This window comes from Salmo trutta, chromosome 19 (genome assembly GCF_901001165.1).
Source record: "Salmo trutta chromosome 19, fSalTru1.1, whole genome shotgun sequence".
Classification (NCBI taxonomy): domain Eukaryota; kingdom Metazoa; phylum Chordata; class Actinopteri; order Salmoniformes; family Salmonidae; genus Salmo; species Salmo trutta.
The window spans coordinates 48,878,799-49,022,977 of NC_042975.1; the positions used below are offsets into that span (position 1 = coordinate 48,878,799).

At 42.0% G+C, this 144,179-nt stretch overlaps 1 protein-coding gene and 1 long non-coding RNA gene across 6 annotated transcripts; both read left to right on the forward strand.

The window, feature by feature from the left end:
* The first annotated feature begins 21,239 nt into the window (after positions 1-21,239).
* On the forward strand, positions 21,240-94,609 carry LOC115154883 (calcium/calmodulin-dependent protein kinase type II subunit alpha). Of its 5 annotated transcripts, XR_003867958.1 has the most exons (20): positions 21,268-21,478; positions 26,789-26,883; positions 48,122-48,181; positions 53,645-53,699; positions 56,965-57,030; positions 58,398-58,470; positions 60,993-61,095; positions 66,814-66,897; positions 72,308-72,402; positions 72,905-73,027; positions 73,148-73,231; positions 73,941-73,983; positions 76,764-76,801; positions 78,092-78,124; positions 78,649-78,697; positions 83,641-83,716; positions 85,126-85,220; positions 92,000-92,228; positions 92,493-92,718; positions 92,754-94,609. XR_003867958.1 is itself a non-coding variant. In XM_029701571.1 (19 exons), the coding sequence occupies exons 1-18, from the start codon at positions 21,417-21,419 to the stop codon at positions 92,230-92,232; spliced, it is 1,467 nt and encodes a 488-aa protein (XP_029557431.1). In that variant the 5' UTR covers positions 21,240-21,416; the 3' UTR covers positions 92,233-92,241; positions 92,493-94,609. The 5 variants fall into 5 exon arrangements, 4 of the variants coding, with proteins under 4 accessions (XP_029557431.1, XP_029557433.1, XP_029557429.1 ...); XM_029701571.1 differs by having other exon boundaries at positions 21,240-21,478; positions 92,000-92,241; positions 92,493-94,609; XM_029701569.1 differs by having other exon boundaries at positions 92,493-94,609.
* Positions 94,610-97,961: 3,352 nt separating this feature from the next.
* Positions 97,962-100,101, forward strand: LOC115154884 (uncharacterized). Its single transcript, XR_003867959.1, has 2 exons — positions 97,962-97,996; positions 99,977-100,101. It is a non-coding gene; the product is annotated as an uncharacterized LOC115154884 (long non-coding RNA).
* The last annotated feature ends 44,078 nt before the right edge of the window (positions 100,102-144,179 follow it).

Here is a 144,179-nt window from a genome sequence, read left to right on the forward strand (position 1 = left end):
TTCATCTACACTGACTAAAGTGGATTTAACAAGTGACATCAATTAGGGATCATAGATTTCACCTGGGTTCACCTGGTCAGTCTCTGTCATTTTGCATACTCAGTGTATTTCTACTATATGAAATTAAATCTTCATACTTTTTATTCTAAAATCTTCTAACATCTACGTCCACTGTGTCTACAGTGTGACAGCTCTCCATTGAGTAGGCAGTGAGGGAACAAGTCTCCACAGGAGGCCCCAATCAGGAATAAATGTCAGTGGGAAGCTCTTTTGGAGACACTGAGCCTAGCATCGTACCCTGGCAGAGGTACCATTGATGCTGATTCTGTCTGTCAGGTAGCCAAGCTCCACAGGAGCAGAACTGCAGGAAGGAGCCTCGGGACTCCCTGCGGAACGCATGGCATTCAGTTCTAAAACAGGGTGATTAGATAAGCCACTGAATGTCATTAGATTAAAGGGCGGAGGAAGTTATTAAGAACTTGTTGTGGGGTTTTGCTATTGATGCGGTGGAACTGGAAGACTGTTAAAGCAAAGACTGCAGTTATCTGTATAATCACTTCTACATGTGTCAAGTTACAGTCTCTAGTGAATGCCTACACACCCCTTGCACAGTCTTCAGATTTTGCTGTCTTAAAACTAATTCTAAAAGGGATTAAAGTTGTTTTCTTTCCTACCGATCTACACAACTGACCGGACATACAGTACATCTTCTGTATTTATTCTCTGTATTCCTCTGTATTTTAAGGAATGTTGGGGGCAGCATCATGTTATGGGTATGCTTGTATTAAATATTAAAGAAGCAAATCCCAGGTAAAAAGTTAGAGGAAAACCCACCTGAGTTTTATTTTTCAACTGGACAATTACATAAATGTTAATGCCAAAGATACATCAGAATGAAGTGTTGTGATGGCTTGGAGGGGAAGGCTGCCGTCTTATCGGCTCTTAACCAACCATGCTATTTTGTTTGTTTTTTCTTGTTGTCGTGTCACTGGGCAGCTTTTGTACATAATGTTTCTGCTACCGTCTCTTATGACCGAAAAGAGCTTCATCAGAACAGCGATTGCTCACCTCAAACTGGATGAAGAGTTCTTCTTCAATGAGTTGGATGGGAGGGATATAGTAAAGACACCCGACAAGGTCCAGATCCCTGTTATTCGCTGGAGAAGGAAACGCAGATTTCGCGGAAAGAGATCAATGTGCCTTGTGAGGATCAGGCGACGAGTGGCTAATCTGCCCATGCCTTCCGTCCTGCTAGCTAACGTTCAATCTCTGGAAAATAAATGGGACGAACTGAAGCGCGTTTATCCTACCAACGAGACATTAAAAACTGTGATATTTTATGTTTCACCGAGTTGTGGCTGAACGACGACATTAAGAACATACAGCTGGCGGGTTATACACTCTATCAGCAGGACAGAACAGCAGCCTCTGGTAAGACACGGAGTGGGGGCCTATGCATTTATGTAAACAACAGCTGGTGCATGATATCCAAGGAAGTCTCGAGGTTTTGCTCGCCTGAGGTAGAGTATCTCATGATAAGCTGTAGACCACACTATCTACCTAGAGAGTTTTCATCTGTATTTTTTGTAGCTGTCTACATACCACCACAGACCGATGCTGGCACTAAAACCACGCTCAATGAGCTGTATGCCGCCATAAGCAAACAGTAAAACGTTAATCCAGAGGCGGCGCTCCTAGACTTTAATGCAGGGAAACTTAAATCAGTTTTACCTAATTTCGATCAGCATGTTAAATGTGCAACCAGAGGGAAAACATTTATAGACCACCTTTACCCCACACACAGAGACAAGTACAAAGCTCTCTCTCGCCCTCCATTTGGCATATCTGACCATAATTCTATCCTCCTGATTCCTGCTTACAAGCAAAAATTAAAGCAGGAAGCACCAGTGACTCGGTCTATAAAAAAGTGGTCAGGTGAAGCAGATGCTAAACTACAGGACTTTTTTGCTAGCACAGACTGGAATATGTTCCGGGATTCTTCTCATGGCATTGAGGAGTACACCACATCAGTCACTGGCTTTATCAATAAGTGCATTGAGGACGTCGTCCCCACAGTGACTGTACATACATACCCCAACCAGAAGCCATGGATTACAGGCAACATTCGCACTGAGCTAAAGGGTAGAGCTGCCGCTTTCAAGGAGCGGGACTCTAACCCGGAAACTTATAAGAAATCCCGCTATGCCCTCCGAAGAAACCATCAAACAGGCAAAGCGTCAATACAGGACTAAGATTGAATTGTACAACACCGGCTCAGACGCTCGTCAAAAGTGGCAGGGCCTGCAAACTATTACAGATGACAAAGGGAAGCACAGCCGAGAGCTGCCCAGTGACACGAGCCTACCAGACAAGCTAAATAACTTCTATGCTTGCTCCGAGGCAAGTAACACTGAAACCTGCATGAGCGCATCAGCTGTTCTGGACGACTGTGTGATCATGCTCTCCGCAGCCGATGTGGCCGCAGGGCCAGATGGATTACCAGGACGTGTACTCAGAGCATGCGCTGACCAACTGGCAAGTGTCTTCATTGACATTTACAAGCTACCTTCAACCTGTCTGAGTCTGTAATACCAACATGTTTCAAGCAGACCACCTTAGTCCCTGTGCCCAGAAAACTAAGGTAACCTGCCTAAATGACTACCGACCTGTAGCACTCCCGTCTGTAGCCATGAAATGCTTTGAAAGTCTGGTCATGGCTCACATCAATACCATTATCCCAGAAACCCTAGACCCACTCCAATTTGCATACTGGACCAACAGATCCACAGCTGATGCAATCTCTATTGCACTCCACACTGCCCTTTCACACCTGAACAAAAGGAACACTTATGTGAGAATGATATTCAGCTCAGCGTTCATCACCATAGTGCCCTCAAAGCTCATCACTAAGCTAAGGACCGTGGGACTAAACACCTCCCTCCGCGAACTGGATCCTGGACTTCCTGTCGGGCCGCCCCCAGGGGGTAAGGGTAGGTAACAACACATCCGCCACACTGATCCTCAACACGGGGGCACCTCAGGGGTGCGTGCTCAGTCCCCTCCTGTACTCCCTGTTCAGTCATGACTGCGTGGCCAGGCACGACTCCAACACCATCATTAAGTTTGCTGATGACACAACAGTGGTATCCGACAACGATGAGGCAGCCTATAGGGAGGCGGTCAGAAACCTGATCATGTGGTGCAAGGACAACAACCTCTCCCTCAACATGATCAAGACAAAGGAGATGATTGTGGACTACAAGAAAAGGAGGACCGAGCATGCCCCCATTCTCATCGACGGGGCTGTCGTGGAGCAGGTTGAGAGCTTCAAGTTCCTTGGCATCCACATCACCAACAAACTAACATGGTCCAAGCACACCAAGACAGTCATGAAGAGGGCACGACAAAACCTATTCCCCCTCAGGAGACTGAAAAGATTTGGCATGGGTCCTCAGATCCTCCAAAGGTTTTACAGCTACACCATCGAGAGCATCCTGACGGGTTGCATCACTGCCTGGTATGGCAACTGCTCGGCCTTCGACCGCAAGGCACTACAGAGGGTAGTGCGTACGGCCCAGTACCTCACCGGGGCCAAGCTTCCTGCCATCTAGGACCTCTATACCAGGCGGTGTCAGAGGAAGGCCCTAAAAATTGTTCAAGACTCCAGCCACCCTAGTCATAGACTGTACTCTCTGCTACCGCATGGCCGCCCCCTTACCAGCTGGGGGCGGCCTGTCAGGAAGTCTAGGATACAGTTGCAGAGGGAAGTGTTTAGTCCCAGGGTCCTTAGCTTAGTGATGAGCTTTGTGGGCACTATGGTGTTGAACGCTGAGCTGTAGTAACTGAACAGCATTCTTACATAGGTGTTCCTTTTGTCCATGTGGGAAAGGGCAGTGTGGAGTGCGATTGAGATTGCGTCATCTGTGGATCTGTTGGGGTGGTATGCAAATTGGAGTAGGTCTACGGTTTCCGGGATGATGGTGTTGATGTGAGCCATGACCAGCCTTTCAAACCACTTCATTGCTACCAATGTGAGTGCTACTGGGTGGTAGTCATTTAGGCAAGTGACCTTAGTGTTCTTGGGCACAGGGACTATGGTGGTCTGCTTGAAACTTATTAGGTTTTACAGACTCGGTCAGGGAGAGGTGGAAATGTCAGTGAAGACACTTGCCAGTTGGTCCATGCATGCTCTGAGTACACATCCTGGTAATCCATCTGGCCCTGCGGTCTTGTGAATGTTGACCTGTTTAAAGGTCTTTCTCACATCGGCTACAGCGAGAGTGGTCATACAGTCGTGCGGAACAGCTAGTGCAGTCACACATGCTTCAATGTTGCATGCCTCAAAGTTAACATAAAAGGCATTTAGCCCGTTCGTAAGGCTTGTGTTGCTGGGCAGCTCACGGCTGTGTTTCCCTTTGTAGTACGTAATTGTTCGCAAGCCCTGCCACATCCGACGAGAGTCAGAGCCAGTGTAGAGGATTCAATCTTAGTCCTGTATTGGCACTTTGCCTATTTGATGGTTCGTCTGAGGGCATAGCGAGATTTCTTATAAGCGTCCGAATGAGTGTCCTGCTCCTTGAAAGCGGCAGCTCTAGCCTTTAGTGCGGATGTTGCCTGTAATCCATGGCTTCTGGTTGGGATATGTATGTACCGTCACTATGGGGACGACGTCGTCGATCCACTTACTGATGAAGCCAGTGACTGAGGTGGTATAATCCTCATTGCCATTGGATGAATCCCGGAACATATTCCAGTCTGTGCTAGCAAAACAATCCTGTAGCATAGCATCCTCATCATCTGACCACCTCCGTATTGAGCGAGTCACTTGTACTTCCTGCTTTCGTTTTTGGTTTTAATAAGGAATCAGGATTTGCCAAATGGAGGGTGAAGGAGAGCTTTGTACGCATCTCTGTGTGTGGAGTAAAGGTGGTCTAGAGTGTGACATGCTGGTAGAATTAGGTAAAACGGATTTAAGTTTGTATGCATTAAAGTCCCCGGCCACTAGGAGTGCTGCTTCTGGATGAGCATTTTCTTGGTTGCTTATGGCCTTATACAGCTCATTGAGTGCGGTCTTAGTGCCAACATCGGATTGATGGCTACGAAAAATATAGATGAAAACTCTCTTGGTAGATAGTGTGGTCTACAGCTTATCATGAGGTACTCTACTTAAGGCAAGCAATACCTCAAGACTTCCTTAAAACCTCTCTTGGGGAGGTGGGATGCTACCGATTTCAAAAAGGCTTTACGGCGAAAGCATAAATTTGATTATGTTAGGACAGTTCCAACACAAGGAAAACCACACAGCCATTTTCCTAGCAAGGACAGGCGTCACAAAAACCAGAAAACCAGCTAGAATTATGCACTAACCTTTGACGATCTTCATCAGATGACACTCCTAGGACATCATGTTACACAATACATGCATTCTTTGTTCGATCAAGTTCATATTTATATCCAAAAACAGCATTTTACATTGCCGCGTGATGTTCAGAAAATATTTTGCCTCCAATACTGCCGGTGAATCAGCACAACAATTTACAAAAATACTCATCATAAACGTTGATAAAATATTAAACTGTTATTCAAAGAATTATAGATGAACATCTCCTTTATGCAACCGCTGTGACAGATTTCAAAAAAGCTTCACGGGGAAAGCACACTTTGCAATAATCTGAGTACTGCGCTCAGAAAAAGACATCAAGCAATAAAGATACCCGCCATTTTGGAGTCATCTAAAATCCTTAATAGCATTGGAAATATTCACTTACCTTTGATGATGTTCATCAGAAGGCACTTCAAGGAATCCCAGGCCCACAATAAATGTTGTTTTGTTCGATAAAGTCCATAATTTATGTCCAAATAGCTCCTTGTTGTTTGCACGTTCAGTAAGCTACTCCAAGTGTAGGAAACGCGGCCAAAATGTCACGACGAAAAGTAAAAAAAAGTTATATTTACGTTCGTTCAAACATGTCAAACGTTTTATAGCATCAATCTTTAGGGCCTTTTTAACTTAGAACTTCAATAATATTCCAACTGGACGATTCCAATGTCTTGAAAAACGTTTTGGAACACAGCTACCCCTCACGTGAATGCGCTCCAATGAACTCATATGCTTTCCTGAGTCAACAACTTCCAACTTTCTCTGTTCGCTCTCTGTTCACCATAGACGCCTCAAACAACTTTCTAAAGACTGTTGACATCTAGTGGAAGCCTTAGGAAGTGTAAAATGAATCCTAAGTCACTGTGTGTTGGATAGGCAATGACTTGAAAGGACTACAAGCACCAGATTTCCCACTTCCTGGTTAGATTTTTCTCAGGTTTTTGCCTGCCATATGAGTTCTGTTATACTCACAGACATCATTCAAATAGTTTTAGAAACGTCAGAATGTTTTCTATCCAAATCTACTAATTATATGCATATTCTAGTTCCTGGGCCCGAGTAGTAGGCCGTTTAATTTGGGTACGTTTTTCATCAGGCCATGAAAATACTGCCCCCAAACCCAAGATAGGTTAATATTAGACCTTGTGCAGCAGCAGTTATTAACAGATAGATACTCACCACCACCCCTCGTCTTACCAGACGTAGCTGTTCTGTCCTGCCAATGCACGAAAACCCAGCCAACTGTATACTATCTGTGGCCTCCCGAGTGGCGCCGCAGTCTAAGGCACTGCATCGCAGTGCTTGAGGCGTCACTACAGACACGATCTACAGATTCGATCTCGGGGTGTGTCGCAGCCGTCCTTGCCCGGAGACCCATGAGGCGGTGTACAATTGTTCCAGCACAGTCCTGATTAGGGGAGGGTTTGGCTGGCCGGGATGTCCTTGTCCCATTGCGCTATAGCGACTCCTTGTGGTGAGCCGGGCGCATGCACGCTGACTTCGGTCACCAGCTGTACGGTGTTTCCTCCAACACATTAGTGCGGCTGGCTTCCAGGCTAAGAAAGCAGTGTGTCAAGAAGCAGTGCGGCTTGGCTGGGCCGTGTTTTGGAGGAATTATGGCTCTCGACCTTCACCTCTCTCGAGTCCATACGAGAGATTCAGCGATGGGACAAGACTGTAACTACCAATTGGATATCACAAAACTGGGGAGAAAAAGGTGTAAAAAACCTGTATAATATCCGTTTCATCGTTCAGTCATGACTCGGTGAAACACAAGATATTACAGTTTTTAATGTCCCGTTGGTAGGATAGTCTCGAACGGAACTCATCCAGTTTATTCTCCAGGGATTGCACATTGGCCAATAGAACGGATGGTAGAGGCGGGTTACCCACTCCTGACGACTTTTATTTATATTTCTTTAATTTTCTTTCCCTTTGAAAATGTGGAGTAGGTTGTGTAGATCTATAGGAAAAAAATCTAATAGAATCCCTTTTTAGATTTAATTTCAAACACACACACACACACACACACACACACACACACACACACAGACACACACACACACACACACACACACAGAATACATAAACAGAGTAAGAAAGACAGGGGAGAGAGAGAGAAGGGCCAGCTGTGCTCCAGAGATCAAGTGATGATGACTCATACCTTTGCGTTGCCATGGAGATGTTGGAATTTTTCTGGTAGAGGTACTGAGTGAGTGAAGCTTGTGAGCATACAACAATTGCACAACCTGCTAGGAGGCAGCCGAAACACACACACCTATGTAGGCAAGAGGCGCAGTCACTCATCTCCTTTAGGCAGGCCAAAAATGGGGCACAGAAATGCATATTCTTTGTTCCTTCCAGGATGGTTATATGATTCACCCTCTATGAGCTCACACTCGTAGTCCTCACTTTTTTCTTACCTCTGCTATTATTCAATGCAAAACTAGAACAAGTGAGATTATATAGTGTGTATTTAACAGTTGTAGTTGTATGAGTGGTGTGCAGGACCATGACTCATTTCAGTTCATGTCAATTTAAGTGTACAGGGATTGCCTTGCTCATACATTTTCAACATCATGTCATACTATCAACAAGACACATATTTGGTTTTCTAGATACACTCATAGAAAAAAAGGGTTCCAAAAGGGTTCTTCGGCTGTCCCCATAGTTAAACCCTTTTTGGTTCCAGATAGAAACTTTCTTGGTTCCATGTAGAAGGGTTCTACCTGGAACCAAAACGGTTCTACCTACTACCAAAAAAAGAGTTCTACAAAGGATTTTCCTATGGGGACAGCCTAAGAACCCTTTTAGGTTCTAGACAGTACCTTTTTTTTCTAGGTGTGTAGACCTTGTGATCTAAAGCTGAATTTGTTTAAATTACAATTACAAAGGCCTAGGAAAACCTGTGATCAAATCAGATATGTGACATGTATACTGAACAAAAATATAAACACAACATGTAAAGTGCTGGTCCCATGTTTCGTGAGCTGAAATAAAATATCCCAGAAATGTTCCGTATGCACAAAAAGCTTATTTCTCTCCAATTTTGTGTACACATTTGTTTACATCCCTGTTAGTGAGCCTTTCTCCAACACCAAGATAATCCATCCACTTGACAGGTGTGGCATATCAAGAAGCTGATTAAACAGCATGATCATTACACAGGTGCGTCTTGTGCTGGGGACAATAAAAGGCCATTCTAAAATGTGCAGTTTTGTCAAACAACACAGTGCCAAAGATGTCTCAAGTTTTGAGGAAGCGAGCAATTGGCATGCTGACTGCAGGAATGTCTTCCACAGCTTTCGCCAGATAATTTAATTTTCATTTCTCTACCAATGTCGTTTTAAAAAATTTGGAAGTACATCCAACCGGCCTCACAACCGCAGACCATATGTATCCACACCAGCCCAGGACCTCCACATCCGGCTTCTTCACCTGCAGGATCGTCCAGCTGGTGAAACTGAGGAGTATTTCTGTCTTAATAAAACCCTTTTGTGGTGAAAAACTCATTCCAATTGCCTGGGCTCCCCAGTGGGTGGGCCTGGCTCCCAAGTGGGTGGGTGTATGCCCTCCCAGGCCCACCCATGGCTGCGCCAGTGCCCGGTCATGTGAAATCCATAGATTAGGGCCTAGTGAATTCATTTCAATTGACTGATTTCCTTATATGTAACTCAGTAAAATAGTCGAAATTGTTGCATGTTGTGTTAAAATTTGTGTTCATTATAGATTCAACGCATTAATGTATGTCATACCGCCTGTAAACACTTGGGGACAGTAATGATCTTGTGTTATACTCCGCTCCATTAGTGCCTCATTAGTCTTCAAAAGGGGGCAATTATGCTGTTTGGTGACTTAATGCAGGGTTTCCCAAACTCGGTTTCCCAAATCCCCCCCCCCCCCCCCCCCCCCCCCAATACACATTTTGGAATTGCCCTAGCACTACATAGCTGATTCAAATAACCAACTCATCATCAAGCTTTGATTATTTGAATCAGTTGTGTGGTGCTGGACGTAAAACCAAAATGGGAAACCCTGACTTAATGCACCTTGAGAGTCCTTGAAAGCCCCTCTTCTCACCACATGAGGCAAATTAGCAGCTCTGTGAGTTGCCTGAATAGACGTGGATTCTAGGCACATTATAAACGAATATCAACATGAGCAGGCTGCTCTGATTGGGGCGATAGGCTGCCTGCCAGAAACCAACAGTGGATCTGAGTTCATTGAGTAGATTTGCCATGAGGAAATATTCCAAACATTTCTTCTTAATGAAGACTACAAGTAATATGAAATTATTTGATCAAACCCATGTGTATCGCCATAGCTTCTTTATATAAACCTATTCTATTTGGTGAAGGACGGAAAGAAATATAAAAACTTTCCAGATGCACAATGCCAGAACTCCTGTCCAAGAGAGGAGCTTTTAAAGAGTCTTTGGCACACTCCAAATCTAGGCCTAATGCCTTTGAGACTTGATCTGAGGGACTAAACCTAACATTAATCCCATATGCCCTGGCAAAGGCTTTCAAGAGATTGGGATTTGCAGATGAGGATCAACACTGACCAGCCTGTATCTATCCATCTGTGGGTTCGCTCTGTCCCTAGCTGCACAGGTAGAGACACTGGGTCTGACTTCATCCATAGAGATAGATAGATCTTTGTATCTTTGCTATTATGGCATCTGTTACAGCATGGGCAGTGCCATTAGGCTAGCTCCATTTTAAAGTAGTAATTTACAAACCATAGGCAACCCAAATTAAATAAGATAATGCTCTGATCATTGGCTGATTGCTCCAAACTCATTGGAATCCCCACCCAGTTGACTACTTTAAATGGTGAAAGCACCTAATGGCAATGTCCCTGCTAAAATAGGTCACATCAATCTAGATCAGGGATGGGCAACTCAAGGTCAGAGCTGGCCCTAGCCCTGTTGGGGGGCTCCCCCCACCTTGCGAACAAAACATTGTAGCGGCACCCCTTTGACAGCAAAGAGAAAGTTTTAGAGGAAATGTCCTGCATATTTTTAGATCCAAACCATTTCCATTCTCAAGAGCAGAGTTCTGCAACTGGTAACCCGCTGGTTGAATTTAGCCCGCGGGTTGTTTTATTTTGGCCCCAAGTTTTCTGTACAAAACATTTTCTTTGTTGGACAAAAAACACTGTAAAACACTGGAAATCAGCTCCAAGTGATTTTCATTTTGGAAATCTCTTCCCAAGTATTCCCATGCATAATACAATGTAATCGTGTAAGTGTAAGCAAAGTTTGAAATCATTATGTTTAAGTCAAATAATATTTATCTGTTTGGGCTTCTGTAATTATGTTCCGGGCCCCCTAACCATCCACTCAAGAAAAATTCAGTCCGTGAATTTAGTTGATGATCCCTGCTCTAGACTTTTCTATCTAATTTCTTACCCGTTTATTTTTTTTACCCCTTTCTCTCCCCAATTGGTTGTTACAGTCTTGTCTCATCGCTGCAACTCCCATACGGACTCGGGAGAGGTGAAGGTCAAGAGCCGTGCGTCCTCAGAAACACAACCCAACCAAGCCAAGCCGCACTACTTCTTGACACAACGCCCACTTCCTACCCGGAAGCCAACCACACCAATGTGTCAGAGGAAACACTGTACACCTGGCAACCGTGTCAGTGTGCACTGCGCCCGGCCCACCACAGGAGTCGCTAGTGCGCAATGGGACAAGGATACCCCTGCCGGCCAAACCCTCCCCTAACGACGATGGGGCAATTGTGCACCGCTCCATGGGTCTCCCGGTTGCAGTGGGCTGCAACAGAGCCTGGACTCAAACCCAGAATCTCTAGTGGCACAGCTAGCACTGCGATGCAGTGCCTTAGACCACTGCGCCACTCGGGGACTAATTTCCTACCAATTTCTTACTCAGTTTATACAGCATCTTGTGTTAACCGAGACATTTGCAGGTGTCAATCAAAGAGGAGATTGATGCCTAACACTAAACCTTCAACCAAAGAACAATATATCTCTGTTCTGGAAAATGTTGGTGATATGGTATATTTCTAGCTGTATAGTCAATATGAATCATCCAGAGTCTTGATATTAAAGATAATAAATAGACAAAATGTATAATACATTTCCATGTCAGTTGAGAACTCTGGACATTCAATTGAACTACAATAAGATACAAAATCAGTAATCATCTGAAATTATAGAACACATATAGATAAACAGTGCCTTCAGGAAGTATTCACACCCCTTGACTTTTTCCACATTTTGCTTAAAAATGGATTAAATAGAGATGTTTTGTCACTGGCCTGCACACAATACCCCATAATGTAAAAGTGGAATTCTATTTTTAGAAATGTGTACAAATGAATAGAACATGTCAATCTGAAATGTCTTGAGGCAAGAAGTATTCAACCCCTTTGTTAAAACGAAATACACTACATGACCAAAAGTATGTGAACACCTGCTCGTCGTCGAACATCTCATTCCAAAATCATGGGCATCAATATGGAGTTGGTCCCCCATTTGCTGCTATAACAACCTCCACTCTTCTGGGAAGGCTTTCCACTAGATGTTGGAACATTGCTGCGGGGACTTGCTTCCCATTCAGCCACAACAGCATTAGTGAGGTCGGGCACTGATATTGTGCGATTAGGCCTGGCTCGCAGTCGGCGTTCCAATTCATCCCAAAGGTGTTTGATGGGGTTGAGGTCAGGGCTCTGTGCAGGTCAGTCAATTTCTTCCACACCAATCTCAACAGAACATTTCTGTATGGACTCGCTTTGTGCACGGGGCATTGTCATTCTGAAAAAAGAAAGGGCCTTTCCCAAACTGCTGACATAAAGTTGGATGCACAGAATTGTCTAGAATGTCATTATATGCTGTAGCGTTAAGATTTCCCTTCACTAGAACTAAGGGCCATGAAAAATAACCCCAGACCATTATTCCTCCTCCATCAAACTTTACAGTTGGCGCTATGCATTGGGGCAGGTAGTGTTCTCCTGTCATCCGCCAAACCCAGATTCGTCCGTTGGACTGCCAGATGGTGAAGCAGGATTTATCACTCCAGAGAACGCATTTCCATTGCTCCAGAGTTCAATGGCGGCAAGCTTTACACCACTCCAGCCGACGCTTGGCATTGCGCATGGTGATCTTAGGCTTGTGTGCAGCTGCCCAGCCATGGAAACTCATTTCATGAAGGTCCCGATGAAGAGTTCTTGTGCTGACGTTGCTGACAGATTGGAATTCGGTAGTTCAACAGCACATGGCCTACCACTTCACGGCTCAGCCATTGTTGCTCCTAGAAGTTTCCACTTCACAATAACAGCACTTACAGTTGACAGGGGAAGCTCTAGCAGGGCAGAAATTTGATGAACTGACTTGTTGGAAAGGTGGCATCCTATGACTGTGCAACATTGAAAGTCACTAAGCTCTTCAGAAAGGCCATTCTACTGCACATGTTTGTCTATGGAGATTGCATGGCTGTATGCTTGATTTTAGACACCTGTCAGCAACGGTGTGGCTGAAATAGCCAAATCCACTAATTTGAAGTGGTGTCCACAGACTTTTGTGTATATATAGCCTAAGTTCAGGAGTAAAAATGTGCTTAACAAGTTACATAATAAGTTGCATGGACTCACTCTGAGTGCAATAGTAGTGTTTACCTTGATTTTTTAATGACTACCCCACACATACAATTATCTCTAAAGTCCCTCAGTCGAGTAGTGAACTTCAAACACAGATTCAACCACAAAGGCCAGGGAGGTTTTCCATACGTCACGAAGAAGGGCACCTACTGGTAAATGGGTAATTTTTAAAGCAGACATTGAATATCCCTTTGAGCATGTTGAAGTTATTCATTACACTTTGGATGGTGTATCAATACACCGTCACTACAAAGGTGCCAGAGAGGAAGGAAATTGCTCAGGGATTTCCCCATGATGCCAATGGTGATTTTAAAACAGTTACAGAGTTGAATGGCTGTGATAGGAGAATACTGAAAATGAATCAACAACCTTGCAGGAAGTCCAGAATACTAACCTAATTGACAGAGTGAAAAGAAGGAAGACTGTACAGAATAAAAATATGTTTGCAACAAGGCACTAAAGTAATACTGCAAATGTTATGTTTGGGGCAAATCCAATACAACATATTACTGAGTAGCACTCTGTCACGTTCTGACCTGTAAAGGTGTTATTTGTTAGTGTTTAGTTTGGTCAGGACGTGGCAGGGGGTATTTGTTTTATGTGGTTCAGGGTGGTTGTGTGTATGTGTCCATGTAGAGAGGGGTATTTGATTTATTAGTCCAGGGTTTTGGTTATTGTTCTATCTTAGTTTATTTCTATGTTCTGTCTAGTCATTTGTATTTCTATGTTTAGTTAATTGGTGTTGGGGCCTTCAGTTGGAGGCAGCTGTCTATCGTTGCCTCTGATTGAAGGTCCTTTAACCTCTACGGGCCACGGGGGCAGTATTGAGAATTTTGAAAAAAACATGTGCCCATTTTTAACTGCCTCCTACACCAACTCAGAAGCTAGGATATGCATATTATTAACACATTCGGATAGAAAACACTCTGAATTTTCTAAAACAGTTTGAATGGTGTCTGTAAGTATAACAAAACTCATATTGCAGGCAAAAACCTGTGAAAAATAGATTTTAAAAAATGAGAATTTTGTGACTGTACTATTTAGTGTCATTGTTTTAAAGATACCACAGTGAGAAAGGATTCAGTTCGCAACTCCTACTGCTTCCACTAGATGTCAACGATCTTTAGAAAGTTGTTTGAAGCATCTGTGATGAATACAGACCGAATTAGAATGCTTACAAGTTGACACGTCATCACTTCATTTTTTGCGCCTGCGCATGAATCTGAGAAGAGTGTCTTTGTCATAATCGTTTATTCTAGACACTTGATAGGTTGTGTGAAAATATTACTGATGTTTACTGATGTTTCACGTTAAAAATGGACCAAAAGATTAATGCTAAACAACGTTTGACATGTTTGAACAAACATAAATAGATTATTTACTAGGTTTTTTTTAGCTTTTCGGCGTGACTTTACACTGCCCACCTCATTTTGTGGGAGCCTACTGAACGCTAACTATTTGGACATAAATTATGAACTTTATCAAAAGAAACCACATTTGTTCTGGACCTGGGATCGCTGGCAGCGCCTTCTGATGGAGATAATCAAAGGTAAGGGGATATTTAGAATGTTATTATCGATATTAGATGATGCTAATGCTAACGGTATAGCTTAGCTTAGCTTATAGCTTAGCTTATGTTGTTAGCATAGTACCCAGTTTATAGCAAAATGTGATTTCCCAGTAAAGTTATTTTGAGATCTGGCCATTCGGTAGCAATTACGAGATGATAATATATTATTCTTTGAATGACAATATTATAATTTACCAATGTTTTCGAATAGTAATTCCGTGATTTGTAATGCTGGATTCACTGGGAGCATTCGAGCCGAAAAAAATTCTGAATTTCACCGTGACTGTAAATGCTGTTTTTGGATATAAATATGAACTTGATGGAACTAAAAATGCATGTATTGTCTAACATAATGTCCTATGAGTGTCATCTGATGCAGATTGTCAAAGGTAAGTGCATAATTCTAGCTAGTTTTCTGTCTGTTGATGCCCTTCTTTGAATCGGCTAAACATTACACGCAGCTATTGTCAATGTACTCTCCTCACATAACCTAACTTTATGCATTCTCCGTAAAGCCTCTGAAAATCGGACAGCGTGGTTAGATTTAGGAGATATATCTTTCAAATGGAGGAAAATAGTTGATTATTTGATTATTTGAAATGATTACTCTTGCAGTTTTGAATTCCCCGCCATGGTCACATGACAATGAATCCCAATACCGGGATAAGATCCTGCCCCCTGGCCTCAACAGGATAATTAGGGGTGTGTTTGTATTGTGGATTGTGGGTAGTTGTTTTCTGTTTTGTGTTCTTCACCTGACAAAACTGTTAGTGTCGTTTTCGTAATTGCATACATGTTTCATTTTGTTTCACCTTCTTCAATATTAAAAAAGAGAAGATGAGTATACACTTCCCTGTTGCGTCTTGGTCCTCCACACACGACAATCATTACACACTCTCCATATTTGCAAGCATAGTGGTGGCTGCATCATGTTATGGGTATGCTTGTAATCCTTAAGGACTGGGGAGTTTTTCAGGATAAAAAACAAATGGAATGGAATGGAGCTGAGCACAGGCAAAATCCTGGAAAAGGAGACAAAGGGCTATGAGACAAAGGTTTAATCCTAGACACATGGAAAGTGGGATGTATGAGGGTACGGGGCAACAGAAGATGAACAGCAGAGGGAATAAGGACTTTAGAGATGGGGAATGGACCAATAAAATGGGAGAACATGTCGAGACTCCATCTGGAGGGGCAGCTCACGGGTGGAAAACCATACCCTTTGCACGGCCTGATAGCTGGAAGCTGGGGTACGGTGGTGATCCGTCTGTTGCCGATACCTGGAGGTGGTCTTAAGAAGAGTGGACCGGGCTCTCTTCCAGGTACGCCGACAGCGGCGGACGAACATCTGGGCAGAGGGTATGCGGACCTCTTCCTCTTGCTCAGGGAAGAGCGGGGCCTGGTAACCCAATGAACACGGAAGCCGGGATGACAGGTGAGTTCAGAGCAATGGGCCCATTCCAGGACCGGGGACCAGGCAGAATCTGGGACAAACATCCGGTTACAAACATCCGTCTGCACCTTCGCGGACCCAGCTCTCAGTACCCCAGACTAGTGTAGCTGCTAGACAGGAGGTAGGGAGGATGGTCTCAGCGTTAGCTGGTGTAGTAGCAGAACTATACAGGCTTCACATTCTTGGACCCAGGGTGGTAAGCGATGGTAAAATTGAATCGAGTGAATAACAGAGCCCAACGAGCCTGCCTTGAGTTGAGGCGCTCGGCGGTGCGGAGATATTCTAAATTCTTATGTTCTGCCCCTTCAAGCCAGTGCCTCAACTCCTCCAGCGCCATTTTGACCGCAAGCGCCATCTTGACCGTTCCCCGATTTTCCACGTCATAGTTCCTCTCAGCGGAATTGAGATGATGGGAGAGGAAACCGCAGGGATGCAGCTTTTGGTCCTGGACAGAACACTGGGACAGGACGGCCCCCACTCCAATGTCCGAGGTGTCAACCTCCACCACAAACTGACGTGACGGGTCAAGATGGATTAAAATGGGGGCTGTGGTGAAACGGTGCTTCAGATCCAGAAATGCCCGTTCAGCAGCTGGGGACCACATGAACGGAACTTTGGGAGAGGTGAGTGCAGAGAGGGGGGAGGCCCGGGTGCTGTAGCCACGAAAAAAGCGTTGGTAGAAATGAGCAAATCCCAGGAAAAGTTGCAGCTGCACTCTAGATGTGGGTTGGGGCCACCGCTCTCACCTTGTCAGGATCCATCTGAATGTTCCCATGCAGCGATGACGTATCCCAGAAAGGAGATAGTAGAACGATGGAACTCACATTTCTCCGCTTTAACAAATAGCTGGTTCTCAAGGAGGCGCTGGAGAACTTGTCGGACATGGAGAACATGCTCTTGAGCTGACCGAGAAAAGACAAGGATGTCATCGAGATAGACAAACACAAACCGGTTCAACATGTCATGGAGCACATCATTGACCAGGCCCTGGAACACTGCGGGAGTGTTGGTCAGATCAAACCGTATAACCAGGTACTCGTAGTGTCCACTGGCCGTGTTGAAGGCTGTCTTCCACTCATCTCCTTCCCGTATCCAAACCAGGTGGTAGGCATTCCAAATGTTAAACTTCGAAAAGATGGTCGTCCCCTGGAGAGGCTCGAAAAATGAGGAGAAGAGTGGTAGCAGGTAGCGGTTTTTACAGGGATTTCATTGAGGCCCCAGTAGTCGATACACGGGAGCAGGGTTTTGTCGTTCTTTTCCACAAAGAAAACCCTGCGCCGGCAGAGGAGGTAGAAGGATGCATGATCCCAGCAGCTAGAGAGTCCTCAATGCATACCTCCATGGTCCTGGTCTCCATGACAGACAAGGAATAAAGCCACCCCCAAGGTGGTGTGGTGCCCGGGGGGAGGTCAATAGCGCAATCGTAGGGTCGATGCGGAGGAAGGGATGTGGCGCGAGCCTTGTTGAAAACCTCCTGGAGGTCCTGGTACTCCGTGGGAACAGCGGAAAGATCCGAGGCTTTCCCCAAGCCTGCAGAAGGACGTTCTAGGGCAGGCTGTGCCCCCTTAAGGCAATGTGCATGGTAAAACGGGCTCCAACCCAGGATAGAATCTGTAGCCCAGTCGATCAGGGGGTTGTGCCTCTGGAGCCATGAAAATCTCAAAACCACAGGTGTATGAGGAGATGAAATTAGTAGAAACTGTAAGAACTCACAGTGATTACCTGACACTCGCAGGTTAATGAGAACCATACTGTGAGTGACCCTGCCAATGGAGTGTCCAACCAAAGCTCTTGCGTCCATAGGAATGGAAAGGAGTTGAGTAGAGATACCCAGATCAGATACCAGGGTAGCGTCCATGAAGCTCTCGTCAGCCCCAGAGTCAATGAGCACCCGGAGAGATTTTGACCGGTCACCCCACAGCATGATAGCGTGGAGAGGAGTACAAGTAATGGGGGTTTGGAGACTCCCTGTATGGCCCACCAGCGTAACCACACCTACTGATAAGCCTGTTTTTTTACTGGACAGGTGGCTATGTAATGTCCTGTAGTACCACAATACAGGCAACTGTTGGAGCTCAGCCTGAGTAAATGTTCACTAGGAGACAATCTAGCCCCGCCCAGTTGAATGGGCTCAGGAGGAGATGAGTCACCAGTCCCGGATAATCCCTGAGGGTACTCGGGTGATTTTGGATTCTTTCGGGAATGCAGACGTCGGGGACTTCCGGGGTTCTTCGGAGGCGAGGGAGAAACCGTGGACAAGCGAGTGTGGCTGAGAACAGACCTCCTCTCCCTCCTGTGTTCCCGTAGGCGCCCATCGAACCTTATAGTCAAGGCTATGAGGGAGTCGAGGTCCCTGGGTAACTCCCGGGCTCCGAGTTCATCTTTGATTTTCTCCAATAATCCATGAAGGAAGGTGTCGAACAGGGACTCTGGGTTCCAGGCACTCTTGGCGGCCAGTTTACGAAAGTTTACCGCGTAGTCTGCCACACTGTGGGAGTCTTGACACAGACGAAGTAGCTTCCGAGCCACCTCTCTCCCAGACACGGCGGAATCAAACACCTTCCTTACTTCCGCCACGAAATCCTACTGACTAAGGCAAACGGCGGATTATTAATCCCACACCGCTGTTGCCCAGGCGAGCACCCTTCCAGACATCAGTGTGGTGGATATCTTCGACCAATCCAAAGGAAACGAATAGGGTTGCAGCTCAAAGATGAGGGAGCACTGGGAGAGAAATGCCGGGCAGGTTCCAGAATCTCCAGCATAGCACTCCGGAGAAGGTAAGCGGGGTTCTCGGAAAGCATCGCTAGTAGCGAGGTTACTCAGGACAGGCAGAAAGGTCGGAATCGGAAGACTAGAAAACTTGAGAACTGGTAACACAAGGAAAAACATGCTGGGACGACTTGACGAGACAAGACGAACTGGCAACAGACAGACAGAAAACGCAGGTAAATACACAGGGGATAACAGGGAAAATAGGAGACACCTGGTGGGGGGTGGACACAAGCACAAGACAGGGGAAACAGATCAGGGTGTGACATCCACCAGACACTGGGAAACAAATGCACCTTTCAGCAGGACAATAACCTAAAACACAAGGCCAAATCTACACTGGAGTTGCTTAACAAAACGACATTGAATGTTCCTGAGTGGCTTAGTTACAGTTTTGACTTAAATCGGCATGAAAATCCATAACAAGACTTGAAAGTGGCTGTTAAGCAATGTTCAACAACCAACTTGAGCTGAAAGAATTTTTATAATAATGTGCAAATATTGTACAATAAGTGTGCAAAGCTCTTAAAGACTTACACTCTTAAAGTCTCACAGCTGTAATTGCTGCCAAAACGGATTCTAACATGCATTGACTCAGAGGTGTGAATACTTATGTAAATGAGATATTTCTGTATTTAATTTTCAATAAATTAGCAAACATTTCTAAAAACATGTTTTCACTTTGTCATTACGGGATATTGTGTTCAGGCTGTAACACAACAAAATGTGGAATAAGTCAAGGGGTACGAATACACAGTAAAAGGTTCTATCTCAATAATTAACATGGTGCAATACAGTCTCATGCTGTACAACCTCAACCTTCAACCATATGGTTGAAGGTTGAGATTGTACAGGTTGAAAGTTGAGATTGTACAGCATGAGACTGTATTCCACCATGTTAATTATTGAGATAGAACGTTTTACTAATGATGCTCACATTATGCGGTTGTTTAAGCTCCCACACATGAAGGCACTTATAGAAGACTCTAGATAAGAGCATCTGCTAATTTACTCCAATGGAAATGTATTTGGAAAGAAGGCCTATCTCTCTTCTCCTACAAGTTATTCCCCCTGCTGCCCCCCCTCTCTCTCTCTCAATGTGCCAATCATTCTTGCAATCCCTGCATTCACTGAATCTCCTCTTATCCAGGGAGAAAATAATGGGAATCATTTTCTCATCATGCTCTCCACTCCTTCCTTCTCATCCCCTGCTTTCTGAGGAGATGCTCTCCCACCCAGCAGACCATAAATGCTCAGCCTTGTCCATGCTTGACAGAAATGCTTTCACTCCAGGCAGAACAACAGAAGGCAGCAGCAGGAACAAAGCTTGTGTGGTTGACGCGTGGCCTCTAACAGAAGTGATTCACTCACAAAGCCCTGGGCCGGGCGATCTGCTGGAGTAAGAGGAGGGGACTAGGGTGGAACCTTGGTTTTGTATCCCCCCCAGGGTTCTGTTTAGCTGGAGTGTCAGTATTTTCAATTTTAGCAGACACTCTTATCCAGAGTGACTTACAGTAGAGTGCATACATTTTTCATACTGGTCCCCCATGGGAATTGAATCCACAACCCTGGCATTGCAAGCATCATGCTCTACCAACTGAGCCACTGGACAGAAGAGGGTGGAGGGGGGCTGGGCAGTGATGGAATCATAATGGATCTCCCAACCGTGTCAGAGACCGACTGTGTATGTCACCAACGAGGAATGACCTATCAAGCTTTATGTTTTTAATCTATTCCCTATGGGGTCTGCAGGTTCACAGTGGCCTTAATGTGTTAGTGGCTCAATAGGTTGTGATTGACAAAAGGGGTATGAAGGAATCATCAATGACAAATGCAGTACTTAAGGTATCTTCTTCATGGATAATTATATTCCCTTTATTCTATATGTGACATGGTTTGCACTAGACTAGCGTCTGGTCACTTGGCCATGGTATGTCATACATTAACCTGTAGGCTATAACTAAAGTGTTGTCGAATATTCCTCTGTTCTGTCTTATCCTCATTCATTGTTGGGTCATAGTGTTTCTTCCACGCTTTGCCATTATTTTCATGATTGTACATCAGGGAAATATATTCAAGCTGAAGCAATAGAAAGATCAATTATTCCATAATAAAGTTAATTATTGATATCTTTATATCTTTGGGGCTTGACTAGTTACGTTGGTGGATTGAAATGGCTGTATATGGAATTGTTGACTGCATTAATATTACAGTTTGGTAGTATTTGTGTGTATGCACATGTGTTTATATGTGTTTGTGCTCATTTATGTGCTTTTCCATATGTGTGCACTGTTTGAACGCCAGCGTGTGTAGCTGCCTCCTCTCCTGCCTGCCTGTCTGTCTGTGAAGTGTGCACTTGGAGAGGATGGGGATGCAGTTGCCATGACAATGGGGCTGTGTATTCAGGAGTGCAGGCAGAGCTGCGATTGGAGGAACCAAGCGAAGCGGGCGGGTGAAATGCTGGAGCAAACCTGTCAGCCAGCATCCCCCATTCACTTCCACTCGGTAGATCAGGAAAGTGATAGAGACGCTTGGCTCTCATCAAGGCTTCCAACCATCTTCCACAAAACATTCGACTAAAGGCAAGGACCACCTGAAACCCACCACCTCAGATCCAGCATGGCCACCATTACCTGCACCCGCTTCACTGAGGAATTCCAGATGTTTGAGGAACTGGGCAAGTAAGTTCCACTGGAGATTTTACCTTTTTTTACTAATCCAAAGTGGTATTTGGAATTGCATTTCAGGCCTGTGTGACAATGAAAGATGACCTCTTAGTTCAGTTTGAGTGAGAGACATATGTTTACAGCCAGTGAGGGAGGCAGGGTTGATTAAATATCTGGTGGCAGAAATGAATGACATTAAGCTTCTGAGGAATGCCTTTATGGTAGGGGTGGGGACAGGTCTTTTTAGCTGATGAAATTGAATTTTTATGAGAGAAGGGGAGAGAAAGAATAAAAAGAATGATGAAGGGATGAAATAGAGCAGTGAGAGAGAGAGTGGCTTGGTGCTGAGAGTTTAAGAGGGAACAGGTGGCAGTGGCAAGTCAGGGAGAAAGGTCTCACTTCTGATGGAACAATGTGAAACGAAAGACGTTTCCCGCCTGAGAATTACTTCAGAACTCTTGACAAATTCAATTTTGCTTCATGGAGTGCGTCTTGAGAGAGGAGCATCATCAGTCAGAAGACAAAACCGTAGGTAGCTAACTGTTATCACAGGAAGCTGGATGATGTCACTGAGTGTCTTATTGGAAATTCAGTGGAATGAGGCGAGAAGACGAGACTTTAATATTTTATGTCGGTGCTCAGTGGTTCACTTTCATCCTCTACTTGTAACACACGAAACACACATTCTCCTTCTTTCCCATGATCTGCTGATACGAGACAGCGCAATAATGTCGATCGTCTGATAGTTCTCAAAGAATTCACACCGGGTCAAAGAATTTTGAGTTGTTCTCTACCAATCGAGACAGAAAAGAGGACACATTGAAGTTGCTTATTCTCTGTGTTATTGTGTTAATAAAATGTAATGTTATTTGTCACATGCGTTGAATACAACAGGTGTAGTAGACCTTACCCTGAAATGCTTACTTACAAGCCCTTAGCCAACAATGTAATTTTAAGAAAATAGAGCAAAAAAATATTTACTAAGTAAAACTAAAGTTGAAACATTTTTATTAAAAAAGTAACACAATAAAATAACAATAACGAGGCTATACATAGAGGGTACCGGTACCGAGTCAATGTACGGGGGTACAGGTTAATCAAGGTAATTTGTACATGTAGGTAAGGGTAAAGTGACTATGCATAGATAATAAACTTTCAGATAGTCAGATAATTTCAGATAGTCCTCAGGTATAGGTGTTTGTGTTTGAGATGTTAAATTGTCCTAGATTGTAATGCTTGATGGTGCTACATGAAATGCTTGATGGTGCTATATGTAATGATTGATGGTGCTATATGAAATACTTGATGGTGCTATATGAAATGCTTGATGGTGCTATATGAAATACTTGATGGTGCTATATGAAATGCTTGATGGTGCTATATGAAATTCTTGATGGTGCTATATGAAATGCTTGATGGTGCTATATGAAATGCTTTATGGTGCTATATGAAATGCTTGATGGTGCTTTATGAAATTCTTGATGGTGCTATATGATATGCTTGATGGTGCTATATGAAATGCTTGATGGTGCTATATGTAATGATTGATGGTGCTATATGAAACGCTTGATGGTGCTATATGAAATGCTTGATGGTGCTATATGTAATGCTTGATGGTGCTATATGAAATACTTGATGGTGCTATATGTAATGATTGATGGTGCTATATGAAATACTTGATGGTGCTATATGAAATGCTTGATGGTGCTATATGAAATTCTTGATGGTGCTATATGAAATGCTTGATGGTGCTATATGAAATGCTTGATGGTGCTATATGAAATTCTTGATGGTGCTACATGAAATGCTTGATGGTGCTATATGAAATGCTTGATGGTGCTATATGTAATGCTTGATGGTGCTATATGAAATGCTTGATGGTGCTATATGAAATGCTTGATGGTGCTATGTGAAATACTTGATGGTGCTATATGAAATGCTTGATGGTGCTATATGTAATGATTGATGGTGCTATATGAAATGTTTGATGGTGCTATATGAAATGCTTGATGGTGCTATATGAAATATTTGATGGTGCTATATGAAATACTTGATGGTGCTATATGTAATGATTGATGGTGCTATATGAAATGCTTGATGGTGCTATATGAAGTATTTGATGGTGCTATATGAAATACTTGATGGTGCTATATGTAATGATTGATGGTGCTATATGAAATGCTTGATGGTGCTATATGTAATATTTGATGGTGCTATATGAAATACTTGATGGTGCTATATGTAATGATTGATGGTGCTATATGAAATGCTTGATGGTGCTATATGAAATGCTTGATGGTGCTATATGAAATATTTGATGGTGCTATATGAAATGCTTGATGGTGCTATATGAAATGCTTGATGTGCCCCTTGTGTTTAGAGCATTGTACTGTGCTCAACCATCTGAGAGTTGTGACACATCTACAGAAAGAGTCCCCACGCAACTCCCTCTCTCTCTCTCTCTCTCTCTCTCTCTCTCTCTCGCTTGCTCGCTAGCATGCACGCACGCACACACGCACACACACACACACTCACAGGTAGCCAAAGCTGCTTACATAATTTCATTTGGGGGTGGCAATCCAATAGTTTCACATGGACATATTTCATAATACATACAGTACTATATATATACTACTGTTCAAAAGTTTGGGGTCACTTAGAAACGTCATTGTTTTTGAAAGAAAAGCACATTTTCTGGCCATTAAAATAACATCAAATTGATCAGAAAAACAGTGTAGACATTGTTAATGTTGTAAATGACTATTGTAGCTGGAAACAGCTGATTTTTTATGGAATATCTACATAGGCGTACAGAGGCCCATTATCAGCAACCATCACTCCTGTGTTCCAATAGCACGTTATGTTAGCTAATCCCAGTTTATCATTTTAAAAGGCTAATTGATCATTAGAAAACCCTTTTGCAATTATGTTAGCAGAGCTGAAAACTGTTGTGCTGATTAAAGAAGCAATAAAACTGGCCTTCTTTAGTTGAGTATCTAGAATATCAGCATTTGTGGGTTCAAATGCAGGCTCAAAATGGCCAGAAACAAAGAATTTCTTCTGAAACTCGTCAGTCTATTCTTGTTCTGAGAAATGAAAGCTATTCCATGCGAGAAATTGCCAAAAAACTGAAGATCTTGTACAACGCTGTGTACTACTCCCTTCACATAACAGCGCAAACTGTCTCTAACCGGAATAGAAAGAGGAGTGGGAGGCCCCGGTGCACAACTGAGCAAGAGGACAAGTACATTAGAGTGTCTAGTTTGAGAAACAGATGCTTCACAAGTCCTCAACCGGCACCTTCATTAAATAGTACCCGCAAAACACCAGTCTCAACGTCAACAGTGAAAAGGCGACTCCGGGCTGCTGGCCTCCTAGGCAGAGTTGCAAAGAAAAAGCCATATCTCAGACTGGCCAATAAAGAGAAAAGATTAATATGGGCAAAAGAACACAAACACTGGACAGAGGAAGATAGGAAAAAAGTGTTATGGACAAACAAATCTAAGTTTGAAGTGTTTGGATCACAAAGAAGAACATTTGTGAGACGCAAACAAAATGAAAAGATACTGGAGGAGTGCCTGACGCCATCTGTCAAGCATGGTGGCGGCAATGTGATGGTCTGAGGGTGCTTTGGTGGTGGAAAAGTGAGAGATTTGTACAGGATAAAATGGATCTTGTAGAAGGAAGGCTATCACTCCATTTTCAAACGCCATGCCATACCCTGTGGACGGAGCTTAATTGGAGCCAATTTCCTCCTACAACAGGACAATGACCGAAAGCACAGCTCCAAACTCTGCAATAACTATTTAGGCAAGAAGCAGTCTGCTGGTATTCTGTCTATAATGGAGTGGCCAGCACAGTCACTGGATCTCAACCCTATTGAGCTGTTGTGGGAGCAGCTTGACCGTATGGTACGTAAGAAGAGCCCATCAAGCCAATCCTAACTTGTGGGAGGTGCTTCAGGAGGCATGGGGTGAAATCTCTTCAGATTACCTCAACAAATTGACAACTAGAATGCCAAAGGTCTGCAAGTCTGTAATTGCTGCAAATGGAGGATTCTTTGATGAACGCAAAGTTTAAAGGACACAATTATTATTTCAATTAAAAATAATTATTTATAACCTTGTCAACGTCTTGACTATATTTCCTATTCATTTTGCAACTCATTTCAGGTATGTTTTCATGGAAAACAAGGACATTTCTAACTGACCCCAAACTTTTGAACGGTAGTGTATATATCTCTTTTTTTTGTTAACGCTAAACTCTCACAGGTGATGGTTGTGCTGCGCACACATCGTGTCTGATGAATTAGCTGACATTTTGACATCATGAATGTAATGTGAGTGCAATTTTCCGGATCAGAACAGATCTGAACGTTGAAAGTGGCAATGATGATTACGGCGCTGAATGATCTATGGCCGTGTCCCTTCTGTTTCCGTCCTTTACTGGCCTTTTTCCTGATGTGTACTGACAGTAGTACTGAGGAAATAAACGATGTTACAGTGGCCAGGGTGAAGCCCTGTCTCAATCTGGATCCATTATGGTAGGCAGCACACAGTCAAGTTCATGTGTCGTTTCGAGACTCACAAGCAATTCCTAACACAGTAACTCAATTAACCAGTCTTTCCAGAGAAAGAGAGAGAGACGATGCTGTCTGTTTCATCTGGTTTGGGCAGAATGAACTGTCTTGTCTGTCGTCTCCCCCCAAACCCCCCCCCCCCCCACCCCCCACCCACACACACACAGCCGATCCACAGGGCTCCTTTGATCTACTTGCTGTTTCCCTAAGGCCACTTGAGCTACGCACACAGAGGGAAAAGGCCACAATGGTTGGATAAAAGAGATGGCAGATTAGGTTTGGAACAGAAGCTTGGGCTAGCACTGACCTCATGTCTCTGTCTTCAGTTTGAAAGGTGGTGGTGTCTCAGTCATGGGGATCGCATGTTCTTAAACTCCAACCTGATCTATCTGGGATCGTCGGTCAATGCCTGATTTTGTTGCAATCGTGCTATTGTACAACTCAAAAGTGTTTCGTGCCTAATGGCAAGATGCCGGTTCAAATATCAACCGCAGTATTTGTCAAATTTTCCTAAAAGAATGCCCACAGTGCAATTGTCAGGGAATGTATTTTTCCAGTCAGACTGTGAATGAGCGCTATAGCCTCGGTCTGCATTTAGCTTGCAGTTTAACTTTGACAATGAAATGAATGAGGCATTAATCATTTTAGGTGCAAAAACGTTACATTCAAGTTAATTGGAAAACGAAATTAATAGTCACCATAACTGTGCAGTTCAATATGCATTTGTTTCTCCTGCTTTTTCCCAGGGGAGCTTTTTCTGTTGTGCGTAGATGCGTCAAGGTCCTCTCAGGGCAAGAGTATGCTGCTAAGATCATCAACACCAAGAAGCTCTCTGCCAGGGGTAAGTCTTTCTTATCCCACTCCAACTCCCCTAAATATGTTTTAACAGTCCTTATGGCCATTATTGTATTGTTGGGTTTTCAGTTTGCAAGAAAGGCATTTCATTGTACTTGTGCATGTGACATTGAGACTTGAAACTTGAAACTCATTTCCTCCTCAGTTTTGCCAGAATCCTTTGTTGGGTACTGACTGACCTGGAAAACGCTGCTGGCTCACATTTTGAAAATGGTTTGAACTGACTGGATATCTGACTGTGGTTTTCCACAGTTTGATTGGCACATTCATTTTTCAGTTCCCCCCCTCTAGTCCTAAAGAAGGCAGCCCTACTTATGATCATCTGTTAAATGAATCTAATCAATAACTACTGTTATTGATTAGTTTAGTCTGTGATCCTATGCTTGACAGCAGGTTTGGGGTAAAATACTTCTCCATAGACACCAAATTGATGTGGCCTTTACTCTTAGTATTGCTGGTCCATTGAAATGAATAACCTTAAAACTATTTGAGATAAACAAGTAGCAGTGAGTTCATAATAGTTTGTAATAGTTAATACTAGTTAATAATGGTTCGTAATAGTTAATAATGGTTCATAATAGTTCATAATAGTTAATAATGGTTCATAATAGTTCATAATAGTTCGTGATAGTTAATAATGTTTCATAATAGTTCATAATAGTTAATAATAGTTAATAATGGTTCATAATAGTTCATAATAGTTCATAATAGTTAATAATGGTTCATAATAGTTTGTAATAGTTAATAATAGTTAATCATGTTTCATAATAGTTCATAATAGTTAATAATGGTTCATAATTGTTCATAATAGTTCATAATAGTTAATAATGGTTAATAATAGTTTGTAATAGTTAATAATAGTTAATAATAGTTAATAATGGTTCATAATAGTTCATAATAGTTAATAATGGTTCATAATAGTTTGTAATAGTTAATAATGGTTCATAATGGTTTATAATAGTTCAGAATATTTAATAAAAGTTCATAATGGTTCATAATAGTTCGTAATAGTTCGTAATAGTTAATAATAGTTAATAATGGTTCATAATAGTTCATAATAGTTAATAATGGTTCATAATAGTTCGTAATAGTTCGTAATAGTTCGTAATAGTTAATAATAGTTAATAATGGTTCATAATAGTTCATAATTCTTAATAATAGTCAATGGCACAAAGGTGCCTTATAGCTGGAATCCTTAATGATGAAATTGCCACATCTGTTTGGGGTATTACAACAACAAAAAAGTTACTGCAAACAACGAACACTGTTTTCTTCCCGATGACATCGATGCACGTGCGATAGAACAGCAGAATATGTACTGCAATTTTTTGGACCAAACTGCTTGACGCTCCTGACCTCCGTTTCGTCTAACTAAACAAAAACAATAACAAAGTGGCTGAGGGAGGACAGTGGTTCTGTTTCCCCTAATGCGGATTCCGTCGTTAACGTTAATTAACAGGCTAGCATATATCAAGGCCTTCTGAGGGACCGCACAGCAGCCAAAGTATTCTTCTTTTCATTTTAAAAAAATCTGATTTTCTGGTGCTGTTGAGATGAAAAACCTATGCTGTGTCTAAAATGGCATCCTATTCACTACTTTTGACCAGGGCCCCCTATATAGGAAATAGGATGCCATTTCGGATGCAGCCCTACTGTCTGGTAGGAGTGTGGGAGGAACCAGAATGCCCCACAGGTACGCTAGTTATCAGCAACTCACACCTACACAATGTTTATTTGATATACTGTTCATCAATGTATGTACCTTATCATATAAAACAGTAAAAAATCTATATATATCTTGTATAAAAACTATAGATAATATTCACATGCATGACACACACACCACACGCACTCACTCAAGTCAAAGGAATCCATCCTAACTCAATCAAGACTTATCATGTCTCCTTGGGAAACACTGTAAGGCAGTCAAAAAAGTTGACGTCTGTCTTAATGCATCCACTTGCATTCATTTTGCGTTGTGCTGAGCTGAATTGGCCTTCAGGGGTTGAGCCAGAGCAGCAGGAGCAGTTGAGTGATACTACTCGACTGAAACATGTTGACATCTCTGCTACAAAGAGACTGTGAAAGAATACACAAGTAGTACAGGAGAATGGCTGGGAGTATGCAGGAATTCGTTTATGCAAATTGCACATTTGCATAATCTTACTGCCACGTATAGTCTTTTGACCTGGTGAGCCAGTATTTGGGTTTATACTTACAATACATTTCAGATTTGGGTGAATCTCCTTTTACGAGCATGTTACAGAGTGGTGGAGTGCAGGGAGCATGACTCCTCATTTAACTAACCCATGTAGCTGCATTGTATCACTGAGCTGCTGGCAGACAGACAGAGAAAGTGCGCTGAACCAGATGAGTGCACCAGAGAAAGAGCATGAATAGCAGAGCTATTCATAAAATATTTCCTCTCCTCCTCTCCTCCTCTCTGTCGGCCAATTGAGAAAGAGAGAGAGAGAGAGAGAGAGAGAGAGAGAGAGAGAGAGAGAGAGAGAGAGAGAGAGAGAGAGAGAGAGAGAGGGAGAGAGAGAGAGAGGGGTGTCTTGTATTAACAGGATGGAGGATATTCTAGCCTGAGGTAACTTCTGAGAATGTAATGAACAATAAATAGGCGATGGGGATTTCCTCTACTTTGCGTCTATGTCTTCACTTAGATCTGTACTGTACCTACAGTTTTATGTGATATATTTCACTTTGCATCACAACATTTCATTATGTATGAGCTTTTTTTTACTTGAAAACAAAACATACAAAAATCTACACTGTTTACATTGCTAACAGCCAGATGAAATTCAAACATCATGGCCGTGTATTGTAAACTGTTCATCTTAATTTGGGCATTTAATGGCTTTCGGGCCGTTCAGATTAACAGAGGAATGTGCTTGTTTTTCTTAATTGTATTTCTGTATTTTTTTGTGTTTCCTATGCTCCGCCTTGAATGAAATATTTATGTCTATAACTTTTGATGTCTAATTGCTGCTGAGCTCCCTTGCAAAAGAGACTTTGGTCTCAGTGGGACTCCATGCTAAAATTAAAATAACAATACAATTAAAACAAATACCTAATCATCGTCAGGATTCCTGAACAGATCACTGCAGCAAGCCCTGAACTCTTGCGACCCCGGCCAAAATCCATGACTGTTAAGTTAGCTAAGTCAACTACTGCTGTAGTCAACAGCTGAACATAAAGTCAATTCAGAGTTGACAAGGTCCTCATCAGTAAGAGAGAAGTGACTGTGTAGCACAGCCACGCACACCCACTCACTGCCTGTGTGTCGACACACAGGACACTGTTGCCTGAGGAGGCATGAAAGCCTCAGCGGCTCCTTTGTATGGCAGCAACTCTCATCTGAAGTCATTAGGCTGTGCCAGACTGGCAGGGAATGGAAGCACAGCCACGACGACAAGTGCAATCTGACAATCTCCCCTAAACATTCCGACAGGCCCAGGTTCACTCCTCTCATACAGGGGTGGTGATCCAGTTTCAATTAGCTAGCTACAATATAAGCAGAATCGAACTGGTTTGAGCATGTTATTGGGTCCTCATCCCCTGGTTAAAGATTGATTCGAACAAAGACAGCTTCCTTGACCCCGCACCTCAGCTGTGAAGCCCACTGCCTTACAGTGGCGGTCAGTTTTCTTGAGCATGGCCTTATTTCTATTACAGCATATTGGATGACTGTCATTCATATTCCGTTCATATAGTTCAATCTAACAGCGATAGGTTTAGGCTGCTACATGATACTTGAATTTTCCCTATACCCATCATGAGGTTGCTGCAACCTAGCCTATGAATGACAGTTTACAACGTAGGTTGAGAGACAAATTTGAGGTGACAGACAGTGACATACGGACGGACAGTGACATTCAATACCGCCTTGCACACTCTTGCCTCCATCTAGCTGATATAGGGTATACTCATTAGTCCAACAGTTGTAAATGAGAGTTTCTATTGGACAAATTCAGGTATGTTTATCCCCGTTTTGCTTACGTTTAAAAAACGTCTTCAACAGAATCAGCGGAATGAATACAGAGTTCATTTTCATAGCAGCCACGTTGTATTCCTTCATGCATCTATGCACTCACCTCCTCTCACCTTTTCCCTTCACTTGGACTTCAATGTATGTGACCAGGCAGAAAAATAACATTCCAAGCCAAACCACTACATACAGTCTACATCGTTGTCACCATATTAACTAATGTAACATCATAGTCAGCATAGCTAATAGAACTAACACGTTAGTAAACCCGCAGTTATACCGGTGGGCCCCAGCGGCAATAAATTAGTAAATCCAAAAATGTACCTTGACATGGAAGAGTTCCAGTTTTGTGTTGGAAAGTCATAGCCAGCTAGCTAACATAGCATCTCTCTGTTTGAGCAGGGTGTTTGCTAGCTGAGTACCATTAAGTGAAACTGAAAGTGGAAAAAAATTACTATCGCTCTCTCTCTCTATCTATTTCCCTCTTGCTTCTCCTTCATTTTGGAAGAAATGAGATTGTTCTAAACTGTTCAACTACTGTCTTTCTCTCTCTTTGAGTCAACTACTCACCACATGTTATGCACTGCAGTTCTAGCTATCTGTAGCTTATGCTTTCAGTACTAGATTCATTCTCTGACCCTTTGATAGGGTGGACAACATGTCAATTCATGCTGCAAGAGCTCTGATAGGTTGGAGGACGTCCTCTGGAAGTTGTCATAATTACCGTGTAAGTCTATGGAAAGGGGTGAGAACCATGAGCCTCCTAGGTTTTGTATTGAAGTCAATGTACCCAGGGGAGGATGGAAGCTAGCTGTCCTCTGGCTACACCATGGTAGACCTTCTTTACAAAATAGTGTGATTTAAAATATTATTTGGTGACGTGATTATATTTACTATAGTTTTATCTAAAAAAGGATAACTATTTAAGTTTTACAATTTAAATTTTTATGAAATTCACTGAGGAGGATGGTCCTGCCCTTCCTTCTCTGAGGAGCCTCCACTGCTGCCTTACTCTACCTCACCATGTCCCACATCTGTACTCAGTCTGGTCTCATAGACTAGACGTAACATAGTAAAATGTAAATCCGGGACACTCAAATTAGTATGATATGTTACGTTTGGTAGGGTTGCATAAGACAGAAAGTGACTTAAGACAAAAACTAAAGTAGGGTGGTTGGTCGGGGTGGATGTGTATGCGTATAAGGCAAATAGCAACCCTAAGGTTGCATGTTTGAATCTCATCATGGACAACTTTAGCATTTTAGCTGATTAGCAACTTTGAAACTACTTACTACTTTTTAGCTACTTTGCAAGTAATTAAAATGTTTGATAAGCCTTCCCCAAACCCTTTAACCTAAACTTAACCCTAACACTAAACCTTAACCCTAAACCCCTAACCCTAACCCCTAGCATAGCTAACGTTAGCCACCTAGGTAACATTAGCATGAGCTACCTAGCCACCTAGAAGTCATAACATATTGTATGTTATGCAAATTCGCAACATATTGTACCAATTGTAATTCATAACATATGATACAAAATGGATGATGGACATCCACAAATTAATACATATATAGTGCCAGTCAAAAGTTTGGACACACCTACTTATTCAAGGGTTTTTCATAATATTTACTATTTTCTACATTGTAGAATAATAGTGAATACATCAAAACTTTGAAGTAACACATATGGAATCATTTATTAACCAAAAAAGTGTTAAACAAATCAAAATATACTGCTCAAAAAAATAAAGGGAACACTAAAATAACACATCCTAGATCTGAATGAATGAAATAATCTTATTAAATACTTTTTTCTTTACATAGTTGAATGTGCTGACAACAAAATCACACAAAAAGAATCAATGGAAATCCAATTTATCAACCCATGGAAGTCTGGATTTGGAGTCACACTCAAAATTAAAGTGGTAAACCACACTACAGGCTGATCCAACTTTGATGTAATGTCCTTAAAACAAGTCAAAATAAGGCTCAGTAGTGTGTGTGGCCTCCACGTGCCTATATGACCTCCCTACAACGCCTGGGCATGCTCCTGATGAGGTGGCGGATGGTCTCCTGAGGGATCTCCTCCCAGACCTGGACTAAAGCATCCGCCAACTTCTGGACAGTCTGTGGTGCAACGTGGCGTTGGTGGATGGAGCGAGACATGATGTCCCAGATGTGCTCAATTGGATTCAGGTCTGGGGAACGGGCGGGCCAGTCCATAGCATCAATGCCTTCCTCTTGCATGAACTGCTGACACACTCCAGCCACATGAGGTCTAGCATTGTCTTGCATTAGGAGGAACCCAGGAACCCACCAGCATATGGTCTCACAAGGGGTCTGAGGATCTCATCTCGGTACCAAATGGCAGTCAGGCTACCTCTGGCGAGCACATGGAGGGCTGTGCGGCCCCCCAAAGAAATGCCATCCTACACCATGAATGACCCACCGCCAAACCGGTCATGCTGGAGGATGTTGCAGGCAGCAGAACATTCTCCACGGCGTCTCCAGACTCTGTCATGTCTGTCACGTGCTCAGTGTGAACCTGCTTTCATCTGTGAAGAGCACAGGGCGCCAGTGGCGAATTTGCCAATCTTGGTGTTCTCTGGCAAATGCCAAACGTCCTGCACGGTGTTGGGCTGTAAGCACAACCCCCACCTGTGGACGTCGGGCCCTCATACCACCCTCATGGAGTCTGTTTCTGACCGTTTGAGCAGACACATGCACATTTGTGGCCTGCTGGAGGTCATTTTGCAGGGCTCTGGCAGTTCTCCTCCTGCTCCTCCTTGCACAAAGCCGGAGGTAGTGGTCCTGCTGCTGGGTTGTTGCCCTCCTATGGCCTCCTCCACATCTCCTGATGTACTGGCCTGTCTCCTGGTATGGTAGCGCCTCCATGCTCTGGACACTACGTTGACAGACACAGCAAACCTTCTTGCCACAGCTCGCATTGATGTGCTGTGCCATCCTGGATGAGCGGCACTACCTGAGCCACTTGTGTGGGTTGTAGACTCCTTCTCATGCTACCACTAGAGTGAAAGCACCGCCAGCATTCAAAAGTGACCAAAACATCAGCCAGGAAGCATAGGAACTGAGTTGTGGTCTGTGGTCCCCACCTGCAGAACCACTCCTTTATTGAGGGTGTCTTGCTAATTGCCTATAATTTCCACCTGTTGTCTATTCCATTTGCACAACAGCATGTGAAATGTATTGTCAATCAGTGTTGCTTCCTAAGTGGACAGTTTGATTTCACAGAAGTGTGATTGACTTGGAGTTACATTGTGTTGTTTAAGTGTTCCCTTTATTTTTTTGAGCAGTGTATATTTTAGATTTGAGATTCTTCAAAGTAGCCACTCTTTGCCTTGATTACAGCTTTGCACACTCTTTGCATTATCTCAACTAACTTCACCTGGAATACTTGTCCAACAGTCTTGAAGGAGTTGTCAGATATTTTGAGCACTTGTTGCTGCTTTTCCTTAACTCTTTGGTCCAACTCATCCCAAACCATCTATATAGGGTTGAGGTCCGGTGATTGTCGAGGTCAGGTCAACTGATGCAGCACTCCATCACTCTCCTTCTTGGTTGAATAGCCCTTACACAGCCTGGAGGTGTGTTGGGTCATTGTCCTGTTGAAAAACAAATGATGGTCCCACTAAACGCAAACCACTTGGGATGGCGTATCGCTACAGAATATTGTGGTAGCCATGCTGGCTAAGTGTGCCTTGAATTCTAAATAAATCCCTGACAGTGTCACAAGCAGAGCACCCACACACCACCACACCTCCTCCTCCATGCTTCACGGTGAGAACCACACATGCGAAGATCAAGACAAGGCGGTTGGAACCAAAAATCTCAAATTTGGGCTTATCAGACCAAAGGAAAGATTTCCACTGGTCTAATGTCCATTGCTCATGTTTCTTGGCCAAAGCAAGTCTCTTCTTATTATTGGTGTCCTTTAGTGATGGTTTCTTTGCAGCAATTCAACCATGAAGGCCTGATTCACACAGTCTCCTCTGAAGCATTTATTTGGCTGCAATTTCTGAGGTGCAGTTGACTCTAATGAACTTATCCTCTGCAGCAAAGGTAACTCTGGGTCTTCCTTTCCTGTGTTGGTCTTCATGAGAGCCAGCTTCATCATAGTTCTTGATTGTTTTTGCGACTGCCTTTGAAGAAACTTTCAAAGTTCTTGACATTTTCCTTATTGACTGACCTTCAAGTCTTAATTAAAGTAATGATGGACTGTCGTTTCTCTTTGCTTATTTGAGCTGTTCTTGCCATAATATGGACTTGCTCTTTTACCAAATAGGGCTATCTTCTGTATACCACCCCTATCTTGTCACAACACAACTGATAGGCTCAAATGCATTAAGAATAACTTCTTAGGGATCGCCCCTTTTTTTACATTTTCGCCTAAAATGACATACCCAAATCTAACTGCCTGTAGCTCAGGCCCTGAAGCAAGGATATGCATATTCTTGGTACCATTTGAAAGGAAACACTTTGAAGTTCGTGGTGGAAATGTGAATTGAATGTAGGAGAACATAACACAATAGATCTGGTAGAAGAAAATACAAAGAAAAAAACAACCTTTCTTTTTGTATTTTCTTTCTACCTTTGAAGTGCAACAGAAAGTTCCCAAATCTAGCCTTCACTCTGGTTGTATTTCCGATGGTGTCCACAAGAGGGCAGCAATGTATGTGCAAAGTTTCAGACTGATAACTTGAAGTATGAGCAAGCTACATGACATTTAGTGTGAAGTCACCTAGGTACATTTGGGCAAATCGTGAAGGGCACATTTACATGACATCTTTCTGCAAGAATATCGTCAAATCTGTAAACTTGGACTTTGATTTAGCTTTTCCAGAATTAGTAGCCATATTGTAAGTTCAACATTTGCGAAACAGCCAGTTGTCATAACTTCATAACTCTCCATATTCTTGCAAATGTTGTCCAAAAAGAAAAGGCTTACTGTCGCACAAGGTTAGCAGACAAATTTTGCAACAGATAGATACAGGGTTTCCGCATACTCCCGTAAAGCCCAGCTCATTGGCTATCTAGCTAGCTTTAGTGCTTATTTGACAAAATTACAGTCAATCATGTGAAGACCGGCCGTGTCATCGGCGCGCCATGACGGCGTCGCTCTCTGACCAAATTTGGTGTCCTATAGGATATACTACACTCCTAATGATATAGTGAAGTCTGGTTACGTTCTAGGATCTCTGAGGAATAAATACGAACGTAATTTGACTGGTTGAAACAACGTTTAGGGTTAGATTTTCACAGATTCCTTTCTTTACAAATTGAACGAGTGGAAATACAAAATCGATCGTGCATGCTATATGGACATTTTTAGGATATGAAAAATGATTTTATCTAACAAAACGACACTTAATGTTATCTCTGGGACCCTTGGGATGACAAATCAGAGCAAAATTTCAGAATGTAAGTACACATTTCACCTTCAGAGGTGAATTTATCAAACCTATCGCAGTGAAAAAAGTGTTTTGTTGTTAGGAGTTCTCCTCAAACAATAGCATGGCATTTTTTCGCAGTAATAGCTACTGTAAATTGTACAGTGCAGTTATATTAACAGGAATTTAAGCTTTCAGCCAATATAAGACACTTATATGTACCGACATTTGTTGTTTCTCTAAAATCTGCGATTGTGACACACGGCGCTGCATGATTTACAACTGCCCCGTTGACGGGACTCCTATTTCAGAAGGAAAGAAATTCCACACGTTAACTTTTAACAAGGCACACCTGTTAATTGAAATGCATTCCAGGTACTACCTCATTAAGCTGGTTGAGAGAATGCCAAGAGTGTGCAAAGCTGTCATGAAGGCAAAGGGTGGCTACTTTGAAGAATCTCAAATATAAAATGTATTTAGATTTGTTTAACACTTTTTTTGGTTACTGCATGATTCCATATGTGTTACTTCATAGTTTTGATGTATTCACTATTATTCTACAATGTAAAAAATAGTAAAAATAAAGAAAACCCCTTTTAAATGGTACCATAAACGAAACGTAACATATAGTACTAATTGGAGTGTTCTGGTTTTATGTGTACTATGTTACGTCTACCAGTCCAGGTTGCTGTGCTGTATCATCCTCCTCTCCTCTCCTTTATCCCTGGCACACAACTCCCATTTCACCCGGTCTCCCATCCCTCCTCCGCACAATAGATTCTTCTTTTATCCATTTCTTTTCCACTAAAGCCCAACACACTCAGTCCTATTAGGGGATTTTAAGGGTCACTGTCTGTTCAAGATGGTGCATTTCATGTTGCCATGATTCAAACTTAAAGTGTCATAATGAAGCATTGACTTTAAACTTGGCTTTCCAGGTCTTTTGCTTCACATTTGTTGAAGTGTTCCTGAACAGCATTAGTCACTAAGGTGAGAGAGTTACACAACTCTATACCTTCCCCGTGGTGGGAGTTTGTGCAATGTGCACATTCTTTGTAATACCAAGTCACTTTGTGTCTTGCGTGGGAGACTTTACTGAGAAAGACTGTGATGAATCAAACGCTCTGATTCATTAATATTAATGAGTTAACAATTCCTGTCTTTGAGTGTCATCAAAGGTTTTTCTTCAGTTGGTTGTGATGCAACCCATATAACAACCAACTGAGCTGCTGAAGGAAAGGCTCCTGAGCCAACTGATGGCTCAGTGGAAGACAACATCAATACCAACATATTTGCTTAAAATGGTTGAAATGTACTTGTATTGCTAGGAGGAATGCAAATTGTATACTGACTCATATTTCCAGAGTCAGAGTATACCTGAGCTTACTGCTCTTCCAGATAAGCACCACTTGCTTGATATTTACAATGCCATTTGGTGAGTTTAAATAGGTAGTGTTGTGTGTTGTATTGAAGTATCAACATTTCAAAACCATTTTATCGTATGAGAACTACACTAAATATCTCGTCACTAGAACCACAGCATTGCGACGCGGACGTTGACCACCAGGAGAGTCTGATATTGGCTCGATGTTCTGACCATGTCCTCCTACTGGGCTCTCATGTGAAGGGCGCACGGTGACACATCATTTAAACAACAACAAGAGGCCGTGTTGGACTGCTGGGTGCAGCCTGATTGAAGGGCCCTCAGAGGACCTGGCGTGGGGCCTGCTGATTCCCCTGAGAGGGAGGAGGCGGAGGGAAGAGAGGAGGGAAGGAGGGAAAAGCGTGGAAGGAGGGAGGGAAGAGAGGGAGGAGAGAGGAGCGAGGGGAGGGAGGGAGTGAAGAGAGAGTAGGGAGGAAGGGGAGGTATAGGCAGTAGGAACGGTACGGAGGGGAAGGAGAGGGTGGCAGACTGAGCACATGCTGAGTCTCTACCTACTGACTCTCGAATTGCTGACTCTCTCTAATACTGTTTTTCTACCACATTCTTTCCTGCGTGCGCTTTTTATACCTGCCGTGCGCATGCCGGCATTGCCGGGGAAAAGTGGTGGAAGTGGTGTGCAGATGCTGGTGGGCGTCTATTTTAATAAATCCATTGAGAGTATACACCATCAAAAATAAATCCATTATTCATTAGTTTAGACAGGTCCTAAGAAACATCAGACTAATCAAATGTATTTTCAAAAGAATAGAATAGCATATTTTGAGTATAATGAGGCCTATGTTACAGGTCTGTGCAGCCATGGCTGCCATCCAGATGAAATCAATAGTTCATTATTTTGTTTCATTAAACGGACAAGACACACCTACCCAATCACATTCAACAGACATATATTTTACAGTAAGAATATAATGGAATATAAAATAATAAAATACAAATAATATTCTTGATTTAGGCTACGTTATTGCGTGCTAAATGTTTCTGATGAGTGATAGATGAGCAAACTCACCTCAACCTAGCTAACATTTCACCAGCCTAATTGTAGCCTATAACCAATATCCAAACAGAGATTTAGTGAAAACAAAAATCTGACATTGATTGATTTATCAAGAAGAGTCCCCACGCTTGTCTCAAAGCAGCGCAACGCTGCTGTTCCAATGATACCGGTGTTGATGTGGTTATCATCTCGTTGACCACACGCAGGTAGGCTATTGCTTCAAATGTTTTACAAGGATTGGATGACTTTGGTAGTTTTAGTAAGCAACAATTTGATACACGCTTTCAATTGGATTAGCCTACTTTATTCCAATATTTTCCCTATTCCATGATATTTATTCCCACAGTAATTCCAGCCTGGTCTCATAGACTAGACGTAACAGAGTAAATGTAAATCCAGGACACTCAAATTAGTATGTTTAGTATTGTGGGTGGGTGGTTTAAGTATTGTGGGTGGGTGGTTGGTTGGTTGGTTGGTTGGTTGGGTGGGTGTATAACACAAATTTCTAGCAACCCAATGATTGCAAGTTCTCATCACGGACAACTTTAGCATTTTACCTGATCAGCAACTTTACAACTACTTACTACTTTTTAGCTACCTTCCAACTACTTAGCATGTTAGCCACATAGCCACGTAGCTAGAATTTGTAACGTATCATATGATTTGCAAATTCGTAACATATTGTACATTTTGAAAATTTGCAACATATTGTACATTTTGAAAATTCGTAACATATAATACAAATTGTAATTCATAACGTATCATCCGAAATGGGTGATGGACATCCACAAATGAATACATACCATATGAAACATAACATATCATACTAAATGGAACTAACATGATCGCGTCGGAGATTGGATAAACCAAGCCTCCTCCATCATCCAGGCTTTTAGGTCCCGTGTGGCTCAGTTGGTAGAGCATGGTGTTTGCAACGCCAGGGTTGTGGGTTCGATTCCCACGGGGGACCAGTACGGGGGGGGAAAAAATTATTAAATGTATGCATTCACTACTGTAAGTCGCTCTGGATAAGAGCGTTTGCTAAAATGTGAATTGTTTTAAGATGGTCATACTGTGGATCCTTTAGATATTTCAATTTGAATTGTAGGACCCCTTTAGGTATCAAGAAAATAAATAAATGATTAGCTAAAATATTGGATTTGGCCTTTACTGTAGACCAGAGAAACACATTGAATAACACATTCATAAATGGAAAAAAGACAGTAAAAAATAGCTAGAAAAAAATAGATAGATTGACTACTAAAAGACCAAAATATATCACTTTTGCAACGAACTGTCAAAATGAAGACCAGAATTTACGTGTTTCAACTATAACTATGCCAAAAACATCTGGTTTTCGATGAAACATTTTTTTTTTTCATGAAGTTACTCTTTAGGAGCATAGTTTGTGCCAATGCCTCCTCAGCATTGTGCTTTCATACTAAGCTGTCATTTGCTGAAATGATTACTTGTTTTTTTGGCGTAATTAAAAGTTTCGGCTTTGATACCGGCAATACCTTTCAGATATAAAGAAAAGGCAGAAAAAAAGTTGGCGGTATGGTAAAGTTGGTGGAAAAAGTATGAAAGGTACAACATTTGCCGTTTCTGAAAAGGACATATTTGGGTATTTTTGGACTTTGTTCATGTTTAGCCATGGCCCCCATACTGCAGAACAAGCAATGAAGAAGTCTACTGCTGGTGCGGTAAGTTTCTCAAAACCAAATGAAATGATATCAAAAGTATTTATAAAGCCCTTCTTACATCAGCTGATGTCACAAAGTGCTGTACAGAAACCCAGCCTAAAACCCCAAACAGCAAGCAATGCAGGTGTAGAAGCTGGGTGGCTAGGAAAAACTCCCTAGAAAGGCCAGAACTTAGGAAGAAACCTGGAGAGGAATCAGGCTATGAGGGGTGGCCAGTCCTCTTCTGGCTGTGCCGGGTGAAGATTATAACAGAACATGGTCAAGATGTTCAAATGTACATAGATGACCAGCAGGGTCAAATAATAATAATCACAGTGGTTGTCGAGGGTGCAACAAGTCAGCACCTCAAGAGTAAATGTCAGTTGGCTTTTCATAGCCAGTCATTGAGAGTATATCTACTGCTCCTGCTGTCTCTAGAGAATTGAAACCAGCAGGTCTGGGACAGGTAGCACGTTCGGTGAACAAGTCAGGGTTCCATAGCCGCAGGCAGAACGGTTGAAACTGGAGCAGCAGCACGGCCAGGTGGACTGGGGACAGCAAGGAGTCATCAAGCCAGGTAGTCCTGAGGCATGGTCCTAGGGCTCAGGTCCTCCGAGAGAGAGAAAGAAAGAGAGAAAGAAAGAGCGAAAAAGAGAGAAAGAGAGAATTAGAGAGAGCCTACTTAAATTCACACAGGACACCGGATAAGACAGGAGAAATACTCCAGATATAACAGACTAACCCTAGCCCCCCGACACATAAACTACTGCCGCATAAATACTGGAGGCTGAGACAGGAGGGGTCGGGAGACTTCTATAACGTCCCTTTTACATCAAAAATAGAGATTTGGTTAAAAAAAGTAAACCACTCCTTTAATATGACCTCCTCATGCGTTAAATCACAGGTCACAATAATATGATGCACATAATTAAGTTACTGTCTAATGAGTTGGTGTGCCTCTGTAATTGGCTATGGAAGACTTGGCAGACATTTCTTCATGAGATAAGATACATGCAGATGCTTTGCTCCAAAATGATTAGCGAGGATATTACATGTACTATTTACTTTTTTACACAAAGCCTGCCTCTCTACTTGCTATGTAGAGACTGACTTTGGGTTGGGTACCCTCAGGTGTAAGACTCAGGTATAAGGGTGAACAGAATGGATTGCATGGAGCAGGGAAAGACACTTGGCTGAGTAGCAGAGGAGGACCATTAGCATTCTGATAATATACTGCTAGGCCAGGAGGAGTTGGTTGGAACATTTAACCCAAATCAGCTGTGAGTGAGCTTTATTTCTGACTTTCGATTTTTAAAAAGGCATCACACCAAAATGTGTATTAGGTATGGTAAAATCAACTCAAGGCATCACACTATCCAGAAGTGTATTTATTGTGCGTCTACACGGAGACAAACTGCAGGTTTTCGTCCAGGGTCAGGTCCATGTTTGCCTAGATATGAACCTTACAGGTTAAAGTCCATGCAGCAAGAGTGCAAAATAAGACCACCCATTGGCATGGTGTCTGTGTCGATGTGTTAATCAATACTGTACATATGTTAAGTTGTAAATCCATTCACTGAACAGTGAACACCAATGATACTGTACAAAGTTCCACTGGTATGGTGTATTGGACATATCATTTTCTACGACTTATGTAATTTGCTGTTTGCCTGTTGTTGGGTAATACATGATTGGGAAACGGTTTTGTATGGTTCATTGTCGTCTCACACTCTCCTTGTATATTGCCGTTGACCTGTGCTCAGAGTTGTTGAAGCTTTTATTTGAAATCCTCCCCGTTGGAGGATATATACAGGGTTATAATAACTAAGTTTGCTGTGACTTTTCCCGCTGTAGTTTTTTTTCAAACTCATATATCTTATAATTCTATTTCTGGTATATTCCGCCAGTGTTGCTTAGCAACACCATTTTCAAAGTCCAGAACATATCTTTGCTTATACATTACAGTGGATACAGTACAGTACAGGAGGGCTGTACGGAGGGGAGAATGTCATACACTTATTAAAACGCTGGTACGGCAGCAAATATTATAGAAGTAAAGAATGAGGTGATATTTGTTTCATATCTTGTCTGTCTAATGGTGGAATCACTGAAACATTACTCGTTTATAATGATAAATGTAGCTGCTACACAGCACTTGGGGTTCTGTGAAGCTTCTGCTCACACGAGAAAAGCCTGGATGATGGAGGAGGCTTGGTTTATCCAATCTCCGACGCGATCATGAACTTGATAAAGAGGGCAATGCCTTTGTACGACTTTAGGGCTGATACAGGCCTTCTCTGTCCCTGATTGCGCTCTACAGATTGTGCAGACAGTGAAGGGCTGTATTATTAAATAGAGGGGTATAAATTAGGAGGGAAAATGGGGTCTCCTCTTCCTCATTTGCCAATTTGGATTGCTCATTAATACCGCAGAAAGCCCTCCGCTCTCACACAGGAAGGTAGCATTTATTTGGCAAAGCGGCATTGTTATTTCACTGGCTGCCCTCCCCCTCACTTTCATTAGTGGGGAAAGTGGCTCGTGGCGATGTGACCTCTCTCTTTTCCTGAACCTCCTCCTTTGCACCGTGCCCATCATCACCCCCTCCCACCCACACCACCCACACCCTCATTACACATTACCAACACTGTCAACCATCAGCATCTACAGTGCCTTCAGAAAGTATTCAACACCCTGAGTCTATACATGTTAGAATCACATTTGACAGTGATTACACCTGTGATTCTTTCTGGGTAAGTCTCTAAGAGCTTTGCACACCTGGATTGTACATTATTATTTAAGAAATTCTTCAAGCTCTGTTAAGTTGGTTGTCTATCATTGCTAGACAGCCATTTCTAAGTCTTGTCATAGATTTTGAAGCCGATTTAAGTCAAACTGTAACTAGGCCATTCAGGAACATTCAATGTCGTCTTGGTAAGCAAATTCAGTGTATATTTGGTTTTAGGTTATTGCCCTGCTGAAAGGTGAATTTGTCTCCCAGTGTCTGTTGGAAAGCAGACTGAACCAGGTTTTGCCTGTGCTTAGCTCTAGTCCATTTATTTTTATCCTAAAAAACTCCCCAGTCCTTGCCAATGAAAAACATTCCCATACACAGGGCTCCCGAGTGGTGCAGCAGTCTACGGCACTGCCTCTCAGCTCTTGAGGCGTCACTACAGACACCCTGGTTCAAATCCAGGCTGTATCACAACCAGCTGTGATTTGGAGTCCCATAGGGTGGCGCACAATTGGCCCAGCGTCTTCCGGGTTTGGCCGGTGTAGGCTGTCATTGTAAATAAGAATTTGTTCTTAACTGACTTGCCTAGTTAAATAAAGGTAAAATGACATGATACAGCCATCATCATTTAGGTTAGTATTGTGGAGTAACTACAATGTTGTTGATCCATCCTCAGTTTTCTCCAATCACAGCCATTAAACTCTGTCACTTAAAGTCACCATTGGCATCATGGTGAAATCCCTGAGCTGGTTTATTGATTCACCATCCAACGTTTAATTAATAACTTCACCGTGCTCGAAGGGATATTCAATGTCTGCTTTAGATTTTTTTTTACCCATCTACCAATCTACCAAGTGCCCTTCATTTGTGAGGCATTGGAAAACCTCCCTGGTCTTTGTGGTTGAATCTGTTTGAAATTCACTGCTTGACTGAAGGACCTTACAGATAATTGTATGTGTGGGGTGAAGAGATGAGGTAGTCATTCAAAAATCATGTTAAACACTATTATTGCGCACAGGCAGAGTCCATGCATCTTATTGTTAAGCAAATACAATTTTCTCCTCCTATTTAGGCTTGCCAACAAAGGGTTTGAATACTTATTGACTCAAAACATTCCAGCTTTTCATTTTTAATTAATTTGTAAACATTTCTAAAAACATAATTCCACTTGGATATTATGGGATATTGTGTGTAGGCCAGTGACACAAAATCTCAATTTAATCCATTTTAAATTCAGGCTGTAACACAACAAAATGTGGAAAAAGTAAAGGGGTGTGAATACTTTCTGAAGGCACTGTACAATATTTTTTCCTTCCGTATCATCAACACTGGTATTTATGGTCCAATGCAGCAATTTTTTAAATCTACATTTCAAATAATTTCTGGGTAACAATTAAGTACCGTACTGTGATTGTTTTCAATTAAAATGGTCAAAAAGAAACAAAAATTGCTTCTTAGAAAAAAGCTATTTTTCTAGGACTGTGTGGGTGTGGTCTAAGTGAGGGACCTAATTAAAATAGCCTAATTGGAGGGATATGTATCCTGAAAAATAGCTGTTATTGGTGGAGAGGTTTGAAACTCCCTTTGTTATTTGTCTATTAACTTAAACCGCCTGGTGACTTCGCCAGGCAGTCCAAAACGGCAACTTGAAAAAATGCTGAAATTTCAGGCCTTATTTTCAAACATCTCTTAAGGAAAAAGGGTATTATAATAATATAATGGTATTATAAGAGTATTATTCAGTATTTAGTAATTTATTAGGATCCCCATTAGCTGTTGTCAAAGCAGCAGCTACTCTTCCTGGGGTCCACACAAAACATGAAACATGACATAATACAGAACATTAATTGACAAGAACAGCTCAAGTACAGAACGACATGCATTTGCTTTGCTCAGAGGTGTTGCTTTATCTGGTTTTTGAAACCAGGTTTGCTGTTCACTTGAGCAATCTGAGATGGGAGTTCCATGCAATCATGGCTCTATATATTACTATCTGGAGACTGTGTCTGGTGGGGTAAGTGTGTGTGTCAGAACTGTGTGTAAGTTATCATTTGAATTTTTAATTTGAATTTTTATTGAACGTTTAAAACAGCAAGGCCAACTGTCAATGTTTGAGTGCATGTACCGCACTATTTACCTGTGTGTGTGTCCGTGTATGTGCACATGTTGTGCATTTGAATGAGAGTGTGTGTAAATGCATGTCTACAAACACCTGCAAGGCATCAGCCTCAGGCAAACCGGCATTAGCTGTAAAAACACCGCCCCTCAGTGTCATTCAAACTTACTTTTACTTTTAATTATGTTTTATTTTGACTTAATTTTTTCAAATACTTTTATCTTTGAACGTCATTCTATCCCCTGCCCAGCAACTCCACTCCCACTTGTCTCCAATTCCATATCCCAACCCTCAGCTTCCCTCAGCCCCTCCCACCTATCTCTGCTGGCCACCCTCTTTGGGTTTCTACGCACCATACAGTATGTCTTTCAACTATGCTGTGATGTTTAACATATCATTTCAATCTATCTAATCGAATAGAATCCACAGATTGCGAGTTGAAGATAAATACTTTTGCTAACAGTATTAGTATATTAGTAATTGACTGACCCGGTCTCTCCAGATCTCTCAGCAGTACTATTTCTAGGGTACATTTTAGATCAATGCTATGCATTTTCAGCCATTCCTGAACCTGAGACCAGAAACAGGCTACCTGAGGGCAATACCAAAATAAATGGTCTATTGATTCTGTATCCTCACAACAAAATCTGCAGAGCTTCGATGACTGAATGCCCCAAATATTCAACATTTTGTTGGTTGCAAGAATTCTATATAATAATTTTAGAGGAAAAGCACAAAGTCTTGAATCTTGCGTTGTTTTATATATCAACTCATACACCTTGCACCATGAAATCGGTACATCAAAAATCTCTTCCCAACTATTTTGCAATCTGTATGGCACAGCTGTCAATATCCTGTTCCTCAAATGAAACTGGTATACTTTCCTATTTATGCTATTTTCATTCCTCCACCAGTATTGATCCTTTATATTGGGCAGACAGACCAGTTCCCTACCTCCTCCCACTTCTTCCTGCCTCCTCTGTTTTTGGGGTAATGCTGTAATCAATTGGTTGTACTCTTGGATTGAGCAGACCTTCCCATACAATTCTGATAACTCCATGAAGGGCATAACTCTACTGTTCCAATGTACAATATCATTTAATAACAAAATACAATTTAAAAAAATCTTTCCCATAAATACAGGTATTTTATCAACCAGCACATTTGAGTTCAGCCATAATATTTGTTGTAATATTTGTTCTATCTTTTCAGGGGGATAAAATTCGAAATTGTAGCCAGCTCTGCAATGCTTGTTTGAAAAAGAGAGATACTTTGAAAAAAGTATCATTTTCAATTAATCGAAAATGAGACATGGCAATCTGCACAAAGGCAAAAAGGCAATTTGTAAACAATGGATGAGCTTTTCTTAAAAGTAAAAAGTAAAACTTTTGAATAAGTGAAGCTTTTAGAGAGGTTTAGTGCTTTTATATTTAATGATCTCAACCCACCCAATTCCTATTCATTATATAGATAGGCACATTTTATTTTGTATGGTTTAGCATCCCAGATAAAGCTAAATATTTTTTGCTCATATTATTTGAAAAACAAATCATCAGGAGTAGGCAGCACCCTAAGTAAGTGAGTAAACTGAGATATGACTAAGGAGTTAATCAGGGGAATTTTTCCATAAATAGACAGGTATTTACCTCTCCATGTTTGCAGGATCTTGTCTATTTATACAAGTTTTCTATTGAAATTCATTGTGGAGAGCTCATTTATATCTTTTGTGATATGAATACCAAGTTTGTCTACTTCACCGTCAGCCCATTTTATAGGTAAACTGCAGGGTAATGTAAAAGTTGTATTTTTTTTAAAGATCCAATATGTAATATTGTACACTTATCATGATTAGGTTTTTGTCCAAAGAGTCCAGAAAAGTTATCTAGACCTTCAATGAGACATTGCAGGCATCTAGCTTGCGGACTTAATATAAAACTTGAGTCATTGGCATACATGGACACCTTTGTTTTTAAGCTGTGTGTAAGTTGACTATGCAAACTATTTGGAATTCAACACATTAATATTATAAAAAGAAGAAGTGATGCATTCAGTGTCTCTTCTACTTTTAGCCAAGAGAGACTGGCATGCATAGTATTCATATTAGCGCAAGATGTGCTACTCTGTTCTGGGCCAGCTGCAGTTTTTCTAGGTCCTTTTTTGCAGCATGTGACCGGGCAATAATCAAGGTTAGATAAAACTACAGCCTTCAGGACTTGCTTTGTGGAGTGTGGTGTCAAAAAAAAGCAGAGCATTTCTTTATCACGGACAGACCTCTCCCGAATTTTACAACCATTTAATCACTATGTTTTGACCATGACAGTTTCCAATGCAAGGTAGCACCAAGTCATTTAGACTCCTCAACTTTCTCAACAGCCACATAAATCATTATCAGATTCAGCTGAGGTCTAGAATGATTTCAGAGTGTTGAATAATCAGACGTACAGAGTTGCAGGTGTTATTGTAGTGTACAGTGAAAATCTTAGGCTTCGAGCTCCAATATGCAGGACAAAGTGAAATAAAAGAATCAAAATGGTAATCACGAAACAAACGGATTATGAAAATGAGAGAAAAACACAAAGTAGAAACCTGCAATGTTTTATTGGAGTTCGAGTCAAGGTGCCCTCTGTTGGTGCCATCTTAGCCATCTATCTGCAGATAACCAGCTCCATAGACAGCCCATCATCAGGCCACAGAGCTGCTGAACCAGAGCCAGACCAGCTCTGGCCTGACAGTTGAATTATTACACAGTTCTGTACATCGTATTTGACATGGAACCTGACAAAGACCCATGTCTGGGAAAGAGACATACTGTGTCCTGCATTATGAACCTGTCTGTGTTTTTTTCCGTTTCAGATCACCAGAAGCTGGACAGAGAGGCCAGGATCTGCCGACTGCTGAAGCACTCAAACATCGGTGAGCTCTTTCGTTTTTGGAGGCCAGTCAGGTCATGCTGGCTTCCTCATCCTATTCTCACTCTTTCAGTATATCTCAGAAGCACTATGATCCATTCAAATAATTGTTTGGTTATTCTGTCTCATTGATTGGCTGACTCCACAATATTTTGTTTTCCAATGTGTTACGTTATATACATTCTTTCACGCTAGCTAATATGAAGCAGTTCAGACTGGGGCACTTAAAAAAATACGTCACTAATCTTGGATCAGATTCTTTCGGCAGCATAGTAAACGAATTGTAAACTTACTGTTGACTGCGTTGATGTTATCTGCCTCCATTGAGCAGAATCATGCGCCCAGTGAAAGTACGACAGCCACCCAGAGAGACAGACAGCTAGCTGACTGTTGTGGTTCCTGTGCGTACAGCCGGGGAACATCACTCTGTGACAGCCTGAGGTGTGGCACCGTCAGAGCCGGCTCAGGACCACAATCGGTAATTTACAGATTAATAGGCTGAGAAGTACTTTTCTACTTTTCTCAGCCCCATACGTGTTTAATAATGCATCCCACTCGCTGCCATGGACAAGATTGACTGTACAAGATCTCTCCATCACAGTTGACTCCCCGGTGTCCCCCTCCCAGAATGCAAAGAACCTTGGCATGAGCCTGGACAACACCCTGTTGTTCTCTGCAAACGTCAAAGCAGCGACTCGCTCCTGCGGAGTACAACCTTTTCTCACACCGGGATGCGGCGGAGGTCCTAATCCAGGCTCTTGTCATCTCCCGTCTGGACTATTGCAACTTTCTGTTGGCTGGGCTCCCCGCTTGTGCTATCAAACCCCTGCAACTTATCTACAACGCCGCAGCCCGCCTAGTGTTCAACCTTCCCAAGTTCTCCCATGTCACCCCGCTCCTCCTCACTCTCCACTGGCTTCCAGTTGAAGCTCGCATCCACTACAAGACCATGGTGCTGCCTTCAGGCTACGCTCCAACCCTACACCCCAAGCGAGCCCTCCGTTCTGCCACCTCTGGTCTCTTGGCTGTCCCTTACGGGGGTCAGGTCCTGCTCAGCCCAGTCCTAGCTCTTCTCTGTCCTGGTACTCCAATGCAGGAACGAGGTTCCTCCTGATGCTAGGACAGCATAGTCCCTGCCCATCTCACCGAAAACGTCTGAAACCCTACCTCTTCAAAAAATAATCTTAAATAAGACATCTCAGTCTTATCCACCCCGCATAAAAAAAAGCTTTCACTTTTATTTTTCTACTAGCACTGACTTTGCTGATAGCTACTTTATTGAGGAAAATTGTACTTACTATGACTGTGATATGTGGTTGTCTCACCTAGCTATTTTAAGATGAATACATTCATTGTAAATTGCTCTTAATACGAATGTCTGCTAGATTACTACATTGTAAATATAACTGCATTATTAATCTGAAGATGTTTTCAACCGTGTGTGAGAGAGAGAGGGAGAGGGAATGAGAGAGGAAGAGAGGGAGCACGACTTGACTGTACTGTACAGTATGTCTAACCCAGCCTCCAAGTGGTCAGAGAGAGAATCAATACGAGTGTGGCCTGTGGATGACCTCAGATAAGGTTGTATGCTGTTTTGTGATCTGTCAGGGATAGAGGAGAGAGAGAGAGAGAGGGGGAAGCTGAAACATCCAGCCTTCTATCAACATTAAACTGAATTCCTCCTGCTCCTAAACAGACAGACTGGGAGGAAAGGAATACATTATCTGCTGTCATCTCGCTGAAGATTTGCCCCTGTGGCCGTGTATGCATTTTATAGCCCTTGTGGGAAATTTGCCTGCACAGACTGCAGCTCAATAGAATAAAGATCATCAGCGTCAAGCTCTCCCCTGATAATGTAGTCAAGTTCCCGGGTTCTGTACAGTATAGGCTCTGATGTGAGCTAGCTGCCTCTTTCTGAATCCGCTGGATGCATTGAGACACACTTCCCTCATCCTGTGCTCTCTATCCCTGAGCCTAACCGACCATCACAGGCTATTAAAGAACTGGCCCACGTCCAGCATTTTTCATGTGCTCCTACATCCACCATGCTGGTTGAGACGGTGCAGAGCACCAGTTAAAACCTCCCAATTGACTTTGCAGCCTTCGGATTGACTCGTTTTGTTTATCGGCACATTCTTTACATGGCAGCCTTCCTCTGCCGAAATCGGGGGCGGCTATTCGTCAAAGAGCCAAAGTCCGCCCACATAGATCCAGGAGAGGAGAGAACTAACGTGTTGGATGAATTGGCTCTAATACTCCTAATTCAGGCTCATCACGCCAAGTGCTAGGGGCCAGGTTTGGTACGTTTGGTTCTCAATAGAATAAGCCAGTTTTTTTTGTTGTTGTAAGTTGTGTGATTCCTGGGAATGGTTTTTTGTAGAAGACCCACTCAAACCCATTACGACAGTGACACCCATATAGCGGTTTGGAGATATCCTAAAGGCTCATGCTTTTCATGCTTGGTGGATTGACAGCAGTCCCTACCTATACGATGATGTTGCCACACTTGAAGGCATTGTGTTCTGCTAGGGATAATTGGCGTATCAGTGTAGAGGCTCTCAACCGTGTAATAAAGCTTTCCTCAGTGTGTTGTCATATTGCTCTGTGGGAGAGACAAAGTACTTTAACCATCCCTATTCAGCTAGAATTCCTTCTTGAATAGCGGTGGTAAATGCTGTCCCTTGACTTTGACGCCACGTAAAAACAATTTCAAAGGACAAAAACATGACAAAGCATACCTTTTCTGTTTTATTTAACTGTTATTTAATACGAAGACATATGTAAGTCTGTTAAACTGCAAAACATCTATTTGTATGCATTGTAGAAACTACAGGGGACTAGCAAATTGGCTCGTCCCGCTGGATGTGTAGAGGTGTAGTGATATGTTTTTGGGGATTTAGAGAAATCAATCTATTAGTATGAATGCTAGACAGTAAACAAAAGTATTTCATATATTATATAGGTCAATAAAAACAAGGGCTATTAAAATATAGAATGAATTATGTCACTTTTGTCAATTATTTGTAAAGGACTGATGACCGTAGATTTCTAGAAAATGTACCCAACATTTCTCATTGGTGTTACTACTTCTACTGGTGGCACAATGTTATCATAATGGTCAAAAAATATATATAAAATGCCATGCCCAAATGCCACCGTAATTCAAGAGCGACCCAAACACATCTATATTCAGATAGCCTAACAACAGCCTGGACAAGTGATTGGTAAAGGAAAGGTTCTTAAAGAGGCTGACATCAAAGATTTCCATCAAGAGCTCTCAGGAAATACACCGTTTGGGACAACCTAGTCACAACCCATAACAGAGGGAAGAGTGTTCTCTCTGCTGATATGGAAAGCCCTGCCAAGAGAACCAAAAGCAGACAGCGACAGGCCAAAAGCATCACCATCAGGAAGTAACACCAGATTGGCCTTTTCCTCTGCTAAAACCCTCTTTGTGAACAAAACAGCAGTTCAGGATCACAAGGCTATCAAAACCGATGAGGACATTTAGAATGTCACTACTTCCATGACTACTTTTGAAAAGTTCCCTCTCTATACCTCCGTTTGGTATAGGATTTCTGCAGTTTTTAGGAAATAAGATGTACTTTAAGTGTAGACAAAAATAACAAGCAAAACCCAGCAAAAAAGGAAGTGGGGGGGGGGGGGGGGGTGTTGTTTAGCAATGTTGAAAGTGGCGAATGCAAATCAAAGTATTTTCCGGCAACGTTAAGCGGAATGAACTGAGATTGCTGTTTCAGGCTTATGTAATGGTGAGACGGTTGCTATGTATCGGTGTTGGCAGGTGAAGGTATCTAAACTGCAGTCTTCCACTTTGTTCCCCTTTCTATCTCAGCACCCACACACAAACGCACGTGTGTCCTCTCCCCCTCTCTCTCTCTCTCTCTCTCTCTCTCTCTCTCTGTGCATACACGCCCACACACATGCACACAGAGCAGCACAACACTGCCTGCTGGGGGAGGGGAGGAGTGTGGTGGGTACTGGTGGGTAGGAGAGAGAGAGAGAGAGAGATTCTCTCCATCGTGGAGATAACATAAGGACAGCAACAGGACATCAGAAGCACTATCTAAGCTTGACTAAAGTAATTCATGAACAGTATGTACCACATCACTTCAGTTAGGCCTACCGATAATCAAAACCTAGATATTCTCAAAAAAAAGTATGTGAACACCTGCTCGTCGATTGTCTCATTCCAAAATCATGGGCATTAGGGACTTGCAGGGACTTGCTTCCATTCAGCCACAAGAGCGTTGGTGATGTCTGGCACTGATGTTGGGCGATTAGGCCTGGCTCGCAGTCAGCATTCCAATTCATCCCAAGGGTGTTCGATGGGATTGAGGTCAAGGATCTGTGCAGGCCGGCCAAGTTCTTCCACACCGATCTCGACAAACCATTTCTATATGGACCCTGCTTTGTGCACGGGGCATTGTCATGCTGAAACAGGAAAGGGCCTTCCCCAAACTGTTGCCACAAAGTTTTAAGCACAGAGTCATCTAGAATGCCATTGTATGCTGTAGCGTTAAGATTTCCCTTCAATGGAACTAAGGTGCCTAGCCCGTACCATGAAAAACAGCCCCAGACCATTATTCCTCCTCCACCAAACTTTTCAGCTGGCAGTATGCATTCAGGCAGGTACTGTACCGTTCTCCTGACATCCGGCAAACCCAGATTCATCCGTCGGACTGCCAGATGGTGAAGCGTGACTCATCCCTCCAGAGAACGCATTTCCACTGCTCCAGAGTCCAATAGTGGCGAGCTTTATACCACTTTAGCCAACGCTTGCCATTATGCGTAGTGATCTTTGGCTTGTGTGTGGTTGCTTGGACATGGAAACCCATTTCATGAAGCTCCCGACGAACCTTTATTGTGCTGACGTTACTTCCAGAGGCAGTTTGGAACTCGGTGAGTATAGCAACACTCTGACAGACGATTTTTATGCGCTTCAGCACTCGACGGTCCCATGCTGTGAGCTTGTGTGGCCTACCACTTTGCGGCTGAGCCGTTGTTGCTCCTAGATGTTTCCACTTAACAATAACAGCACTTACAGTTGACCGGGGCAGCTCTAGCAGGGCAGAACTTTGACGAACTGACTTGTTGGAAAGGTGGCATCCTATGACGGTGCCACATTGAAAGTCACTGAGCGCTTCAGTACAGGCCATTCTACTGCCAATGTTTGTCAATGGAGATTGCATGGCTGTGTGCTCGATTTTATACACCTGTTGCTGAAATAGCCGAATCCACAAATTTGAAGGGGTGTCAACATACTTTTGGCCATATAGTGTATTTTGGGGAATGTGAGACACTGTGATTTGACATATGCAGTGGACTGGGTGATTGAGATGTGTGATTTAGATATTTGAAGGTTATTGACTATGCATTCTATGTGTGAAATATTAGGGCTTTCAATTCCTGCATATGTTTACTTATTTTCTCTCTTTTCTCCATCCAGTGCGTCTCCATGACAGCATCTCAGAGGAGGGGCATCACTACCTGATCTTTGACCTGTGAGTAATGCACTGCCGTGAATTTATCTACTGCATCATTCCGTCTGTTTTCACACACACAGTGAGGATGATTGACGTTAATGACACAGTGATGTTTCTAGTTTGGGCGGTAGCTTGACGTGAGTCTTGATGTGTGTCCTATTCACACTGATCAGAGCAGTCCGTATAAGACGGAACCACAGTGAATCACTATCTACCATTAATATTAGTAGAGGTCCTGAATTCAATGAGCTCCTTACTAAGCTATACAGTATAGGCTGTGGTTTGGATCTAACTGCTAGTTATGGCTAAAGAGCCCATGTAGTGTTGAGTGTACTTTGTTTGAGTGCACCATAATAGTTCTGTAAAAGTCACCATTATAAGCATTTTAAACACTCAAAGGATGTAATACCTTTCAATGCCTTTCAAGGAACTGTTGATTTCAGTCTGCAAAACAGTGATTACAGTATTCTGGAGGCGTTGAATGCTTTTCATTACAGAAACTGGACACTTTAACATTGGTAAAGTCTTACAGTATTGTAACTTTAAGAGAACTCTTCTTGCATCCGTTGTGAGGTGTCTTCTTTTACCTGCCTCTTCCCTGTTAATGTCTCTGAATGAAAAACAGCTTTGTAAGTGTGAGACAGTGAGCAGCAGGACAAAGTGTTGCATAAGAAGATCTTGATGACAATGCCCGTTTAGTGTAAGAGCTGTTTGAAGTTTCAGCCTGTTGTGGTGGGATGGAGTTTTGGTCTGCCTGGTGACATCACCATGCTGTGAATTTGTTAATAGACCAATAAGAAATAGTTCCAAACCTCTCTGCCAATAACAGCTAGTTTTCAGTTTCCCCCTCCCGACTCAGACCACTCCCAGACAGTCCTAGCAAAATTCTTGCTTGAGAAATTGATCTTGCTAAGAAGCTATTTTTGTTTCTTTTTGACCATTTGACCACAGTAAAATACTCAAGTGTTACCCAGAAATGATTTGATACTGACATAAAAATGGCTGAATTGTGCCTTTAATTCTGTGAGATCAGCCACAGATACTTAGTGAAATTTCCAAAAGGACACAAATGAGAGACTAGGAAAATACAAACTAAATTATCTTGGATATTCTTTAAAGCTGACACATTTTGGAGCAAACTGCTTTGTCAGAGCCCAATCCCTCTGTACTAGCAGGTTTATAAAATAGGCCCACAAATACAGTGCATTCGGAAAGTATTCAGTATTCACTTTTTCCACATTTTGTTACATTGCAGCCTTATTCTAAAATGGATTAAATAAAAATGTTTCCTCATCAATCTACACTCAATACCCCATAATAACAAAGCGAAAACAGGTTTTTATGTAAATTCCTTATTTACATAAGTTTTCAGATCCTTTGCTATGAGACTCAAAATTGAGCTCAGGTGCATCCTGTTTCAATTGATCATCCTTGAGATGTTTCTACAACCTGATTGGAGTCCACCTGTGGTCAATTCAATTGATTAGACATGATTTGGAATGGCACACACCTGTCCCACATTTGATAGAGCATGTCAGAGCTAAAACCGAGCCATGAGGTCGAAGGAATTGTCTGTTGAGCGCCGAGACAGGATTGTGTCAAGGCACAGATCTGGGGAAGAGTACCAAAACATTTCTGCAGCATTGAAGAACAAAGTGGCCTCCATCGATACTTACATGGAAGAAGTTTGGAATCACCAAGACTCTTCCTATAGATGGCCTCCCAGCCAAACTGAACAATCGGGGGAGAAGGGCCTTGGTCAGAGAGGTGACCAAGAACCCGATGGTCACTCTGACAGAGCTCCAGAGTTCCTCTGTGGAGATGGGAGAACCTTCCAGAAGGACAACCATCTGCTCAGCACTCCACCAATCAGGCCTTTATGGTAGAGTGGCCAGACGGAAGCCACTCCTCTGTAAAAGGCACATGACAGCCCTCTTGGAGTTTGCCAAAAGGCACCTAAATGACTCTCAGACCATGAGAAACAAGATTATCTGGTCTGATGAAACCAAGATTGAACTCTTTGGCCTGATTGCCAAGCGTCATGTCTGGAGGAAACCTGGCACCATCCCTACGGTGAAGCATGGTGGTGGCAGCATCATGCTGTGGGGATGTTTTTCAGTGGCAGGGACTGGGACACTAGTCAGGATCTAGAGAAAGATGAACAGAGTAAAGTACAGAGAGTTTCTTGATGAAAACCTGCTCCAGATCGCTCAGGACCTCAGACTTGGGCGAAGTTTCATCTTCCAACAGGACAAAGACCCTAGGCACACAGCCAAGACAATGCAGGAGTGGCGTTGAGGCAAGTCTCTGAATGTCCTTGAGTGGCCATCCAGAGCCCGGACTTGAACCCAATCAAACATCTCTGGAGAGACCTGAAAATAGCAGTGACGCTCCTCATCCAATCTGACAGAGCTTGAAAGGATCTGCATGGAAGAATGGGAGAAAATCCCCAAATACAGGTGTGCCAAGCTTGTAGCGTCACACCGAAGAAGACTCGACGCTGTAATCGCTGCCAAAGGTGCTGCACCAAATTACTGAGTACAACGTCTGAATACTTATGTAAATGTGATATTTTAGATTTTTTTTTATACATTTGCAAAAAATCAAAAAAACCTGTTTTTGCTTCGTCATCATGAGGTATTGTATGTAGATTGATAAGATTTTTTTTTTTTTAACTCTATTTTAGATCAAGGCTGCAACGAATACTTTCCGAATGTAGTTTATCTGACTCACCAACACCACAGGGACCAGCTCCCAGGTGCAACATTTCTCCCATGCAGCAGAAAGCCAGGCAGGGTGTTCTGCTCTGGAATCCACTATTTTAGTGGAGGCTGTCTGATAGATGGATGGCCTCACACCCACCTATTAAATGGGAGCATGGACTTCATCATACTGACAAATTGACAAGGCAATTTTCCCACACTTTCCCACACTGAAGGCTGCTTTGAACTTTGAAATGTCAGCACCCACGCCCTTGCACTCATTGCAATACATTACACACTGGTATGTGTTGCCCTAAGCCCTGAGAATGCATATTTTAAAGGATTCATACTCTCATAGTCTGTATTTTGCAACAGTGAGATGACGACTAGAGTTTTGTCAATGATTTGCCTTTTCTCACATCAGAAATGTACCATTGAGGTGCCTTTTAGGTTCCATGTCAACATGTCTCAGTGGCTGATATGAAGGGTACAGGGAAGGGTGTGTTTCTCTCACATTGGCTCCATGCTCCAGTCCACCTGCATCCTTGAAACCGGCAGCCTCACAATCCTCTCTTCCTCAGAGTGACAGGCGGGGAGCTCTTTGAAGACATTGTTGCTCGAGAGTACTACAGCGAGGCCGACGCCAGGTCAGTGAAACCACCTCCCAGAGCGACTAGGGTTAAGTGCCTTGCTCAAAGGAACAGACAGATTTTTCACCTAGTCGGATCAGGGATTCAAACCAGGGACCTTTCGGTTACTGGTCCAATGCTCTTAACCGCTAGACTACCTGCCTCACACAGCATACACAGATACACACATCATACACCAAAACACAGATACACGCATCATACACCAAAACACAGATACACACATCATACACCCAAACACAGATACACACAGCATACACCAAAACACGGATACACACATCATTCACCAAAACACGGATACACACATCATACACCAAAACACAGATACACACATCATACACCAAAACACAGATACACATATCATACACCCAAACACAGATACGCACAGCATACACCAAAACACAGATACACATATCATACACCAAAACACAGATACACACATCATTCACCAAAACACAGATACACACATCATACACCAAAACACGGATACACACATCATTCACCAAAACACGGATACACACATCATTCACCAAAACACGGATACACACGTCATACACCAAAACACAGATACGTGAGAATAGCAATGTAGAGATTTCAACGTAATAATTTGAGCTGTAAAATGGATTAAATTAGGTGGATTATACAGAGGTCACCACACTCCCAATCCAGAGAGATTAGGGCGGACCTAAAGGCATAGATAAAGAACCCTGACATATATTGTCTAAAGATTTTTATCCCAGGCTATTACAACCCTTTTTTGTGATGTAGTCAGTCAGAGGCCTTTCCTTTCTTTCTTTAATTATTGGAGTGTTCATTTGGATTGAACAGCTTTACCTGCATAAGCCCCTTCATGGATAGAGAATTTCCCCACTTCACCTAACCAGTGAAAGCTACTGACTGGGCCATTGATTTGCAGTGACAGAGCGACAGGACAAATTAATGAATAGAATCAAATGGAAACAGATGGTTGTGGAGGTGTAGGAGTGACCTCCAATCAATGTACACGTTTCGCTCCGGGCTTAGTTTATCAGTCTCTCTCTCTCTCTGCGGACCGGGCTCTCGCTGCTCCACTGCTTGATTGACAGCTGAGTGTAGTGGCTAATTAGCCTCCCACTGACGCCCAGCCCAACATGCAGAAATTCATTAGACAAGCTTTGGCCCATGCTACTCTGTTGATCGACAGCTTTAGGAAAATGAATGGCCAAATCTAACGGCTCGGTGTGTCTTTGTAGGTGCAGAGACCATTTTTTCCCCAAATGGTGTGTGGATTAATGCTGAAGCAAAGCCCATTTTCAATAGCACTCAATTTAATGCCGCCGAACTCCCAGCCCACTCAGTCGTACTGTTTTCTCTCTCTCTCGTCATAGTCATTGTATTCAGCAGATTCTGGAGGCAGTGCTTCATTGTCATCAGATGGGAGTCGTTCACAGAGACCTCAAGGTAAGATTTAAAAAGGAATCCATTGAAAGACACTGACGATATTCGGCACAGTCACCGACTGTTTATCCACTGCAATACACTCACTCTGATGGCATTGTTGTCATTTGTTTGTGTATCAAAATTCAGTTTATCACATTGGATTTGAATTTAAAGAAAGTATACCCGGAATGTTTAGATGATATATTTTGGGGATATTGTAATGAATTGAAATACATTTCAACCATTCATTTTAGTCGTCCAGACTCTTTCATTTCAACCTTAGAGCGACGATCAGCAGTCGAAACAATAAAGTGGTCTGCCCGCCGCTGTTTCAGTAAAAAACTGACAGAGCTATGGATGCAAGGAGTCACCATCCATGATGTCAAAAGTATAGTTTTAACCATGTTTTGAAGCTATACAGTGTACGTTTACATTTATTTTGCAAACATTGGAGTCAAACAACCTTATATTTTGGGTTCTGGTGGGGTACGACAGCTCGTATGAGGCATTTATCAGTAATATTCTTCAAGAATCAATGTATATCATTCATTTATAAATCCAGAAATGGATGTAGCAACCGCCAATTACCCCTTTAAGGACACGTCTATGTGTTCAATGTTTGCTCAGGCTTCAGACAACAGACCATTTGGGCTGTGATTAGAAGCTTTGTTCCTACTGAATGGTTCTGTGAGGACCACCTCTGTGAAATGTGACATAATTGCACTGTGGTTACAGTGGGGAGGGAGTGTAGGATGAGATGGGATGGGATGTTAGCAAATCTGTTTCCAGCCGTCACACCCCCACACTGTTCTCACAAAGAGGTCTGACGGGAAGAGGAGGAGGAGGAGAGGAAGAGGGAGAACTAGTCATAAAACATAAGGTTTAGTCAGCAGCATACGGGACAATAATAACTTTTGTCAATACCGCTACAGTCCTCAAGTCATACTTTATTCAGTTCAGGGACATTTATTTTGGGAGATTCAGCACCACAATGTCATAGCAGGTGAGTCCAGGTGGAACTGGGACATAATGGGTGGCTGGTTAGGGAATCCACCAATCACCTCCTCTGGTCCCCACAGTGAGTCAGGCGTTACTAAAGACTCCTGACCTGCCTCGCCTCGTGGCTTCGTCCTCCTGTGTGTCATAACTCTCTACAGTGTCAACTGCATTCTTAAACTCTACTGCTATTTTCTCGTGATGACTTAGTGCTTTATTGATTTATAGTCCAGGCAAATCATTCGTTAAAACCGATTTTGATAGTGCCACATGCTGTAGCTGTCAATCTGTGTCCACATTTATTTTCTCATCATCATATCCCATTAAGACGGATTTAGCTTGCAGGCCACAATCACCTGAGATGGCGATTGCAACTCAAAGTCATGACTGGGGTCGTGTGACTCTGATGGCACACCCTCTTCTATCCACTCCGTTTGGTTCTGTCTATTCCATCTGCCCGTATTCTGGATGTTACTGCTGACCTGATGGCGCCCATCAACTTCCTTCACACAGCACATTGACATGACAGACAGAGGAAATCGGCAGTAAGCAAGAGGAGAAGCTGAAAAATGTGAACAGAATATCAAAAGCCCATACAAAACATTCAGGGGACATGCTGCTAAGTCATGTCCTCTGCACACAGTTTGACGATTATAGAATAGGCATTCACTTACAGTGCAACAACCGTCAATCCGTTGTTCTGTTGTCAACTTGTCATGTACAGCACGTGCACTTCAGATCTCAATGTCAGCTCGAGGAACCCATAAAAGAATGGGGTTTCTAATTTACAGTAAAAGCGGCAACAAAACCTCACACCATCTCCATCATTTCAGACAGCATTGTGTGTGCTACAATATCTGCTTTGTTGTTGTGTCAATGAAGGACAGTTAAAGCACAGGATTGGTTCCAGTGCTGTCCCATTTATAGTCACACATGTCCAAGTGCCGCTATCATAACCCCACACCCTTTCAGAGGTGCATTTGGCTGCGTTTACACAGGCAGCCCAATTCCGATCTTTTTTCAACTAATTGGATTTTTGACCAATCACATCAGATCTTTTCGAATCAGATCTTTTTCAGAGCTGATCTGAAAACCAATTAGTGAAAGAAAGATCACAATTGGGCTGCCTGTGTAAACTTTCAAAGGTACATTTTTTAAAATCTTTCTTACAGACTGCTTCAGCACTCACACTGTTATAAACATACACTAACAAATTCCCGTACAAAGAGATGCCCCCGAGGGAAGATGGAATGATAAAATGGATTTGTGTGTGTGTGGGTGTGTGTATGTGTGTGTGTGGTGTATGTCTGTGTGTATCAGGGGGTAGATAACATCTCATAGCAGTAGCAGAGTGGGGGGGGGTGTCATTCCTCCACCTGTGTGGGAGGCCGGATTTATCAGAGCTCTGTAATGCCGCAACCACAAAAGAAACTGAACACTATTCAATCAGGCCCAGAATCATGTCTGTCTGTCACCCTATTCCTGCTTGTGCTCAGGTCTCTTGTCTCTTCTCACTGACTGATTGGCTATTCTCTCTTTGTACCCAGCCTGAGAACCTTCTGCTTGCCTCCAAGTCCAAGGGTGCTGCAGTGAAGCTGGCAGACTTCGGCCTGGCCATCGAGGTTGAGGGGGAACAACAAGCCTGGTTCGGTAATGGCTAATGGCTGATATTAATCGTAATTACACACACACAAAAAATAAACAGAAATGCAAATAAGGAATGGCTTCTAAAGCAGGTCTACTTATGCAAGATTTAAGATGTGTAACCAGCAGGGAAACTGCATAGGGGGGTCACATAGAGTCATGAGAGAAGAAGGAGTTTTCTGAGCACAAAGAATTCCAGTCTGAATCTTCAGAGGGAAATAAATAATGAAAAGACTCCCGTGGAATCCAATCAAAACAACTCTTTGCCTCGAACATCCTCAACAACAACAAAAAAACAGCTACTCTGGAGAAATACCAACAACTAAAAACAAAGGGAAACATATCATTAAAAAAAACACCAAGGTAGGAAAAACGACTTCCGCAGCACCGGCTACAACAGGGGAAACAGAAAATGGTCTGTTTGCTGCTTGTTTTATTTATGAATTGTCATCCAGAAGTAGAAATGTCACCACAGCGTCATCCAGATTCATTAGTAGTGAGGCCCGCTGTGTAAAACCGTCTTGTTGGAATAGGTTAGGCACAGCTCACTTTTCATCACTCTGCTCTAACTAACCTAACTGACTGACTGGTGCTGCCTTGTGATTGGTGCCCTTAGGTCCAGAACAGGGCCGTGAACAGACCTTTCCACACTTATTTATTTTTCATGCAAAAACATTATTTTTTTGCACAGTCCTATTTATTTCTGCAAAAACACACTCATTCATCACAAATTGTAAGCAAGATAGTTACAGTGCCTTTTAAAGACATGACGGTCACAGAAAATCTATGATTTTTAATCCAGCCAATCCCATTAGCCCCTGGGATAGGAGCTGTCCCTTAACCAGGATGGAAGTCTCTCTGCTGTCCCAATGCTGTGGTTTTCCGTGCCTGCTTGAGGATGTCCTCAGTAATTTCTCACAGTGCCTCTCTTTCAGATGTTTCATCAGCCTGCCCCTCGGGACTGTGCTGTGTTCAAAGACACACTGAGCAGAACGTCCGGTGAACAGGTCAGGGTTCCATAGCCGCAGGCAGAACAGCAGAAACTGGATCAGCAGCACAACTAGGGCTGTGGCGGTCACAATATTTTCTGCACGACCAGGGACAGGGACAGCCAGGTAGTCCTGAGGCATGGTCCTAGGGCTCAAGTCCTCCGGGAGGGGAGAGAGAGAGAGATGGGAGAATTAGAAGGAGCGTACTTAAGATCACACAGGACACCAGATCAGACAGGAGAAATGCACCAAATAGGACAGTCTGACCCTAGCCTCCCGGCACATAAACTATTGCAGCATAGACACTGAGGACTGAGACACTGTGGCCCAATGAGATGATACCCCCGGGCAGGACCAATCAGGCAGGATATAACCCCACCCACTTTGCCAAAGCACAGCCCCCACACCACCAGAGGGATGTCAACAGATCACCAACTTACTACCCTGACACAAGGCGGTGTATAGCCCACGAAGATCTCCCCCACCACAAGAGCCTGAGAAGACGCAAGACCGGACAGGACGATAACGTCAGTGACTCAACCCACTCAAGTCGAGTATAGCGGGGGAATAAAAGCCTGGCAAGACGTGATGCACGCCTCCTAGGGACGGCATGGGAGAGCGCTAGCAAGCCAGTGACAGCTCCCGTAATAGGGTCAGAGGCAGAGAATCCCAGTGAAGAGAGGGGAGCAAGCCAGGCAAAGACAGCAAGGGTGGATTGTCACTCCAGTGCCTTGCCATTCACCTTCGCACCCCTGGGCCAGACTACACTCAATCATAGGACCTGATAAAGAGATGGTTCTTCAGTAAAGACTTAAAGGTTGAGACCGAGTCTGCGTCTCTCAAATGGGTCGGCAGACCATTCCATAAAAATGTTGCTCTATAGGAGAAAGCCCTGCCTGCAGCGGTTTGCTTAGAAATTCTACTGTAGGAATAAGCAGGCCTACATCTTGTGACTGTAGTGTACATCTAGGTATGTACGGCAGGACCAAATAGGAGAGATAGGTAGGAGCAAGTCCATGTAACGCTTTGTAGGTTAGCAGTAAAACCTTGGAATCAGACCTAGCCTTAACAGGAAGCCAGAGGTTAGCACTGGAGAAATATGATACATTTTTTCACACACCTTCACGAGTGTGGTATGATGGGGTCTAAAACCAGACTGTCTTCAGGAAGGTTGTGAGTTGCTGAGCAAAAGCGTTTTCAAAAAAAATGTTAGGAGGAATAGGAGATTTGGCATATGCCGATAGTTTGGCTTTTTCAGGATATCATCCAAGTAGAGGGGTGCTGAGGATGCTGCAGCACCCCCTGAAAAATCTAAAAAGAAGAAAAAAAATATAGCTGTATGTAGCGAGGGCAATTCCCCCCACAAAAGTGGTGCACTGGGCCTTTACTAGTCCTGTATTAGCGACCGATATAGCCGTATGTAGCACAGGCAAAAAAATTATAATCCTGCACCACCCCGTTGACAAGAAATGATCAAACTATGATACTTACATTATGGTCACCGCTTGCAAGATCCACTGTCAATTATGGTACAGTGTCCATCTTCAAGATTAGCTTCCTGGCAAGACCCATCGAATGTTCTCCCCAATTGATAAAGCAACTTCGCTCGAAATGTGGACTGCACACGCATGACCTGATCTTCATTTTCTGTTCGGCCTGTCCATCCGAAATGAAAAGTAGCCACTGCTGTCATATGTCTTCATTCTTTGGAAAATAGTGTAGCATTAAATTTACACTGACTTCCAGTAACAACACAATGTGCCTTTGCTGGCATGCTAGCAAGTAGCTTGCTAGCTAACAGTCACGCCACAGATGAAAGGTTACCAGTATCTTTGGTAGTGTGTTCTGCTTGAGTTTACGGTTTGTAAACAAAGCAAGGGATAGGCGCACGTGTTGATGGTTTTAAGCCGGTACATATTTAAATGATTAAACCATGTTCAACTTAATAAAAACATGCTTTCCCATCTCCGGAGGTTAAATAAAACAATGACTATAGCAAGTGCATATTAAGTGCCAAATAAAGTATAAGGGTTGAACGTAACAGGGTTGACGATTTCATCTTAGAGCTACAATATGTAACTTTTTGGGCGACCCGACCAAATTCACGTTGAAAGGTGAGTTATATATCTGTCATTGTCATTGAAAGCAAGTCTAAGAAGCGGTAGATCTGTTCTATGCGTATTATTTCTATGCTTCCTGTTCTTAAGTTTTGTTTTTGCGTCTTTTACTTTTGGTTTTGTACACCAGCTTCAAACAGCTGAAAATACAATATTTTTGGTTACGGAAAATATATTTCACAGCGGTTTAGAGGGTACAATGATTCTCTACACTATACTTGCTTGTTTTGTCACATAAACTGAAAGTATGTGAACTTTAGCAACCAGGTAATGGTGGAACTATTTCTGCATAGTGCATCTTTACTAAATCAGACATTTCGAGCCTGTGGGTAACAGTTTTGTGAAGTGTTATGATCAACCAACTCAGTTTACCGCCAAAAAGAGTAGAACCAGCTCACCTGCTTTTACACCATATTTTGAAAAAATAATTTCAAAGGGAATAGTTTAACCATATTAAAACGAGAGAGTTCAGTTCATGTAACAGGGTTGACTTTAAATGAATCACAATTTGTGTCATCACTAATCACATTAAGGAATTAATCATCTTCAGAAATGACTTTGTCAAAGCAACAAGATAAGTAGATCTTTACAAACTTCAGGGTTAAGTCACAGAGGGTGCACGGATGCTGAAAATGCTGAATTTTGGTACTTTAGCGAGTATTTTTTCATATTAAAAATCTGATTTATCAAAATCTCTTTGTGGCCTATATTAAATGCCACTTCCCTGAATATAACAGCCTTTTAAAATTCAAAAGGAATTCCTTTGGTTGAACGACCCATATATGTTTTCAAACTAGGAACTAGGAATGTCTTTTAGTATTCAGTTCATTTTTAATGAGCCAGAGGACACTTATCCAATACCCACAATTCATTTTTAAAGACACACCTCTCTTAGATCAGGATGATTTTCTAAACCCTTTGGGGGATGCCTGGCTTGTTGCTATATTTTTTTGATTTTCTAAGAAGTGCTGGTGGAGCTGTCATCCACCTCTGCTGCTCATTATAATCAGGGTTGGGGATTAGGTGATTACATGTAATTTGATTAAAAACATGTAATTACATGTAATTTGATTAACTGTAATCCGTTACGTTATTAGCAAACATATTGTAATCATATTACAGATACTTTTGAAAAACGAAATAATTACTTATTGGATTACTTTTGCAAAAAAATACATTATGAAACCTTTCTGTTTTCTCAATGACATTCAATTCAGCATTGAAAAAATGTGTAGGTTTAAGTTTGTTCCACCTGAGCGAGTCTGACCACAAGTCAGAGACCACTATGATGATACAACAAATGCCTATAATGGCTCCTTTGGATCCTTTGTCTTTTTCTAATGCCTCTTAAGGGGAAAGTAACTGAAAGTAATCTGATTAACTGAAAGTAATCCAAAAGTAATGTTACTGATTACAATTTTGGACAGCTAACTAGTAAGTTTAAAAAGTAACTTACCCAACCCTGATATAATTATTCTATACACATTACACATACACATTCATGGAAATGAGTCTCGATATTTCAACCTTTCCTTTGTTCACAGTGTGTCAAACCCCAGGTTGGTTCCATGGGTCTGGAGAATAAATGGAAGAATGTATTCTTCTTCTCTGTTTTGATGATTGATATATACAGTAATCCATAATCTATCCAAGTAGCCAGAAACCTTGTTAATTGTCAGTGATAATCATTTCACATGATTTGCAATCCATATTCTCTCCCATGGGCAAATTGATTTAGTTTAGTGGATCTGCTGTGACACAATGTCTGGAACAAAACGAGGCTGAAACATGAGAAGATGATGTGAATCCTTAAAATGAGAGTGAAATAAAGCTCTCATCACCCCTCATAAAGAGTTAATGTCCAGACTTACCAGAACGTTAGAAACCCGTCTGGTTAAGGTAGGTAATAAGGATACGGACTGCACACCACAAATTAAGCCCTATTGAGAGAAGTGTAAGGCAGGCGGCCCCAGGAACCTGTGGATGGTGTCAAGTTAATTACTCTCTCTTACATTCCGGGGGAAGATAATAATCAGAGCAGGTCTCTAACACTGTGCACTGTTCTTGGTTTGTGACAGAATACTAAGTGGATTTTCTACAGAGTTCTCAAGGAAGACTTCTGTCTTTTCTTTGTTATATTGCGACAAAGGTTGAAGTATTCTATGCATTCAGGAATTCGAAGATGGTTATCTCTTTACTGTACTGTATTACAGCATATAATGGATTGATATGGTTAGTGTCACTTCACACATAAAACAACATGTGCATTTGATCGAAACCTATATCAATATGTTTTGCATAGCATTACGATACCAGTATTTAGAGCGTTATATGGAGCTATACTTTATCCCCCTGTTCTTTTACTTTCACTGAGAGTAACCCTTCTAGAGCTTTATAAAATGATCCGTTTGGATCCTGAATGTTATTCAAGATAATCCACGAATAATGCCTGTGGTTTATCAACCCCCTGTCTCACAGCCCATCCAGGCAATTCATAAACTTCATCTCCAATGGGAAAAAGCATCTCAACATTATTTCCCATTGCTTATTGCCTAGCGTTTGATTTCAACAGAGCTGTATTATCTGTGACTCATTGCCTCTGTCTGGATGTGATGCAGGCTTTGCAGGGACACCTGGCTACCTTTCTCCTGAGGTTCTGAGGAAGGACCCATATGGCAAAGCTGTGGACCTGTGGGCTTGTGGTAAGCAGGGCGGCTTTCAGATATCCACCTCTTTCCTTGTTTGTTTTTGTCTACGTCTGAGTTGCTACTCCTTTCAGAAAACATGATATAGACTTCACACCTGATGTGATGAGTTTCCTCATTTATACAACTTTGTCTTTATGTTGTCTCAGTTGGCCAGACTCGGGATTGCTTCAGATTCTAACCTACTAGAGTTATGTTGACAAAAAAACCTATGATTTAGTGCACCAGTTTATTTATGGGGGCCTGTTGGTTTCATCCCAAGGTGCAGAGATGAGTTCTCTGTCAGAGCAGAGGAAAGAAGGCAGCCGTGCATTGATCTGATCGGAGCTCTCTCTACACTCTTTGGGTTTCAAAAGGGTACTTTTAAGTTCCAGGTAGAACCCTTTTTGGTTCCAGGTAGAACTCTTTTGGGTTCCATGTAGAACCCTCTGTGGAAAGGGTGCTACATGGAACCCAAAAAGGTTCTATATAGAACCAAAAGGGTTCTACCTGGAACAGCCGAAGAACCCTTTTTGGTTCTAGATAGCACCTTTTTGTTCTAAGAGTGTATGTCTATGTACATACTGTACCACAGGCCTCTGTGTCAACAAGGTGGCAGAATTCACTCTCCAATTGGCCCTCCTCTGGTCTATTTAGATAGACGATCAAAATTATACCCGATGTGTGAACAACTTTTACCTAGAACATAGTACATGTATATATCATATGAATCATATGTAAACATTATATAAACTTTGACAATATGTAGTGGTACAGGAACTTTTCACATTGTGCATTTGTCACATGCTTCCTAAACAGCAGGTGTAGACCACAGGAGGATGGTGGCACCTTAAATGGGGAGAACGGGCTTGTGGTAATGACTGGAGCAGAGTCAATGGAATGTATCAAATACATCAAAAATACTATTTCCAGGTGTTTGATGCCATTCCATTTGCACCGTTACAGACATTAGTATGAGCAGTGCTCCCTTCAGCAGCCTCCTGTGGTGTAGACTAACAGTGAAATGCTTACTTACAGGCCCTTCCTAACAATGCAGAGAGAAAAATATAGAAAATATTATAACACAAGCACAATGAGTAACGGTAACTTGGCTATATACATGAGGTACCAGTACCGAGTCCATGAGCAGGGGTACTAGGTAACAGTCATGGCCAAAAGTTTTGAGAATGACACAAATATTAATTTTCACAAAGTCTGCTGCCTCAGTTTGTACGATGGCAATTTGCATATACTCCAGAATGTTATGAAGAGTGATCAGATGAATTGCAATTAATTGCAAAGTCCCTCTTTGCCATGCAAATCAACTGAATCCCCTCCAAAAACATTTCCACTGCATTTCAGCCCTGCCACAAAAGGACCAGCTGACATCATGTCAGTGATTCTCTCGTTAACACAGGTGTGAGTGTTGACGAGGACAAGGCTGGAGATCACTCTGTCATGCTGATTGAGTTTGAATAACCGACTGGAAGCTTCAAAAGGAGGGTGGTGCTTGGAATCATTGTTCTTCCTCTGTCAATCATGGTTACCTGCAAGGAAACACGTGCCGTCATCATTGCTTTGCACAAAGAGGGCTTCACAGGCAAGGATATTGCTGCCAGTAAGATTGCACCTAAATCAACCATTTATTGGATCATCAAGAATTTCAAGGAGAGCGGTTCAATTGTTGTGAAGAAGGCTTCAGGGCGCCCAAGAAAGTCCAGCAAGCACCAGGACCGTCTCCTAAAGTTGATTCAGCTGTGGGATCGGGGCACCACCAGTACAGAGCTTGGTCAAGAATGGCAGCAGGCAGGTGTGAGTGTATCTGCACGCACAGTGAGGCGAAGACTTTTGGAGGATGGCCTGGTGTCAAGAAGGGCAGCAAAGAAGCCACTTCTCTCCAGGAAAAACATCAGGGACAGACCGATATTCTGCAAAAGGTACAGGGATTAGACTGCTGAGGACTGGAGTAAAGTCATTTTCTCTGATGAATCCCCTTTCCGATTGTTTGGGGCATCCGGAAAAAAGCTTGTCCGGAGAAGACAAGGTGAGCGCTACAATCAGGCCTGTGTCATGCCAACAGTAAAGCATCCTGAGACCATTCATGTGTGGGGTTGCTTCTCAGCCAAGGGAGTGGGCTCACTCACAATTTTGCCTAAGAACACAGCCATGAATAAAGAATGGTACCAACACATCCTCCGAGAGCAACTTCTCCCAACCATCCAGGAACAGTTTGGTGACGAACAGTGCCTTTTCCAGCATGATGGAACTTTTGCCATAAGGCAAAAGTGAAAACTAAGTGGCTCGGGGAACAAAACATCGATATTTTGGGTCCATGGCCAGGAAACTCCCCAGACCTTAATCCCATTGAGAACTTCTGGTCAATCCTCAAGAGGCGGGTGGACAAACAAAACCCCACAAATTCTGACAAACTCCAAGCATTGATTATGCAAGAATGGGCTGCCATCAGTCAGGATGTGGCCCAGAAGTTAATTGACAGCATGCCAGGTCAGATTGCAGAGGTCTTGAAAAGAAGGGTCAACACTGCAAATATTGACTCTTTGCATCAACTTCATGTAATTGTCAATAAAGCCTTTGACACTTATGAAATGCTTGTAATTATACTTCAGTATTCCATAGTAACATCTGACAAAAATATCTAATGACACTGAAGCAGCAAACTTTGTGAAAATGAATATTTGTGTCATTCTCAAAACTTTTGGCCACGACTGTACTATACTGTACATATAGGTAAAGTAAAGTGACCTGACAACAGGATAAATAATAAACAGTAGCAGCAGTGTATGTGATGAGTCAAAATAGTTACTGCAAAGAGGGTCAATGCAGATAGTTTGGGTAGCCATTTGGTTAACTATTTAGTAGTCTTATGGCTTGGGGGTAGAAGCTGTTCAGGGTCCTGTTGGTTCCAGACTTGGTGCACTGGTACCGCTTGCCATGCGGTAGCAGAGAGAACAGTTTGTGACTTGGGTGGCTGGAGTCGTTGAAAATTTGCAGGGGCTTCCTTTGACACCGCCAGATATAGAGGTCCTGGATGGCAGGGAGCTCGGCCTCAGTGATGTGCTGGACCGAAAGAACTACCCTTTTTAGAGCCAAGGAGTTGCCATACCAAGCGGTGATGCAGCCAGTCAAGATGCTCTCAATGGTGCAGCTGTAGAACTTTCTGAGGATCTTTTCATGCCAAATCTTTTCAGCTTCCTGAGGGGGAAAAGGCATTGTCGTGCATGTTAATTCACGGACCATGTTAATTCCTTAGTGATGTGGACACCGAGGAACGTGAAGCTCTCGACCCGCTCCACTACAGCCCTGTAGATGTGGATGGGAGCGTGTTGGGCCCTCTGTTTCCTGTAGTCCACGATCAGATCCTTTGTCTTGCGGTCTTAGAGGGAGAGGTTGTTGTCCGGCATAATCTAGAATGAGCAGTTTAACCTTGTGGTTTGATAAAAAAAACAAGGAGAAGGCTCATCGCTATGCACAGCTGTATTTCTCTGCCTTTTGATATTGACCTTGAGATGCATGTGGGCTTCATTTTTTTAATTTATTTTTTTATTTCACCTTTATTTAACCAGGTAGGCAAGTTGAGAACAAGTTCTCATTTACAATTGCGACCTGGCCAAGATAAAGCAAAGCAGTTCGACAACATACAAAAACACAGAGTTACACATGGAGTAAAACAACATACAATCAATGATGCAGTAGAAAAAAATAAGACTATATACAATGTGAGCAAATGATGTGAGATAATGGAGGTAAAGGCAAAAAAATGCCATGGTGGCAAAGTAAATAAAGTATGGCAAGAAAAACACTGGAATGGTAGATTTGTAGTTTGAAGAAAGTTAAAAGTTAAATGGCCAATGGGTTCATGGCCAGGCTTCGGGGGAGTGAGAGGAAGTCACAGGATACATAAGGTTGATGGCTAAGGGGGGCAACAGTGTGGGAATGAGGGAGTAGAAATGACTAGGGGTTCATTCTCATTCTCCTTACATGGAACAGGATCCACATGTGCACCCCATTGTGTGTATGGTTAACCCATCTGAGAGACAGAGGAGGGGTGTATGGAAGACATACACCATTGTGTGTATGGTTAACCCATCTGAGAGACAGAGGAGGGGTGTATGGAAGACATACACCATTGTGTGTATGGTTAACCCATCTGAGAGACAGAGGAGGGGTGTATGGAAGACATACACCATTGTGTGTATGGTTAACCCATCTGAGAGACAGAGGAGGGGTGTGTGGAAGACATACACCATTGTGTGTATGGTTAACCCATCTGAGAGACAGAGGAGGGGTGTATGGAAGACATACACCATTGTGTGTATGGTTAACCCATCTGAGAGACAGAGGAGGGGTGTATGGAAGACATACACCATTGTGTGTATGGTTAACCCATCTGAGAGACAGAGGAGGGGTGTATGGAAGACATACACCATTGTGTGTATGGTTAACCCATCTGAGAGACAGAGGAGGGGTGTATGGAAGACATACACCATTGTGTGTATGGTTAACCCATCTGAGAGACAGAGGAGGGGTTGATGGAAGACATACAGTCAGGTCCAAAATTATTGTCAACCTTGATAAAGAGGAGAAAAAATAATAATACAACTAACTAACTATTTTGTATGCAAAACTATATTATTTTATACTAATACATTGCTCAGAGATTATTTTTATTTTTTTACCAAATCTAAAAGATAGTGGTCAGAATTATTGGCACCCTTGTATTCAATACCGTTCAATACCTCACCTTGCAAGGCTAACACACTGAGCCTTTTTCTAAATTGTCATATGAGATTGGAGAACAGATTGGCAGAGATCTTAGACCCTTCTTTGCTCGTCTTTATCAAGGTTGCCAATAATTATGGACCACACTATACATACATACATACGTACGTACATACATACGTACGTACGTACGTACATACATACATACATACGTACGTACGTACATACGTACGTACGTACATACATACATACATACATACATACATACATACATACATACATACATACATACATACATACATACATACATACATACAGTATACACTACTTCTGTAGCACCTTTTCTTTTCAACAAACATAGAGATATTCATGTAACCACACACACACACACTGTACATACATACATATATACATTTGTGAGTGATCAAGGCTCAGATGTATTGATATCTGCAGCACCTTTTCTTTTCAACAAACATAGAGATATTCATGTAACCACACACACACACACACTGTACATACATACATATATACATATGTGAGTGATCAAGGCTCAGATGTATTGATTTCTGCAGCACCTTTTCTTTTCACCAAAGGTAGATAGCTGTATCTACCTTTGCTAGTTCATTCTTGAGTAACTGGAGTGATGGGCAGTCTCCTATTGTATTGTGATGTATATTGTCTGTGCCAGGTGTGATCCTGTACATCTTGCTGGTGGGCTACCCTCCGTTTTGGGATGAGGATCAGCACAGACTGTACCAGCAGATCAAGGCTGGGGCCTACGATGTGAGTCACATCCCTCCTAGCTCCTGTTCTTAACAATACGATACCCCTCCGTTACTTCACTGCTCACGGCTGCTGGGGAACAGTTGAAATGCAGCGCCTCTTCAGGATTGTGTAACGCACCAGTTTCCAAGTAGATGAATCATCTTAAATTCAGTGCCTGATATAATTGTGGCGTTCTGCTGGGAGGGAAAAAAGATCTGCATGTTTTTTCTTCTTCAATTACAGTCATAGTATCCCATGGCACACTCTACCGTTTCTTGTTCCGCTGCTCTGCCTACAGACTTCGGACAATCGTTTGTTTTGAACACCAATACACACCAGTACATTCACTGTCACATTCCTACCCTTTCTTATTCCTCTACTCTGACTACAGACTTTGGAAAATCGTTTGGGAAAGAGATTCTCGCTCATTCGAATATAATCACAGGCTTTAATTCCCATGATTTATTTCTATGTAAAGGCCATCAGCTCTGTGCTATGTCTCCTCTTATATGTACTGTAGTTCCCCTCGCCGGAGTGGGACACTGTTACTCCAGAGGCGAAGGATCTCATTAACAAAATGTTGACGATCAACCCTGCCAAGCGCATCACAGCCTCTGAGGTCCTCAAGCACCCGTGGATCTCAGTGAGTGCAGAGCGAGCACGTCCGTACATTCTCACGATGGCCACGATGTGCGGTAAGATTCGACCCTGTATCTAACCGGGCATGACTTTTGTTTCTCCTTTTCTCCTTGTCTCTCTACAGCACCGCTCCACTGTGGCCTCCTGCATGCACAGACAGGAGACGGTGGAATGCCTGAAAAAGTTCAACGCCAGAAGAAAGCTGAAGGTACTGCAGAGCTCCGGGGAGCAAAATGAACTGTCGATATGATACTGGAACATAACATGGGAATCTCTGTATTGCCCAGAGTAGGGAGAGAAACAAATATCAGTGAGGGGGTTTGAGTCCAATAGGATGGTTTGAATGAGGATGGAAATGCGATCTTTGGCAAAATGGCCTTCATGGCGCGATCTATTGAGGCAAAATGTCTTTCATTAGACGAGTCCATGCACGGTTCAAGATGAGAGGACGTCTCTTTGTTTGATTTGTTTCACGTGGAAGCTATCTAATGCATTTGGTTTTGTACATACGGCTTTTGTGTTTGCCCTTTTACACAACCCCTTTCAGGCAGATCCATTTAATTGTAATGCATTCAGCTTCCACTTAAAAAATCTGAACAACCTACGCCTTAAAACTAATGAATTGTGATATTCATGCAGTAACACCAACTGCTTTTTGAATCGAGATTGCCAATGCACATTTAATTTGGTGCTGTTAAGACACAGAAACTGTTGAAGTACTCTAGGTCATTACACTGACACTAAGCAGCAATCCAAGCTGTTGATTTTACATGTAAGCAACCTACTCAAACTGTTAATACTATATTCTAGCCAAGCTTGGTTGCCAACGAGAACACGGTGGCGTTATAAACTCTCCTTTTTGATGAATCCTTTTGTTCTTTCATCTTATGTAACGATCCATCTCTCTTTGTTCAAAGGGTGCCATTCTCACCACCATGTTGGCGACCCGGAACTTCTCCGGTAAGTCATGCAGAGGTGCCCTGTCGGAACGGTCCTCCTCTCCATTCATGAGTGGGATTAATAATTGGCCATTAAGCGAATGCTTTTATCCAAAGCAACATACATGCATGCTTCCTTTCTGGTTTTTTGGTTTTTTTTTTATGTACGGGTAGTCCCGGGAATCAAACCCACTACCCTGGCATTGCAAGCGCCATGCTCTACCAACGGAGCTACAGACTAGAGGACAGCTTAACGGTGTCCCTAGGGAGGTCACTATCCTAAAGGAGTGACATGGTCTCAGATGGCTGCTCCTAGACTGGGGGGCTCCAAGCCCATGGAACAGGGAGGAGATGATGACAGTTTGTGGAACTCACTGGTCATGCATCAGGACACTTCCCCATTCCAATTGGCACTCCCCTGTCAGACACTTTGGTCCGGATATACCAATACATTCACTGTCACATTCATTGGAATGATGTCTGTGATTTCTGTTCAAAACGGACACATTGTAGGACATACTCTTTTCTCCAGAGACTAAAATCTTTCAAGGACATTTTGTGTTTAATCTGTAAAGCAATAGCTTAATGATAGTAGGGAGGCTGAAAGAGGCTGGCCGTCTGTTAACTAAAAGGCTAGTTGTTATCACAATGTAGATTGTTGATTGACAAAGGTGCATGTGTTGTTGTCATCCCAGCCCACTTACTGTGGCGGAGCCATCTGTTATTGGATCCCCAGTCCCTCCATGACTTCACTCAGATGGTTCTGTGCCATCGAATCCACCACTGAACTAGTGGAACATAATGTGGCTTTTTACCGTCCCTATGTTGCTGTAATCTGCAATGTTTTGTCAAAATCCTCTCATTTCTTATACTCCTCTTGGTTACAAGGAAGGGACGGCTTGATGAAGGAGTCACAGTTGAACATAGTTTTGAGAAAGAAAAAAAAATCTAAGCAGAGATGGAGGGATCCCCTTCCAATCTCACAGTTTCCACATCTCTACCAATCTCCATCCAGCAGAGTTTATCTCCCCTCATAGCTCCACATAACCATTCTTATATTAAAGAAGTGGACCTGAAGGGGACAGCAGGGGAAATGAATAGCAGTGAGGGGCCATCTTTAAATGGGTACACATTCTCATACCAGTCAGGAATAGACCCCCACCCTATATCTCCCACCTGCCAGGGAATTCTGTCTGAAAGCCAAGCCCCCACAGCATTGACCCTAGAGGCCTTGTGGACTTAAAACCATCTCAGCACCTCTAACCACTACCATGCATCTTTCCTTTTTCCCCCGGTCTATCTTTACCCTCCAGATAGCCGTTGAGAACTACAGTCTACAGATAGGGGCGGCAGGGTAGCCTAGTGGTTAGAGCGTTGGACTAGTAACCGAAAGGTTGCAACTTCAAATCCCGAGCTGACAAGGTACAAATCTGTCGTTCTGCCCCTGAACAGGCAGTAAACCCACTGTTCCTAGGCCGTCATTGAAAATAAGAATTTGTTCTTAACTGACTTGCCTAGTGACATTTTTAAAAAAAAATGCTGTATACGGCAAGATTTCCTTTTTACCCCGGTCTATCTTTACCCTCCAGATAGCCGTTGAGAACTACAGTCCACAGATACTGTATACGGAAAGATTACCACTTCATGCCTATTTACAATAATGATAATGTCGCTGTAGCCAAATCTCCCCTTTAAGCTTTTAATAGCCTTTTCTTCTAGTCTATTAACTTCTCCTATTATGCTTGGGGTGGGTGCGGAAGTTCTGTGTAAACGCTAGTCCAAGGCCAGATTTGCTTTTAAGATGGTAAATAGTGCGATTTGGAATAAGGGTAGAGAAAGCGGACCTCAGGCCAGTGCTTGGGGTTACCAGAGACATTCCACTGCAGACGGGGAGCAGACCAGGGGGAAATCCCATCGGCTTTCAGCCACAACCCCTCACAGCCCCCAGCAGCAGGAGAGATTGGGGTCACAGTGCCAGGGAGCTAGGGGGCTGCGAGGCGGGGATCAGGCTACGCCCCAGCTGACGAGAGGCCAGACGAGAGGCCATGCTCCACACGGCCCCGGCCCATTCCAGGGCTAAAATTAGTAGCCATGTTGATGAAAATAAAGTGGGGGAAACACCCTGGCTCAGCTCTCATAGACAGGACATAAAATAAATGATTCCAGCTCAGAGACGAGGAGGAGGAGGAGAGGAAGGGAAGAGGATAGGTAGAAGGAGCAGGCAACAAACTGGACCAGAGCACTAGGAATAACAGGACGTGATGTACTGTATGGATCATAGCCAAACTCTAGAGAGTGAGGGAGTGGGTCTGGAATGTGCCCGTGGTATCTCCCTATCTCAAGTGCTCCTATATCACGGATCCCTCTAACCCACCTAGCCAGCCTCTGTAGCAGAGCCCAGTCTGGATCACCAGAACCTCTGGTGTTACGCTAGAGTAAACCATTTGAAATGTTTGTTTTTCCATTTTTTTTAACCGTGCTTTATTTCCCTAAAATCTCTTATTTGACCAGTTGAATGACCTGAGAGAATCTTCAACAACCTGTTGGGTTTGGATGCTACTAGTGACTCTTCGGCAATATTACTGTCTCATCGAGTTTATGATCAGTGGAGAGCAGGAAGTGGGCTGGATTTGAAGAAAATATCACATTTTATTTCCCAGAGACATATGGATCTGATTTACTCCATTTTCTTCTAACTCTTTGCATTCGACTGAGTGTTGGCCATGCCCTTCGCCCTCCTCTTCTGGGCTTTCGTGCCCTTTTTGATCGCCCTGTCCCTTTTTCTCTTTGTGTCCCGCGCAGGAGGTAACAAGGCCAACAAGAAGACGGATGGTGTGAAGGTAGGGCTCCAGCTCCACAGGTTTCTCTTCTCACAGTGGAATAAACCTGACCTGGAGGAGGACTTTTGGAGGCTAGCCGTTTAGTGTATACAACACACGCTGTCGATAGACCATTATCATTCCAAAATCTGGCCGTTATTCAACATTTTGTGAAAGGTGAAAGGTGCTTTCACGTCAAAAGCTTCACTGCGAAATGGAATAGTCCAACATGCTCTTTGAAAATGTCTGAACACAGATCTAAGTACAATATGGGATTATGGGAGTTTGACTGTTTGCTCCATTCTCTCTGAACATGCTGGCCCCACCCAAAGCCTTGATCTCCTCCAGTGTACAGAACTGGAGCTGCTAATAGCCCCCGCTTCCCTGTTTGTTTGCCCCCTTACACAGTCTATTGTCTCGGCCCCATGCCTTGGTGTGAGACTGAGCGGTAGAGTGGAGAGGTGTTATGTTTCGTTTTGCGCTCATGTCCCACTGTTCAGATGCACAGAGACAGCTGGCGGAGAAGCAGTCCAAGTTCAGTCATCTTCCTTGACATAAGTCCAAAGTTGTAAACACACACGTTTCCTGGTTTTTCCTAATGGCTGGACGAATTCCCCTACTAACATATGCAGTAGTACACAGGAGAACAGAAGATTCATAGCAACTCTGTTCGACAACATGCTTTGCTACAACATCATCCAATGTTCAGCATATTGTCAGTTAGATAGGTAGCTAACGAGATTAGTGCTTGGACATCTTATCTGTCTGAGAGCCAAAAGGAGAGTTTGCCTGTTTATTGATGTTGTTTGTCTGTTCCAGTATATTGAGTCTGTTTTGTGAGTTAGTGTGTGTGAGTTACTATATACATGTATCAGGGGATATGCTCCACCTGTGGTAATCCCCCAGTTCCCCCGGGGGCCTTAAGGAGCAGCCAGTCCAGTCCAGGATGTCTGATACTGGGATAAGTGAGGCATGCTGCTGGCCGCTCAGCCCTGCCACCTCTGCCTTATCAAAGGCATTCCTCCCTGACCACAGACCTGCCTGGCCCGGAGGTTTCCTACATGACACACCGCCACACGGCCTGCCAACCAGACGGCTCAGAGAGGTGTCCGGGGGAGACGACAAGGGCACCGTGGCAATACGAACCCCAAACACACACAAACACCTTCAGCCTCAAACCCACACACACACACACACACGTCCTCCTTCTGCAGCATGGAGGTCTCCCTCTCCTCCCTCTGTTGCTCCCTGGCTTCCGTCTCCATCTCATTCTGCGTGTTACTGTCTAACCTCTTCTCATTTCTCTTCCAGAAAAGGAAGTCCAGTTCCAGCGTCCAGCTGATGGTGAGTGTGATTTCCCCCCCATCCTCTTGACAGCGCGTCTCTGCCGCGCTCGGCTTTCCGCCTAACAGGGAAAGTGATAATAGCTTTAAAAAATCCAAACGATCCAAAGAACAAGCAAATAAAGCTGTCATTCAAAATGGAGCTGGACTTTCTTTTTGTTTTTGTGTGTGAACATCCCATCTCTAACGTTGCCTAATCCCGCTGCTTTTTTATATGCTCTTGGCGGGGAGGGGGGGGGGGTCATCGTGGGGTAACCCATCTCTCCTTCTCTAGGTTTTCCTCCCTCCTGTTCCTCCCTCCCATATCTCACCCTACTCCTCTTGCCACCCAGAACTCTGAATAACCAAATAGCCTGTTCTCTCTCTCTGAAAGGTGCAGACAGGGAGGAGGCTGTCCGTCTGTCCGAGGTGTGTGTGTGTGTGTGTGTGTCTTGACTCGGATCTTCCACTCACCCTCGTGTGGAGAGAATAACACCTGCTGTAATTGAGTGTGAATCTCTGAACCTGTCTGTGTGTTGTTTCTAGGAATCCTCTGAAAGCACCAACACCACTATTGAGGATGAAGACACCAGAGGTAAGGCTATTCCTTCCCTCTCACCTCTCACAGCCTCACCACCTGCAGACGATACATGTTAATAGGACAGGGTGACAGCTTTCAGGAGGAATATACAGTATCTCTGCTAAACCTATGAGTATCATGTACTGTATGTTACGCTCACACACACACACACAGCTGTTGAGATATGGCTTTCTCTGGCTCAGAAAGTGACATTCAGTAATGCTATAAATAACCCTAACACCAGCACAACACGGCTATGAATAGGTTCACTCTTACTTCAGTTACAGTCCACTTCAGTTACAGTGCATTCGGAAAGAATTCAAACCCCTTGACTTTTTCCGCATTTGGTTACAATACAGCCTTTATTCCAGAATTGATTAAATCGTTTTTTCCCCTTATCAATCTACACACAATACACCATCATGTTTTTAGATTTTCACATTTATATAAGTATTCAGACCCTTTGCTCAGTACTTTGTTGAAGCACCTTTAGCAGCAATTACAGCCTCGAGTCTTCTTGGGTATGACGCTACAAGCTTGGTACACCTCTATTTGGAGAGTTTCCCCCATTCTTCTCTGCATATCCTCTCAAGCTCTGTCAGATTGGTTGCTGCACAGCTATTTTCAGGTCTCAAGTGATGTTCGATTGGGTTCAAGTCCGGGCTCTGGCTGGGCTACTCAAGGACATTCAGAGACTTGTCTCAAAGCCACTCCTCCGTTATCTTGGCTGTGTACCTCGGGTCGTTGTCCTGTTGGAAGGTGAACCTTCACCCCAGTCTAAGCGCTCTGGAGCAGGTTTTCATCAAGGATCTCTCTGTACTTTGCTCTGTTCATCTTTCCCTCGATACTGACTAGTGTCCCAGTTCCTGCTACTGAATAACATCCCCAGAGCATGATGCTGCCACCACAATGCTTCACCGTGGGGATGGTGCCAGGTTTCCTCCAGGCGTGACACTTAGCATTCAGTCCAAAGAGTTCAATCTTGGTTTCATCAGACCAGAGAATCTTGTTTCTCATGGTCTGAGAGTTCTTTAGGTGCCTTTTGGCAAACTCCAAGCGAGCTGTCATGTGCCTTTTACTGAGGAGTGGCTTCCGTCTGGCCACTCTAACGTAAAGGCCTGATTGGTGGAGTGCTGTAGAGATGGTTGTCCTTCTGGAATGTTCTCCCATCTCCACAGAGGAATTCTGTCGGAGTGACCATCAGGTGCTTGGTCACCTCTCTGACCAAGGCCCTTCTCCCCCGATTGCTTAGTTTGGCTTTTGATACCCTTCCCCAGATCTGTGCCTCAACGCAATCATGTCTCGGAGCTCTCCCGACAATTCCTTCGACCTCATGGCTTGGTTTTTGCTCTGACATGCGCTGTCAACTGTGGGACCTTATCTAGACAGCTGTGTGCCTTTCCAAATAATGTCCAATCAATTGAATTGACCACATGTGGACTCCAATCAAGCTGTAGAAACAGCTCAAGGATGATCAATGGAAACAGGATGCACCTGAGCTCAATTTTGAGTCTTATAGCAAAGGATCTGAATACTTATGTAAATAAGGTATTTCTGTTTTTGCTTTTTAATACATTTGCAAAGATTTCTAAACCTGTTTTCGCTTTGTATCACATTTCAGGTATGACCCAGATGCAGATAAGGTCGAAGAAACAAACGTTTATTTCTAAACACAGGGGCAGGAAAACGACAGGTCAAAGGCAGGCAGGGGTCAGAAGTCCAGAGAAGGTGCAAAGGGAACGGCAGGCAGTCTCAGGGTCAGGGCAGGCAGGGGTCAATAATCCAGAGAGGGTGCAAAAGGTCCAGAACGGCAGGCAGTCTCAGGGTCAGGGCAGGCAGGGGTCGATAATCCAGTGAGATGGGGAAAGGTATAGAACGGCAGGCAGGCTCAGGGCAGGCAGAAGGGTCAAAACCGGGAAGGACTAGGAAACAGACAGGAGCAGGGGAACAAACGATGGCAGGTTTCACGAACAAAACGAACTGGCAACAGACAAACAGAGAACACGGGTATAAATACACAGGGGAAGATGGGCGACACCTGGAGGGGGGTGGAGACAAGCACAAAGACAGGTGAAACAGATCAAGGTGTGACACTGTCATTATGGGGTATTGTGTGTAGATTGAGGCATTTTTTAAATCCATTTTAGGATAAGGCTCTAACGTAACAAAAATATGGAAAAAGGGAAGGGGTCTGAATTATTCCAGAATGCACTGTACATGGCTACTGACTGACAACCTAACAGAGGGGGAGAGCAGATTCTAAAATCTCTGCTGTATGTTTTTTGAGACAGGTCTACTATGACAATTGACTACTGTGAAAACATTTCAGTTCATAAAGCAATGCAAATAGCTACTGTATTGACTCCCATTTGATACATTGACAGCGGCAGTACCCTTATGAATGAATATGAGTAAGTCAGTTAGATAACGGTTGGTGGGGGAGTTGCATTGCTATTGCTTATGTCATTAAGGGCTCCTTCAGTTTGAGCCTCCATGTTCTAGGGAATGGGAATAAATAGATAAAAAGACTGACAAAAAGACCTCCATCTCTTACCAACTACACTGAACAATGAATACAAGTTATTCAGGGGTTCTTTCTCAGCTCTTAAGGTTCCCTGGAGAACTCTTGCCTGATAAATAACCTTTGTGTTAATTGTGGGGTTCCTAACATGGCATCTACGGTTCTTCAGAATTCAAAAAATAAATTACTATTTCAAATATATGTTGATTCAGAGGTGTAAAATAACCACAGTGTTGGTGTTAATAGAGCTTGCCAGTTTGTAGTCCTAAAAACAGGAAATGAGTTACCTCTGGTTTGTTCAGCCATTCCTATGGGGAAAATGAATGGCGAAAGAAGGGTTTTGGGGTAAACGGCAAAAATAAGGTCTGAGGTTAACACAGGTTTTGGAGATCTTATACGTTTTGTTCTATGAGATAATATCAGTCAGTTAACATGACCTTGATGAATTATGAAGCATATATGTGCTTTTTTTAATAAGTAAATGCTTCAAAATGTACAAAAAGTGACCTTAGCAGATAAAGATTATTTCATAGAACAGAACATTTAAACTCTCCTAGGCCTGTGTTTACCACAGATCTTATTTTCGACATTTATCCAAAACACTTAAACTCCATTAACTTTACCATAGGCTTTGGCCAACAAGCCATGACAGAGTTAATGCCTACAAAAAGACACCAATACTATTGCTCTCTATGACTAGAGTTTAACCAAAACCATGCCCATCATTATCATATTTCCCAGCATGCTCTATTGCTGGTAGATTTGTTTGTAATTGTTTGTTGTTTTAGTGTTTTTGCATGTACATTGATTGATTCATTCATCTTAGGCTACTCAAATATAAATAACATACATATTTCAAAAATATTCCAATCTGTTACTTGGATTTATCGCACCCGTTACTGATATGATTGTTCCAGTTTAGATGTTTATGGTTGTCTCATACATTAGTCTTCCAAACCCTGGCAGTCATTCTAAATTCAGGTTGCGGTGTAATAAAAAATTGAAACGTTGGATATCCCCACTCTGGCTGGATTCCAATAAGAATTACACATCACTTTGCAGGCCAGCATAATGTGACTTGCAGGCCTGACGTGGCTTGTAAACTATGAGTTTCAGGCCACTGTATTAGGGTATAACTCGGCCCTCAAAAGAAGGCCTTATGAAATATGTATAGTCTTGAATAATACCATTTTAATGACAACATATTCACTTAGGATCTCACTTGGTGGAGGCCACAGGACTGAAAATGAGTGAATGCAACAACCATGTCTCTGTCACTAGCAAAAATAGACGTGTGGTACTGCTTGAAACGTTTCTGGTTTTGGATTTCTGAACGGTTCTTCAAAGAACCATCCCATTCATGATTCTTCAAAGACCTTAAAATGGTTCCCTTCTAGCCTTGCTCTCAATAACCTTATTTGGTTCCAACTTGCACCTGTATATTTAAGAGTGTTGAAGAGAAGGGCCTGTGAGATAAGGCTCCTCTTTGACTAGAGGCTCGTTGATTTTTTTTTGGAAACAAATGTGTACATTTCAACACCTTATCTCCTTCCACAAGATAGTTCCAGAAAATTGCATTGTGATTTCTCCAGGGAGGAGTGAGATACATGTGGCAGAACTGCAATTCGGGTGATGCAGAGAAACTGTGTGGGTGGAGTGGGCGAGACGAGAGATAGAACTGTGTTCTCTGCAGTGGTTGGAGGAGGTGCTAAGGGGCTGAAGGAAGGATAGAGAGACAATTATAATTCTATCAGTTCTGTATTTACAGAAGAGGAAAAGTGAGTTATGAGGACAAACTGTGAGGATGTAACCCCTGTGAGCGACCCCTCTTTACCATATGCAAGGCGCGACCTTGCTTTCCCAACTCTGAGCTGCGACCCAGAGCTGGTGGGAGAAAAGCTCTCTCGACACAAGCAGCTCTCCGTGTGGGCAGAGAACAGCCCCTTCACACTCAGTAAAGCACTGGGAGGCAGTAGGCAGCACACACGGACACACACGTGGACACACACACTGACACACACGTGGACACACACATGGACACACGCACGGACACAGACACAAGGCCACAGACATGCATGTACGCACGCACGCACGCACACATGCACAAACGCACACACACACACACACACACACACACACACACACACACACACACACACATTACTCCTACTATATACTGTATCTTTGAAATGGTACCTCACAGACTCATACTACAGGAAAACTGTGTTGAATTTTAGAGGATATCTAATCAAATCTCAGGGCTTTATGAAGGAGGGATCTAATTTATTTCTTCCACTGCCAGGCATATTGGAAAATAATGCATTTTACTGCCGTCCCATTCATCATGGTGGTTGTTGTCAGTAGTTTCCGTGCAGAGCTGTACGTTTGAGCTGTGTGTCTGAGCTGTGTGTCTGAGCTGTGTGTCTGTGTTTCACAGTGAGGAAACAGGAGATCATTAAGGTGACAGAGCAGCTTATAGAAGCCATCAGCAATGGAGACTTTGAGAGCTACACGTAAGTAAACAAATCATATACTGTACCTTCCCATTGCTGTTCACTCACTGTACTGCTGTACACTCTCAGAAAAAAAAGGGTTCCAAAAGGGTTCTTCGGCAATACCCACAGAATAACCCTTTTTGGTTCCAGATAGAACCCTTTTGGGTTCCATGTAGAACCTTCTGTGGAAAGAGTTCTACCTGGAGCCCAAAAAGGTTCTACCTGGAACCAAAAAGGGGTTTTCAAAGGGTTCTCCCATGGGGACAGTCGAAGAAACCCTTTAGGTTATAGACTAGCCCATTTTCTAAGAGTGCATATAAGTAACACAGATGGAATAGAAACAAACGTGAGTAACATCTGTTTCAATGCAATTCCACTGATAGAGTCTGATGAGCTCAATTGTGACAGTGTAATTGATAACTCCGGGTTTGGCTTTAGACGTTAATCCAAGATGACATTAAGGTGGTTGTGAGGGGAGAACTCCTTAGGTCTATGTCCTTACTGATTTAGAGAAAACATCAGTCCCAGTGCATGTGTCTGGAGCTAAATTCCTCTGATAAAGGAGGGGAGAAAACTGTCTGCTTGGCCAATCGAGGCCATTTATTTGGAGGCTTAACAAGCTGATCCCTTGGTCATGAATAGCTTGTGCATGTCAATAATTTGCTCCAAAATGTTGCACATATGCTGCATGGTAATATATTCTATGCAAACCATATGAATAACGTTTTAATTCATTATATGCAGCTCTTGAAATGTGTAAATGGTAAAAGGGATCAATTCAACATCCCATCTTGAAGTGCTTGAGTAGTGTGACTCTCCCCCAGCCCACTGCACAGTGCCAGATATAGATTTCTTCAGCAGCAAGTTTTTCTCCAAACTTGGCATTCTGAGGGGAGTAGCAACCCCCCAGTCTGTCCCTCGCATGTCTGTCACAACGTGCGGCCAGGGGGTCATCGGAGCACCTGTTCAAAACCAAGGGTATAAAATTCCCATCCAGGCCAGGAGGGGATTTTTTTTCTTCTGTGGTTGTTAGAGGTTCACAGTCATGGTAGCGCTGTCTGCCAATTGCCAAGGCCTGGAAAGAATCTTCTCCCTGCATGCTCAACTCTTTTACAACCATGCAGCGATCTGCCATGGACACGGAAAACACTGTGTCGAGTGAGTCACATGCCCCAAAATACTGCATGAGCAGCTCTGACTGGAGGGTCAGTCTCATCGCTTCACTGAAGCACTTCAAAGAGCAGAACAGAAGATAACCCTGGCTCTATTGCTCTCCGGTTGTCTTACTGCCTCTATCCCTGACTCTGTCTGCTTCTGTCTCTCTTTATTTCTGTCTCACTTTTTTCCTCTTTCTCCCCCTCCTCCCTCGCGCTCTCTCTCTCTCTCTCCCTCCCTCTCTCTCTCTCTCTTGTCTCTTCCACCTGTAGGAAGATGTGTGACCCCAGTGTGACAGCGTTTGAGCCAGAGGCTCTGGGTAATCTGGTGGAGGGCCTGGACTTCCACCGCTTTTACTTTGAGAACTGTAAGCTGCTTCCTTCCTCCCCCTTCACTCCTACTATGTCTTTTGAAATGATAAATATACATTTTACATCACACACAGACAGTTTCACACTATAGGAAAACTGTTGAATTTCAGAGGATATGTAATAAAATCCCAGGGCTGTACACAGGATGACTATAAATCTCTTGCTATACAACAGTAACAATCCATTTATTGTCCCAGTGAGGGAGAGAGTGACACTATAGTATAATATATCTTTGGAATGCGCTTTAATAGCCCCTTTGTGCCAATAAGCTCTAGCTAACAGTATCCATAATAAGTGACAAAATGTAATTTATATTTCATTAGGTGTGGTTAAGATGTGTTATTTTATTATAAAAGCAATAGAACCACAAAATGCTTCATGAAAATACATGAAAACAAAATATACGCAAGATTATAACATGAAAACAAAGTACATCTCAAATCCATCTCATCAATAAGGAGGAAATCTTGAAAATAAAATAAAATGGATTACCAGGTAACATTCCTTATTATGGGTGAAGCCACATACTTGTTTTAATACAAGTATACTTTCTCTAAGCCTGTGCAGTTGTAAAGCATTTTTCCCATAAACCATTTCTTATGGTTTATTTTAAAATTCCCTAGTGTAGGGATGTATTTTATATGGTTTGGTACCTCTGCACCAGTGTAATGGAAATAGCTTTTTCCAGCCATGCTTCTATAGCGCAGCGGTCTGATATTGCCAACTAGCTCTGGTATGATGGCTATGTGAGTCTCTAATGAAATGAATATAACCAGACAGGTAACTGGGGGAAAGATCATTTATAACTTAATAAAACATCAACAGTTTGATGTGCACCACCAAATCAACAGTTCAGTTCCCTGAAATGTGCGTCCTATGGCTGAGCTTGAGTGTCATTTTCCTTTGTTTGTTTTTGGACGTTTTAAGTTTCTTTCAGATGTTTTGTTATGCCACTGAATCATGAGACACAAGCATCGTCATAGTGGCAATGTATTAGAGATGTTGCCAGGGTCCTCATAGACTCTGTATCCAGGAACTTGGCTACCCTTGCCAGGAACGTTGTCATGGAGTGAACCTTCCCAATGACCTTCAGAGCCATGAGTTCACCTGTCATGTGTTGGTCCAGTTCACATCCCATGTATGTAACAGAGTATTTTTCCTTCACCGCTACACCATATCACTTGACAGAGAAGTTGGAGGAGTTTCTTACTTTGTGTTTGGAACCTAACAGGATACATTCTGTCTTGCCTAAATGCAGAGACAGTTTTTGTCGGATAACCACTTAGTGACTTTAATCAGTTCGCTGCTTAGGGTCTTTTCAACGGTCTCCTTATTCTTATGTGAAACCAAGAGGACAGAATCATCCACATACAGGAACAGAGGGCATGAACAGGCGGAGTGTATGTCATTTAGGTAGAGCAAAAAAAGCAATGGCCCCAAAATGATCCACTGGGGGACAGCACAGTTTATCTCCTTAGCATCAGACAATGTCCTGCCCGCATCCACACTTTGGACCCTATCAGTTAGGTGTGGCTTCACCCATAATAAGGAGTTGGTGCCAAAACCAATTGCTTTCAGTTTGTACAACAAAATATCATGGTTCACAGCATTAAATGCTTTTTGTAGGTCAAGCATGTCCATACCACAGAAGTTTCCCTTGTCAATTTATTGCTTGATAAAATCTGTCAAGTATAGTAAACAAGTGCCGGAAGAATATATAACTGGACTGAAGGTCCTATAAAATGTACTTTAGGATCTGTTCATGGAGTGATCTTTAAAAACCCTTTTACAACACAGTCAAGACTGACACTGGTCTGTAGTACTCTTGTTCAACTTTGCTTCCTTTCTTGTATAAAGGAACAACTCTTGCATGTTTCACCTCTTGATTCTGAGGGTTACATAAGGTCCAATATGATCAGCAGCATCACTCAAGAATCTAACTGGGATGTTATCCAGTCCAGAATCTCGTGTATTTATGGCAGTAGACTACGTACATTAACATGTAAACAATGCCTCTGGAGGCGAGGGGCTTGAATGAGTCCACCTCAGGAAGATCCGTTTGGGGTACTTGGTTGAGTTCTCAATTGATTGGTCCTTTGTCCACTCTCCCACAATGGGTTCAACACTGTCCATCTTCACCCAGCGTTGGACCTCCGCCTCAGATGGTGGAGCGACCACCACCTCCGCCTGGCACCTTCCGGCGTTAGTCACCGCCAGTCTCCTTAGCCTCTGCCTCACTCCCCCTCTTCTCTCTCACTTCCTGGGCTTTCCTATCCAAACATGGGCTTGCGGGTGTGGCTTGACTATATCCACCATCCCATCCATATAAGGGCACAAGGCAAGACCCAGATGGAGACACAGGAGGCAGATGGTTAGAGTCGTTGTAGTTTATTTATAATCCAAAAGGAGTAGGCAAGAGAATGGTCGTGGACAGGCAAAAAGGTCATAACCAGATTCTGAGTCCAAGAGGTACAGAGTGGCAGACAGGCTCGATGTCAGGGCAGGCAGAAGGGTCAGGCAGGCGGGTACGGAATCCAGAAAAAAAACAGGCAAGGGTCAAAACCGGTAAGACTAGAAAAAGAGAATAGAAAACAGGAGCACGGGAAAAAACACGCTTGTTGACTTGAAAACATACAAGATGAACTGGCACAGAGAGACAGGAAACACTGGGATAAATACACTGGGGAAAATAAGCAACACCTGGAGGAGGTGAAGACAATCACAAGAACGGGTGAAACAGGTCAGGGCGTGACAATCCAGCCCTGGTGGAGACTAGAATTGATGTCTTAGAAGAAGCAGGCTCTCCCGTGTGTACCGGTGTCTAGTTGCATCTTTAGTTTCCATGGTTACCACAGGTGAGAAGGACATAAAAAGCAGCAAAAAAGCAGCTAAAAGTCCTCTGTTTGAACAAGAAAACCTTCATCCAGCAGTTGAAGCAACCATTCCGAAGCAATGTACAGAAAACTGCATGCATGAAAAACACAACGGTCTTTGGCTACGGGCAATGAGATGATATAGGAAGATCTAGGCTGGTATTTCAAATCAAAACAGCCAGCTAGTTTATTGGAGAAGTAGTCAAATATCCAAACTAATAAAAAATTGTTGATCAAAAAAATGTCTGTATTCCACTTGTAACGAAGACACAAGGAGTCAGGAAGCAGGTGCAGTTGGTGAGTTTAATAAGAACGAACAGAGTGGATACACGAATAAGAGTGGCATATGAACACAGAAACAATACTGCCTGATGGGTGATAACAATGGAGGGCTAGATAAAGGGTGAGTAATCAGGGAAGTGATGAAGTCCAGGTGTGCCTAATGATGAGGCACAGGTGTGCGTAATGAAGGTTGCCAGGTGTGCGTAATGATGGGTTGCCAGGTTCGGTGGTTAGTAGACTGGAAACGTCGAGCGGCAGAGAGGGGGAGCGGGAGTAGACGTAAAAATACTTGAATAACTATCAACCGAAGAGGTCCTGCTTTAAATTACGTTGAGCTAATAAAGGCTAACATTCGTGATAGTTAAAATCTGTTCAATTTGTGAACGTCTAAATCAACATTAAACAGACAAGGGGAGAAGGACTATGTAAAGGGCTCGATTTTTGTCATTGTGAGCATATGCAATGTGTCTGCCTCCGACATAAAAAACGAATGTTTGACTTCCCCACAAAATTACTTATTTACTTATTTTAGGTTTAAGGGTGTAGGTCGCATTCTTTATCGTAGAGCTATGAAAGTTTTGGATTTAGATCCGCCTGCTTGAGACAAATTCAGCTATTGCTTTGTCATGTCTGTGCCCTGATGTAGTCGAGCTGGATTCATGTTTTTCTACGGACCGCCCCTTTGACATAACGTTGCAGTGTTGTTATATAAATGTTATATAAATGGATGTAATGATGCAGCTGACCGCCAGATAGAGGCAAATACAAGTTTATTCGACTGGGGATGTTGACATCGTCCTAGGAATGTCTGGATGGCTGTCTTCTGACTTCTAAAACAGTGGGTAACCAATAAAATAAGTAATGTAAACATATACAATATTCGAATATAAACATATTCGAAAAGTATTCAGACCCCTTGACTTTTTCCACATTTTGTTACGTTATAGCCTTATTCTAAAATGTATTAAATTATATATTGATTAAAAAAATATCTGCACACAACACCCCTATCAAGTTGTATCAGGTCTATCAGGTTGGATGTGGAGCGTCGCTGCACAGCTATTTTCAGGTCTCTCCAGATATGTTAAATCAGGTTCAAGTCCAGGCTCTGGCTGGACCACTCAAGATCATTCAGAGACTTGTCTTAAAGCAAATACTGCGTTGTCTTGGCTGTGTGCTTAGGGTCGTTGTCCTGTTGGAAGGTGAACCTTCTCCCCAGTCTGAGGTCTGGAGCAGGTTTTCATCAAGGATCTCTCTGTACTTTGCTCCATTCATCTTTCCCTCGATCCTGACTAGTCTCCCAGCCCCTGCCACTGAAAAACATCCCCACAGCATGATGCTGCCACCATCATGCTTCACCGTAGGGATGGTGCCAGGTTTCCTTCAGACGTGACGCTTGGCATTCAGGCCAAAGAGTTCAAACCTGGTCTCATCAGACCAGAGCATCTTGTTTCTCATGGTCTGAGAGTCTTTAGGTGCCTCTCGGCAAACTCCAAGCAGGCTGCCATGTGCCTTTTACTGAAGAGTGGCTTCCGTCTGGTCACTCGATCATAAAGACCTGATTGGCGGAGTGCTGCAGAGATGGTTGTCCTTCTGGAAGGTTCTCCTATCTCCACAGAGGAACTCTGGAGCTCTGTTAGAGTGACCATCGGGTTCTTGGTCACCTTCCTGACCAAGGCCCTTCTCCCCCAATTGCTCAATTTGGCTGGGCGGCCAGCTCTGGGAAGCGTGTTGGTGGTTCCAAACTTCTTCCATGATGGAGGATACTGTGTTCTTATGGACATTCAATGCTGCAGACATTTTTTGGTACCCTTCCCCAGATCTGTGCCTCGACACAATCCTGTCTCGGACAATTAGTTCGACCTCATGGCTTGGTTTTTGCTCTGACATGCATTGTCAACTGTGTGACCTTTATATAGACAGGTGTGTGCCTTTCCAAATCATGTCCAATCAATTGAATTTACCACAGGTGGACTCCAGTCAAGTTGTAGAAACATCTCAAAGATGATCAATGGAAACAGGATGCACCTGAGCTCAATTTCGAGTCTCATAGCAAAGGGTCTTAATTATGTAAATGTGATATTTCATTTTTTTTATATACAATTGTAAAGATTTCTAAAAACTGTTTTGCTTCGTCATTATGGGATATTGTGTGTAGTTTGATGAGGAAAAACATTTATTTAATCCATTTTAGAATAAGGCTGTAACGTAACAAAATGGGTGAAAAAGTCAAGGGGTCTGAGTACTTTTTGAATGCACTGTACCTATTTTTTAGTAAATCCAGTGCCCGATTTTGGGGACTGTCAGCTTAAGATGTTTTAAGCATTGTTGTGAACACAGAAAAATCCAATTTAGTTGTTTTTCTATTGAAAAGTGTGAAAAAACTGGGGAAAACCAGAAAAAATGGGGGAAATCAGAAACCTGTAAAAACAAAACAGAGAAAATGAAATTTGTGGGAAAAAAATTGAATTAGATTTAAAAAAATTATAATAATGGATTTCCTACCAATGTTTTTTGCTGTGCATGACTGCACTTTAGAGCGTGTGTCATCCTGCAGCACTGCATTTTGGGTAAAGTTGAGGTCATGTCCAATACTGGCTATGCACTAAAGAGGGAAAGAGGTTGGGCCATCCTAGAAATATTTTAGAGTAATATAATATATACAATTTACCAGATGCTTTTATCCAAAGCGACTTACAGTCATGCATGCATACATTTTTACCTATGGACGGTCCTAGGAATAGACCCCACTATCCTGGCATTTCAATGCTCTACCAAGACGCATGCCACTTTGAAGCCTATTTAATATGATTTATAAAGCCTTTATTAAGCGGTGCTTATGCCCCCCTTTATAAAACACAGGTTTATGTCACATTTGACATTGGTGGTTATGTCACACAGTTATGCCACATTTATAAACCCTTTATAGAGCATGACATAAATGTGTGATTTCTGACACATTGATGTAGTGTTTAAGAAGACTATATCAGCTGCACGTAATTTAAAGCAGGACCAAAAAATATATTTTTTCATAAAAACAATGCAGGAGTAAACTACCAAGGCGACAATTACAGGATTACAGGAAGTTGTGGAGAACAGAAGCTTGTAGAGAACAGAACCTTGGGGCCAGTTTCTGTAAGTGAATATAGTGCTCATTAGCTGATGCAGTGGCTGTATCCAGCCGTGGCTGCAGACAGCACGCTTTTGGCTCATTTGCTCCCTGATTTCTCATTTGTGGTGAGTAATGGACCAACCCTGCTCTGCTCTAATCCTCTCATATCAGCCACTGTTCTCCCAGGCAGTGGAAACGGCTCTAATGGGCATGATTGGGCTATTTGGGAAAATGACAGAGCGAGAAAGAGGAAAAGAGAAATGGAGAGAAAGGGAGAGAAACATAATGAGAGTGTGGCAGGCTGAGAGAGACATGCTTATATGATAACATTAATGAACCCACTCAAATATTAATTCCATAAAGCATTGATAAGGGAAAAGTGACATCATCAGCGAGAGAGAACCTGGCACACCTAGTCATAAACCACTGTGGAAATCCCTATCTTCCTGTAGAATGACTTATTCATTGACTGACTGTTGTCTTATTTGTTTGTTACTCCTCACCCCAGTGTGGTCTAAGAACAGTAAGCCTGTCCACACCACCATCCTGAACCCCCACATCCACCTGATCGGGGAGGAAGCCGCCTGCATCGCCTACATCCGCATCACCCAATACATCGACACCAATGGCATGCCCCGCACCGCCCAGTCTGAGGAGACACGCATCTGGCACCGCCGCGACGGCAAGTGGCAGATAGTCCACTTCCACCGCTCTGGATCACCCTCCGCCATCACCAAGTAAGTCAGTCTGGTGAGTCTCCTCGCCGCTCTTCTACTGTCTTTATTGGAGACATTTATCTCAGATCAGGGATTGCCATCTTGTGGGAGATGTTGCAATTGCATGCAGGCCTATTATTACTCAATGCCAGAGATACATTGGACAGGGTTAGACTACTGTCATCTGTTTTCAGTGTTTCTTTTTCATCTCTTTAATTCCCTCCTATTTGTTTTTGAATGAGGTAAGTTAACCTTTCGTTTCTCTGTCTCTTCCCCTGCGCCCAGCTGAGCTCCAGAGCGGGAGGGTTTGAGTGAGACATCTCTCTGAGTGACACCGGTGGGTGACCAGCCGGCTGCGTGGGGACACAGAGGGATGCCCACCGACCGGCCTGAGGAAACACGAGCCCACTGCATCTCATCTCTTTACTTGAAATCAGATTACTCCTCTAAACGCCGTCACAAGCAAATCGCATAAAATGTCACACCATGTCAGGCTCTCATGTATGTATATATGCTGTGCGTTTCAGGAACATCTCGGCCCTTGTCATTCTGTCTCTGCTCTGACTTTCATTTTTTTTCTTGTCATGTTTCATTGGCAGAGGCACAATTAGTACAAATGGATGTATGGGCGGGGTTGAATCTCTAAAGCACTTGCCGTAATCTCCGCCTAGATTTTTTTTTTTACACGTGACTTGGCCTTTTCAACGCAGTTGCACTTACGCCATACCGTTACACACCGCCATGCAATCATCTGAACCCGGACTTGAAAGCTATGATAGAAAACATTAAAGATGTACCGTGTATCGTTGAACCAAACTATCTACTGTATATGTTGTTTAATTTGACAGGGATTGGATTATGAGAAGTGGACAGTGAAATGTTCCTTTTGATTATGAATGTCTTATGGTGTATTCCACAGTTAATAATCCACCACCCCATGGTCATAGTGCCTCGAGCACATTTAGCGTAGACGGAGGAAACCGTACTTTCCCCTCACAGGTTTAAAGGATTAAATGGTGGACCGCTGGTCTGAATAGCCACTCACCTCATGTGATTATATGACTAGGGCAACAAACTGCCATTTCTGGGCTTCAATACTATACACAAATACATCTCTGTAATCTACAGAAACAGCTATTTTTAACATGGGTAGGGTACTGTACGTGGAAGTAATATTAAAGCACTTCTTTCGGTTCTTCCAATGAGGACTGTGGGTGTACAGATCTTCCCTACCTATTAGTGTTATCAATACAAACCCTCTTGCTTGTTAGAGCAGTTTAACTTACTTGCAACGGATAGTGTAAAGTACAGTATTCTGCCTACTACAGTCCAAAGTAAGAAGCAATTTGCAAAAGACCACTAACACTACCCCAGGATTTTCTGCAATAAGTTAGATTGTTTTTGTAATACTGAATAGTGTGTTCTGATAAAGATTTGGTGTGGATTTTAAAATGGCAATGATTTGAAGTGATTTTGTTTAATTGACGTGTTCCATTCCTTCTGTTTCTTTCCTCTCCAGTGTTAGCATCACAGTGTTAGCATCACAGTGTTAGCATCACAGTATATTGCATGCAAGTGTAAAATGAGCATTGGTTCTCTCTGCTTGGGCTTATAGTCCTCAAAAGTTGTTAAATGTGACATTTCAGATGTACTCTGAGATTTTACAAGTGTTTTATCTTTTTACTGTCAGAAGAATGTAAATACTGGACGAATTAGAACATTATATCACCTCTATAAGCTACAGTATATGTTTCCCTATGTGCTAACAATGAATTCCTCACAGAATGTTTGATTGTGCTGTGAAAAACTGCCAGAATGGGATTTAGCTTCTTTTTTTTTCTTCTTCAAAGTTGGATACTATTGGCAGTTCACTATAGATTAATATCCCACTTTGTACTGTAAAGCAATTTGTGAACAAATCTGCTGAGTAAGACAAATGTTTTCCTCAAAATATTTGCTAGGGAAGGATACACCAAGAACCCCAACAGCCAAATTCTCTGTGTCTTTTCTAGAACTGATTCTACAGAATGTATACTTGTTTTATACAGTAGTTTAGTCTTATGGTGATAATGGCCAGGCCTACTGCCGCTTTAATACAGTATTAGAACTTCAATCACACTGTTGCTCTGATGTTGCTGTTGTTCCTGTCTTCGCACTGTTGACAGGAGCACACTGAGGACCTTATGGTACTGTATAAGAGCACGGCATATTAGTACGCTTTTTATTATTCTGGGTAAGTTACACTTTCTTTTGAGGCATGCAAGTTTGTAATGTACCGAAGTTGATGTGCGTGTGTGTATTTAGAAAAATACATTTTCTAAAGGGTCAAAGTAGTAATTTGCAATTGTTATAGAATATATTGTGTATGTGGGGCTGTAAATAAAAGGATATTATAATGTAAAGGTATTGCACATCTTTTATAGTGTTTTAAGTGATCAGAGTTTTTGTAATGTGATGTATAGGCCTTCAATCATTAGTGTTATTTGAATAATTGAATTGATTTGATTATCAAGACACATTCCTGTTGCTGTGGAATAATGTTACTTTCTTTGACCTTTCTTTGAAACTTTTACCTTAAGGCGATTGACCGAGACCTATTTTCTCAATGCAGGACGCCATTTTTCTTTTCAAACTGCTCCACACTTTGAGCAGGGCAAGTTTTATGAAACCACTTCTGAGAGATGGAAAATGACACCCATTCTTCCAGTTACACTTTGGTGCTCCTCCCACTCTGTTTTCATGTTCAGGCCTACAGTGTCTGGTTTCCTTCCTGTATTGAGAGTTAGATGAACGTTCATGTTTTTTTTTTTTTAATGAAGCGCCATACATTACATTTGTATATTAGTGACTACGGAGTCCTTGTTGTGTATAGCACTGCACATCTAGCACAGAACTAGTCCAGATTGTATTAACGGTATTTAATGGTGTTTTTCAACAAAGCACAATATTAATCAAAGCATGACATTCCATCTGTAATCAACAACGTCTGTCTAATCATCTATATGTGGTATCCCAATCTTTTTGATGGTATGGGCTTGCATTAAGAGGTATTGTTACTTTGCATCAAACTTGTTTCATTAAAGATTTGTTCCATTTGTGTTTTGTCTAACACAAAATAATCATGATGACGCCTAACTTAACTTAAGAGACACCTTACAAATAGAAAGATCTGTTTAAATGTATATATTCACTTTTAGGTTCCCTTTTTTTGTGTGGAAACGATACATAGAGAGTGTTTCAGCTGCCCACTAGGCCTTAAGACATTAAGACGTGCAGGTGGCAAACTCGGTCACATTCTGAGCGGATATCATACGTCACACATTGTTCACATTATTTCTACACTTTAGAAGAGAGGACTAAGATGAGATGACAGCTATTCAAAGAGCATAACAATTTTCTAAAGCACCGTACATTTTGCCCACTTTCTCCAGGACTTTTTTGCCATTTTGACTTTGGTGAGGGATTCTGGTCAGTATGCGTGTATGCATTTTCTCTATCTAATGAGTTATATGGAGATGGAAGTTGATACTTGAGGAAAAAGACAGGACTATCGTAAGATAATGGAAGATCCAGTCTACTATAAATTGCATGCAGGACACACTAGTCCTGGACTGAAAAGCTATTTCAATGGACATTCTTTATTGATAATGCTTTGGACTAGGCTTACTCTCTGTCCAGGAAACTGGCCCACACAGTATTAACCATTGCTAATGAAACCAATCTTTACTAAGAAAAAACAGTAACAGTTATTTAATTTGGATTAAAAAAAACAACCCATGCAATGATCATGTATTAAGAAATCTGGGATTATACAGTGGTATCAGGAGATTTTTAAGGTTTTGCCTATGGAAAGATTTAGCTCTGGGATGAAAGGAAATTAAAACATTTATATTAAAGTGTGGCAGCCGAAGCTGGACCATTTGCCTAGAGATTAAGTTGACCTGTTTGAGAGGGGCAGAAATGCTGTAGCTTGGCACACAAATGGGCAACCTTAACTCAGTGTAAACATGGTATGTGGATACAGTACTGAATAGCCTATAAAAAATATAAAAATGAAAAACAATACCAACATTCGGACCTATTGTTTGGATCTCTACAATGATATTGATAATAATGTTTGTGCAACTGTAATAATGTATCTCTATTCCATTGCAGCTAATTTAGATTGAAGGTAGTGACCTTTCATTTGTATTTTATTTCACTTGTATTTATTAAGAGGAGCCCAATTGAGACCAGGGTTCATTCTCAATGGTGCCCTGAGAACAAAACAATTCACAAATCAACTTGCTAATGCAATAAAACATAAAAAAATAAACTACAAGATAAATACAGATACTGAACTGTACGCTACATTTCAACAACACAAATCAATTAATACAATCTACTGAAACACTCGCAAACCTCAGTGAAGTCATCCCTCGTCAGCGTTCTAAATTGCCCTATTGGCACAAGGGATTCAAAACGTAATGAGGTTTGTAAATGATTCCAAACACGGGAGCATTGAAACTAAAGGCTGATTTACATTGGTTGGTGGAGACACAAGGGACCTGAAGAGTTAACCAACCCTGTGAGCGGGTTCTGTGCCTCGTAATTGTATACTTTAAACAGAGAACTGAGATATGTTGGAAGCTTGTGCAGCGGAGCTTTGAAAAACAAAAAGAGAGAAGTTAAGTGATCTACAGGAATTTAGAGAGGTCCAGCCAACCTTCTGATAAATGGGGTCACCATAATCAAGAGCTGGCAGGATGGTTGCCTGTACAACCTGCTTCCTATTGTTTCGGGAGAGGAATGATCTATTTCTATAAAAGAAGCCTACTTTAAATCTCAGCTTCTTAACTAGCTTATGCGTATGTTTTTGAAACCTCACATTTTTGTCAATCCAAAAGCCGAGATATTTATAGGCGGGAACCTGCTCGATGAGAGAACCATCCAATGCATAAACCATCCAAAATATTTCTATGAGAATTAGAAAAAAACATACATTTACTTTTTCCCGCATTAAGTACCAATTTTAAATCAACAAGGGCTTTCTGCAAGGCAATAAATTCAGATTGCAGCTCTAACATAGCCTGGTCAGCAGTAACATAGCCTGGTCAGCAGTAAGGGCATTAGTGCACTTAATAGTGTCATCTGCATACAGATGAATGTTGCAGGTTTTGCAGATTTACAAATCTTATTTATATTAACAGTAAAGAGGAAAGGTACCAAAATCAACCCCTGCGGGACACCTTTAGTAATATTGAGGTGACTTGACACCATCAGAAAGCACACATTGTGTCATGTCTGACAGATAGTTCCCAAACCACTTGCAAGACTCCTAGTCGAGGCCCATTTCAGAAAACCTTTGAATGAGTGGTGAATAGTCGACAATAACAAAGGCCTTGGATAGGTCTATAAATATTGCAGCACAGGGATTGTGTTCCTTGGATTATGTTTTAGATGAATATGTTATAAATACCTAACAATGTTCAGTGGAATAAAATACAAAGTTTGCAAGCAAGCAGAGTAGGCTAGTTCTGGTTTGCTATTCACTTCAAGCATGCACCTACACGGGCACGGCATGCAGAACTGACAAAGTCTGTCTGTCGCCCTGACAAACTGTCTACAACCCTGTCTTTGATTTGTATAGTATCATCACATTTTGATCAGTTTAAGTCAATTTACACCTTTTTGAAGCTAATGCTCCTCTGAGATTTATGCTTAAATTCATTCCTCTTAATTTCGTGCAGGCAAAAGATAAATGGATCCCCTGATAGTTATAGTTTTGGTGGTGACAGCAGCAACACAAGGTAAGACATTATATTACAGAGAATAAGAGAATAAGGAGAATAAGACCTAGCCAACCCATAATAACAAACAAACAAAAACAATCTGAAAAGTATGCTAATTGTTGAAAATGTTCTGTTAATCCAATGTTCTGCTAATCCAGTTTCTATGATTTACATAATATTAAAATATATATATAAAAAGCAGTACATATTCTAGAAGAGTGGGTTCACTGTTAAATAAATAATTAATAACTGAGTGCCTTCAGAAATTACTCATACCCCTTTACTTATTCCACATTTTATTATGTTACAGCCTGAATTTAAAATGGAATAATAAATGTAAAAAATCTCACCCATCTATATCCCATGAAGACAACGTGAAAACGTGATTTTAGACATTTTTGCAAATGTATTGAAAATTAAATACAGAAATATCTAATTTCCATAAGTATTCACACCCCTGAATCAATCACCTTTGGCAGTGATTACATCTGTGAGTCTTTCTGGGTAAGTCTCTAAGAGCTTTGCCACATATGGATTATACAATATTTGAACAGTTTTTAAATGTTTTATTCTTCCATCTCTGTCAAGTTGATTGTTGATCATTGCTAGACAGCCATTTTCAAGTCTTACAATAGATTTTAAAGCCGATATAAGTCAAAACTGGGCCACTCAGAAACATTCAATGTCGTCTTGGTAAGCAACTCCAGTGTATATTTGACCATGTGTTTAAGGTTATTGTCCTTGTAAAAGGTGAGTTTGTCTCCAAGTGTTTTCCTCAGGTTTTCCTCTAGGATTTGGCCTGTGCTTAGCTCTATTCCGTTTCTTTATATTCTAAAAACTCACTAGTCGTTGCCGATGACAAGCATACCCATAACATGAGGCAGCCACCACCATTCTTGAAAATATGACGAGTGGTACTCAGCAACGTGTTGTATTGGATTTGCACCAAACATAACACTTTGAGTTCACGACATAAAGTTAATTTATTGCAAAATGTCTTTGCAGTTTTTCTTTAGTGCCTTGTTGCAAACAGTTTGAATGTTTTAGAATATTTTTATTCTGTACAAGCTTCCTTCATTTTACTCTCATTTAGGTTAGTATCGTGAAGATACTACAATGTTGTTGATCCAGCCTCAGTTTGCTCCTCCAGCCTCCATTAAACTCTGTAACTGTTTTAAAGTCACCATTGGCTTCATGGTAAAATCCCTAAGCGGTTTCCTTCCTCTTCGGCAACTGAGTTAGGAAGGACGTCTGTATTTTTGTAGTGACTGGGTGTATTGATACACCATCCATAATGTGAATAATAACTTAATCATGCTCAAAGGGATATTCAATGTCTGCTTTATAAATGTTTACCCATCTATCATTTTTCTAGGCATTGGAAAACTTTCCTGGTCTTTGTGGTTGAATCTGTGGTTGAAATTCACTACTTGACTTAGGGACCTTACATACAATTGTATGTGTGGGGTACAGAGATGGGGTAGTCATTCTAAAATAATTTTAAAGCCTATTATTGTACACAGAGTGAGTCCATGGAACTAATTGTTAAGCACATTTTTACTCCTGAACTGATTTAGGCTTGCCATAACAAAAGGGGATGAATACTTATTGACTTAAGACATTTCAGCTTTTCGTTTTTTATTAATTTAAAACAAATCTAAAAACATAATTCTACTTTGACATTATTGGGTATTATGTGTAGGCCAGTGACACAAAATCTACATCTAATCAATTTAAATGTAGACTGTAACACAACAAAATGTGGAAAAAGTCACTTTCTGAAGGCTCTGTATATGAAATATTTGCTTAGCATAAATTTCATTATTTGTAATTGTTTTATTTTTTTAGCCTTTATTTAACTATTATTTAACTATTTAACTATTATTTTGTATTGAGCTATTGTTATATTTAGACTGTTTCACTTAAATGCACTTTCAGACTTAAATTAATGCAACACAAACATACATTACCTACTGACCTAAAATAATTACTCCACAGTTAGTGCCACGGCCTGTAATCTCTCTCACGATAATGGAACTCATCAATGCTATGGGGCTTTGGGAGAAGCTTTGTTCATTGTCCTGGCTGCAGACAGCAGTAATGAAGAAATAAGATTGAAGAAAGGTGATAAATATATTCTGGACATCAAAACTGGTAAAGACTGGAAACTGAAATTGCAACCGGAGTTCAAGAATCGCTCTGAGTTATTTAATAATGGAACATTCAGGCTGGACAGAGTCTTAAAAAATGACTCTGGAGATTACAAAATTGACATATTTAACTCAGAGGGATCACTGTTGCGCTGGGTCAACATGAAACTTCAGATACAAGGTACAGAACCTTTTTGTTTTTTTAGTTAGGCCTAAACACTTAACGCATCCTTTTCCTGGTGAGGGGGCTTTCTGAAAGGTCACCAGGATGTCAGTACTTCAATAGGTTTATACTGCAGTACTTGGCAGCAGTAATACTACACAGAGAGAGGTTATTGTTAAGACATATACTGTAATGCTTTAGATATACATTTTGTATGAGTTAGTAGATTTTATGGCGTCTCTGTGTTTGTGTCTGTCAGCCCCGGTGTCAGTGCCAGTGTTGTCTCACCTCTGTCTGCCTCATGGAGAGACCCTGGTCACATGCTCCTCAGAGGGAGATGGTCTGCAGTATAACTGGACCATGAGCGGCCAGACTCTGACCAGGAGTGTAGCCTTCAATGCTGTCACACTGAAGAGCAGTGAAATGGCAGAACTGACCTGCCTTGCACAGAATAATGTTAGCAGAAGGAACTCAACAATTGATCTCCCGGTCTGCCCAGGTAATGTCAGGACAGTTGACTTCATTCCCACCTTTTGAATTAAGAGTAGAAATCATTTAATTTGCATGAATCATGAATCATGTAAAAGTGTACTGATGTTTTCTTTCTAGTTGTCTCTTCCCAGTTTCCTTTTGTAGCTGTGACAGGGGTTTTGATTGTTGGAACTCTCGCACTGCTTCTTGCACTATATGTCGGTATTAACCATCTATGCAAGAAACAAAGATCCAGATATGATACTTCAGGTAAAAATGTTAAAAAAAGTTGTACTTTTGTGCAGAACATACAACATGTCCAGATTGTACAACAACTTTCCTCTTCCTTCCATGTTTCAGTAAGCATTAACGAGGATGAGGATGTGGTATACGCTGATGTGAAAATAGACAAGCAAAGGAAGCAGAGGACCCCAGCCACAGACATGGTGTAGTATGGACAGATCAACATGGCTGGGAACCCAGATGTGGCAGGCAGCCCAGAGACTCAAGGGTAGACATTTTAACAACATGTCAATTTATAAAGCAGAACTAAGACAAGGGTTGACTGAACATTCTGTGCATGCATGCCCTGGATGAGTTGGTCAGACAGACCATTGAACAGGTGACAAATGAACATCAAGAGATGACAACAAGAAAGACGTACTGCATGTCATTTTGAGTTTGTTAAGATTAATAAGTATCAACTTTTCTATTGCATTGTACAATGGTATGACAATTTTTAAGTATTTTGTCATTTTTCCTTAAAACCATGCTAACAATTTATCTGTATTTCAATGTTGAATGGATCCCGACTAGGGTGCTTGCAAGTCAGACCTTAGCTCTATTGCTTGAGAGAAAGCATCTGAACATTTCCTGTAAACTGAGCCGCAATATCATACTGTAAATGTAATCCTTTATTTCTTCTGGGGCATCCACGTTGTTGTACCAATGTTTATTTGTGTTAAAATACTTAGTTATAACTGTTATATAATATATTGGGAACGGTATATAAATGATGATCTTCGGGATCGGTGTCCCTTCCACGGGACGGTTGAGCTAACGTAGGCTAATGTGATTAGCATGAGGTTGCAAGAAAATTTCCCTGGACATAGACATATCTGATATTGGGAGATAGCATAAATTCTTGTTAATGTGACTGCACTGTCCAATTTACAGTAGCCATTACAGTGAAAGAATACCATGCTATTGTTTGAGGAGAGTGCACAATTTTGAACATGAAAAGTTATTAATAAACAAATTAGGCACATTTGGGCAGTCATTGTACAACATTTTGAACAGAAATACAATGGTTCATTGGATCAGTCTAAAACTTTGCACATACACTGATGCCATCTAGGGACAAAATATAAATTGTGCCTGGGCTGGAATAATACATTATAGCCTTTCTCTTGCATTTCAAAGATGATGGTACAAAATATTATTATATATTTTTTCTGTATTATCTTTTACCAGATCTATTGTGTTATATTCTACTACATTCCTTTCACATTTCCATAAACCTCAAAGTGTTTCCTTTCAAATGGAACCACGAATATGCATATCCTTGCTTCAGGGCCTGAGCTACAGGCAGTTAGATTTGGGTATGTCATTTTTGGCGAAAATTGATAAGAAGGGGGTAATCCTTAAGAGGTTGTAGATAAATAAAGACATTGTACATCTTGTACATCTTTTACAGTGCTTAACGTTTATAGAGCTATTCATATTATTTGTGTTTTCTTATGTATATTGCTGCAGTGATAACAGTACAAGATTATATTAGTATTATAATAAGAAGACAAATTTATTTTAGTTGTTAAAAAAAAGGAAATCCAGTTGAGCTGACAAAATCTAGCCTACTATAAGTTAATAGAATTTAACATTTTAAGTCTGTAGATAAATAAGTGTAGCCGACACTACGCCACTTAAGTTTGCTAAGAGTTTAGGAACTATTTCCATGTAATAACGGCAGGTAGCCAAGTGGTTTTAGAGCGTGGGGCCAGTAACTGAAAGGTTGCAAGATTGAATCCCCGAGCTGGTAAAAATCTGTCGTTCTACCTCTGAACAAGGCAGTTAACTCCCTAGGCTGTCATTGTAAATAACAATTTGTTCTTAACTGACTTGCCTAGTTAAAGAAAGGTTAAAAATAACAGCTCACAGGTGCTTTACAATTTGGTGGGAGCTTACAGCCAGGTTGCTGCTTTTATTGTGGTCTCTTGTAAAATAGTTGCATATAATCAAAGTATTTGGACAAAGAAACACAGAAAAATAACAATAAAATGACACCCCCTTTGTGACACCCCCACTGTAATCTGTAGGCCCAGTTTGGTTCACTCGTTCCAGGAATGGGCTGTGGTGATGGTTCAAAGTTCTACACACACAAAAAAGATGCTATCTTCCACAGATGGTTCTACATGGAACCCAAAATACTTCTACCTGGAACCAAAAAGTGTTTTCCTATAGGGACAGCTGCAGAACCCTTTTGGAACCCTTTTTTCCTAAGCATGTATGGGAGTAGCGTCAATTCCAAATGTCCACACAAGAACTGCAAGACAGAGAGAACTGGTGACAGTATGGCGTCCCACAATCACCCAACAACAATTGTTTAATGGGCTATAATGTCCAGTAAGGGTGTCGACAAATAACCCTCAAAACCAGTCTAACACTATTGCTCTCAGTGCTCACTCACTAGCCAAACACAAACACAGACACACACGCACCAGCAACTACACCACCAGCGCTACAGAAATAACGTTCAATCTTGCGGCTGGTACTTCCCTTTCAAATCCACCCTCCACTCTCCAACACACACAAACAGTTTGGGTCTAGCTCACCAGATACTGTTAGTTGTGTACATATTGCTGTACACAGTATATTGTTTTTGTTTTATTATCCCCCCGGGGATGATAAAGACTATTCTACATGCCCAGGAGTTGACGGGCCCTGTCAGATGTGATGTTTCGCCTTGTGGAGGGTGTGTGGCCGCACGTCTGCTTCTCACCTGTGTTATAGATGACGACTCATCTACCCATTTTAGAATAAGGCTGTAACATAACAAAATGTGGAAAAAAGTCAAGGGGTTTGAATACTTTCCGAAGGCACTTTGTAACTCAACATTGGGAACACGCGACTTGAGATGCAAGGCAAGGTATTTACAAAATCTCATGCATCCTAGTGATAATTGAAACATAACTGTCAGTATTATATCTACAGTATTAAAATACCATGAATGGCCAGACACTGACCAGGAGCGTAGCCTATGATGACCACTACCAGAGCACTGTCATCATACTGAAGAGTGATATGACAGGAACCCTAACCAGTAAGGTTCAGAACCAAGTTAGCAGCAGCAACTCCACTATTCAACTCCCGGCCTGCCCAGGTAAACTGTTCAAATAGAAAGACTCAATACACCATGGAAAGTAGTGCACCTTAGCTAACATCTAGTGTTTTGGAGGGTGTTTGAACGTAAACCCAATGTAAGTGGCATGATACACTGAATGTATTTCAAAACAGAATGGAAGTACTTTGAAACACCCAAAGTGGGCCAAAGCTACAGCAGGCCAAAATAGCAGTGGCTATTTAGTGTAGCAAATAGCATGTGGGTATGCATCAAACAGTAAATATAAGTCATAAAATTAGGAGGGAAACAAGCCAGCAGTGTTAACTAAAAAGCAGGCCTTAATTTGCATAAAAGTGCATGAAGCTGCAAACAATGCTATATGCTACACAGTAAATGTAGCATCAAGAAAACTGATCAATGAATCCAAATGGCTGTTTTAGTTGGACTATTAGCATTAGCGTCCGAAACGCTACACAAAATAAATGTTCTTATTGAGTGAATTCCATTTCCTTCTTCAATGGGATAAAATGTTATAGTGCTTTCATTGACGCATACTTTCTTCCATCTGTGCATTTGGTGTGATCTCACCTGTCTGAGTTCATAAAGGACCCAAATACAGGGAAGGCACCTGCAAACTTGCCTGTTTTTATACTGGACCATAGAGTTTGCTAGGGGGAATTCTGAACAGTACAGGAGCACAATGTTCGAAGTTCACATTTTGCTTATTGTTTTTAGCTATTTCTGTCTCCCTGCAGAAAGCATACACCTTTATTTAACTAGGCAGGTCAGTTAAAAACAAATTCTTATTTTCAATGACAGCCTGGGAACAGTGGGTTAACTGCCTTGTTCAGGGGCAGAACGACAGAGTTGTACCTTGTCAGCTCAGGGATTTGAACTTGCAACCAACACTCTAACCACTAGGCTACCCTGCCGCCCCAGGGTAGGCATTGAGCCCTGGGCTGAAGTTTTGTACAAGTTATGTATGAGCACCACTTTTAAATTAGCAGTCATTGCCTGCATTTTTTCCCCCATGAATGTGAACTATAATGCCACATTTCTGTTGATTTTGAAGAATAATATTAATACCTTATTGATCTTTGAACTGTCTTTACGTAATAAAAATATGTGAAAGACCTGTTCATGTTTTATTTAATAATTTGCAAATAAAAGAAAGTATTTGAAGCTTCAATCATGTCTTGAAAAAGTAATTTTGTACTCATTAATTATTATCCTGGACAAACGTATTCATTTACTTCCACAAATCTATATTTTCTTGTGTCCTTTGTTTGAGCATTATACTGTACAATTTACCTTTAGGAATTACCAATGATGAGTTAATCAACACACCACACAAGAGCAGGGAATATACAATAAGAGGTTCTCCCATTTACAGTATTTGGAAACTCCAGAAGGGATCTAATCCTGCACTAGACAGGACTCAAAACACCATCATAGTGTTTAGGAGCTTTTGAGAGGGGGAACAACACCAAAAGAGAAATGATTTAATTCTGTACTACACAGGACTCAAAACACCTTTCAGTGCTCCCAGTCTCTGGCTAGGTTGTGCACAACTAAGTGGTGTTACCTCAAATCATGTTTCAGAACACCTCATGATGAATGTTTCAGTACACTTCTGAAACAGAAATCTGGACATAAATCTGTCCCAATACCCTCACAACCATGTTTCAATACACCAGCAATGATATGGTTTTGTCTCCTTTATGGTGGTGGCAGCTCAGTTGCCACTAGTTTTAGTGTTACAAAGCACTTTGTTTTTAACATGTCAGCACAGTTGACTTCATTTACACTTTCCGACTTGCCTGATTAGATCATTTTAATGATCATTTGTATATTTACAAGAGGCCACATTTAATTACACACATTTAAAATACCATAAGTATGAAATTTTCAAAGTATTCATAATAGATGTGATATTTTGTAACATATCATACGATTTTATATTTACATGATTCATCTAAACATATACTTTAACAAATATTGTTGCTTTATAAATCATCTCCCTCAGTTTCTCTATGAATAACATTGCAGTTCTGTTTTCTTGCTCATGTTCACTCATACTGCTACTGTACTGGACATAATAATCTCAATGAGTTTACACAGGTTACAGTAAAGTTAGGAGAAGTGTTTCCTTCAGGAATGAATCATCATGACCTCATGACCTCAGAACAACACATATACAGGCTCCACATATCTCACAGCAGATTGGCTACTACCACTGCTTAATACACTTTACCAGTTTGCAACCCATTGCTGTAAATAGTTCGGTTACACCTCAGTTGTACAGTAGCCGGACTATTATGTTTAAGAAAATAAAATGCCTTCAATTGCACTGTTCATTTTCATTTTCCGAAATGAATTCACTGTTATAGCAAGATGTGGGGAAAGTGTCTGAGGTGAGTCACTACTGATGTACAAACGTTACATCTGATGCGCTTCATCAGAGCAAGGGAAACCACACTAGCTAAAGCAGGCCCAGAGTGTAATATGCATTGCATGGCTTAGCAGGTTATTCTATATTTGAGTGGTTATTGAGTTCATGTTTTGCAGAGTAACTCAAAACGAAACAACATGAGCAGCGTCCCTTTGTCACACCACACCTACTAATGTAGCTGTTTCTAAAGCTCAGTAGCTCAACTAGGCCGGCCTGTGGTCAGCCTGCTCATCATGAAGAGAAGAAGTGGAAAGTGAGGTGAGAAGCACGGCCGGCTTAATGTAGGGTCTTACTGGGGCTGAATCTCCTGGGCTCAGGCCCATGGGGGGCCCAAGAGGAAGAGAATGTAAACACTTTCTGATTTTCTCTATTTTTGCAAATGTTTGATACTCAATGTTATAGATCTTCAACCAAAACCTAATATTAGATAAAGGGAACCTGAGTTTACAAATAACAAAAAATAAGCATACTTATTTTTACCCCTTTTTCGTGATATCCAATTTGTAGTTACAGTCTTGTCCCATCGCTGCAACTCCCGTACGGAGTCAGGAGAGGCAAAGGTCAAGAGCCATGCGTCCTCCGAAACATGAGCATGCCAAGCCGCACTGCTCACTTAACCCGGAAGCCATCCGCAGCAATGTGTCAGAGGAAACACCGTACAGCTGGCACCCATAGTCAGCTTGCAGGTGCCCAGAGTCAGCTTGCAAGCGCCCAGCCCGCCACAAGGAGTTGCTAGAGCACGATGGGACAAGGAAATCCCAGCCGGCCAAACCCTCCCATAACCCAGACAACACTGGGCCAATTGTGCACCGCCTCGTAGGTCTCCCGGTCACGGCCAGCTGTGACACAGCCTGGGATCAAACCAGGGGCTGTAGTGACACCTTAAGCACTGCGATGCTGTGCCTTAGACCACTGCGCCACTTGGGAGGCCTTAAAGTTATGCAACACCCAATTCCCTTGTATGAAAAATTAATTACACTCAATAACTGGTTGTGCCCCCTTAAGCTGCAACGACTGCAACCAAATGCTTCCTGTAGTTGTTGATCAGTCTCAAATATCGCTGTGGAGGAATTTTGGCCAACTCTTGCATGCAGAACTGCTTTAACTCAGAGATATTCCTGCCACATCATCTCAATTGGGATTAGGTCTGGACTTTGACTAGGTCTTTCCAGAACTTCAAATTTGTTGCTTTTTAGCCATTTTCTTGTAGACTTGATTGTGTGTTTTGCTGCATGACCCAGCTGCGCTTCAGCTTCAGCTCACAGATGGGTGGCCTGACATTCTCCCATAGAATTCTCTGATACAGAGCAGAATTCATGGTTCCTTCCATGAAGGCAAGTCATCCAGGTCCTGAGGCAGCAAAGCATCCCCAGTGTTTGGTTTTATGGGACCCATGTAGTCCAAAAAGTTGACTCAAGTTTTCCAAAAGCACCTGGAAGCACCTGGATGATCATCAAGACTCTTGAAAGATTGTTCTGTGGACAGATGATTCAATATTAGACATTTTGGTATGATGTGTCCCATTATATATATGTATATATATATATATATATATATATATATATATATATATATATATATAAATAATCCTCCTGTGGTTGGCGGTTGCAGTAAAAAAAAAAAAATATATATATATATATATATACATACTGCTCAAAAAAATAAAGGGAACACAAACAACACATCCTAGATCTGAATGAAAGAAATAATCTTATTAAATACTTTTTTCTTTACATAGTTGAATGTGCTGACAACAAAATCACACAAAAATAATCAATGGAAATCCAATTTATCAACCCATGGAGGTCTGGATTTGGAGTCACACTCAAAATTAAAGTGGAAAACCACACTACAGGCTGATCCAACTTTGATGTAATGTCATTAAAACAAGTCAAAATGAGGCTCAGTAGCGTGTGTGGCCTCCACGTGCCTGTATGACCTCCCTACAACGCCTGGGCATGCTCCTGATGAGGTGGCGAATGGTCTCCTGAGGGATCTCTTCCCAGACCTGGGCTAAAGCATCCGCCAACTCCTGGACAGTCTGTGGTGCAACGTGGCGTTGGTGGATGGAGCGAGACATGATGTCCCAGATGTGCTCAATTGGATTCAGGTCTGGGGAACGGGCGGGCCAGTCCATAGCATCAATGCCTTCCTCTTGCAGGAACTGCTGACAGACTCCAGCCACATGAGGTCTAGCATTGTCTTGCATTAGGAGGAACCCAGGGCCAACCGCACCAGCATATGGTCTCACAAGGGGTCTGAGGATCTCATCTCGGTACCTAATGGCAGTCAGGCTACCTCTGGCGAGCACATGGAGGGCTTGCGGCCCCCCAAAGAAATGCCACCCCACTCCATGACTGACCCACCGCCAAACCGGTCATGCTGGAGGATGTTCCAGGCAGCAGAACGTTCTCCACGGCGTCTCCAGACTCTGTCACGTCTGTCACATGTGCTCAGTGTGAACCTGCTTTCATCTGTGAAGAGCACAGGGCGCCAGTGGCGAATTTGCCAATGTTGGTGTTCTCTGGCAAATGCCAAACGTCCTGCACGGTGTTGGGCTGTAAGCACAACCCCCACCTGTGGACGTCGGGCCCTCATACCACCCTCATGGAGTCTGTTTCTGACCGTTTGAGCAGACACATGCACATTTGTGGCCTGCTGGAGGTCATTTTGCAGGTCTCTGGCAGTGCTTCTCCTGCTCCTCCTTGCACAAAGGCGGAGGTGCTGCTGGGTTGTTGCCCTCCTACGGCCTCCTCCACGTCTCCTGATGTACTGGCCTGTCTCCTGGTAGTGCCTCCATGCTCTGGACACTACGCTGACAGACACAGCAAACCTTCTTGCCACAGCTCGCATTGATGTGCCATCCTGGATGAGCTGCACTACCTGAGCCACTTGTGTGGGTTGTAGACTCCGTCTCATGCTACCACTAGAGTGAAAGCACCGCCAGCATTCAAAAGTGACCAAAACATCAGCCAGGAAGCATAGGAACTGAGAAGTGGTCTGTGGTCCCCACCTGCAGAACCACTCCTTTATTGAGGGTGTCTTGCTAATTGCCTATAATTTCCACCTGTTGTCTATTCCATTTGCACAACAGCATGTGAAATTTATTGTCAATCAGTGTTGCTTCCTAAGTGGACAGTTTGATTTCACAGAAGTGTGATTGACTTGGAGTTACATTGTGTTGTTTAAGCGTTCCCTTTATTTTTTTGAGCAGTGTATATATATATATATTTTTTTTTACTGCAACTGCCAACCACAGGAGGATTCAGGAGCCAGCTCTTAATGAGTGTAGACAGCCTGCTGCTGCCTGCTGCCGCTCTACAAATGATCAGATGGGGGAGAAGAGGAGGTAGGGGTAACACGTGGGTAACTGGGGGGCCATGCCTTGATTTGGTAACTGATTAATAAAAAGAAATACATGAATTGCATAATAAATACATGTGATTGATCAATTGTGTGAGTCTGAGACTGGGCCCAAGCTCATAGAGGGCCCAAGAGGCTGTAACGATCGTCTGGAAGAGGGGACCAAGATGCAGCGTGGTAAGTGGTCATAATGATTTTTAATGATACACTTCAAAAAACAAACAGGGAAAACGAAAGCCAACAGTTCTGTCGGTGCAAACCACACAACAGAAACAACTACCCACAAAACCCCAAAGGAAAACAGGCTGCCTAAGTATGATTCCTAATCAGAGACAACGATAGACTGCTGCCTCTGATTAGGAACCCTACTTGGCCCAAAACAAAGAAATACAAAAACATAGAAAAAGGAACATAGAACGCCCACCCAATGTAACACCCTGGCCTAACCAAAATAAAGAACAAAAAAAACCTCTCTATGGCCAGGGCGTTACAGAGGCAAAAAATGTATAATGAAAATACAGAATAAAAAATAAAATATCAAACCACAGGAGTCCGCTCTCAATGTTCAAAATTCACCAGAAAGCATAATTTAGCCACAGAGGATCAATAGTGTCCAAAAAATAACTCTGTATAAAAATGTATCACAATCACATACATGTATCTGCCAATATAAAGGAAACACCAACATAGTGTCTTAAAAGGGTGTTTGACCACCACGAGCTGCCAGAACAGCTTCAATGCGCCTTGACATAGATTCTACAAGTGGACCTAAACCATGCCAGGAAAAGCACCCCACACCATAACATGTACTTTGTTTCCCTCAGTTACTCAAGTCTTTCCTTTATTTTGGCAGTTACCGGTTGCCTACAGTCGAGAAGGCTGCAATTTGGCCAGCATGTGTGCCAAATATACAGCTTGTTGCATTGTGGCCATAGACATATAATCTATAGAAGGGTTTTGGAACCTCTTACCCTAGGTAGCTAGCAATGGCTGCCAGTCCTGACTTGAATGAGAACTGATACCTATGGATTATATTTCTATGGTTGGTTGCTGCTGTCTGTTTGCCTTTTGCAAATTTCTAAATATAATCGTGGGAAAAACGTACAGTTTGGAAAGCAAATGCCTACTGCTGAAAATAGAAGAACCAATTGAAAAACAATTTCTCAACAACTCCCAATTTTTGGTGAACAGCAGCACTGTTTTTCAAAGTAGCCTAGCTCATCTTGAGATAGGCTATTGACAAGACCCGCTCATCAGCCATCACCGTGATTGTTAGTTTATGGCTTCATCTTCCTTATTAGGTGAGTCAGTGTGCCACTGGAAATGTTATTTAGTAGCCTACTGTAGCCTATAATATATGAACAAAATGAAAAACACAACATACAACAATTTCTAAGATTTTACTGAGTTACAGTTCATATAAGGAAATCAGTCAATTTAAATATATTCATTAGGCCCTAATCTATGGATTTCACATGACTGGGAATACAGATATGCATTTGTTGGTCACAGATACCTTAAAAAAAAAGTAGGGGCGTGGATCAGAAAACCAGTCAATATCTGGTGTGACCACCATATGCCTCACGCAGCACGACACATCTCCGTTGCATAATGTTGTCCCCCTCCTCTTCAATGGATGTGCGAAATTGCTGAATATTGGCGGGAATACACGTCGATTCAGAGCATCCTAAATATGCTCAATGCCTGACATATCTGGTAAGTATGCAGGCCATGGAAGAATTGGGACATTTTCAGATTACACGAATTGTGTACAGATCCTTGCGACATTGGGCTGTGCATTATCATGCTGAAACATCAGGGGATGGTGGCGGCTGAATAACACGGCAGTGGTCCTCAGGATATCATCACGGTATTTCTGTGCAGTCAAATTGCCATCGATGCAATTGTGTTTGTTGTCTGTAGCTTATGCCTGCCCATACCATAACCCCACCGCCACCATTGGGCACTCTATTCACAACGTTGACATCAGCAAACCGTTCCCCCACACAACAGTGTACACGTGGTCTGCGGTTGTGAGGTCGGTTGGACGTACTGCCAAATACTCTAAAACGACGTTGGAGGTGGCTTATGGTAGAGAAATGTACATTCAATTCTCTGGCAACAGCTCTGGTGGACATTCCTGCAGTCAGCATGCCAATTGAATCTTGAAACATCTGTGGCATTGTGTTGTGTGACATAACTGCACATGTTAGAGTGGCCATTTATTGGTCCCAGCACAAGGTAATCATGCTTTTTAATGAGCTTCTTGATATGCCACACCTGTCAGGTGGATGGATTATCTTGGAAAATAAGAAATGCTCACTAACAGGGATGTAAACAAATTTGTGCACAACATTTGAGAGAAATACGTTTTTTGTGCATATGGATCTATTATTTCTAATATTTCAGCTCATGAAACATGGGACCAACACTTTACATGTTGCGCTCATATTTTTGTTCACTCTACACTGAGGGGAAAAAACATTATGAACACCTGCTCTTTCCATGTCATAGACTGACCAGGTGAATCCAGTTGAACCCTTATTGATGTCACCTGTTAAATCCACTTCAATCAGTGTAGATGAAGGGGAGGAGACGGGCTAAAGGATGTTTAAGCCTTGAGATAATTGAGACATGGATTGTGTATGTGTACCATTCAGTGGGTGAATGGGCAAGACAAAATATTTTTGTGCGTCAGTAGACACAATTTAAGAAACCTAATTTATGTCCCTTTAACTACCCTGAATACCTCTACTGGTCCTACAGCTATTGCATGCAGTAATCATGTAACTATGAATCAGATTTAAACTGTTAGCTCTAAGCTGGTGTGACCTAGGAGGAAGTCCACTGTGAGCAGCTCACCCTGCACTAACATAAAGAACATGAGCACATCTACTGCTGCTAAGCTTCCCAGTAAGGCAATGCAAGCAAGTAAGCATCCCAGAAGAAAAGTGCTCAAAATAGCCCATGTTAACATATGTAGCTTAAGGATCGAGGTTCATGAAATCAGTCATTTGCTAGTAACAGATGACGTTCATATTCTGACTGACTTAGATAATTAATACCTTTGGCGATACAGTGGCAGCAAGACAAGGTTATAAACTTTATAGAAACGCTAGAAATGCCAATGGTGGAGGTGTTGCTGTTTATATTCAGAACCACATTCCTGTAAAGATTAGAGAGGATCTCATGTCAAATACTGTTGAAGTAATATGGCTACACATTCATCTGCCTCACCTAAAGTCTATTCTGGTGGGAAGCTGCTATAGACCACCAAGTGCTAACAGTCAGTATCTGGATAACATGTGTGAAATGCTTGATCATTTATTTCTAATTTAACTAGGCAAGTCAGTTAAGAACAAATTCTTATTTATAATGACAGCCTAGGAACAGTGGGTTAACTGCCGTGTTCAGGGGTAGAACAACAGATTTATTTTTTTACCTTGTCAGCTTGGGGAATCAATCTAGGAACCTTTTGGTTACTGGCCCAACACTCTAATCACTAGGCTACCTTGATATCACATAATGTATATGATATCAACAGAAAGGTATATTTTCTGGGTGATTTAAATATTGACTGGCTTTCATCAAGCTGCCCACTCAAGAAAAAGCTTCAAACTGTAACCAGTGCCTGCAACCAGGTTCAGGTTATCAGTCAACCAACTAGGGTAGTTACAAACAGCACAGAAATGAAATCTTCAACATGTATTGATCACATCTTTACTAACGCTGCAGAAATGTGCTTGAAAGCAGTATTCAGATCCATCGGATGTAGTGATCACAATATAGTAGCCATATCTAGGAAAACCAAAGTTCCAAAGGCTGGGCCTAATATAATGTATAAGAGGTCATACAAGAAGTTTTGTAGTGATTCCCATGTTATTGATGTAAAGAATATCTGTTGGTCCGTGGTGTGTAATGAGGAGCAAACAGACACTGCACTAGACACATTTATGACATTTCTTATTCCAGTTGCCAATAAGCATGCGCCCATTAAGAAAATGAATGTAAAAACTGTTTAATCCCCGTGGATTGATGAGGAATTGAAAAATTGTATGGTTGAGAGGGATGAGGCAAAAGGAATGGCAAATAACTCTGGCTGCCCAACCGATTGGTAAACGTACTGCAAATTGAGAAATCATGTGACTAAACTGAATAAAAAGAAGAAGGAACTACACTATGAAATCAAGATAAATTAAATAAAGAATGACAGCAAAAAGCTTTAGAGCACCTTAAATGAAATTCTGGGAAAAAAGGCAACCTGAGATCCATCATTCATTGAAACAGATGGCTCATTCATCACAAAACCAACTGATATTGCCAACTACTTTAATGATTTTTTTCATTGGCGAGATTAGCAAATTTAGGTATAACATGCCAGTAACAAATGCTGACAATACACATCCAAGTATATCTGACCAAATTATGAAAGACAAGCACTGTAATTTTCAATTCCTTAAAGTTAGTGTGGAAGAGGTGAAAAAATTATTGTTGTCTATCAACAATGACAAGCCACCGGGGTCTGACAGCTTGGATGGAAAATTACTGAGGACAATAGCGGACTATATTGCCACTCCTATTTGCCACATCTTCAATTCAACTGTCAGAGCAGCTCACAGATCACTGCACCTGTACATAGCCCATCTATAATTTAGCCCAAACAACTACACCTTCCCCTACTGTATTTATTTATTTATTTTGCTCCTTTGCACCCCATTATTCCCATTATTTATATTTCTACTTTGCACTTTCTTCCACTACACATCTACCATTCCAGTGTTTTACTTGCTATATTGTATTTACTTTGCCACCATGGCCTTTTTTGCCTTTACCTCCCTTATCTCACCTCATTTGCTCACATTGTATATAGACTTATTTTTCTACTGTATTATTGACTGTATGTTTGTTTTACTCCATGTGTAATTCTGTGTTGTTGTATGTGTCGAACTGCTTTGCTTTATCTTGGCCAGGTCGCAATTGTAAATGAGAACTTGTTCTCAACTTGCCTACCTGGTTAAATAAAGATGAAATAAAATAAAGAAAAAAATGTAAGCCTACTAGAAATTGTGTGCCCTCAGGCATGGAGGGAAGCAAAAGTAATTCCGCTACCTAAGAATAGTAAAGCCCTCTTTACTGGCTCAAATAGCCAACCAATCAGCCTGCTACCAACCCTTAGTAAACTTTTGGAAAAAATTGTGTTTGACCAGATACAATGCTATTTTACAGTAAACAAATTGACAACAAACTTTCAGCATGCTTACAGAGAAGAACATTCAACAAGCACAGCACTTACACAAATGACTGATGATTGGCTGAGAGAAATTGATGATACAAAGTTTGTGGGGGCTGTTTTGTTAGACTTCAGTGCGATCCTTCGACATTATCGATCATAGGCTGCTGCTTGCCAAACGTATGTGTTATGGCTTTACACCCCCTGCTATATTGTGGATAAAGAGTTACCTGTCTAACAGAACACAGAGAGTGTTCTTTAATGGAAGCCTCTACAACATAATCTAGGTAGAATCAGGAATTCCCCAAGGCAGCTGTCTAGACCCATTACTTTTTTCAATCTTTACTACTGAAGCATTGTATTTAGTGCCAGACATGCACTCAAACATATTCGCTTGGCCTTGCTGTTATGATTTTAGTTGTCATTGATGTCTTTTGCTTTTTTTGCATTGTTGTTCTGTTTTCTTTTGTCTTTTTCCTTTTCTCATAAGTTCATTGTCTTGGTTGTTGATGCATTGGGAGGGTTCTTGGGAGTGGAGAATGGAATTAATTATATTTTTTATTATTTTCTTTTCTTTTTTCTTTTTCTTGGGGGGATGACTGTGGGAGGGGTCTCGGATGGTTGAGGGACACCTTTGGGGAACTGTGGGGGGGATCTTGGAGGGTTCCCGTCCTCGTTCTTTTTGGCCTTGTGGGTGTCACGTTCGTCGTAGGAAGGAGACCAAGGCGCAGCGTGGGTATCATTCCACATCTTTTATTTTAATGTGAAACTTTGCAAGACAAACAATAAACTATAAACAAAACACAAACTGTGACGACAGAGGTGCTACATGCACTAACTCAAAATAATCTCCCACAAACACAGGTGGGAAAAACAACTACTTAATTGAAATGCATTCAGGTTGACTATCTCTGTCACAAGTATTTCCGTGTTGAATGGAGGACCAATACGCAGCAGGAATGTGGATGCTCATCTTTTAATTATATAGAATGAAGCGTACACAAAAAACAAGAACGACGAACGACAGTTTTACAGGCCAACTCCAGAATGCTTAGCAGTGCAAAATATAACTACCCACAAACTACAAACCAAACACACACCTACTTATAGGACTCTCAGAGGCAACTAGAAACACCTGCCTCCAATTGAGAGTCCAGCACCCAAACCTACACATAGAAAAACTAACCTAGAACATACTAACCCAGAACATACACCCAAAACCCAGGGACACATAAATAAAACACCCCTCTACACCACACACAAAAAACCCACCATACAAAGCAAATATACCTCTGCCACGTCCTGACCAAATATAATACAAATAATACCTAAATACTGGTCAGGACGTGACATTACCCCCCCCCCCCCTAAAGGTGCATACACCGAATGCACCTAAACAAAGACAACCCAACAAAAAAAATAAACCCCTAAACTAAAGGGAGGGAAGGGAGGGTGGCTGCCGTCAACGACGGCACCTGTGCTACACCCCCCCTCCCCAACCCACCTAAACTGGAGGTGGTTCCGGCCTACTGCCCTCCAGACTGCAGACAGACTTGCTCAGTTCCAGGCCCTAGGCAGACTCCCATCGTTCCGGACCGTAGGCAGACCCATTCCGTTCCAGATCGTAGGCAGACCCATTCCATTCCACGCTGTAAGCAGACTCATTTTGTACACAGTTAATCACATTTAGTTCCAGATCGTCAACAGACTTACTCAGTTTCGGGTTGCTGATAGACTCCCTTGGTTCCGGGTCACAGGCAGACTCCCTCGGTCCCGGGTCGCAGGCAGACTCCCTCGGTCCCGGGTCGCAGGCAGACTCCCTCGGTCCCGGGTCGCAGGCAGACTCCCTCGGTCCCGGGTCGCAGGCAAACTCCCCCGGTCCCGGGTCGCAGGCAAACTCCCCCGGTCCCGGGTCGCAGGCAGACTCCCTCGGTCCCGGGTCGCAGGCAAACTCCCCCGGTTCCGGGTCGCAGGCAGTCTCCCCCGGTTCCGGGTCGTAGGCAGGCAGTCTCCCCCGGTTCCGGGTCGCAGGCAGTCTCCCCCGGTTCCGGGTCGCAGGCAGTCTCCCCCGGTTCCGGGTCGCAGGCAGTCTCCCCCGGTTCCGGGTCGCAGGCAGTCTCCCCCGGTTCCGGGTCGCAGGCAGTCTCCCTCGGTTCCGGACTAGACACTGTTGCCGGATACTTTAGACTGCACACTGGTGCCGGATACTCTGGACTGCACACTGGTGCCGGATACTCTGGACTGCACACTGGTGCCGGATACTCTGGACTGCACACTGGTGCCGGATACTCTGGACTGCACACTGGAGCCGGATACTCTGGACGGGGCACAGTCTCCGAACTCTCGAGGCTGGGCTGACGCACTGGAAGCCTGGTGCGTGGGGCTGGTAGAGGAGGTACCAGGCTGAAGACACTCACCCTAGGGCTAGTGCGGGAAGCAGGAACCGGCCGAGAGGAATTATTCTTATGCACTATAGGCCTAATGCGTGGTGCTGGTACTGGAACTGCCAGTTTTAAACCACACACCCCATGGCTAGTGCGAGGAGCGGGAACAGGCTGACTAGGACTAGGCTGACCCATGTGAAGCTTGATCCGTGGTGCTGGTACTGGTCGTGCCAGACTGGAGGTACGCACTTCCGGGTCAGCACGAGAGGCGGGAACTGGAAAGACTGGGCCATGGAGGCGCACAGGTGGTCTTGCTCGCACCTCCTGCACAACCCGTCCTGGCTGGGTGGAACTAGCAGCCCTGTACAAGCGGGGTGCTAGTACAGGGCGAACTGGGCTGTGCAAGGGCTTGATAGTTACCGTGCGTAGAGCGGGCGTAGGGTAACCTGGTCCAAGGAGGCGTACCGGCGACCAGACGCGCTGTGCAGGCATCCTCCTACCAGGCTGGATGCCCACTCTAGCACGGCATCTGCGAGGGGCTGGAATAGCTTGCACGGGACTGTGCGAGCGTATGGGCGAGATCGTGTGCACTTCTCCAAACTTCGGCGCCCTCCACTCCATACGTCTCTCCATGTAAGCACGGGTAGCTGGCTTATGGCTTTTCCTTGGCCTAGCCAATCTACCCGTGTGCCCCCCCCAAAAAAATTCTCGGGGGTGCCTCTCGTGCTTCTCCATCAGCGCGTTCATGGCCTCATATCGCCGCCTCTCAGCCTTCGCTTCCTCTATCTCCTCCCGTGGGCGACGGTATTCCCCAGCCTGGTGCCAAGGTCCAGCCCCGTCCAGAATCTCTTCCCAAGTCCATCTCTCACCATAGTCCATATCATGCACTTGCTGCTCCTTTCTCCGCTGCTTGGTCCTGTTGTGGTGGGTAGTTCTGTCACAAGTATTGCCGTGTTGAATGGAGGACCAATACGCAGCAGGAATGTGGATGCTCATCTTTTAATTATATAGAATGAAGCGTACACAAGAAAACAATAACAACGAACGACAGTTTTACAGGCTAACTCCAGAATGCTTAGCAGTGCAAAATATAACTACCCACAAACTACAAACCAAACACACACCTACTTATAGGACTCTCAATCAGAGGCAACTAGAAACACCTGCCTCCAATTGAGAGTCCAGCACCCAAACCTACACATAGAAAAACTAACCTGGAACATACTAACCCAGAACATACACCCAAAACCCACGAACACATAAATAAAAAAACCCTCTACACCATACAAAACAAATATACCTCTGCCACGTCCTGACCAAATATAATACAAATAATACCTAAATACTGGTCAGGACTGTCACAGTTGACTTGGACTGGTGTAAGGCGGAATCAGATGCAGGAGACAGGTGCTGGAGTTGAGTGTCCTTTTAATAATTTGACACAAAAAACAAAGCCCTGAGGCACAGGGCGCTACAGACAGACTGCCTGGGAAAAACGCATTCCCGATATGGCGAACAAACTATAAATATTAGCGGCACAAAAAGGCACGGGGCGCAGCCCGGTAAATTCTCTCCTCCTTTAACTGTCAGATAACAAACCCGTAATAAAAACACGGACCACCGTCCTGAGTGGACAATCAACAATCCCGCACAAAATCCCAACTGAAAACACACCTTAAATAAATCCCCACTAATGACAACACAAAACAGGTGCGGAACAGACAGACAATACTAAACGACAGAAACAACGATCGATGGCAGCTAATAGGCCGGCGACGACGACCGCCGAGCGCCGCCCGACCGAGGAGGGGCGCCACTTTCGTTGGATCCTGTGACAAGGACGTGACAATCTCATGAATCTGGTTGAGAGAATGCCAAGAGTGTGCAAAGCTGTCATCAAGGCAAAGGGTGGCTATTTTTGGTCACTACATGATTCCATATGTGTTATTTCATAGTTTTGATGTATTCACTATTATTCTACAATGTAGAAAATCGTACAAATAAAGAAAAACCCTTGAATGAGTAGGTGTTCTAAAACATTTGGGTATGAAAACTTCAAGACTAGACTAGATTGATCTCAGGTTGTCAGAGTAGCCACGTATTTCAGTCATTTGTGTGGTATTAAAAATGATTAAGCTAATATAATATTTTTTCAGGAACGCTAACAAATCTTCACCATGTGTGAAAATCATTGGAGCCTGCTCTAGAGGAGGAAGGGGAGGAACATCCTCCTCAGTGAATTTCATGAAAAGTTATTGTTTCTAGATAAAACTATTCTAAATATATTCGCATCACCAAATAATTGATTATAACACATCGTTTTGCAATGAAGGTCTACATTAGCCTCAACAGCACTCTGTAGGGTAGCACCATGGTGTAGCCGGAGGACAGCTAGCTTCCGTCCTCTTCTGGGTACATTGACTTCAACACAAATCCTAGGAGGCTCATGGTTCTCACCCCCTTCCATAGACTTACACAGTAATTATGACAACTTCTGGAAGACGTCCTCCAACCTATCAGAGCTCTTGCAGCATGAAATGGCATGTTGTCTAATCAATCAAAGGATCAGAGAATGAATCTAGTACTGCAGTGCATCAAATGTGGTGAGTAGTTGCAGGTCCTTCAGGTGGGGGTCTTGCAGGTCAGGGAGGCTGTCTCACCCAGACCAGCGAGACACCCTCCCAGACCTGCAAAACCCCCTCCTGAAGGACCGGCACTGAGAGAACCCACGCCAAGAGGACCTACACCCAGACCACAGCATCACCAGCCACACCCCAGCAAGCTAAGACCACCCCAAGCAAACCCTGGCCACACCCTATATAGCCCCCCCCATATCAGACCTATGCTCCTTCTGCCCACCCCATGCCCACCCCATGCCCCCCGCCCCTGCGGCAAGGACATCAACATGACAGTAGGACATAAGCCCAGGCCGTGAGCAAAGCAACAGGCCCAACCCCCACTATTACACCCGCCCAAGCCCCATCCTGCAAACTAAGAGACATGTATCAGATGCTCAACATGCTCTGATCACACCTAGAGTGATGGTCCGGGCCTAAACCACACAAAAACAACATTAGACATTATGGAACACAAAGCTTTTACTATCTCATCCTGGAATATACAAGGTCTGAGGTCATCTGCCTTTGGCCTTAAGAGCAGGAACCCAGACACTGTCATCCTACAAGAAACATGGTATAAAGGAGACGGACCCACTGGTTTCCCTCTAGGTTACAGAGAGCTGGCAGTCCCATCCTGTTACGGGAATTAAGTTATCAATGTTCTTATATTGTTAAATTAAGATCCTAGTTGGTTTAGCCACAGAAAAAGAAAAACCTTCCAGCTAACCAGAAATTGGCTGAGAACATGAGTTGGACATGCCGAGAGATGAGTTTGGATTGGTCTGCCCTATAGCATGCATCTGTCTATTGGAGCTGGTCAGTATGTCTAGGTAATCGAGTCAAACTTGGCTTTTTAAAAATGTATCACGTAGTAAAACTGCACAAACCTAATGTCAAGTTAAAGTGTACTGTTAGCTAGCTAACATTAGCTGGCTGGCTCGCTAGCTGCTAACGTTATGTGTATGCGCTCCACTTTCTGGAGGACCGAGTTTTGAAATCAGTGGAATTCGAGTATGATAGCTAAGGAGATGGAGAAAACACCAGTCTGGATTACATCATCAAACTAAGGGCAACCATGCATGGCATCAGACAGGAGACGCGTCCAACCATGATGTATACTGGTAAGATAGACTAGCTAGCTACATTTTCAGATATTACACGTTTCTAATTTTGACAGAAAGTGGTTTCATTTCAAGTGTACTGTTAACTAGCTAACGTTAGCTGGCTGGGTCGCTAGCTAACGTTGAGTATGATCTTATTCTTCGTAACTCAGACACATTTGCTTGACTAGTTATTGCCATAGAACCTGGTTGGTTGGCTACCTGCAGATTCATGCAGGGTAGTAACGTCATGAGTTGTGATTATCGTCCATTGTTTAGCTAGCTAACTAGCTACATGTCTTAACAAAATACTCCATGCAAGTATCCATTTCAATATAATGTCACTGCAACTGTTGATAGACATACTAGCTGGTAAATTAGCTCTGGCTATCTACTCCGATTTCAGACCATGGGTAAGATAGTCTAGCTAGCTGTATTTTCAGATATTACACATTTCTAATTTTGACAGAAAGTGGTTTCAGGGTTGTAATGTCATGAGTTGTGATTATGGTCCATTGTTTAGCTATCTAGCTAGCTACATGTCTTAACAAAAGACTCCACTCCAATATTTTAATTTCAAGTTAGTGTACTGTTAGCTAGCTAGCCAGCTAACATTAGCTGACTGGCTCGATAACTAACGTTACATCATGAGTTGGGATTCATTGTTTACCTAGCTAGCTATCTAGCTACATTTCTTAACAAAAGACTCTCATCTTTGTGTGCCAGAGCGCAGAATAACTGTTGAATTGTTGAATGCTCAACACCCTTTGAATATGTCCGCTGTCAGTAAACATCGACAACAAAGTGTAATTCAATTGTTGCCAGCAGCATTGTTACAGTCACCAACGCTCGGGATAACATGCAAACTACCTAAACAGCTCTGCTAGGGGGAGTAAAATGGTCAGAGTGGGGTGTTCTCTCATTATGAGTCTGGAAGTAGCTAGGAACCTAGCCAATGTTAGCCAGTTAGCTTGGGTGCTTGACTGTCGTTGTGAGATCAGAGCTTTTGGAGCAACCCTACTTATTGGCAAGAGCGTCCAATGTGCGCTCTGATCGTGAAACGCTCTGAATTTACGAACTGACAATCTGACAGCACAGTTGCAGTCACCAACGCTCTGGATAACATAACAGCCTAACCAGCTAATGTTCAGTGAGCTGTTCTCTCTCTTAGATGTCTGGAAGTAGCTGGCAAGTTAGTACAGAATACACGGATCAACCCTTAAAGAGATGGGTGGGGCTAAGGCTGAAGAGGGTGTGAACAATGCTGAATGGGTGTAGACAAAGAAGGGCTCTCCAATAGTAGTACCAAAACATTGAAAAATGGTTTTCTCAAAAGTAAGTTGACAAGTTGATCAACTTTCAAAGCAGAATTACTTACCCATTGTTTCCTCAAATGCAGTGTATGATGTACCATTTTGTAGCTATGTGTCTCTACTTTTATCCAATGTAAAACACAGAAATTAAAATGTTGCTACATAAGACCGAATCCAGGTGGTGAGTCATACATTTGACCTTTCGGCTTCCCTATCAAATCTAAGAATTTCAAGTAGACAACCTAAGAAAATTAACAACAATGACAAATGGTTTGATGAAGAATGAAAAACCAAAATGTGAAACCTATTCAACCAAAAACATAGAGACCCAGAAAATCTGAGCCGTCGTCTTCACTATGGAGAATTACTAAAACAATACAGAAATACTCTACGGAAAAAGAAGGAACAGCACATCAGAAATCAGCTCATTGTAATTGAAGAATTGATAGAATCTAACCACTTCTGGGAAAATTGGAAAACTCAAAAATTAAACACAAAGAGTTATCTATCCAAAATGGAGATGTATCCAATATTTTTGGCTCTATAACAAAGAACAAACAGCAGAAAGATATACACGATCAAATACAAATCTTTGAATAAATTATTAAAGACTACCAGAACCCACTGGATTCTCCAATTACATTGAATGAACTACAGGACAAAATACAAACCCTCCAACCCAAAAAGGCCTGTGTTGTTGATGGTATCCTAAATGAAATGATAAAATATACAGACCACAAATTCAAATTGGCTATACTTTAACATCATCCTCAGCTCTGGCATATTCCCCAAAATCTGGAACCACCTCAATCCACAAAAGTGGAGACAAATCTGACCCCGATAACTATTGTGGGATATGCATCAACAGCAACCTTGGGGAAATCCTCTGCATTATCACTAGCAGCAGACTCATACATTTCATCAGCGAAAACAATGTACTGAGCAAATGTCAAATTGGCTTTTGACCAAATTACCGTACGACAGACCAATTATTCACCATGCACACCCTAATTGACAAATAAACAAACCAAAACAAAGGCAAAGTCTTCTCATGCTTTGTTGATTTCAAAAAAGCTTTTGACTCAATTTGGCATGAGGCTCTGCTATACAAATTGATGGAAAGTAGTGTTGGGGGAAAAACATACGACATTATAGAATCCTTGTACACAAAAAGTGTGCGGTTGAAATGGGCAAAAACACACACATTTTTTTCCACAGGGCCGGGGGGTGAAACAGGGATGCAGCTTAAGCCCCAGCCTCTTCAACATATATATCAACGAATTGGCGAGGGCACTAGAACAGTCTACAGCACCCGGCCTCACCCTACTCGAATCTGAAGTCAAATGTCTACTAATGGCGGTGGAGGGGATTGCTACCGTTTTCACAGGCTCCTAACCAACTGTGCTATTTTGTTTGTTTTTTCGCTTAGTTTGTAACTCATTTTGTACATAATGTTGCTGATACCATCTCTTATGACCGAAAAGAGCTTCTGGGCATCAGAACAGCGATAACTCACCTCGAACTGGACAAACACATTTTCTTTAATGAGTCCGGTGCGAAGGATTTGCTGCTTTGTCGAGACAATGCCCAAATCTCTGTCATCAGCATAAAGAAAAGATGGAGAAAAAGGGGGAGGAGGGCAGGGTGCCTTGTAAGAGTTTGCACTCCCTGTAGGCTGACTCGTCATTATTGGTAATCAGGCCTACTACTGTTGTGTCGTCTGCAACCTTGATGAATGAGTTGGAGGCGTGCGTGGCCACGCAGTCATGGGTGAACAGGGAGTACAGGAGGGGGCTGAAAACACACCCTTGTGGGGCCCCTGTGTTGGGGATCAGCGAAGTGGAGGTGTTGTTTCCTACCTTCACCACCTGGGGGCGGCCCATCAGGAAGTCCAGGACCCAGTTGAACAAGGCAGGGTTCAGACCCAGGACCTCAAGCTTAATGATGAGCTTGGAGGGTACTATGGTGTTGAATGCTGAGCTATACCCAATGAACAGCATTCTTACATAGGTATTCCTCTTGTCCAGATGGAATAGGGCATTTTGCAGTGTGATGGCGATTGCATTGTCTGTGGATCTACTGGGGCGATGAGCAAGTTGAAGTGGGTCTAGGGTGTCAGGTAAGGTAGAGGTGATATGATCCTTGACAAGTCTCTCAAAGTACTTCATGACTTACTACGGACAACAAAGGGAAACCCAGCCGTGAGCTGCCCAGTGATGTGAGCCTACCAGACGAGCTAAATGCCTTGTTTACTCACTTCGAGGCAAGCAACACTGAAGCATGCATGAGAGCACCAGCTTTTCCGGACGACAGTGTGATCACGCTCTCCATAGCCGATGTGAGCAAGACCTTTAACTTTTCAAGGTATAGGGGGCAGTATTTTCATTTTCGGATGAAAAGCGTGCCTAGAGTAAACTGCCTAATACTCGGGCCCAGAGTCAAATATTTGCATATTATTAGTAGATTTGGATAGACAGCACTCTGAAGTTTCTAAAACTGTTTGAATGATGTCTGTGAGTGTAAGATAACTCATATGGCAGACAAAAACCTGAGAAAAATCCAACCAGGAAGTGGGAAATCTGAGAATTGTAGTTCTTCTTTTGAATCCCTATCAAAACCACAGTGTCTGTGGGGTCACGTTGCACTTCCTAAGGCTTCCATTGGCTGTCAACAGCCTTTAGAAACGTGTTTCATCCTTCTCCTGTTACTGGGCAGAAAATAGGAGCTCAGTCAATGAGTGGACTGCCTATGGACAAAGGACTTGGTGATGCGCGAGCCCGCCAGCGCGCCGTTCATTTTTTTTCTTCTTGAATGAATATGCTATTGTCCGGTTGGAATATTATCGACGTTTTGTCTTAAAAATACGCTAAGGATTGATTGTAAACAACGTTTGACATGTTTCTACGAACGGTAATGGAACTATTTGACTTTTTGTGTCTGGATTTATGCTCGCGCGTTATGCCTTTGGATAGTGATCTGAACGCACAAACAAAACGGAGGTATTTGGACATAAATATGGAGTATTTCGAACCAAAATTAAATTTCTTGTGGAAGTAGGAGTCCTGTGAGTGCATTCTGACGAAGATCAGCAAAGGTAAGAGAATATTTATAATACTTATTCTGAGTTTAGTTGACCCCAGAACTTGGCGAGTATCTGTATAGCTTGCTTTGATGGTGAGCTATGTAGTCAGAATATTGAACAATGTGCTTTCTCCGTAAAGCTATTTTAAAATCTGACACAGTGGTTGCGTTAACCTGTTGGGGATAGGGGGCAGTATTTGCACGGCCGGATAAAAAACGTACCCGATTTAATCTGGTTACTACTCCTGCCCAGTAACTAGAATATGCATATAATTATTGGCTTTGGATAGAAAACACCCTAAAGTTTCTAAAACTGTTTGAATGGTGTCTGTGAGTATAACAGAACTCCTATGGCAGGCAAAAACCTGAGAAGATTTCATGCAGGAAGTGGCCTGTCTGACAAGGTGTTGTTGTTCTTGCTGAGTCAGGATCTTAGCTGTAACGTGACACTTCCTACGGCTCCAATAGGCTCTCAGAGCCCGGGAAAAACCTGAACGATGACGAGGCAGCCTCTGGCTGAAACACATAATCGCCTTTGCCAAGTGGCCGATCAGAGGACAAAGGGCTTAGGCGCGTGCCCGATTCGACCCCTTGCTGTATTTTCTTTCGGCTGTTTACCTAATTGCAGATTCCCGGTCGGAATATTACCGCTTTTTTACGAGAAAAATGGCATAAAAATTGATTTTAAACAGCGGTTGACATGCTTCGAAGTACGGTAATGAAATATTTAGAAATCTTTTGTCACGAAATGCGCCGTGCGCGTGACCGTTATTTACCATTGGGATAGTGTCTAGAACGCACAAACAAAACGTCGCTGTTGGAACATAACTATGGATTATTTTGGACCAAACCTACATTTGTTATTGAAGTAGAAGTCCTGGGAGTGCATTCTGACGAAGAACAGGAAAGGTAATCAAACTTTTCTAATAGTAAATCTGACTTTGGTGAAGGCTAAACTTGGTGGGTGTCTAAATAGCTAGCCCTGTGATGCCTATCTACTTAGAATATTGCAAAATGTGCTTTCACCGAAAAGCTATTTTAAAATCGGACATATCGAATGCATAGAGGAGTAATGTATCTATAATTCTTAAAATAATTGTTATGCTTTTTGTGAACGTTTATCGTGAGTAATTTAGTAAATTGTTAGTAAATTCGCCAGAAGTTTGCGGGGGGTATGCTAGTTCTGAACGTCACATGCTAATGTAAAAAGCTGGTTTTTGATATAAATATGAACTTGATTGAACAAAACATGCATGTATTGTATAACATAATGTCCTAGGTGTGTCATCTGATGATGATCATCAAAGGTTAGTGCTGCATTTAGCTGTCTTCTGGGTTTTTGTGACATTATATGCTAGCTTGAAAAATGGGTGTCTGATTATTTCTGGCTGGGTACTCTGCTGACATAATCTAATGTTTTGCTTTCGTTGTAAAGCCTTTTTGAAATCGGACAGTGTGGTTAGATTAACGAGAGTCTTGTCTTTAAATAGCTGTAAAATAGTCATATGTTTGAGAAATTGAAGTAATAGCATTTCAAAGGTATTTGAAAATCGCGCCACAGGATTCAACTGGCTGTTACGTAGGTGGGACGAATTCGTCCCGCCGGTCCTAGAGAGGTTTTAAGGAGAAGTATATCTATAATTCCTTCAATAACTGTTGTAAATTTTATCAACGTTTATGATGAGTATTTTTGTAAATTGATGTGCACATTCACCGGAAGTTTAGGTTTTTCTGAACATCCCGCGCCAATGTAAAATGGGGTTTTTGGATATAAATATGAACTTTATCGAGCAAAACATACATGTATTGTGTAACATGAAGTCCTATGAGTGTCATCTGATGAAGATCATCAAAGGTTAGTGAATATTTTAGCTGTATCTTTGGTTTTTGGGATGCATGTCCTTGCTTGGAAAATGGCTGTGTGGTTTTTCTTGTGAAGTTTATGTCCTAACATAATGTAATTTTATGCTTTCACCATAAAGCCTTTTGAAATCAGACAATGTGGTTAGATTAACGAGAAGTTTATCTTTAAAATGGTGTTAAATAGTTGATTGTTTGAGAAAATGAAATTATGAGATTTTTGCTGTTTTGTATTTCGCGCCATGCTATTTCACTGGCTGTTGAATTGTGTCCCGCAGGTGGGACGGTAGCATCCCACGTAGCCCTGAGAAGTTAAACAGGTCAACATTCACAAAGTCACGGGCCAGACAGATTACCAGGACGTGTACTCAAAGCATGTGCGGACCAACTGGCAAGTGTCTTCACTGACATTTTCAACGTCTACCTGGCCGAGTCTGTAATACCTACATGTTTCAAACAGACCAACATAGTCTCTGTGCCCAAGAAAGCAAAGGTAACCTGCCTAAATGATTACCGCCCCATAGCAGTCACGTCAGTAGTCATGAAGTGCTTTGAAAGTCTGTTCATGGCTCATATCTACACCATCATGCCAGAAACCCTAGACCCACTCCATTTCGCATACCAACAGATCCACAGATGACGCAATCTCAATCGCACTGCACACTGCCCTTTCCCACCTGGACAAAAGGAACACCTACTTTAGATGATATGACATTTGAAATGTCTTTATTCTTTTCGAACTTTTGTGAGTGTAATGTTTACAGTAAATTTTTTGTTGTTCATTTCACTTTTGTTTATTATCTATTTCACTTGCTTTGGCAATGTTTCCCATGCCAATAATACCCTTAAATTGAATTGAAATTGAAAGACAATATTTGAACAGTTTTGAACAAATTCATTTCTTCCAAAATGAAGGAAAAGCAAGAGAGAGATCGATAGAGGTTTCGTTTTATTTTTATTTTTTTCTCGGTTTCACTTACTTAGCTAGCAAATGCAGCTAGCTAGTTTAGCCTACTCAAACACCCTGCTCTATCAGAGGGATGCTATGTTATCTAGCTGGCTTTGACTATCCAACACAAAACTGGAACTCTTCCAAGTCAAGGTAAGATTTGGCCAAGATATTGGCCAATATGGCCATGCTCATGAAAAAAATGTGTATTGTCCTCCCTCATCTTAAGACAGCCACTGGTGGAAATCCTAAAAAGGACTCTGCTCAACTGCAGTTTATGCCACTTCGCAAGTGTTATTATGGCTTTATTATAAAGGGCCTTTTTCTTCAACAGTACATTTACCATGCATCAAATTGCATATATATATAAAATAATAATAATAAAAGAAATCATAGGTCACCATCATTTTTGGTAAAGAAATCTGTGCACCAAGATGCAATTTGATGCGTGGTAAAAAAAGTTATATCTTTTCAGTCTTACTTTATCAAATGCCTTTTCAAACTCCGCTGTAAATAACAGGCCTGGCTTCTTATATGTTTCATGATGTTCTATTATTTCTACTAGTTGTCGTATATTATCTCCAATGTACCGTCCATGTAAAAAACCTGTCTGATCAGGATGAACAATACCTGGTATAACCTTTTTAATTCTGAGTGCTATGCATTTCGCTAGTATTTTTGCATCACAGCATTAAAGTGTAAGGGGCCTCCAGTTTTTTAAATAGACTGGGTGTTTATATTTGCCATCTGGGTCTTGTTTTAATAATAGAGAAATCAGACCTTCCTGCTGAGTACCTGACAGATATAGGAGTAGTTAAAACAATCTAACAATGGAACTTTTAGTATATCAAAAAAGGTTTGATATACCTCTACCGGTATGCCATCAAGCCCTGGGGGTTTTCCAGACTGGAAGGATATAAAAGCCTCAAAAAGTTCTTCCTCTGTAATTTAGCCTTCACACTGATCTTTCTGTACATTTGTTAATTTTCCATTTTTTATATTATTTGGAAAGAATTCCTTACCGTACATTATTTTGTCTTATATAAAAATAAGTTGTCCTCTAGTAAACTTTGATACAATTTCCAATATCCCGGTCCACGTGGAAAATCTATAAGAGTTATGTGAATGCTATATGATGATCTGATCGCATTCTGTCACCTATTAAAACTTGTTTAACCTTTGATGCAAGAGAGAGAGACAAGAAAGTAGTCAAGACGACTAGCTTGATTAAGTCTCCTCCATGTATATCTCACTAGATCAGGGTTTTTTAGTCTCCAAATATCCACTATTTCTAATGTGTCCATAATATTTGTGATTTCCTTAAGGGCACGGTGATGATAGTTTGTAGAGGGATTACTTTACGGTCCATTGAGGTACTTAACACTGTGTTATAGTCTCCTACCATAATGATTTGATCATTTGTTGCCTGTAAGTTCAATAAATTGGTATAAATGTTTTCGAAGAAGTATGGATCATCCTGATTTGGACCATATAGATTAATGAGCCAAATCTCTTTTTTGTCCACTTTCATATTCAAAAAGATCCACCTTCCTTGCAAATCATTCCTGACTATTTGCACATTCAGATCAACATTTTTGTTAATTAATATCATCACATCTTTTGAGTTCCTTTGTCCATGACAGAAAATTATTTCACCACCCCCTTCCTTTTTCCACGCAACTTCGTCTAAGGATGTAGAGTGAGTTTCCTGTAAACAGGATATGTTATATTCCTTTTCTTTTAGCCATGTAAAGACTGATCTTCTTTTTTTATAATATGCCAAACTGTTACAATTATAACTGGCTATACTTATTTCACCCCTTACCATAACTAGATACTATTGTATTGTAAAGTTACTGCCATCAGAGGTATTATGACAGTCAAAATTAGAGCTTTCAAATGTCTGATATTTAGAAGTCAAGAAATGGGTTCTAGCAATATTTGTTTTAATTCCTTGCCTGTTTGCCTGTGAGCCAATGCCAGAGATGTTAGAAAATTGAGACAAGATATTATGTATGTAGTAAATCTGAGTAGGTTGATGTATATGATATTGGATGTGATTTAGTGAGAGTGTGTACAATGTCTGTGTAAGAGTAAGACTATAATGTGTGCTATCCAAATAAATAATAACTCTGCAAATTTGCGTGGTTGAGTGTCTATGTGTGTAACATGTAGTGTGTATAGCCTTAACATTCATGATGATAATTGTAATCCATATCGTATCACCATCATAGTTGCATCATAATTACCTTTAACATCATTGAAAAACACCTCCCAGCATTTCCATAGCAATTGACGTTTCACATGATCATGAAAGAGACCTTGCATTACTCTAGAGACGGCTTCACTACAGTACAAATGTATTCCGTACAATATGTTATTATTCCCCAATGGCCCTATTCTGATATCTTCCCCTTGATTGTCGTAAACATATATAAACTTGTAGACAAATACATAAAAAAGATAGACAAACAATAAACATATTAAATTATAAAACAGTTCTCGACAATAGAGAGAGAGGGAGAGAAGAGAGAAATAGAGAGTGAGAGACGAGAGCGAGATCAGGTGTGTGTGTGTGTATGTATAAGTCCGTATGTGTAAGCGAGCATGTAATTGAGTACATGTGTGTTCATATCCACTTCATAATGTTCAAATACTTTTACAGTTCCCATAGTTCCCTATGATTTCTTAATCCGGCCTTGGTGAGCAGGACATGGTTGTGAGCAATTTTCCCTCTAAACTGCACGCGCAGTAGCCCTGAGACTACTATGCAGCTCCCCAGGACTGCTACGCGGAAATATCAGCCCATGGATAGAATCACCATGTTGAACTTCACTCAACTTTCTAGAGCAGAGGTCACCAACCAGTCGATCGCGGTCGATCGCCAAACATTTCTGTAAATAACCCAATGATATAGGCTTGTGTTTCTATTTTTTGTTATTCGTCTCCGGCTGTTGACGATAGGTGCGTCCTATTCAGCTGCCCTGCGCGCCAGGTAACCAAACTGTTGTCATTTTGATCCATTTCATGTGTCTGAAGGTACAAACTTTGCCTTCCCAGCGGGCCCAGAGAGCAAACCAAATGCACTGTAGGCGTACCGCTGGCCAATTGGATGGCTCAAATGACCGTGTCTGCAGGAACATAGCAGGCATGAAAGAAAGCTACAGTAAAGTTGATACTGTGAGATTTTTAAATGTTTAAAACCAAGACTAGAAAGAGACTGTCAACGAATACAGAAAAGAGCTGCTGTTTTTATAAGTGAGTTCATGTTTAAGTTCTTACTCAGCACTGTCAGAAGTTTGTATTCAACACTTTTATAAGCCATAAAATGCATTCATCCTGTTTCCACTCAGTGCTACAACAAGCACTGCAGCAGTAATGAATGAGTAGGAAGGTGCATCTATTGTCACGTTCTGACCAGTAAGGGGTTATTTGTTATTGTAGTTTGGTCATGACGTGGCAGGGGGGTATTTGTTTTATGTGGTTCGGGGTTTGTTAGTATATGTGTTTATGTAGAGGGGTGTTTGGTTAGAGTATTCCGGGGTTTTTGGGTTATGTTCTATATTTCGTATTTCTATGCTCAGTCTATGTTGTGTATTTCTTTGTTGGCCTGGTATGGCTCTCAATCAGGAACAGCTGTACATTGTTGTTGCTGATTGAGAGTCATACTTAGGTAGCCTGTTTTCACCTGTCCCTTTGTGGGAAGTTGTTGTTGCACTGCTGTGTGTTACCCTGCAATACTGTTCGTTCGATCGTGGTCTTGTTTTGTTTGTTACGTGTTCAAATAAAGTCACTATGAGCACTCAACCCGCTGCGCCTTGGTCCACTACGTACGATGACCGTTACATCTATAACTTGCGTTGTTGTTATTATTAGCGGCTTGTTTTTGTTTTTTTATATCAAGGATTATTTCACTTTCTCTGTTCATAGGAGTAACAACATGAATTTGTGCTTGAGGCAGAAATAATGTGGTGCGACTCGAGTTTTGCCATCATCTGGAAGACTGTCCCTTTTTGGTCAGTGTCAGTGGAGGAAAGAGAGAGCGGAGGGATGTTGAGAGGCGAACCCTCAGTCTGCTGCTCTCTCCCTCTGCTGAGACTGACCATCAGATGCAGGCACCATCAGCTCAATAAAATAAGTAATAAAACAACAGATCGGTGTGATCATATAGTCTACCTCAAATGTTGAAATGTATATGTTTGATTGTCTCATGGAATGTAGACCTACATTGAACACCACACATTGGCTGCTACTGTGCGTCCAACTACTCTGGTGATGTTCTCTGCAAAAACTGAAATGCAAGTTTTTCATTGCTTTAGAATAGATGAGCAAACATGATAGTGGGTCAGATTTATTAAGATAAGATATACGAACTATTAACATATTCAACCTACCATTGCTTATGTAAAGATAAAGAAGCATAGTCCATATTGGAAGCCCACCACTAGATGTTAAAACTCAGAGTCTGAGGAGAAGACATGTTTATAAAATAGAACGTTTGTCAAGAAATGATGGTCTAGTTTTCATTGCACTCACACGGTTACGTTTCTTGCTATGGGAAATGGCCCCTCTCTAATGTCAGCGGCGAAGATGAACTTCAGAAGCACATGATACCACAGGATATGGGTTTAGCATTTGTCAAAACAGTGATGCATTGTCTTTGCAAACTCAACTGGCTACGAGACGAGCACTGCACAGTCCCACTTCCCACAGTTTCAACCACGTCCATCCACTCACAACCAATGTTCCCTCCAAAAAATTAGGTACTTTCAGGTCTACTGAGAGCAAACTTGAATGTTGTGAAAATTCTGCGCAACTTCCAACGTATATTTACTGTGAACACTGATGCTGTACCTGCTTTAAGTTGCAGTTTTAACAGTGGCCATGTAGACTACCGTGGCTATTTGATCATAATGTAGGCCTACCAGAGTGGCCTACCATCAAAAACAATTGAGGATATGCATCCCATAACATTTTAACATGGAAATAGCTGTTCTATCACTCCAGCCTATAGGAGACTCCATATTCCTTCACCCTGAAATTGAGTTACATGCCAAGGTCCCTGACGCGACATGGAAACATGCAAACATGTATATAGCTAAAAGGGGCATTTTAATGAATTTAAAGGAAAGGTGTGAGTTATTTCCAAATGGTTCACTGAAGTTTCTTGAAGGACTGAGAACAGACAGTGTAAAGTATACAGTGGAACTATTTAATGATGATGGAGAATGTATATCCAAGCGGTACATTGAGCTCCGCATTCTAGGTGAGTAGTTTGTCATTTTTGCATATTTGACATAATCTGCTCTATAATCTACATTGACATAATTGTTATATTTGACATGTACGTTTTAGCGTGAGCGTACCTGTCTGTGATGATTTAAGTGAATGATTTTGATCAGTTTGATGTTTATTTTTGATAGTTTTTTTTTTTTTTACAGGCAGAGGTACAGTAACTCCTCATGCATTTTCTGCATAGTATTGGTCCAGAACCACTCTCTGTAAAGTAGACCTTCCCATTACTTGTCCGGGTAGCACAGTATGTTTTGAGTCAAGCTTTGAGGGCACGAATATCAATCAGGGGATAGTGTACAGAACAAAATACCTTGTAATATTCATGAATGAGTGTCTTCAGAAAGTATTCATACCCCCTTGACTTATTCCACATTTTGTTGCTTTACAGCCTGAATTCAAAATATATTACATCCCAAATCGGTTGTTGATTATTGCTAGACAGCCATTTTCAAGTTTTGCCATAGATTTTCAAGTAGATTTAAGTCAAAACTGTAACTCGGTCAGTCAGGAACATTCACTGTCTTCTTGGTAAGCAACTTGGTAAGCAACTTGGTTAGCAACTTGGTACGCAACTCCAGCGTCTGGTGGAACCAGGTTTTCCTGTTGGATTTTGCCTGTGCCTAGCTTCACTCTGTTTCTTTTTTATCCTGAAAAATTGCCCAGTCCTTAATGATTACAAGCACACCCATAACACGATGCAGCCACCACTATGCTTGGAAATGTGAATGGTGGTACTCAGTAATGTGTTATTCAATGTCTGCTTTTTTTACCCATCTAGCAATAGGTGCCTTTCTTTGCGAGGTATTGGAAAATCTCCCCTTGTCTTTGTGGTTGAATCTGTGTTTGAAATGCACTGCTCGACTGAGGGACCTTACAGATAATTGTATGTGTGGGTACAGAGATGAGGTAGCCATTCAAAAATCATGTTAAACCCTATTATTGCACACAGAGTGAGTCCATGCAACTTATTATGTGACGTGTTAAAAAAAATACACCTGAACTTATTTAGGCTTGCTATAACAAAGGGGTTGAATACTTATTGACTCAATACATTTCAGCTTTTCAGTTTTAATTAATTTTAAAAAATGTTTTTTTTTTTTACATAATTCCACTTTGACATTATGAAGTATTGTGTGTAGGCCAGTGACAAAAAAAAGCTGAATTTAATCCATGTTAAATTCAGGCTGTAACACACCGAAATGTGGAAAAAGTCAAGGTGTGTGAATACATTCTGTCGGCACTGTACGTACAATTCAACTGTGGCATTTGTTTTGGAAAAAGGTCTCATTTCAACTGTAGCTGCGTTTGGACTCTTTGCATTTGCACTGATGACACTGGCCGTCGCCATTCTGAATTTTAAAAAAAGGTGTCAGGAGACAAAGAAAAAAGGTACAAGTAATATCCTCAATTGTTTGTCATTTTGTTGCAATACTATGGAGCATTCACATTAAACATTCTATTTCCCCAAACTGCACTGATGTGTTTTTAGATGTGGAGGAGAACCTCTATATTGAGCTTTTACAGCCCAAACGGTCACAGGAGGAGACCAAGACCTACCCAGACCAAGACACCTCCCATTACGGTAACTCACAGCAGAGAGTGACACAGTACATTTCCTTTGTATTTGAAGTGTTCAGTAATAAGTATCACCGCTTTATGATTATAAAAGTATATTTTGTAAGATGGTGAAATTGTCTCACAACAGTTTTCTGCAGATCTATTGCACCCGCTTCAAGCCGGATAAAGCGAAGACTATCACTGGAGTTGGATAATAATGATATCTAAGTATGAAGAACATGGTATCATTGAGATATTACGAATGTGTTTATGGTTTTACATTTCAATAGCATCTATTTTACAATATGAACTATGCAATTATTTACCATTATTCACTGATAAAGTGTTTTGTTTTTTTTTACCTGTATTTTGATATTGTATCATTCCCATATTCACATTACGTTAGTAACATACTGGACCACTAGGTGGAAGCATTACAGTATGATAAAGAAACAGTGTTCATTTGTGACAATATCTGAGAAGAAACATCCCATGATAACTGTAATTACATCAATAGTTGTTTCCAAACATATGGACACACTGGGACAAGTGTAAATTATTCCATTTCTAATTTCAAAACCAAGCTGTTCTGGTCATTATTGTCAAATATAAGTTTTGCTTCTTCAAAATGAAGATCATTAGAATATATTACTATCATTACATAGTTCAAGATGTTTAAGTCAGCAGTCTAGTTTCATTTGAAGTGATGTTAGAATGACGAATGTAAATACATGTAAATATTGTTACTAAAAGTACTCAGAAGGTGTCAAACAGACTACATATGCATACATGTATATTTGTATATTTGCACAGTGTGAATTGCAATGTCAGCTTAGTGAAGTATTGATTCTTTTTTCAACCTCATCTTTGCCAATTTTATCATTCATGCCATTGCTGTCGGTAATCCTGAAGAAATCTATTCAAAGTACATAGCAGTGTAGCAATGGCTCTAATCGCAAACAGATTTTTATTGTGGAATTTAGTAAATAAGTACAAGGACTTGCAAAATATTACAAAATACGTTTTGAGAAGACAGCAATAATCAGTGGTTGTACAGCTAATTACATTTGCAGGGTATTTTTTCATTAAATAACTATGTAAGTAATTAGTAGCTTAGCTATTAACACTTCAATCGTCATAATAAAAGGCAATTTCAAAACTGTTTTTCAAAATTGGTATAATGAACATATTAATATATTCTATTTATTTCCCTTGATCTTCCATAGATGTGTGTACATGGAGAAGGAAATGTATATGTATTTATTTATTTGAAATACATTGATTTTTTATTTAATTTTTTAAGTGCAGGTAATACTGCAGAAATAGCATGAAATGATTGCTAATGACATTGTGCATTTCAAATCTCAGGAAATAATTGCCATATAATTTTAAAAACCATTTGCTCAATATGTTTCTAAATATATACGCAAAATATCCATTATAAAAGGAAAATTCTACTAAAATTCTGTAGCTTATAGCGTTATGGAAAATTAGCACTCCGTACTCCATTTTAGTATCATATCATTTTTTTGGTATGATATAAAAACCAATGACTATTATTTGGGTTGTCTGTTTTGTAACACACTGTAAAAGCTGTTATTCCAAGAAGGAAATGGACCTCTACAATTTACAGTCACCTGACAATCTATGAAACATCCTTGCACACCTAAGGGATACATGCATCTATCACGTAACACTACACGCATGTCCAGAAGAAGACACCCAGTGCATCCACATTCTTAGAACAATGCAAATGCTGCAGGGAGAAGAACATGTTGGGAAATCTGAGGAAGAGAGGTGTGTAGCAAAACATGCATTTAGCTAATGAAGCATTATATTCCCAGGCAGTTACCAGCATACATAAAACAAACAGATAAACAAAAATGCAAAACCCCAACAACAACCTCCGGCAACCTGCCTTCCAGGTTTGTAGCTTCCAGGAGAGGTTAAAAAGAGTAGGATCACATGCATATTGTGTCAAGGTAAGAGCATGCAATGGGCCCCGCCCAGGGGGCAATAAAAGGCCCAATCTTTACGACCCACCGTGATCAAACTTTCCATAAACTACAGCTTTATGACCTGGCTTTAGTTAATGATTCAACTGACAGGTGACAAAGATCTACAAAATGTACATGGCAAAACGTCTGTCTCTTCGACTTCATTTATTTGACCTTCATTCATTTTTCTCATGGGAATCATGATGGGAGAGAGAGGAGAGAATAAATCATGTCTTGAGGTAGTAGATTATATTTCTTTTCCCCCACTTGTCCAGAGCATTGCAGTCTGATAAACATTATTACCGTTGTGACTCATCACAGCTTCACATTTTAGCTCCCTAAAAACAAAGCACCTCACACCTCTTAATAAATTTAAAGTATGGTGTAAACTTTAAATAAAGTGGAAACAGGTAAATAAAGCACACATTTCTTGTGGGTCACTGTTGAGACCTACTTTTCCTTTTTCAGAGAACAGTCATTAGTAATTACCATACATGGTAGGTATATCTCCTTAACCTTAATTTAGTTCTTAGCCTACCAAATACTTATTTTGGTGATTTCCAAAACATAACTCAATTTAAATTACAAATCAGAAAATGTTCCCTTTAAAAATATTATTCAAATAATATTGTGACTTTATATGGCAGTTTAAATTATACAAGTTTACTTTTTTTAAATGTCAGTTTACACCTCTCTTGAGCAATGTTATACCATCCAATGCTCCTGTAGATCCAATTAGAATTCCTTAACCAGCATTACATGTTGTTGTCATCCACAAAGAACTGTAAAGAACTGCATTACCATACAATATAAGTGTCTTTTTACAGCTATCGACACACACTGAGGAATCCTACATCCGGAAATGCTGTGAAAACCCCTGATACACCCCCACGAACTAATAGCTAAGCATATTCAGCAAGCCTCCTGACACTAAACTAAATGTCTCATCTCTGTAAAACAATAAATCTACCATAAATCCATAAAGACAAAGATAATCCCCCCACGGGGTGATTCTCTATACTCAACTTGTCAAACAACAAATGCTGCATGATGGGTCTCCAATAAAAAGTAAATGAGTTTTGGCATATTTTCAATCCCTGCATGTATTAAAAACCGCATGTATTAAAAATAATTCACATGAGCAACACGATGCCTACATCACCCATGCCCTACCAAGGTTTTCCAACACACAGCTTTGACTGTGTGTTCTGTTGTACTTCAGAAAATGTGTAGGCAGGTTGCTTTAGATTCAAACCTTCTCAGTCAGCCTTATTCATACTCTTAGAGGAGCTGCTCCCACAATCATGTGATTTGTACTGCATACAAGGTAAAGTGTTGGATTCTTCACCACACCACACTAAGACATTATTAAGCTTTTTTAGAATATGCTTCTAAAGACTCCTACATTAATGTGGATGCTACCATAATCACAGATTATTATTTCTCCTTTATTTAATCAGGTTGGCCAGTTGAGAACAAGTTCTCATTTAGAACTATGATCTGGCCAAGATAAAGCAAAGCAGTGAGACACAAACAACAACACAGCGTTACACATGGAATAAACAAACGTACAATCAACAACACAATAGAAAAGTATATATACAGTGTGTGCAAATTAGGTAAGATTAGGGAGGTAAGGCAATAAATAGGCCGTAGTGGCGAAGACATTTACAATTTTGCAATTAAACACTGGAGTGATAGATGTGCAGAAGATGAATGTGCAAGTAGAGATACTGGGGTGCAAAGGAGCAACAAAAAAAATAACAATATGGCGATGAGGTAGTTGGATGGGCTATTTACAGGTGGGCTATGTACAGATGCATTGATCTGTACGCTGCTCTGACAGCTGATGCTTAAAGTTAGTGAGGGAGATATGAGACTCCAGCTTCAGTGATTTTTGCAATTCGTTCCAGTCATTGAGACCAGAGAACTGGAAGGAAAGGCAGCCAAAGGAGGAATTGGCTTTGGAGGTGACCAGTGAAATATACCTGCTGGAGCACGTGCTATGGGTGGGTGCTGCTATGGTGACCAGTGAGCTGAGGTAAGGCAGAGCTTTACCTGGCAAAGACTTATAGATGACCTGGAGCCAGTGGGTTTGGCGACGAATATGAAGCGAGGGCCAGCCAACAAGAGCATACAGGTCGCAGTGGTGGGTAGTATATGGGGCTTTGGTGACAAAACGGATGGCACTGTGATAGACTGAATCCAATTTGTTGAGTAGAGTGTTGGAGGCTATATTGTAAATGACAAGTCAAGAATCGGTAGATTAGTCAGTTTTACGAGGGTAGGTTTGGAAGCATGAGTGAAGGATGCTTTGTTGTGAAATAGGAAGCTGATTCTAGATTTCATTTTGGATTGGAGATGCTTAATGTGAGTCTGGAAGGAGAGTTTACAGTCTAACCAGACACCTAGGTATTTGTAGTTGTCCACGTATTCTAAGTCAGAACCGAAAGTGGTGATGCTAGACGGGCGGGCGGGTGCAGGCAGTTATCAGTTGAAGAGCATGCATTTAGTTTTACTTGCATTTAAGAGCAGTTGGAGGCCACGGAAGGAGAGTTGTATGGCATTGAAGCTCGTCTGGAGGTTAGTTAACACAGTGTCCAAAGAAGGGCCAGAAGTATACAGAATGGTGTCGTCTGTGTAGAGGTGGATCAGAGAATCACCAGCAGCAAGAGCGACATCATTGACATATACAAAGAAAAGAGTCTGCCCGAGAATTGAACACTGTGACACCCCCATAGAGACTGCCAGAAGTCCGGACAACAGGCCCTCCAATTTAACACACTGAACTCTGTCTGAGAGGTAGTTGGTGAACCAGGCGAGGCAATCATTTGAGAAACCAAGGCTGTTGAGTCTGCCGATAACAATGTTGTGATTGATAGAGTCGAAAGCCTTGGCAAGGTCGATGAATACGGCTGCACAGTATAGTCTTTTATCGATAGCGGTAATGCACCCATGACCAGCTCGGAAACCAGATTGCATAGCGGAGAAGGTACGGTGGGATTCGAAATGGTTGGTGATCTGTTTGTTAACTTGGCTTTCGAAGACCTTAGAAACAGTTTGGGTCTAGAGTGTCTTCCCATTTGAAGAGGGGGATGACTGCGGCAGCCTTCCAATCTTTGGGGATCTCAGATGATACGAAAGAGAGGTTGAACAGACTAGTAAAAGGGGTTGCAACAATTGCTGCGGATAATTTTAGAAAGAGAGAGTCCGGATTGTCTAGCCCAGCTGATTTGTCCAGATTTTGCAGCTCTTTCAGAACATCGGCTATCTGGATTTGGGGGAAGGAGAAATGGGGAGGCTTGGGCAAGTTGCTGTGGGGGGTGCAGTGCTGTTGACCGGGGTAGGGATAGCCAGGTGGAAAGCATGGCCAGCCTTAGAAAAATGCTTGTTGAAATTCTCAATTGTTGTGGATTTATCAGTGGTGCCAGTGTTTCCTAGCCTCAGTGCAGTGGGCAGCTTGGAGGAGGTGCTCTTATTCTCCATGGACTTAACAGTGTCCCAGAACTTTTGGGAGTTTGTGCTACAGGATGCAAATTTCTGTTTGAAAAAGCTAGCCTTTGCTTTCCTAACTGCCTGTGTATATTGGTTCCTAACTTCCCTGATAATGCTGAATGAATTGTGAATAATGATGAGTCTGAAATGCTAACCTCGCCTGTTATTGTAATGGTGAGAGGTTAGCATGTCTTGGGGTTTGATATTTGTGTAAAAACATTCCATATCCAAATATAGCTAGCGACCTTTCTGTGCCTGTTTGCTAGCTAGCTAGCTTTCAGCTGACTGGTGTTAGCTAGCTACAGAAGCTAGCTGCTGGACTTTGGAAAAGCAAGCTAACGTTAGCTAATTTTAGGTAGCTAGCTATCTAGCTAATCAAAATATATGTTTTCATTTATTGATTACCTCAGCTTGAATACCACCATATATATCTATCTACAGTAGCCTAGGTTTTTTCTCATACACTTCTTATGACGGTCAACCTGGTGAAGTAGTAGCTGTGCTGATGCCGGTTTCTCGACCCAGTGTTAGAACTCTGAGCTTTGGCTGAAAAATATATTAGTCGTTCTAATCCGACACCTAGATATTGAGCTAGATCAGGGAAGACGTTTTATTTTTTCCTAATGCTAACGAGCCTGTTAAAAATCCGGTATCTGGTTTTTGGTAACAGCTGGATGGCTCATGGAGAAGCAGAGAGTGTGTTGTGTACCACCAATCAACGGGATTTGCACATTTTCATCAACATTGGTGTCATATTGGCTTAGATATGATGGTATGGAGATTTGAATTTAACATGGAGCTTCAACCAAAGCCAAAAATGTGGACATTTGCTGTGGATCTATTATGCCTCATGTTAACACAGAAATCTTGTTAGCTAAATGTCATACAGTCCTAATATATTATTTTGTAGGACCACTGGATAAAAAAACATATACATACACTTGCATGCAAACTGAATGTATTAATTTATGGACCAATTAATTACACAATGGATGTTTTAATTGATTTTTCAACCCCCATTTTACTTTTATATATTGTGGCGTGGTCTCCGAAAATTGTTCTTTGTAGAAGAAAGTTCAATGATTAGTGGAATGAAATACAAATGAAAAGGCTTGCAACTACAAACCAGTATTACTGCAACAATACATCAACATTTTGGAAACATTGTAAACCAAACTCAACCAAGTTTTATCAGTATGAAAACCTAGCACAGGTGACGTAATATGAACAGCAGGTGGTAATGTTATCTAATCATAATCATCAACCACACATGAGATTTGTCGCACACAATATAACAGATACCTAACTACTCTTTAATGTGCAATACCCTCGTAACATCCTTAGCGTGTCATATATAACCACCTAGAAGTTGGTCTTATCATCCCAGAAGGTTGATACATATAAATCTAGACTATAAATCTCATGAACCTTACTTGATATACTGTATAGCCTACTGAATGCTTCCAGGAATGTTAAGTAGGGGTATTAATGGTATTCTAATTATTACACCTGTTATTATTAGACTCCATAACATTTTATGAATTGCGTTCAAACTTAAGGTTGTATAAACTACAGAATAGTGGAAATTTGGCCCGTTCATGCTCATGTAAAACTGTCATTGGATACCTCTGTCACATGGCCCAAAAGTCAAAAAGTCAAATATTCATATGAGATATTGTATTATTCTTACAGTGGACTTCTTGTAATTTAATCTATACTTCCTGAAAGGAGGTGATGCATTGTCTTGGTTTTGGTTTTTTGGAACTCTCCAGTTCTTAGGTAAGTGGGTGGAGAACAGGGGTAGGAGAAGGGGAAGGAGAAGAGGACAGAGCACAGACAGGTCATCCTGCCATCAAGGGCTAGGAAGTTCTTTGATCTCTGCATTTGAACAGCCAATGGGGAAGTGACACAGGAACAGTCAGTGACACAGGAACCATACAAAAGAGGCCAGGGCTTTCCACGGGAAACTCTGACCCTTCACTATCTACTGTAACTCAATATAATGTTGCAAAGTTCCCGACCCAGAAATACAGTATCATTTGGATTTAACACTTCATTAAACGTTGGTGCTGGTCCATTCTCGTCTCTTTTGATTTCCCAGTTTGATCATTCCAATGCTTCACTGAAAATCTCAGATGTAGTTGACTTTTGCTGTTTATGAACAAATAATCGAAATGTGTGTTATAATACACGTATGTAAAATAAAATGCCTTTGTAAAATGAACAGGGACAATAGCAGTTTATCATCACCTGTAGAGTCTCACATATAACGGTGAATAAATATGAACTGTTTTTCCACAGATAAGTCACTGACTTACAGGTAAGTAACTGATTCAAATAATGATTTATTAAACCATTAAAGTGTCTTCTATTTCTTCTTGAGGTTTACAGATATATTTACACATAATAGCTCGAGCTATAACACTAGGAGAAAACTTGCCATATGAAGAACTGCTGTGAAAAGTATTCCCTTTTTTGCTTGTAACCGGAGTAGAAAAATGATTAACTTTTATAGCATCTCACCTCCAGGTATGTTTCTCTCACGTAGTCATAAAGCAATCCGTTGATTTGCACCTGACTTTCGCATTCACTTTGAGGCGCCCCTGTCCCTGCCTGGCCAAGCTAATGCCAATGAAAGCTGGTTGACTCACAGCTAGCAGATTGACCCTGGCACCTGCTTAATGAGACTTCGGAGTTAGGGGGACAGAGACCCCTAAACCTATCCTGTCTACTTATAGGAGCTGGGTGTACACACACTCTCTTTGTAGATGCCTGTACAGCAGTGTCGATAATGAAAATTGAAGCACTACTTATGTTTCTTCGAGCAGGGTACAGCATTCAATAAAAAGTACAGAATAATTGACACTCTTCTAGCTTTTGTAGTAATTGTAGTACTAAAATGAGGCAGGTGCGTTATTGAGACCAAATGGCATCACGCGGAACTGGTAGAACCCCAGGTGCCTAGCCTAAACGCTGTCTTCTCTATACTGGATGTCTCCACCTCAATTTGCCAGTTTCAACTGTGTAGATCGATTGTGCTGAAATACTGGGCACCACGGATATCGTCCACAACTACTTTCATGTTGGGCATAGTGAAAGCGTTTGACTGTGTCACACATTATTCAGTTGTTTGTAATTGACAAAGAAGCGATTGCCCTGATCTTTTTTCCTCACAACAACCACTGGGGCTGCCCATGGTGAAGTTGATGGCAGGTTATTAACTCCATTTATTTGATACCTTTTCTTCTGCAGCACAGAATCAGTCACATCTTATTGCAAGAAGCGCAACATTAAAATCGCTCCAAGGTAGCAGCAACACATCGAGTGTTCCTGTGTATTCAAAACATGGCGTCACAATCTTCACCTAGCGCAATGGAATTTTC

Excerpts from the sequence above, each read along its gene's own strand:
- LOC115154883 (XM_029701571.1), top strand. The coding sequence starts at position 21,417 with ATGGCCACCATTACCTGCACCCGCTTCACTGAGGAATTCCAGATGTTT. Across the intron at positions 72,403-72,904 it reads TCAAGGCTGGGGCCTACGAT|TTCCCCTCGCCGGAGTGGGA; the intron begins GTGAGTCACATC and ends TATGTACTGTAG. Across the intron at positions 83,717-85,125 it reads GGAGACTTTGAGAGCTACAC|GAAGATGTGTGACCCCAGTG; the intron begins GTAAGTAAACAA and ends TTCCACCTGTAG.